The 144179-nt window shown below is 44.3% G+C and overlaps 1 long non-coding RNA gene across 1 annotated transcript; it reads left to right on the top strand.

Moving 5' to 3' along the window:
- The first annotated feature begins 2171 nt into the window (after positions 1–2171).
- LOC103652966 (uncharacterized) lies at positions 2172–2784 on the top strand. Its single transcript, XR_565167.2, has 3 exons — positions 2172–2246; positions 2335–2427; positions 2647–2784. It is a non-coding gene; the product is annotated as an uncharacterized lncRNA (long non-coding RNA).
- Positions 2785–144179: the final 141395 nt, after the last annotated feature.

Here is a 144179-nt window from a genome sequence, read left to right as displayed (position 1 = left end):
ACTAAAAATTAATTAAAACAAGTAAACATTGATCGCTAAATTGCGTGGTGAATCATGGTAACAATGATGATGAGTTTAGCGAGCATCCTACAGAAGATGATGCAATATCTGAGTTGTTGTAACACTATAAAAGTCATCAACTAAAAATAATGAATTTATTTATTACGATAAATAGGGTAATAAATTTTTATTCAAATACTTATTATTTATTTGGTAATTTTTTATGAATTTTTGAGTAATTTAAAAATGCATTTCGAAATAAATTAAAAAAAGAAAACCCTCCCTAACCCTAAGGCCCACTAAGGGCCCATCTACCTAACCCTAGCAGCCGCGCGCTCCCCTATCTTCTCTCCCAGCCGCCGCCGCCTCTATCTCTCCCTTCTGTAACACCATAAAAATCATCAAATAAAAATAATACATTTAGTTATTAATGGTAATTATGGTAATATTTTTTTAAGTGTTTGTTATTTATTTGTATTTGGAATGATTTTTGAATGCTCATGATTGATTTTGAATACTGAATATTATTTCTTCTTCAATGAAAAACTAAATAAATAATATAATAATTATTGGTCCAAAAATTAATATTTTATTTATAAATAATTTTGGTTTAATCATTATGAATTTTATGGTTATTTAAAATTATATTTTGAAATTAGAAAGGAATTAGAAAAGAAAAAGAGAAAAACCTAACTAACCTAAAGCCCACTAGGGCTCATCAGGAAGCAGCCGCCGCTCCTCCCTTTGACCTAACCGCGCCCTGCCCCTGGTCCCTAGCCGCCGCCGTCGCCCTGGTTCCCTCTCCCAAGCGGCTCTCTCTCCCCTCGCTTCTCTCACCTCTCTCCTCCTTTCCTCTCTCTTGCGCGCGCACAGGCCACATCCCAGGCGGCGGCCAGGCCACATCCCCGCGCGAGCCTGCGACGAGCCCCGAGCCCCGAGCGGTCGAGCTATGCCTGCGGCCTGCGCGGCTGCGACCGGCGACCGTCCCCAAGCTGCGACTGCGACTGCGACCGGCGACCGTCCCCAACCTGCGGCATCCCTGAGCCCTAGGCCCGACCAGCGTCCTCGAGCTGTGCCTGCGCGCCTGCGCGCCTGCGCCGTCCACCGTCACCAAGTCGCGCGAGAGCTGGACCGACCCCGAGCACGACAAGTTCCTCGAGGCACTGCAGCTGTGAGTCGACCCACTCTCTCCCTCCCTCCCTCCCCCATCTCCTCCGGCGGCGGCGGCGGCTTACCTTTGCTTTGTCTCACTGGCGCTGACATCTCCTGCTGCCTCACCTGCTCTTCCTTCCTCTCCGTTGCCAGGGGTTAGTTAATCTGCGAATTGTGCTCAAGTGTGTCTTCCTGTGCTTTAGTGGTCGGTCTTCGGTCAAATGGTAGATCTAAGGGTATGTTTGGAACTTTGGATACGACAACTAATTGCTAGCTAACGAAAAACTAGCCAAAAATTGGCTTAGGTGGGCAAGTCTTCAACTAGTTGTTAGCCAACTAGCTAGCTAACCCCGCCTAATTTGATCTGATTTTTTAGTCCAACTACTAACTAGCACTGCCTCATACAAAGAGCCCCCAAACATTGGAGGTTCCTCACTGATTGAATCCTGCAGTGTGGTTAGTAAGTGCCTGTGTTCACGTGTAGCTGCTGCTAAATCTGTATAAATATAGCCAGAATCCAAACTTATTAGAACTCAGGTCCTTACGCACCATTCCACTGTTACTGGATCTGTGTATAGGATTTGCCTAGTTCTGTACCACCTGTAGGGGTTGTTGGGGTTGATGTAGTAGTTGAGTTCCCAAGTGCCTCAAGTAAAAGATCCTGATGGCAAATCATTTCCTTTGCACGTTGTCTCACATGACAATTTTTTGGTTTTCTGTGTTCTGATTTAGTTGGCAGACGGGGAACTAATTTTTTGGTGGCCAGTTTTAAGCCTTCAGGCTGCAATGCCGCTTTCATATCCTTTTATGGCCTCAAATAGATGTCTGCCTCTAGGACCACATTTAGGTGGATATTTCTTGCTGTTTCAGTTAATCCTGACAAATTCTATATAGAAAATACTATCATGTAGTACCATAATCCTGCACGCCTCTTTTTTTTGGCCAGAGCAGAGCATTCGAGAAAATGATGCTTTGCGTTCCTTTTGTATAATTGAGTCATTTGGGGGATATTTCTGGTGTAGGACCCTGATGGAAATAAGGTTGTCAAAGAGGTGATTTTTGGCCCAGGGGACAAAAAGTATCGTTACTGCAAGGTATTATTTCAGAAACTTATTGCACAGCTTTGTGAAATGATAAGTTTTATTTATATATATGATAACCCCCTTTCTTTTCTTTGAATAGCACATCTCAAAGCAACATCTCCCAAATCTGTCAAGCGACCTCATGAAGAAGGGAAAACATTTCATATTGATACGGAACCCTCTAGATATACTGGTATCTGGCACCTTAAGCCTCTCACATGCAGTTTACCTTTTTTCCCTTCCTTTTCACAGGCTTTATCTTATGGCGCGCCACTTTTGTGCTTGCCTTTATTTTTTTCAAAAAGAAAATGCCTGTTGATTTGCAAGGTCTTTTTCTTTAGCAGATTTTGCTACTGTGGTGTACATGTTACCTAATGTGTACCACTAATAATATACAATTCCATTATCCCAGCCATCTTTTGATAAAGTCGTTCCACCATCCTTCATGGAGCTTGGCATAGGCGAACTTGTCTCAATATACAGTGAATTATGTGGACTTGGGAGCCCACCCCCTGTGATAGATGCAGATGATCTGCAACAGGATCCTGAGGTAAATCTATGGCTGGTTAATGCAGTGGTTTTATTAGGGTGACCACTGTCCATCTTATGATTCTAATCTAAAGAGTATTAGATGCCATCTTCCACGATGATATAGTAAGCTCCTTTAAAAGGCATGCCACTTTAGTCCTGAGGCATGCCACGTTGTCTCACATGAGGCGACATGGGGCGAGAGTTGCAGCCTGAAATAGATGACTTATCACCTAAACTGATGCTTTAGCAGTTTAAGGACATTTCATACTTGTAGAATGCCTCATGTCACACATCTGGAGCAGCTTTCTTACATATTATGCTATAAATCCTTCTTTCTTTTCGTGTAACAGCTTTGACCGTGACTGGAAAAAGATTGAAGCATATGTTGGCTCCAAGACAGTAATACAGGTCTAGTTAAATCTGCTCTTCGGCACTCAAATTTGTGCCGTTGTTTTCCTGTTTAGTTGGTTGCTACTTGGCTTTGTCACACAGTGTTTTAGGCTAGTTATGATGGAATAATTCTTGAGCATCTAGAGGACAGCTTGACTGTCCTCAGCTCCTCCTTCATGTATTACAGTGCAGAAAACAAAAGGATCTTTACCTTTGGATGGTGAAGTCTCATGGAGGGTCAATGGCAACCAAATTGAAACTGCTGCAAGGCCATATGCTTTTATCAAGTTTGGTATGGTTCCTGAGTTCACTTGACAACATTGCTTCGTTTATCATTTCAAATTCTTCCACTTTAAAACTTATGCCTCTTTCTGTTCTAGATACATTCATCCATAAGACTAAGAAACTATATTTGGATACAAGAACTCAGAGAAACCTCACAAAATTGAACGATGAACTCTATGAGGTGCATCAAATTATGGCTCGCAATGTTCAAGAGGTTCTTGGTGTTTAGATTTATATGAGCCATCAACTTAATGATGATTAACCTTGATTTGCAAATGTAGCAACAATATACTAATTTGGTGTACTTTTTTCTAGGGTGTTCTCGACAAAGAAAGCTTGTACCTTAAAACAGGAGGATACAAGAAGCTGGAGTGATTGTCTGAAGGCTTTTGAACTGCTTGAAGCATTAGTGTAGCTTTGGTGCTTTTGTGACTGATCAACTCTGGAGCAGCTAGAGTGATGTAGTTGTGGGCTTTTGAACAATAGCTGGAGTGATATGAAACATTAGTGATGTAGTTGTGGGCTTTTGAACTGCTTCAAGTTAGAGTGATATCAATGTGGTGCTTTTGTGATTGATCACCTCTGGAGTTTTTGTGAATGATCTAGCTAGCTATCTGTAAATGATCTAGTTGTGAATGATATTATAATTGTGGTGCTTTTGTGAATATATAATTGTGGTGCTTTTATGTTTATGTGATGGATCTATGACTGTGGTATACTGATTAACTGTGTATGTCTTTATGATTTGTGTATAAAAATATGTGATTTGTGGTGCTTAATTAAATGTATATTATTACTAATAACAACTGTAAAAAGGGCGACTTTCTGTTGGTTGCTAAATGTATAGTATGACGACTTACGGTTGGTTGCTAAATCTATAGTACAGCAACCCACAGTTGGTCGCTAAATATATAATATTAGCAACTGTCACACCCGGTTTTAGAAGGCAAACCGAATGCGAACCATGTACGTGCCAGGATCAGTTATTCACGTACACAGCAGTTACATAATATGGACATCATCACACAGTGCTCAAAATAGTATTAAAAGGGAATAATAGTCGATTACATCATACGTCTGAGACGTCCATATAGTTCTTACAGTAAATCAAAGTGCGGAAAAGAAACGTAGATAACTGCGGCCTTCACATGCAGCCGACTGGGGGTTGCCGCTAACCCACGCCTAGAACTCGTCGTAGTCTTGGAACTCCTGGAAGTCTCCTTCCACAGCTTCATCTTCGCCTGAGCAGTGGTTGCAATGCTGACAACCTGGGGATGGGGGGTTTGGTGTGTAGAGCAAGGGTGAGTACACATCAACATACTCAGCAAGTATCCCGTTTGGCTGTAGTGGACTAGCTTTATGTGGGGATAAGTCAAGCAGTTGCTTTTAGTTGGTCAGATTATTATTTACTAGTAGAAAGCCAAGTTTTAGCATTAACCCAAGTTATTAGCCCGATGTACCCTTTCCAAACGGAAAGAATACCACTTACCAGCACCATAGTCATAACCAGAACCATCGATCTCATAACCACCTGTACCAAAGTATCTCTGATCAAGTCTCACTAATCACTGGAGCTCCCTTGGCCGCTCATAACCGCGAGCACGGCTGATATATCAGTTTTCAAACACTCTGCAGAGGTTGTGCACTTTACCCACAAGCCGTGATTCCCATTCTGCCCGGAGATCATGACTCTCCATTGATCACTACCAAGGTGACCCAGCAGGGCATCACTACGTAGCCTTTACAAAGATTCCCCGGGGCTGTAGCCACCCGTTATGTTTCCTAAATGTACCACACTCCTCCCCAAGGGACAAATCAACCTTGGCAGAGCGAGCCGCATACACCGAGCCCCATTGACGGCACGACGGCTAAGTGAACTACACCCCGGATCCTCTAATTATTCAGCTAAGGGCACCCCATTCTACCCTCATGGTTGCACTGTTTTCCCGGGCGGTCATCCATAGAACAGGTCCTTACGGAGAGGCACTCGAGAAACCGCTCGAGCCCCCTTGAAGACCACAAGTACAACATCATAATAAGAGAAGGGAAAACAGCGTATCATAGATATTCTCATCATGTTCATTGATTAGAGTTGAGCAATAGCATAAAGCTAAACAGTAATAATCCAACCCAAATAAGTAAGCAAGGATAGGGATAACAAAAGCTAGTCAAACCTTAGGTATAAATATGTAAAGCGGGAGGTGAATTAAAGAATGAATAGGACAGAGATGGGTCAAAGGACACTTGCCTCCACCAACCGACTGCTGCTCAGGGGCTTCTCCTGCGAGTTCCTCGGGCTCTTCAACCAGATCGTTCTCTATGCGATTGCAAACATACATACATCCACATATTTAATTCAAAGAACAGTACACCATACAATAGAATGCAATAAGTAAACAGACGTTCTACACGGGCTCGCAGTTATAGTTAAGAGAGAAGGAGAACAAGACAGTCGAGAAACGATCACGTTACATGATTATAAATTAACCACTCGCTTAATGGAAGGAAATTTAATGTAGACACTATGTTTAGCGTAAAGTAAAGTCATGTTTCATGTCTAATTATTATAAGCAGGTGGAGATAAACAAAAAGGATGGTCACGCGGCGAGACGCGCGACAAAGCTCTCTAAAACAAATTAAGAAGTTAACGACTCGTCGCGCGACCGAGCACGCAACGAGACACTTCGCCTTAGATACGAGGAGACGTTAAACGTCGCGCGACGAAGCGCACGACGGCATACGTCGACTAAACTGAGTCCAAAGTGGAACGTCGCGTGAATACACACGCGGCGTTACACCTTAAACAACCTGAAACAAAAATGGATCGTCGCGCGACGAAGCGCACGACGCAACACAAGATAGAATCTGAATTTAGACAAACCGTCGCGCGGCGAAGCGCGCGACGCAACACGCTAATTAACGAATAATCACCGCGAGCGCGGGCGAGCGAAGATACGGTCGGGCGAGGCCGGGACGGGAACGGGCGGCCGAACGGGGGGAAGGGCGGTTGAACTGGCCCAGGGGCGGTTGAACCGGCCAGGGGCGGCCGAGCCGGGCGGGCACGGGGGCGGCCGAGCCGGGTGGCGGGATCGCCACCGCGCGCGGGGGAGGGGCGAGCGGGCGCCGCCGGGCGGGCAGGGGCGAGCAGGCGCCGCCGCGGGCCAGGGGAGGGCGAGCGCCGCCGCGGGCCAGGGGAGGGCGGGCGAGATCGCCGCCGCGGGGAGGGGCAGGGGGCGGGCGCCGCCGCGCCGAGGAGGGGGCGGGGAGCGCCGCGCGGGCGGGCAGGGGCGGGGAGCCGCCGCCGCGGCCGGGCAGGGGGCGGGGAGCGCCGCCGCGAGGCCGGGGGAGGGGCGGGCGCCGCCGCGCGGGCGAGCAGGGGCGGGGAGCGCCGCCGCGGCCGGGGGAGGAGCGGGGGGCGCCGTCGCGCGGGCTGGGGGAGGGCGGGGACGGGGTCGCGCGTGGGCAGGGGAGAGGGAGGGCGCGCGCGGGGGGAAGAAGAGGAGGGAGAGGGAGAGAGAGGAGAAGGGGAGGGGAGGGGAGGGGAGCTCACCTCGGGGTCCAAAATCCGGTGATCGCCGTCTCCAAACCCTAGGGCACCACGGGGAGAGAGAGGTGGAAGAGGGAGAGGGAAGTTGTTGCGCGGGAGATCCAAATGAGGGAGAGAGAGAGGATGGGGGCGTAGGGGGGGTTGGGCGCCAGGGGCGCGCAGGCCAGGGCGGGCCGGGCCGGCTGAGCTGGGCTGGGCTAAGCTGGGCTGGGCCGAACCACTTCGCGGATCAAAAACCCACGACGAGCGCGGACCACTAAATGGAATTAAATCGCGAACCGAAATCCGGAACGGAACGAGACGAACACTCATCATCAGACAAAGGAATGCACTTCGGCATGATGCAACACCCATGACACTTAGGTTTTGGTTTATACATGACGCGGACACCTGCCGCTATACTGATTTGAAATTGGGAAGAAGGAGCAAAAGGGGAAAGAGAAAAGAGAGTAACGCCCGAATTTGGTGAGAGAAAAGAAGAAAAAATTCTACCCCAAATTCAGGGCGTTACAAACCTATCCCCCTTAAAAGAATCTCGCCCTCGAGATTCAGGGTTGGCTAGCAAAGAGCTCAGGGTATTTAGCCAACAGATCATCTTCACGCTCCCAGGTTGCTTCTTCCTCAGAGTGATGATTCCATTTGACTTTGCACATTCTGATGGTCTTCCTTCGGGTGACTCTGTCTGCAACCTCAAGGATTTGCACTGGCTTCTCAACGTAGGTCAAGTCCTCCTGGACTTCAAGACCTTCCACTGGCAACTGCTCTTCTGGCACACGCAAACACTTCTTCAACTGAGACACATGAAAGACATTATGCACAGCAGACAAATTCTCGGGCAAACTGAGCTGATAGGCCACTTCTCCACGTCTTGCAAGAATCTGATACGGACCAATGTAGCGGGGTGCTAGCTTGCCTTTCACTCCGAATCTTCTGACTCCTCTGATTGGTGACACTTTCAGATAGACGAAGTCTCCGACTTCGAAACTCAGCTCTCTTCTTCTTGTGTCTGCATAGCTTCGCTGTCTTGATTGCGCTATCTTCAGATTCTCTCGGACCATCTTGATGTTCTCTTCGGCTTCAAGCAAAATGTCTGGCCCAAACACTTGCTTCTCTCCAGGCTGATCCCATTGCAACAGAGTTCTACAACTCCTTCCATAAAGCGCCTGAAATGGTGACATCTTCAAACTGGCCTGGTAACTGTTGTTATAGGAAAACTCTGCATAAGGCAATCGCTTGTCCCATCCGGACTGATCTTGCAACGCACAGGCTCTCAACATATCTTCAAGAATTTGATTGGTCCTTTCGGTCTGGCCATCTGTCTGCGGATGATAAGCTGAACTGAAATTCAGATGCGTGCCCAAGGCTTCATGCAACTGCTGCCAGAAGTGAGAGGTGAACTGCGTTCCTCTGTCTGACACTATCTTCTTTGGCACACCATGAAGACAAACGATCCGAGACATATACAATTCTGCCAATACTGCACTGCTATAGTTGGTCTTGACAGGTATGAAGTGGACTGACTTGGTCAAGCGGTCCACTACTACCCAAATGGAATCGTAGCCGGCTCGAGTGCGAGGCAATCCGACTATGGAATCCATACCGATTTCATCCCATTTCCACTGAGGGATCTGCAACGGTTGCAACAATCCAGCAGGTCTCTGGTGTTCTGCCTTAATTCTTCGGCAACTATCGCACATAGCCACATGCTCTGCGATTTCCCTCTTCATTCCGTACCACCAGAATTTCTTCTTCAGATCCTGATACATCTTCTCACTGCCAGGGTGAATCGAATAGGCTGTCTCATGAGCTTCTTTAAGAATCAACTCCCGAATGGACTGGACATTGGGAACACACAAGCGGTCTTTGAACCATATCACTCCTTCTGCATCTTCTCGAAAATCTTTGCATTTACCATCTAGAATCAGTCGCCGAATCTCACTGATCTTCTCATCATTCTTCTGCGCTTCTTTGATTTCGCGCTCCAAGGTAGGTTCCAACTCAACTGTGACTCCTCGCGAATTGTTCAGAAATCCGAGACTCAACCTGTCAAACTCCTTGGCCAACTCATAAGGCATCGGATGAGCGACCATCAGATTGACTTGGCTCTTTCTGCTTAACGCATCTGCCACTATGTTTGCTTTGCCTGGATGGTAATGAATCTCCAACTCATAGTCTTTGATCAACTCTAACCATCTTCGTTGCCTCATGTTCAACTCTGACTGAGTGAATATGTACTTCAGACTCTTATGATCTGTGTAAACATCACATTTCTGTCCATACAGATAGTGCCTCCATGACTTCAGTGCATGAACCACTGCTGCCAACTCTAGGTCATGGATTGGGTAATTCTTCTCATGAACCTTCAACTGTCGGGACGAGTAAGCCACAACTCTTCCCTCTTGCATCAACACACATCCCAAACCTGTGTAACAAGCATCACAATACACCGAAAAGGGCTTGTGCACATCAGGCAAGACTAGGACAGGCGCTGTAGTCAACTTATCTTTCAGCGCTTCAAAGGCCTCTTGGCATTTCTGGGTCCACTTGAACTCAACTTTGTTGCCTAGCAACGCTGTCATTGGTTTCGCAATCTTCGAAAACCCTTCAATGAATCGCCGATAATATCCGGCCATTCCAATGAAACTCTTGATTCCTCGAGCATCTGTTGGCGCTTTCCAGTTCAGAATGTCTGCCACTTTCTTCGGATCCACAGCCAATCCTTCTTTGTTGATTATGTGACCCAAGAACAGGACTTCATTGATCCAGAATTCACACTTGCTCAATTTTGCATACAACTGGTGCTCTCGCAATCTCTGCAACACCATCCTCAAATGATCTGCGTGCTCTTCTTCGCTTTGAGAATAAACCAGAATGTCATCAATGAATACCACCACAAACTTATCAAGGTAATCCATGAATACACTATTCATCAAGTTCATAAAGAACGCTGGCGCATTGGTCAAACCAAAAGACATCACTGTGAACTCATACAAACCATACTTGGAAATGAATGCCGTCTTCGGAATGTCCGAAGGTCGGATCCTGAGCTGATGATAACCTGACCTCAGATCAATCTTGGAGAACACACTGGCTCCTCTCAACTGGTCGAACAGATCTTCTATTCTGGGCAAGGGATACTTGTTCTTGATCGTGACTTCATTCAAAGCTCGGTAATCGATACACATTCTCTTGGTGCCATCTTTCTTTTCCACGAACAAGACAGGAGCGGCCCAAGGCGAGGTGCTTGGCCGAATGTAACCTTTCTCTGACAGCTCATCAATTTGCTTCTTAAGTTCATCCAACTCTGGTCCAGATATTCTGTAAGCTCTCTTGAAGATAGGGGCGGTTCCAGGAAGAAGCTCTATGGCAAACTCAACTTTCCGCTCTGGTGGCATACCCGGTAAGTCCTTTGGAAACACATCTGGGAACTCAGACACAACCTTGATACTCTCCATTGGGTCTGCTTCACTGCTATCAACAGCTATCTGGTAACAACTTCCTTTCTTTGGCTCAGGCGAGACTAACTCAGTCACCACTTCCTCTCCTAGTGGGGACACCAACTTGATTGTCCTTTTATCACAGCTGATAACTGCCTGATACTTATCTAGCCAATTCATCCCTAGGATGACATCTATTCCCTGAGTACCCATTACTATAAGGTTGGCGGGAAACACTATCCCCCTTATTTCCACACTTACATTCAAACAAATGCTATCGGCTCAAATTCTACCACCGGCTGAGTCAATTTGAATGGGGTTTGACATGGTAGTAATCGGAAGATTATGTGCTTCTACCCATGATGCAGTAATGAAAGAATGCGTTGCTCCAGTATCAAATAACACTTCTGCAATATGGGAGTCGACTGTGAACATACCTATTATCATGCCGGGGGTCTCCTGAACTGCTTCAGCCTCCAAGTGATTCAGTCTTCCATGATTATAACGCGCCTGAGGGCGATTGCCTGCTCCAGACTGAGGCACATTCTGCTTTGCTGGGGCATTGGGGCCTGACTGCTGCTGGGCTGCCTTCTTCGGACATTGCATCACCCAGTGGCCTTGCTCTCCACAGTGGAAACATGCCCTGTTTCCAACCTGAGCTGGTGTTGCCTGACTGCTCTGCTGGTTTGCTGGGGCAGGAAGACGAGGTGCCTGCTGATTCTGCTTCTGAAACTGACCTCCTGACTGATTGCTCTGACGGTTTTGGTACTGGTGCTGAGGATACTGCCTTTGGAACTGCTGATGCTGCTGAGGTGGACGCTGGTTCTGCCTGAACTGCTGAGGTTGATTGCCTGAGAAACGAGGACGGCTGCTGCTTCCAGGCTGGGGTCCACTGATCTTGCGCTTACGATCTTCCATCTCCTTGCGCTTTCTCTCCGTCATGATTGCTCTGTCAATCAGGTGCTGGAATGTTGGGAAGGTGTGATTCATCAGTTGGTACTGCAGAGGGTCAACCAAGCCTCTCAGGAAACGGTACTGCCGCTTGGCGTCGGTGTTGACATCTTCAGGAGCATAGCGAGACAACTGCAGAAATCTGTCCCGGTACTCACTGACAGACGATGACCCTTGCTTGAGAGCCAGGAACTCCTCCTTCTTCACTGTCATCAGACCTGCAGGAACATGGTACTGACGAAAGCTACCTCTGAACTCTTCCCAGGTGATGGCGTAAGGGTGGGCATGGGTGGCGAGATAAGACTCCCACCATGATTGGGCTGCTCCTCTCAACAGACGGGGACCATACAGAACTTTCTCCCTGTCATCGCACTGAGCGGTATGCAACTCCCGCTCCACAGTGCGCAGCCAATCTTCAGCATCCATGGGGTCAGAAGAATGAGCGAACGTTGGTGGATGACCTCTCATGAATTCAGCACGCTTGTCTCTGGGCATCTGAGGCATCTGAGGCTGAGGTGGGGCCTGCTGCTGTTGCTGCTGCTGCTGCTGAATGGCGGCCAAAGTCTGACCGATGGCTTGAACTGCCTGAGTCTGCATCAGAAACATCTGCTCGATGGACATCGAGGGCGGGGGCGGCAGGTGCTGCTGCTGGGGCACCTCATCCTGCGGAGCGGCTCACTCCTGTTGAGCACGCCTTCCTCCTCTGCGCCTGTTCTCTGACATCTGCAGAATGCAACCACACATCAGAACTGATCTGGCAAATCTTGCAGCATAAGGAAAGAGAATAGAATTCTTCAACAGCACTGAACAGATGAGCATCTTCACTGATCTCCAACACAGACCACCCAGCTTCTCAGATAAAGAGGAAAGTAGAATAAAGGGTTTCCCAACTATTTAACTAACTTTATTAACATAATAGGTAAACCAAAATGCAGGGGATACCCACATTCTGGTGACAGTCATTACAAAGATCCAAACCAAACAAAGTTCATCATGACAAACATAAATGCACAGGATATAGCAAACTACCCTGTCTAACTAAGACTAACTAGAACTGAGACTAACGCTAAGACTGAAGCTTCTATGTATATATATATTTCGTATTAATTACAAGATCCAACTCTAACGATCTATGGTTCTAGAGTTATCTTGGTCTTGCAGTCGGGGTTGCCATAAGACTGGTGTCCACGCTGAGGTGAGCGGTACGGGTGCTGAGTCCCGACGGGAGCGGGGGAACCACCATCCAGGTGACGACGTTCCGCGCGCTCAGCCCGCAGCAGGGCGATCTCAGCACGAGCCCTACTCAGCTCGTCTAATGCATGGTCCAGCTCCGTGTTTAGCACGGCGGCTAGGTTGACTGTGCTGCTCAACCTAGGATTGCCCTCACCGACAGGTGAGACAATCACGCCTCCTGTGCTGCCAGATGGACGGCGGGGGTAATACTTCAGGTCAAGACCATCAGCTGCCCCACCGAAAACCGAGCAGTAGTGCGAAAGCGCACGTCGTGCAGCATCTTGCATGGCTGCCTCAGCTGAGTCCCGCTCAGAGATAGAATAGTGCTCTGAGCAGACCTCAGCACCCTGGAGACTGTTCTCCGGGCAGCGCACCAAGCAAGTTGCCTCCCAGTGGTCCGGGTAGACCCCGCGACTGTGCTGGTAGACCACACAGCGATACTCGACGGACCAAGTATGTCGGTCAAATGCCCGACGTAGCAGGGTGTCGAGCGCATCGTGGAAGTGACACCCGCGAGCAGCGTCGCGAGTGATGGGTCGAGCAACCCATCCTTCCAGCTCAAGGTTAGCAGAGAAGTCGGTGTCGTGGCTTGAGCTGTCGTCGCCTCCTCCGTCATCTGGGTCTCCTCCAGCAGCTACTCCAGAAGCTGGGATGCCCAGTGGTGGTGCAGGGGGCGCCTCCAGAGGAAGCACAGGGGAGCAGCTCCTCACAGACTCTATCTCCTGGTGGAGCGAGAAAGAAGAGCCCTGCTGCTCTTGCTCCTGTCGTCGACGTTCCTGCTCCTCAAGCAGGCGGTGGTGTAGTCTCTCCAAGTGGCTAGACTGTCCGGCCACGGGACGGCGAAGCGGACGCTCAGCAAGGCGGGAGGGTAAGAAGGGGATGACTGACTTTCGTGCAGTGTGTCTAAGTCGAGCCATCTACAAAAGACATCGCAAGCAAAAGGGTAAGAACAGAATCAATATGACCAGCAAATAATGAATCATAAGTGAATGAAGGATTAGAATAAAACATGATTTTCAGCAAGGTATAATATATAGTAGAACATAGGTTTGGTCGGTATGACCAACTTTTGAAGGGATATCAAGGTCAAGGCAGAGACAGAGGTCCATAGTCCTTAGAACGACCATTCTACTCTAGGCTAGCGGTCCTACAGTCAGCACGGCTTTGATACCACTTATGTCACACCCGGTTTTAGAAGGCAAACCGAATGCGAACCATGTACGTGCCAGGATCAGTTATTCACGTACACAACAGTTACATAATATGGACATCATCACACAGTGCTCAAAATAGTATTAAAAGGGAATAATAGTCGATTACATCATACGTCTGAGACGTCCATATAGTTCTTACAGTAAATCAAAGTGCGGAAAAGAAACGTAGATAACTGCGGCCTTCACAGGCAGCCGACTGGGGGTTGCCGCTAACCCACGCCTAGAACTCGTCGTAGTCTTGGAACTCCTGGAAGTCTCCTTCCACAGCTTCATCTTCGCCTGAGCAGTGGTTGCAATGCTGACAACCTGGGGATGGGGGGGTTTGGTGTGTAGAGCAAGGGTGAGTACACATCAACATACTCAGCAAGTATCCCGTTTGGCTGTAGTGGACTAGCTTTATGTGGGGATAAGTCAAGCAGTTGCTTTTAGTTGGTCAGATTATTATTTACTAGTAGAAAGCCAAGTTTTAGCATTAACCCAAGTTATTAGCCCGATGTACCCTTTCCAAACGGAAAGAATACCACTTACCAGCACCATAGTCATAACCAGAACCATCGATCTCATAACCACCTGTACCAAAGTATCTCTGATCAAGTCTCACTAATCACTGGAGCTCCCTTGGCCGCTCATAACCGCGAGCACGGCTGATATATCAGTTTTCAAACACTCTGCAGAGGTTGTGCACTTTACCCACAAGCCGTGATTCCCATTCTGCCCGGAGATCATGACTCTCCATTGATCACTACCAAGGTGACCCAGCAGGGCATCACTACGTAGCCTTTACAAAGATTCCCCGGGGCTGTAGCCACCCGTTAGATTTCCTAAATGTACCGCACTCCTCCCCAAGGGACAAATCAACCTTGGCAGAGCGACCCGCATACACCGAGCCCCATTGACGGCACGACGGCTAAGTGAACTACACCCCGGATCCTCTAATTATTCAGCTAAGGGCACCCCATTCTACCCTCATGGTTGCACTGTTTTCCCGGGCGGTCATCCATAGAACAGGTCCTTACGGAGAGGCACTCGAGAAACCGCTCGAGCCCCCTTGAAGACCACAAGTACAACATCATAATAAGAGAAGGGAAAACAGCGTATCATAGATATTCTCATCATGTTCATTGATTAGAGTTGAGCAATAGCATAAAGCTAAACAGTAATAATCCAACCCAAATAAGTAAGCAAGGATAGGGATAACAAAAGCTAGTCAAACCTTAGGTATAAATATGTAAAGCGGGAGGTGAATTAAAGAATGAATAGGACAGAGATGGGTCAAAGGACACTTGCCTCCACCAACCGACTGCTGCTCAGGGGCTTCTCCTGCGAGTTCCTCGGGCTCTTCAACCAGATCGTTCTCTATGCGATTGCAAACATACATACATCCACATATTTAATTCAAAGAACAGTACACCATACAATAGAATGCAATAAGTAAACAGACGTTCTTCGCGGGCTCGCAGTTATAGTTAAGAGAGAAGGAGAACAAGACAGTCGAGAAACGATCACGTTACATGATTATAAATTAACCACTCGCTTAATGGAAGGAAATTTAATGTAGACACTATGTTTAGCGTAAAGTAAAGTCATGTTTCATGTCTAATTATTATAAGCAGGTGGAGATAAACAAAAAGGATGGTCACGCGGCGAGACGCGCGACAAAGCTCTCTAAAACAAATTAAGAAGTTAACGACTCGTCGCGCGACCGAGCACGCAACGAGACACTTCGCCTTAGATACGAGGAGACGTTAAACGTCGCGCGACGAAGCGCACGACGGCATACGTCGACTAAACTGAGTCCAAAGTGGAACGTCGCGTGAATACACACGCGGCGTTACACCTTAAACAACCTGAAACAAAAATGGATCGTCGCGCGACGAAGCGCACGACGCAACACAAGATAGAATCTGAATTTAGACAAACCGTCGCGCGGCGAAGCGCGCGACGCAACACGCTAATTAACGAATAATCACCGCGAGCGCGGGCGAGCGAAGATACGGTCGGGCGAGGCCAGGACGGGAACGGGCGGCCGAACGGGGGGGAGGGCGGTTGAACCGGTCCAGGGGCGGTTGAACCGGCCCAGGGGCGGTTGAACCGGCCAGGGGCGGCCGAGGCCGGGCGGCCACAGGGGCGGCCGAGCAGGGCGGGCACGGGGGCGGCCGAGCCGGGTGGCGGGATCGCCACCGCGCGCGGGGGAGGGGCGAGCGGGCGCCGCCGGGCGGGCAGGGGCGAGCTGGCGCCGCCGCGGGCCAGGGGAGGGCGAGCGCCGTCGCGGGCCAGGGGAGGGCGGGCGAGATCGCCGCCGCGGGGAGGGGCAGGGGGCGGGCGCCGCTGCGCCGGGGAGGGGGCGGGGAGCGCCGCGCGGGCGGGCAGGGGCGGGGAGCCGCCGCCGCGGCCGGGCAGGGGGCGGGGAGCCGCCGCCGCGGCCGGGCAGGGGGCGGGGAGCGCCGCCGCGAGGCCGGGGGAGGGGCGGGCGCCGCCGCGCGGGCGAGCAGGGGCGGGGAGCGCCGCCGCGGCCGGGGGAGGAGCGGGGGGGGCGCCGCCGCGCGGGCTGGGGGAGGGCGGGGACGGGGTCGCGCGTGGGCAGGGGAGAGGGAGGGCGCGAGCGGGGGGAAGAAGAGGAGGGAGAGGGAGAGAGAGGAGAAGGGGAGGGGAGGGGAGCTCACCTCGGGGTCCAAAATCCGGTGATCGCCGTCTCCAAACCCTAGGGCACCACGGGGAGAGAGAGGTGGAAGAGGGAGAGGGAAGTTGTTGCGCGGGAGATCCAAATGAGGGAGAGAGAGAGGATGGGGGCGCAGGGGGGGGGGGTTGGGCGCCAGGGGCGCGCAGGCCAGGGCGGGCCGGGCCGGCTGAGCTGGGCTGGGCTAAGCTGGGCTGGGCCGAACCACTTCGCGGATCAAAAACCCACGACGAGCGCGGACCACTAAATGGAATTAAATCGCGAACCGAAATCCGGAACGGAACGAGATGAACACTCATCATCAGACAAAGGAATGCGCTTCGGCATGATGCAACACCCATGACACTTAGGTTTTGGTTTATACATGACGCGGACACCTGCCTCTATACTGATTTGAAATTGGGAAGAAGGAGCAAAAGGGGAAAGAGAAAAGAGAGTAACGCCCGAATTTGGTGAGAGAAAAGAAGAAAAAATTCTACCCCAAATTCAGGGCGTTACAGCAACGGACGGTCGGTCGCTAAAAAGATGTCGGTCGCTAAAGCCTTTAGCGACGGCACTTACAGCGACCATCCTTATGGGTCGCTAAAAGTTTTTAGCGACCAACCGTAGGTCGCTGAAGGCCGTTTTAGCAACGAACCGTAGGTCGCTGTAAGTGAGCCGTCGTGTAGTGAAGCCACGGGAAAGCTCCATCGGGAGAGTCCGGCAACAAGAAGAGGGAGGAATCACCTCCCCGCGTCAAGTCACACCGGAGTGGCGATAAGAAGAAGAAAATGAAGAAAGTGGTCTACTACGAGACCGATTCTTCGTTGCCTTACACCTCCGGCTCCGACACGCCGTTCGTCACTTCTAAGCGCCATGAGCGCAAGAAGTTTAGTAAGATCCCCTTACGCTATCCTCGCATTTCCAAACACACTCCTTTACTTTCCGTCCCACTAGGCAAACCACCGGTTTTTAACGGTGAAGATTATTGTATGTGGAGTGATAAAATGAGGCACCATCTAACCTCACTCCACGCTAGCATTTGGGACATTGTTGAGTTTGGTGCGCAGGAACCATCCGTGGGGGATGAAGGCTATGACTCTGTTGGGGACTTGTTCTCAAATGCTATGAGTTAAGAACAAGGCAACACAGAAAATGTTAATCGGTAAAACCTTCGTCCTTCGAAGCATCATTTCCCTTAGGATATAATGATTTTCGGACGAAGGTTATGAAGGGCGTACCTTCATAAACTCAATATATAATGACGAAGAATGAATCATAAGGAACATGAAGGATAACATAGACAATTATATATTATTATCAACTTATTCTTGTATTATTATTATGAAGAAACAGAAATGACATTGAATTACAAATGTACCTTCAGCTTGGAAGGAGATAAGAGTACAAGTGTGACGCAATAACAAATGCCAAGTCAGCGTGAACAGTACAGGGATACTGTTCACCTATTTATAGGCACGGAGCCCAACCCATATAAAATTACATCCATGCCCTTTACATTTGGTAGTAGCTCTATAGTAATCCACCGAGGTTTAAATAGCCTTTTCATCTTTAAGTCGGTTTCTTTTTCTGCAGTCACGCCGAAGCTTTCCTGCTCACTCTTTCGGCGCTGTATCAACCTTCGTATTCTTTGAGCTTCTCCCCCTGTGGTACCGATTCGAGTCCGAAGATACCTGTTCACACATTATACTCCAGAAACACTGTTAAATCCTGTTTTTGAGGACCTTCGGAAGCCGAAGGCCCCCAACAGTAGCCCCTCGCAATGTTAATTTGTTAAATCAATAAATTCAGATTGCGACATGGACGAAGGCTTTAAGCCGAAGGTCCGAAAAAACACCTTCCCTTTGCTAGAATAGCAACATTCACTGACAGGCGGGGTCTTTCACTCTTTTACGCACTGGGCGTATAAATAAGAACATACCGCAAGCTCATTCGGCACGCTCTCTTGCCATCTGCTCCCGCTCACTCAATTTTTAGCTCTTGCGCACCAAGATTCGCTCAGCTTTTAAGTTTTGAAGCTTCGGCATTGAAAACAGTTTTTTAGTGTTTCCGAAGATGTCTGAAGATAAGAAGGCTGCTGTCGAGATGAAGCTGAGTCTCGATGAAGAGAAAAATCTGGGGTTTCTTATAGCAATGTCGAAGACCAATACAGAAAAAATCACCAAAGAGATTTTAGAAGGTTTGTCTGAAGATACTGATGACAGCGACAGTTATGATGTGGATAGTGGTGGTGAAGACTCCGAAGATCGCCCCTGGCGACCAAGCCATGCGGTTTTTGGCAAATCAAGTATCAAGGGAAATCATCTTGCCAACATGAGGGGAAGATACTTTCGGGATTTATTCATTGTGAGGGTCGACGAAGGAGAGAAAACTTGCCCGACCCCTGAGGAAAATGAAGTCGTAGTGTTCCGAAGCTTTTTGAAAGCTGGACTACGATTTCCCCTGAGCAGCTTTGTCGTAGAAGTGCTGAAAATATTTGAAGTCTATCTTCATCAACTTACCCCCGAAGCAATTATAAGACTGAATATCTTCGTGTGGGCCGTGAGAAGCCAAGGTCTGGAGCCTGATGCAAAAAGTTTCTGCAATATACACGAATTATCATACGAAACAAAACCTTGGGGTAAGGAACAGTATCACAATAATTTTGGCTGCTACAGTTTCGTTTCTCGATCTGGGTCAAGCTGTCCCGTGCCAACCTTTCGGAAGAGATGGCCCGGCGACTGGATGACAGAATGGTTTTATGTGAAGAATGACCTGACAGTGCGGGAAGATATCAAAGGTATAATTATGCGCCCTATTTGGCAAAGCTTCAGCCTGCGGAGGCCGAAGGTTGAAATGACTGAAGCTGCCGAAGAATGCCAGAGAGCCTTCGGTGTTATTTGTTCTTTTATTGGATCGAGAGATTTAGTCCAAGAGCATATTGCCTTCAGAGTATGGCCGCTTGCGGAGAAATGGGAAATGCCGCAAGAGACCATAAAGGAGGCTGACGAAGGTGGCCTTATCAGGCTGAAGTATACTTTCAAGTTTGGAGATAAATTCGTTGAGCCAGATGACGACTGGCTAAAAAGCATTGAAAATTTAAGTGATGAACTGCTCGGGGTTTATTCAAAGGCCGAAGATACTGCATTGTCAGCAGCCTTCGGGGGTCGGAAAAAGAAAAGACTGAATCGAGTGTTTGACGCAATTGGGTTCGTTTACCCTGACTATCGTTATCCCATTCGAGGGCAGAAAAGAAAAGGCACAACCTCTGCGAAAGAAGAAGCTGCAGCTGCTCCTAGTGAGTCAGCACCGGAAAGAAAAAGGATAAAGGTTCTCACACATCGGCCACGCTTTATTGAACTAGCTTCGGTGCCTAAGTTCACCGGAGAGACCTCTTCGGCCACCGAAGCTGAAAAGCCAACCGAGCCAACCTTGCTGCCAGAAGTCGCAGAAATGGCCGAAGCTCCAACAAGAATAGAATTGGAAGAACCAAAGGTTTTATTACCAGAAACCAAAGAGATGGCTGAAGCGCCATTGACAGAAAAAATGGAAAAAGCAAAAGGATTCACTGAGGGATCAGAAATATCAGAAGTTTTAAGTCCTTCAGCAAATGTTGAATCAATAAAAAACCAAAAGGGCCGAGCGGTGACCCCAAAAAGAAAAAGAATGGTCACTGTGCTAGATGTTCTGGAGACAATTGAGTCCTCGAACACAACTCCGAAGAAGACTGCTGAAACATCCGAAACAGAAACTAAAGTCTTCGATGCTGAAGCTCCAAGGCAACAGGCTGAGACCGAAGCTGGGCCTTCAAAGCCCACGAAAGAAGAAAAAATATCAGAGCCAATTCCTGTTGAAGAAATCAGTGCTGTTGCTCCCGAAGCATCCTCCACAGTTCCTGACTATATTGTTCGACATGCTTCGGGAAAAAAGTTGTCTGAAAAAGAAAAACAAGAGGCCCAGTTTTATGCCCAAAAACTAAAATATCCAAAGGGGGCGTTGATATTCAACGGCAGCGGAGAAGAAGACTTCTTGTACTGTCTCCCGGACAGCAAGGAGATTTCTGTCTGCCGGGAGATGAGCAAAAGCTTCGGATTCCCAACTCTAGAAGACGGACTCTCGGTGCTGTCGAAAGACGAGTTGGCCGACAGCTTGGTGTATAATAGTTTAAAGGTACAAAATTTGAGACCTTCGTATTTTTTGTTGAGATCAAAATTTTCCGTTTGCTTAAATCTATTGACGCACACACATTTTTCTCTGCAGGGCCTTATACTTAGCAATGCCCTCCGGGCCCAAAAAGATGCCGAAGATGAAGGATGCGCTATAGCCCTGAGCAACCTTCGTTCCGAAGTTATTGAACTACGGAACGAAGGTTTCGAAAAAGATAAAATATTGCATTCCTTGATAAATAAAATAAAGGAAGACGAAGCTATTTTTAGAGGTCAAGCCGAAGTCCAGAAGCGTGAAATTGAAGATCTTCGAAAACAACTAGCCAGAGCTAAAGAGGAATGCATACTTGAAGAAACGAGGCGAGAACTTAGCGATCAATGGGCAAATCATTTAGAAGAAACTGTTAAAGAGCTTCGTTCGTCCAAGAAAAAGTGCTATGACAAATCTATGGAGTGTGTTAAGAAAATAAAAGCTAGCTTCGCCAGCGTTGGCGCGTTCTCGAGCGAAGAAAACTTTAAAAGAGGCAACCCCGAAGGTCCCATCGAATGGATTAATCACGAGGCAGAGGCCTTTGAAGAAATTTTAAATAGCCGCGGAGACATCTGCGCTTTTTCAGGTGCCAGAGGGATTGCCACCATTTTGGAGGGAAAAGGCTGCGAACATGTAAAGATTTTATCGCAATCCGAAGCCACCTTGTCCGTTGAAGATGTAAAAGATCCTTCAGCCGAAGCTAGCATGGTTGGGGGAAAATTTTTCACCGATATCTGGGACAATGGTGGTAGAGAAATGGCCCGAGAAATCATCCAGAAAAGCGAAAAAGGGATCCACGAAGCTAGAAAAGTAGCAGAGGCTACTGAGAAAAGCGCAGAGCCCGAAGGGCAAATAGGTATTAACTAATGGTTTTTATTGTGTTGTAACTTTTGATTTTAAACTTCGCTCGCAATCTGTAATAGCAATGTAGTCGTATCCTGTCCTCCCTCAGATCCTACTGAAGCGTCTTCGGGCCCTCAGCCTAAAGATGACGATGAAATTAAAAAGATGGCTGAAGCCATCATGGATCAATTGTCGATCGACTCCTGAACGAAGCTGCAGAAGTAGTACTTAGGGAAGGCTAGGTGCTTATTGTAAAAATATTTGAAATGTAATATGTGTAATATCTTGTAACCCTGAATGTAATATAGTTGTTTTTATGGTTCAATTCTTTACGATGCATGAAATTTTAAACACATACCGTTTTTGAGTCTTCGACGAAAAAACACCTTCCCTTCTTTTCATGCTTCGTGAAGAAGAATTGTCATCTATCATAACAATATCCAAAGTGTTCTGATAAAAAATATCCAGGCTTCGTGAAAATATTCTCCGAAGCTATACTCTGAAGATCAATATTGTTTCTCCTTGTGACTTAGCATGATTTGCCCTTTTTCAAAGCATTTTCCCGAAGGTCGATATTATGCCCCCTTCTTGTGCCATATGCAGCATGATGTATGATGCTTATGTTATGCAAAATGATGTGATGATGTTATGCTATGTGAGATGGTATTCATTCCGAAGGTGCACGCACATCCGTGCAATAAAATACATAATCTTTTTTGAATCAGCGTTGATTTTTCGCTGTAAGCCTCCCTTAGGAGCTTCTTCGCCTTTTACTTCAGCGGAATCAGCGTTGACTTTTCGCTGTAAGCTCTGCATTCCCTTAGGAACGACTTTGGAGCTTCTTCGCCTTTTACTTTCGGCGGAATCAGCGTTGACTTTTCGCTGTAAGCTCTGCATTCCCTTTGGAACGACTTTGGAGCAGAAAACTTACAATGCGCTCCCTTTGGAACGGCTTTTTATGACTTCAGCAAACTTACTCTGCGTTCCTTAGAACGACTTTTTTGTTGCTTCGAAGAATTTTTGATAATTCGAAGGTCCTCCTTGTTATCACAAATCTTTAAGCTTCACCAACTTAAGCCTGTGGAGAAAATATATTTTCCTTGTGGCAAAGAACGAAACTATTACATGAAATTTAAAAGATGTCCTTTATTACACGGAAAATAAAACTGAATGAAAAAGACTGCTATCAAGGTAGGATATTTGTCAATAGATGTGCTTCGACTCTGGCACAGTGCTGTTGACTGTGCGAGCTTCGGACTGTTCCCTGAAGTCCCTTTGGTGTGGGCCATATTGGCTCCCTTCTGGCTGTTGGCCTTGCTGCAGCGGTGGTGGAGGCGGAGGTTGTTGCCAAGAAGCTTGAGGTTGACTCGCCGAAGCAACAGAAACTGCAGGGTGGTTGCCTACATATTCTGGGATGTAAGGCAAATGATACGAAGCAGTGTGCATGACCTGCTTCGGCTGAGATTGTTGTGCTGCAGCTTCGGCTATTTCCTTTTGCTTCTGGATGGTAACATGGCACATCCTGGTGGTATGGCCCTTGTTCTCACCACAGAATAAACAAAAAATTCTTCTTGGTTGATCTCCAAATCTTCCGCCGAAGCCCCTGGCGCCTCTGCCTCTTGGAGCTGGTGGTCGGAAGGAGCCTTGCTGTTGCCCCGAAGCCTGTGAAGAGCACTGTGGCCTTTGCTGCTGACTCCCCTTATCATCATTTTGAGTAGAGTTGTGAATTGACCTGACATGCCTCGGATAGAATCTTCCTCCGAAGCCCCTGGTCATTTCAGAAAACCTGAAAGCCTCCTCCCTTCTTTGACGAAAATCATTGTCAGCTCGAATGTATTCGTCCATCTTCTGGAGCAACTTCTCCAGCGTTTGTGGTGGCTTCCTGGCAAAATACTGCGCTGACGGCCCTGGCCGAAGCCCCTTGATCATGGCCTCAATGACTATCTCATTGGGCACTGTCGGCGCCTGTGCCCTCAGACGCAGAAACCTTCGGACATACGCCTGAAGGTACTCGTCATGGTCCTGGGTACACTGGAAAAGAGCCTGAGCAGTAACTGGCTTCGTCTGAAACCCTTGAAAGCTAGTTATCAGCATATCCTTCAATTTCTGCCAAGAAGTGATTGTCCCTGGCCGAAGAGAAGAGTACCAAGTCTGAGCAACGCTCCTGACGGCCATGACAAAAGATTTTGCCATGACAGCCATATTGCCACCGTACGAAGATATAGTTGCTTCATAGCTCATTAGGAATTGCTTAGGGTCTGAGTGACCGTCATATATGGGAAGTTGAGGTGGCTTGTAAGTCTGTGGCCAAGGTGTAGCCTGCAATTCTGTTGAGAGAGGAGAAGCATCATCAAAAGCAAAGTTTCCATGATGGAAATCTTCATACCAGTCATCCTCATTGTGGAAGCCTTCCTGATGAAGCTCTCTGCGAGGAGGCCTTCGGCTTTGATCATCTTGAACAAGATGACGAACCTCTTCAGAAGCTTCATCTATCTGTCTCTGAAGATCAGCTAGACGAGCCATCTTCTCCTTCTTGCGTTGAACCTGCTGGTGAAGGATTTCCAGGTTTTGAATTTCCTGATCTAGGTCATCCTCCGGAGGTGTTGGACTGACAACCTTCCTCTTCTGGCTTCGGGCCTCTCTAAGAGAAAGGACGTCTTGATTGGGGTCCATCGGCTGCAGGGTGCCAGCCCCTATTGCTGAAACTTTTTTCGGCGGCATGGCGAAGGTGATGCTTGCCGAAGGTGTTCAAAGCTCAAGAAATGGAAGTGAGTTCACCGGAGGTGGGCGCCAATGTTGGGGACTTGTTCTCAAATGCTATGAGTTAAGAACAAGGCAACACAGAAAATGTTAATCGGTAAAATCCTTCGTCCTTCGAAGCATCATTTCCCTTAGGATATAATGATTTTCGGACGAAGGTTATGAAGGGCGTACCTTCATAAACTCAATATATAATGACGAAGAATGAATCATAAGGAACATGAAGGATAACATAGACAATTATATATTATTATCAACTTATTCTTGTATTATTATTATGAAGAAACAGAAATGACATTGAATTACAAATGTACCTTCAGCTTGGAAGGAGATAAGAGTACAAGTGTGACGCAATAACAAATGCCAAGTCAGCGTGAACAGTACGGGGATATTGTTCACCTATTTATAGGCACGGAGCCCAACCCATATAAAATTACATCCATGCCCTTTACATTTGGTAGTAGCTCTATAGTAATCCACCGAGGTTTAAATAGCCTTTTCATCATCAAGTCGGTTTCTTTTTCTGCAGTCACGCCGAAGCTTTCCTGCTCACTCTTTCGGCGCTGTATCAACCTTCGTATTCTTTGAGCTTCTCCCCCTGTGGTACCGATTCGAGTCCGAAGATACCTGTTCACACATTATACTCCAGAAACACTGTTAAATCCTGTTTTTGAGGACCTTCGGAAGCCGAAGGCCCCCAACAGACTCGGACGAGGTAGCCCAAATCCGGCACTTCAACTCCCAAGCCACTACTATACTCCTCGCCTCTCTAAGTCGAGAGGAGTATAATAAGGTGCCAGGATTGAAGAGTGCCAAAGAGATTTGGGACATGCTCAAGACCACGCACGAAGGAGATGAGGTGACCAAGATCACCAAGTGGGAAACGATCGAGGGGGAGCTCGGTCGATTTATGCTCAACCAAGGAGAGGAGCCACAAGCCATGTACAACCGGCTCAAGACCTTGGTGAACCAAGTGCGCAACCTCGGGAGCACCAAATGGGATGACCATGAAATGGTCAAGGTTATCCTAAGATCACTCGTTTTTCTTAACCCTACTCAAGTTCAATTAATTCGTGGTGATCCTAGATATAAACTAATGTCTCCCGAGGAAGTGATAGGGAAGTTTGTGAGCTTTGAGTTGATGATCAAAGGCTCCAAACAAATCATCGAGCGTGGAGCCACCTCCACACCCGAGGTGCAACCTATCGCCTTCAAAGCGACAGAGGAGAAGAAGGAAGAGTCTACATCAAGTAGGCTCCCCATCGACGCCTCCAAGCTCGACAATGAGGAGATGGCTTTAATCATCAAAAGCTTTCATCAAATCCTCAAGCAAAGGAAGGGGAGAGACTACAAGTCCTGTTCCAAGAAAGTTTGCTACAAGTGTGGTAAGCCCGGTCACTTTATAGCAAAATGTCCTATTTCTAGTGACAGTGACAGGGGCGACGACAAGAAGGGAAGAAGGAAGGAGAAGAAGAAGTATTACAAGAAGAAGGGCAACGATGCCCATGTTTGCCGGGAGTGGGACTCCAACGAGAGCTCCACCGACTCCTCCTCCAACGAGGACGCCGCAAACATCGCTGTCAACAAGGGTCTCCTCTTCCCCAATGCCGGCCACAAGTGCCTCATGGCAAAGAACAACAAAAAGAAGGTAAAATCTAGAGCCTCCACTAAATATGCAACATCTAGTGATGAGGAGAACTCTAGTGATGATGAGGATAATTTACTTGCCATTTCTTCCAACCTAAACATGCAACAAAAGGAAAAATTAAATGAATTGATAGGTGCTATTCATGAGAAGGATGAACTCTTGGATAGCCAAGAGGACTTCTTTATTAAAGAAAATAAGAAGCATGTTAAGGTTAAAAATGCTTATGCTCAGGAAGTAGAGAAGTGTGAAAATTTGACTAGTGAGCTAAGCACTTGCCATGATATGATCTCAAACCTTAGAAATAAAAATGCCAAATTAATTGCTAAGGTTGAGAAGGTAGATGTTTGTGATGATTCAATTCTTAGTCTTAGAAATAATAATGCTAGTTTGATTACTAAGATTGACAAGTTAAATGCATCACTTTCTAGCCTTAAAATTGAGAATGAAAAATTAATTGCTAAGGCTAAAGATTTAAATGTTTGCAATATTTCTATTTCCAATCTTAAGAATGAGAATGCTATTTTACATGCTAAGATTGATGAATTAAATGTTTGTAAACCCTCTACATCTACCATTGAACATGTTACTATCTGCACTAGATGTTGAGATATTAATGTTGATGCTATTCATGATCACCTAGCTTTAGTTAAACAACAAAATGATCACATAGCTCAACTTAGTGCTAAGATTAATGAGCATGACTTAGAAAATAAAAAATTTAAATTTGCTAGAAGCATGCTCTATAGTGGGAGACGCCCAGGCATTAAGGATGGCATTGGCTTCCAACAAGGAGACAATGTCAAGCTTAATGCCCCTAAGAAATTGTCTAACTTTGTTAAGGGCAAAGCTCCCATGGTTCAGGATAACGAGGGCTATATTTTATATCCTGTTGGTTATCCCGAACACAAAATTAGGAGAATTCATTCTAGGAAGTCTCACTGTGGCTCTCATCATGCTTTTATGTATAAGAGTGAGACATCTAGTTCTAGGCATTCTACCCATGTCAAAATGCCTAAAAAGAAATCTCCTATTGCATCAAATGAACCTAATATTTCATTTAAGAATTTTGATGCTTCTTATGTGCTCACTAACAAATCAGGCAAAGTAGTTGCCAAATATGTTGGGGGCAAACACAAGGGGTCAAAGACTTGTGTTTGGGTACCCAAGGTGCTTGTTTCTAATGTCAAAGGACCCAAGACGGTTTGGGTACCTAAGAACAAGGCCTAAACTTGTTTTGTAGGTTTATGCATCCGGGGGCTCAAGTTGGATAATTGATAGCGGGTGCACAAACCACATGACTGGGGAGAAAAGGATGTTCTCCTCTTATGAAAAAAACCATGATCCCCAAAGAGCTATCACATTCGGGGATGGAAATCAAGGTTTGGTCAAAGGACTTGGTAAAATTGTATATCACCTGACCACTCTATTTCCAATGTTTTTCTTGTAGATTCTTTAGATTACAATTTGCTTTCTGTTTCTCAATTATGCAAAATGGGTTACAACTGTCTTTTTACGGATATAGGTGTTACTGTCTTTAGAAGAAGTGATGATTCAGTAGCATTTAAGGGAGTGTTAGAGGGTCAGCTATACTTAGTTGATTTTAATAGAGCTGAACTTGACACTTGCTTAATTGCTAAGACTAACATGGGTTGGCTCTAGCATCGCCGACTAGCCCACGTTGGGATGAAGAATCTTCATAAGCTTCTAAAGGGAGAGCACATTTTGGGACTAACAAATGTTCATTTTGAGAAAGACAGGGTTTGTAGCGCATGTCAAGCAGGGAAGCAAGTTGGTGTTCATCATCCACACAAGAACATCATGACGACCGACAGGCCACTTGAGCTACTCCACATGGACCTATTCGGCCCGATAGCTTTCATAAGCATCGGCGGGAGTAAGTACTGTCTAGTTATTGTGGATGATTTATCTCGCTTCACTTGGGTGTTCTTTTTGCAGGAAAAATCTCAAACCCAAGAGACCTTAAAAGGATTCTTGAGATGGGCTCAAAATGAGTTCAGCTTAAGGATCAAAAAGATTAGAAGCGACAACGGGACGGAGTTCAAGAACTCTCAAATAGAAGGCTTTCTTGAGGACAAGGGAATCAAGCATGAGTTCTCTTCTCCCTACACGCCACAACAAAATGGTGTAGTGGAGAGGAAGAATAGAACTCTACTTGACATGGCGAGGACCATGCTTGATGAGTACAAGACTTCGGACCGGTTTTGGGCGGAAGCAATCAACACCGCTTGCTACGCCATCAACCGTCTCTACCTTCACCGAATCCTCAAGAAGACATCGTATGAACTCCTAATCGGTAAAAAGCCCAATGTTTCATATTTTAGAGTCTTTGGAAGCAAATGTTTTATTCTTGTTAAAAGAGGTAGAAAATCTAAATTTGCTCCTAAGGATGTAGATGGCTTTTTACTTGGTTATGACTCAAACACAAGGGCATATAGAGTCTTTAACAAGTCCACTGGACTGGTTGAAGTTTGTTGTGACATTGTGTTTGATGAGACTAATGGCTCTCAAGTAGAGCAAGTTGATCTTGATGAGCTAGATGATGAAGAGGCCCCATGCGTCGCGCTAAGGATCATGTCCATTGGGGATGTGTGTCCTAAGGAATCCGAAGAACCTCCACAAGCACAAGATCAACCATCTTCTTCCATACAAGCATCTCCACCAACTCAAGATGAGGATCAAGCTCAAGATGATGAAAATGAAGATCAAGAAGAGCCACCTCAAGAGGAGGACAATGATCAAGGGGGAGATGCCAATGATCAAGACAAGGAAGATGATGAGGGTCAAAGACCGCCACACCCAAGAGTCCACCAAGCGATACAACGATATCATCCCGTGAACTCCATCCTCGGCGATATTCATAAGGGGGTAACCACTCGATCTCGTGTCACTCATTTTTGTGAACATTACTCCTTTGTGTCTTCTATTCAGCCATACAGGGTGGAAGACGCATTAAGGGATTCAGATTGGGTGTTGGCAATGCAAGAGGAACTCAACAACTTCACGAGGAATGAGGTATGGCATCTTGTTCCACGTCCTAACCAAAATGTTGTAGGAACCAAGTGGGTCTTCCGCAACAAACAAGATGAGCATGGTGTGGTGACAAGGAACAAAGCCCGACTTGTGGCCAAGGGATATTCACAAGTCAAAGGTTTGGATATCGGTGAAACCTATGCACTCGTAGCTAGGCTTGAGTCAATTCACATATTACTTACCTGTGCTACTTACCATGGCTTTAAGCTCTATCAAATGGACGTGAAAAGTGCCTTCCTTAATGGACCAATCAAGGAGGAGGTCTATGTTGAGCAACCTCCCGGCTTTGAAGATAGTGAGTACCCTAACCATGTGTATAAACTCTCTAAGGCGCTTTATGGGCTCAAGCAAGACCCAAGAGCATGGTATGAATGCCTAAGAGATTTCCTTATCGCTAATGGCTTCAAATTCGGAAAAGTCGATCCTACTCTCTTTACTAAAACTATTGCAAATGATTTGTTTGTATGCCAAATTTATGTTGATGATATCATATTTGGGTCTACTAACAAATCTACTTGTGAACAGTTTAGTAGGATAATGGTTCAAAAATTCGAGATGTCTATGATGGGGGAGTTGAAGTATTTTCTAGGATTTCAAGTGAAGCAACTTCAAGAGGGCACCTTCATTAGCCAAACTAAGTACATTCAAGACATACTCACCAAGTTTGGAATGAAGGATGCCAAGCCCATCAAGACACCCCATGGGAACTAATGGGCATCTCGACCTCGACACGGGAGGTAAATCTGTAGATCAAAAGGTATATCGGTCGATGATTGGATCTTTACTCTATTTATGTGCATCTCGACCAGATATTATGCTTTCCGTATGCATGTGTGCAAGATTCCAAGCCGATCCTAAGGAAGTTCACCTTAGGGCCGTAAAACGAATCTTGAGATATTTAGTTTATACTCCTAAGTTTGGTCTTTGGTACCCCAAGGGATCCACTTTTGATTTGGTAGGATATTCAGATGCTGATTGGGCAGGGTGTAAGATTGATAGAAAGAGCATATCAGGGACTTGTCAGTTCTTGGGAAGATCCCTGGTGTCTTGGGCTTCAAAGAAACAAAACTTAGTAGCCCTTTCTACCGCCGAAGCCGAGTACATTGCCGCAGGTCATTGTTGCTCACAATTGCTTTGGATGAGGCAAACTCTTAGGGACTATGGTTACAAATTAACCAAAGTTCCTCTCCTATGTGATAATGAGAGTGCAATCCGCATGACGGATAATCCTGTTGAGCACAGCCGCACTAAGCACATAGCCATTCGGTATCACTTTTTAAGGGATCACCAACAAAGGGGGGATATCGAGATTGCTTATGTTAGCTCCAAAGAACAATTAGCTGATATCTTTACCAAGCCACTAGATGAGAAAACTTTTACCAAACTTAGGCATGAGCTAAACATTCTTGATTATAGTAATTTTGATTGATACCTTGCATACATAGCTCATTTACATACCTTTGATCATATCTCTTTCATTTGCTATGACTAATGTGTTTTCATGTATATTCCATGCTAAGTCATAGATTGAAAGGGAAATGGAGTTCTTCAGCGAAGACAAGGCTTCCACTCCACTCCATCGTATTATTTATCCTTCGCCGTCACTCCGCATCGCTCTTATCTTTGGTATAATCCTTCACTCATATATTATTTGCCAAAGGGGGAGAGAATTTAAAAAGGGCTTATATTTCACTCACAAGTATCCATTTTTGGCGATTCGTGCCAAAGTGGGAGAAAGTATTAGCCCAAAGCAAAAGGACTGCACCACCACCAATTTAAAAAATGTAGTCTTTCAATTTGTATTAAAGAAGTTTTTTCAATTGGTATCTTATTTTTGATATAATTTCAAATTGGTATGACCTCTTTCAAAATTAATATCTAAAACCCTCTTGAACACTAAGAGGAGAATTTCATTAAGGAGGAGTTTTGTTTAGTCAAAGGAAAAGTATTTGAAACAGGGGGAGAAAATTTCAAATCTTGAAAATGCTTCTCGAAATCTTATTTATTTACCTTTGACTATTTGCAAAAAAACTTTGAAAAGAATTTCCAAAAATATTTGCAAAAACAAAACAAGTGGTGCAAGCGTGGTCCAAAATGTTAAAATAGAAGAAAGCATCCATGCATATCTTATGAAATGTAAAATTGGTTTAATTCCAAGTAACCTTTGCACTTACCTTTTGCAAACTAGTTCAATTACTGCACTTATATATTTGCTTTGGTTTGTGTTGGCATCAATCACCAAAAAGGGGGAGATTGAAAGGGAAATAGGGTCAAACCTTTTTCTAAATGATTTTTGTGGTTGAATTGCCCAACACAAATAAATGGACTAACTAGTTTGCTCTAGATTATATGTTCTACAGGTGCCAAAGGTTCATCTACAACTATTCTAAGTCGACTATCCGGAATACCGTAGATTATTCCGGACAGGAGAAACTTTTTGGAAAACAGACTAAGCGCGGACCGTCCGGGCCCTTGCGGCGGACTGCCCGCGACACCAGGATGACCCTCGGACAGAACCAATGCAAAACCCCAAGTCTACACTATGGACCGTCCAGAGGGAAAGCAAGCACCGTCCGAGACCACGCGCGGACCGTCCGGCCTCAGGTACGGATCGTCCGATAGGTGAGGAACCGAAAAACCCAAAGGTGACGGGTTCGGTAAAATGAATTATAGCGTCCTCGCGAACCGTCCCGGGTGCACGACCAGACCGTCCGCGACTGCCTTTATCTAACATCTGACGACACATGTAATGCATCATAGCAGTTGATATAGCCGTTACTGCTGACCGCTGCGATTTCAGCCGTTGATGTACAGGGGCGGACCGTCCGGACCAGGGGCGCGGACCGTCCGTGGTCGGCAGAATTGGAGCAATGGCTAGGAAGTGGTTGGTGGCTATAAATACAACCCCAACCACCTCCATTCACTTCAACCAAGCATTCCAACCTTCAACATTCAATACAAGAGCTAGCAATCCATTCCAAGACACAATCAAAGTCTCCAAACTCTCCAAGTTCCACAATTGAGACAAGTGATCATTAGTGATTAGTGACTTGAGAGAGAGAGAGAGTGATCCGTGTGTTATTTGTCGCTCTTGTCGCTTGGCTTTTGCAATCGTGCTTTCTTCTTCCCCATTCTTATTCTCAAGACACTTGTAATCAAAGCAAGAGACACTAAGTTTGTAGTGGTCCTTGTGGGGTCTAAGTGACCCGTTTGATTAAGGAGAAAGCTCACTCGGTCTAAGTGACCGTTTGAGAGAGGGAAAGGGTTGAAAGAGACCCGGTCTTTGTGACCACCTCAACGGGGAGTAGGTTTGTAAGAACCGAACCTCGGTAAAACAAATCACCGTGTCATCCACTTTTATTTGCTTGTGATTTGTTTTCACCCTCTCTTTCGGACTCGATTATATTTCTAACGCTAACCCCGGCTTGTAGTTGTGCTTAAACTTTATAAATTTCAGATTTGCCTATTCACCCCCTCTAGGCGACTTTCAGAAACTAGCAATAGGATATCTGTGTATAATACATCGGTAACAAATGGGGATTCACGGCCCAACCATTGTATGGTATGACGATGAATTCATATCCAGGGCAAATTCCACCATCACCGTCCCTGCTTGACAGATCGATGAATCAGGCTATGACCGAACCATCCGCATCTAACTGTAGACCGTTCAGCTCTAACGCAGACAGTCCGACTCTCTCTGTCGGACAGTTCGGACCCACGCCACGGCCGTCATGTGGCCCCTAGTGGTGCCAAACACGACCGGATAGTATGGATATATCCTTGCACCGTCTATCAGTGTGTCGAGCCGTCCGGTAACCTTGACCGGACCATCTGGATACGCGTATGTTGAACCGTTGCGGTGCAAAACACACCAAATTATATACCGCAACAACAATTTGTTCCTCACCATACATATTAGAGCCATGGCGCGCCATGCGATCATAGGCCGAGCGTCGTTCTCGATCGACCATGGCAGGAAGGCCGGCATAACAATGCCCGACCAAATGAGCCCTACCTCCCAAGGACCGGTAACTTGCCACCAGGCTCTATGGAAAAAAATTAGAGAACAAATGGTTGAACTATTCCGAGAAAGGCTCGGCGTAAATGTAGCCATATCGGGACAGTCGTATCAGAAACCTTATAATTACCGATTCAACACCGTGCCATATCCGCAAGGGACATGGATACCAGATTTCTCTAAATTTTCTGGTGAAAGTGGGAAAAGCACGCATGAGCACGTAAGCCAGTTCTTAGCACACCTAGAAGAATTGGCTGATAGGGATGCCTACCATGTCTGTTTATTCTCGTTGTCTCTTACTGGTATCACATTCACATGGTACGCAGCTTTGTCGCCTAACTCTATCAACTCATGGGAAGAATTAGAGCAAAAATTCCATGAATACTTTTTCTCAGGAGAGCATGAGTTAGAACTAGTCGATCAGGCTTCAGTCAGATAGGGGAACGGGGAATCGGTTAATGACTATATTTGTAGGTTCCGGTTAGGGATGACAATGGGTACAGATATGGATAAATAACCGCGGTTATTTACCCGTTGGGTATGGATATGGTGGAGTTTCATATCCGCGGGTATGGGTATGGATACTATACGATATCCACGGGTAATAATTTCGCGGGTATGGATATCTGCTATCCATATCCGTTACCTGATGGACATATGACATGTAGACCCAAACATCAGACGCAATCCAGGTCCCAGCGATCAGCCTCCTTGGGGCTTGTGCAAATGTTCACTGCTTCACGGACAGAGTCTGGCTGTTTGGGCCAGCGCCTCAGCAGCAAGGCCGCAAGGCCAGCAGTCCAAGCGGTCTTGTCCAAGCGAACTGCAAACAGCCTCTGCCCTCAGCCTATCGCCGCAAGGCCAGTAGTCCAAGCGGCCAGGACCCAGGTCCAATCGGTCAAGCAAAAATGATGTTGTAACTTGTAAGCCTAGAATGTTATCTATTTATGTTGTTGGAAATTGGAATGTTGAAATTATTGTTTGGAACGTTAAAATTATTGTTTGGTGCTAAAAATATTATTTGATGTTGTTGGAATGTTAATTTGTGATAAATTTCTATTATGATGCTGTAATTTTAGTGGGCGGGCGGGTAACGGATATCCGTTAGATAACGGATATCCGGCGGGTACGGGTACGGATATAGATCCGTACCCACGAGCGTAAATGGGTATGGGTATGGATTGGATTTTATCTCGCGGGTATGGATACACGAAACATATATCCGTGTTCTACCCGTCCGATTGCCATCCCTAGTTCCGGTACACTGGAAAATGATGCTTCGAAATCCATGTCACGAACAAACAGCTAGCAGGGCTGACTTTTAATGGGTTGCTATCCTACTTAAAAGACAAATTGGATGGCATTTAGTTCTTTTCAATAGCTCAGCTACATCAGCAGGCTTTGGTCTGTGAAAGCCGATGTAGAGAAACATCAAAATCGGCCAGCCGTACTATACATCTAGTGGAGCGCAATAATCGGATGACGAGTCCACATATATATGCACCGCTGAACTTGTTTGGCAAACAAAGAGCCAAACCTTCACCTTTTTATTCTTTACAACCGGTTCAAAAGAATCACACAATAAGTTAAATTTATTTTTAATGTTGTCAAATGTGATAAAATATTTGACGAACTATTGAAAATGACAACATTAAAATAACTCATACTCTTCCTCCTCTAGATGAGTTAAAGAGATGTGCTTACTGCAAGTGGCATAATTCTTTTTCCCATGCCACCAATGATTATAACGTTTTTCGTCAACAGATGCAATCAGCCATAAATGAGGGTCGATTGATTTATTTTTCAGGAGATGCAAGTGGACACGCAAAAAAGTATTGGTTCAGTCGGAAGTGGACGATAAAGGCAAAGACAAAAACATCGTCATTGGTGATCCTCGCACGTTGAGTATATCACAAGGAGGGATTGCTCGGAAAGCTCTAGATAGGAAGACTAACAAGTTCGGAGGCACTAGGGGCAGGCTCAGTCGAGCAGCGGAGCAAAGCTCCCTAACTCGGGCGTCGTGGACGGTCCGACACCTACACGCGGACGGTCTGGTGCTCAAACAGATGGTCCGGCTGACTCAGCTGGACAGTTCGCCCATACTCTGGGGCCCCAGCCTTCACACAAAGAAAAAGGGGACATAGGGGCAAAGCAAACATAATGTACATGGTCGGCTAGTCAAAGTCGGCCCTACTTTTGATCAATTGCTTTACAAATATGCTAGCGGGGACGTCATTCTACATGATTGGCCAACAAAGAAACCCCCATCACCCGCCAAAACAAAACAGCCCAAAAGGCGACCAACAAACATCGCCTATTCATCATGTGATGCCAGGATACTTTCCATCCGCATACTCATCGTCGATATATTGTCCTATTCGAATATGGAATGGTACAACGATGAACCCATGGTACATGCATAGCCCCTTTATCTATTCAGGCTAGGGGCACCTCCATTCTATACCTTTTGATCTGTTGAGCAGATGGTCATGGCCAAGAAAGATGCAATCCAAAATGGAATTTATGCATTAGAGCTCTATTGAATGATCACCCTATTGGTTTGAAAAGCTGGTGACTTGTATCAGGCTTAGTTCTTACTTCGGGAACAAAATGACTTGTGAGATCTATTATTTCCTGAAGGGTGCTGGCAGTGCATATGCTTTTGGTTCATCAACGTCCACCAAAAGGTAGGGACATATGTTGAGCACCAAAGATGTCCTAGCGGACGGTCCGGCCCTGAGGCCAAACGGTCCGCAGTCCAGACTGTCCGCCGTAGTGGTGTGGACCATCAGCGCTTGCGCATAATCAGTTAGGGTTCCAGATTTCTTGTAGGATTTGTTAGCTAAACATGCGGGATTAACTCAAGAACCCACTTATAACGAGTCCAGACCTCCTCCTTTATATAGATGAAGGGATATGACCGATTGAACCCCACACAATCAATCCAATCAACTCTACTTATCGTTTTTACCTTATGCATTAGGAGTAGCCCTAGTTTAGCCTTCCTCCACCTTGAATGTTCACCTCTCTTTGGCTCTACGTTGACTAGAGGCGTCTTTGATGGCCTATCGACGCTAAGACACACCCTAGGATCTCTTCTCCTCGACGGGGTCCCTCCTAGGAAGCGAGATCTAGGTCTGCTGCGAAGAGACGTCACTCTGCACCATCGCAGACCGTCCGAGCCCTAGGCGCAGACTGTCTGGACGTACGCAGAGAAGGAGTCTAGCCTGCGCCCGTGCCACGGACCGTCCAGCCATGTGCCATGGACCATCCTTGCATCCGCAGAGAGCACCGTAGGTGGTTCATTCTAGCGTTTGGCGTTAAACATCTTTCATAGTCCATATACAACACCATAAATTTGAACACCTCGAGATACAAGGAAGCAAAGAGAGAGCAAGATGGAATTGGGAAATCCAACAAATAGAAGGCTAGCACATCATCACCGAGATCTTGATTCGCCTCCTAATCCACACCACATACATTTGATTATGCAAAGTTGTATGATTCGTTCACCAAATTGATGGATCAGAACGCCGACAACATGAATGATGACATGAGAAGGCTACACATGTTGGGCGTTAAACGGTTGGCTAAACAATTAAAAATAGATGGCCAAGGAAATGAGGAAGAAGCCGAGGTGGAGGAGGACGAGGAGCGCAAAGATTAGTTTTTATAAACTGTGTACTTTTATTGGTTTATAAATTTGTCGCATTTAAGATCTTTGTTTAATTTATGAGCTATGTGTTTTTAATGTTTTTTGCATTTTTCATACTTTATTTGGATTAAAAATCGTATTTCGTTGGCAATGAGTCTGTTGGATTAATGGGGGCTTGGCCCAAATTAATATTCAATAATAGTCAGTGCTAATCTCCCACTTTAATGCTATGGTGTGCTAATAATTTAGTACCATATTGGAAGTTCAAGGGACAAATCAATCAACTTAAATAAGTGGACCATTGGTGCATCGATTAAGAAGTTGAGAATAGGATGAAGGACTGCCACACGGACGCACGCGCCATCGGCCGGCTGGGCCGGGCCATGGCCGTGGCCGTGGCTGTGGTTTGTGCTTCGTGGTAGATCGAACCTTGGTCCAAATATTCCTTCCTAACAGTTGTGCATTTTTCCTAGAGTGATGATCGTCTGTTTCTTGTCTTATGACTAGTAACGGACGTCTCTAAAGGCAGGCTGTTAGTTTCTAGCTCTAATGACACAACTGTTACTGTCCGCTCTCCTCCCTCTATAGGTGTATAAATACGGAAGAGGTGAATGCTCTTCTGGTTACGCGAATAGTAACTCAGACGCGTTGCACTCACCCTATTCTTGTCCCATCTTCTGCGAGCACAGAGAGAGTGGAAGAGCAGGCCTTTGAAATCGCCGTCCGCAGAGGTACACTTGCACAGGTGTGCAGGCGATCAGGTTTTTGGGGAGAGTACTCACGACTACTCGCTTCGTCCACTCGACTAGCGTTGATCCTGTTCTTCGTCGTCGGTGTCGTTCGAGGGACTGCACTATGTATACCTGCCTGCATCGACTTTGTATGACTACATCAAACATACACACGAGATGTCTCATGTGAATGGAGTCACTGATGCTTTGAGCATCGGTCCCTCCGCAGGGTACATTCTATTCTTCGTATTTGTGCATGTTTTACTGTTGTTTACTGCTTATGCGAGTAGTGATACACACATGTCATCACATACATCACATTAGTTTTCTGGATTAAATTAAAATTGATAATGCCTAATTTTCTAACAATCCAAAACATGATATTAGGCATTTTTTCTGTTAGTGGTTTTGCTGCTACGTTAAAACCAAGTGAACCTTTTGATGGGACGTTTTACAAGAGATGGCATAGTAAGATGATACTGTTGTTGGCTGCAATGAACTGCTATCACACCGCATAGGGGAAACCCGAACAGTTCACTCCTGAAGAGGAGAGAATGTTCGACGTTGTCGATAACCTGTTTTGAGGCGCTGTGATTGGCGCTCTTGTCAACAAGTATGTTGATTCTTTTCTAACATGCACATCTGCAAAAGAGCTATGGGATGCGTTAGATGAGAAGTTCGGTGTTTCTGATGCCAGTAGCGAGTTGTATATCATGGAGCAGCTGTTTGACTATAAGATGGTGGAAATCGTCTTGTTGTTGAATAGGCTCATGAAATACAGGCACTGGCTAAGGAACTCAAACAATTCTCATGTGTCTTGCCTGACAAGTTTGTGGCTAACGGTATTATCGCTAAATTGCCACCTTCTTGGATGGACTTTGCTACCACTCTAAAATATAAGAGACAAGAGTTTAGCGTGGCTGAGCTTATTGGTTCTCTTGATGTTGAGGAGAGGGCGATAGCAAAAGACACTCGTGGAAAAGGATTTGAGACTTCTAGTGCCAATGTGGTACAAAAGAAGAACACCAATGCGTCACATAATAATAAAAAGAAGAACAAGCAACAGAATGCCACAAAGCCCGTCTAGGCTGCCTCGTTCAAAAAGAAGAACAGAGAAGTTGGTTGCTTTGTTTACGGGAGTACTGATCATTGGACAAGCGCTTGTCCAGATCGCAAATTTAAGCAAGAGAAAAAACCAGCTCAAGAGAAGAAAATCATAAACATGGTTGTTAGCGAGACTACAGAAGGAACATAGGGGTATGGTAATCTTTTACCTACTGTTCTTTTAGTGTGTCAATCCCCTGTGTGGTGGGCTGATATTGGTGCTAATATTCATGTGTGTGCTGATATTTCTTTGTTTTCTTTTTATCAGTGCAAAGGGACTGGATGCTTGCTGATGGGGAACAGATCCCATGCGTGTCTTGATGTTGGTACAATCATTCTGAAATTTACGTCGGGAAAGACGGTGCTATTAAAGAACGTGCAGCATGTCCCCTCCATTAAAAAGATTCTTGTTAGTGGCTCACTTTTATGTCGAGATGGCTATAAACTTGAGTTCGAGTCTAATAAATGTATACTGTCAAAGTATGGGACATTTGTTGGAAAATGTTATGACAGTGGAGGCTTGTTCCGCTTTTCTGTGCGTGATGGGTGTAAAAAGTCTGTGAATAATGTTGTTTTGAATGAGTCGTATATTTGGCATTCACGACTTTGTCATTTCAATTTTGGTTATGTCTCACGGTTAGCAAATTTAAATTTAGTCAAAGGTTCTAAGTGTCAGGTGTGTGTGCAATTTAAGCAACTTCGCAAGCCTCACAAGGCCGCGGAGGCGAGAAATTTGGCACCACTAGACTTAATACATTCTGATTTATGTGAGATGAACGGAATATTGACTAAAGGAGGCAAACAATATTTTATTACTTTTATCGATGATTCTACTAGATTTTGGTATGTGTATCTCTTAAAATCAAAAGATGAAGCTTTGCATTATTTTAAGACCCACAAAGCTGAAGTTGAAAATCAACTCGAGAGGAAAATTAAATAGTTAAGGTCTGACCGTGGTGGAGAATATTTTTCTGGTGATTTTTCTGATTTTTGTGTGGAACATGGTATTATTCGTGAGAGGACACCGCCATACTCACCACAATCTAATGGGGTTGCAAAAAGAAAGAATCGTACTCTAACTGATTTGGTTAACGCCATGTTAGAGACTTTGAGGCTATCTAAGGAATGGTGGGTGAGGCGATCTTGACGGCAAGTCATGTCCCGAATAAAGTTCCCACAAAGAACAAAGAAATCCCACCATTCGAGGAATGGGAAAAGTAGAAATTAAATATCTTCTATTTGCACACCTGGGGTTGTTTAGCTAAAGTGAATGTGCCAATTAACAAGAAGCGCAAATTAGGATCGAAAATTGTTGATTGTGTTTTTCTTGAGTATGCTTTCCACAGCATTGGATTTAGGTTTTTAATTATAAACTCTGGAGTATCGAACATGTTGGTTGGTACTATTATGGAGTCTAGAGATGCTACGCTTTTTGAGGACGAATTTCCTTTGAAAGCTACACATGATACGTCTAATGATGAACCAACGATACCCCATGAGCATTTTTTCCGATAGAACACACTAAGGAATCTCATATACATAATCCTGCGGAAGATGACAATGTAACAACTCGAAAAGGTAAGATACCAAGGATTGCAAAATCCTTTGGTGATGATTACATTGTATATATTGTGGATGACACACCAAGTACCATTGAAGAGGCATATTCCTCTCCTGATGCTGACTTTTGGAAGGAAGCAATAAGGAGTGAGATGGATTCTACTATGTCTAATGCAACTTGGGAGGTCGTTGAGCGTCCTTATGGGTGTAAGCCCATTGGGAGTAAATGGGTGTTCAAGAAAAAGCTTAGGCCTGATGATACTATTGAAAGGTACAAGGCGAGGCTTGTAATTAAAGGCTATTCACAGAAGGAAGGTGAAGATTTATTTGATACTTATTCACCTGTGGCTCGATTGACCATAATTTGTGTGCTACTTTCTCTAGCTGTCTCTCATGGTCTTCTTGTCCATCAAATGGATGTTAAGACAACATTCCTAAATGGAGAGCTAGATGAGGAAATCTACATGGAACAGCCAGCTGGGTTTGTAGCAAACAGTCAAGAAGGCATGGTGTGTAAATTATTGAAATCTTTATGTGGCCTAAAAATAGCACCTAAGCAATGGCATGAAAAGTTCGATAGAACTTTGACATCTATCGGCTTTGCTGTGAACGAAGCAGACAAATGTATATATTATCGATATGGTGGGGGCGAGGGAGTAATTTCATGCCTGTATGTTGATGACATTCTAATCTTGAGGACGTGTCTTGATGTGATTAAAGAGACAAAACAATTTCTGTCTAATAATTTTGAAATGAAAGATTTGGGAGAAGCTGATGTTATTCTTAACATTAAGCTAATGAGAGAAGGCAATGGTGGAATCACACTTGTGCAATCCCATTATGTGGAAAAGGTTTTGAGTCGCTTTGGTTATAGCGAATGTGAACATGCTATTGAAGAAAAATCGAAGGGTATCTAGGGATCAATTGAAATATTCCCAAATAATTGGTTCACTCATGTACTTAGCTAGCACTACGAGGCCTGACATCTTGTTTGCTGTGAGAGAACTTAGCCGATTTGTTTTAAATTTGGGAGATGATCACTGGCAGGCTCTTGAGAGAGTTCTGCGCTATCTAAAAGTTACTGTGAGTTTAGTCATCCATTATACCGGGTACCCAACAGTACTAGAGGGTTATTGTGATGCAAATTGGATATCTGATGCTGATGAGATATATGACACAAGTGGATATGTGTTTTCACTTGGAGGTGGCGTTGTTTCATGGAAGTCTTGCAAGTAGAGCATCTTAACGAGGTCGAATATGGAAACAGAACTCACAACATTAGATACAGCTTTAGTTGAGGCTGAGTGGCTTCATGAACTCCTTATGGATTTACCAGTGGTTGAAAAACCTGTGCCAGCTATTTCCATGAACTGTGATAATCAGTCTGTGATTATTAAGATAAACAGTTCTAAGGATAATATGAAGTTTACAAGGCACATAAAGAGGCGTTTGAAATCTGTCAGGAAATTGAGAAACTCCAGAGCAATAGCGTTGGATTATGTCCATACATCTAAAAATCTGGCAGATCAATTTACTAAGGGGCTATCACGTAGAGTGATAGATAGTGCATCAAGTGATATGGGCCTGTGACCCACCTAAAGTTTATCATAGTGGTAACATGTTCTATGTGATCGGAGATCTCGTGAATTAGAATGGTGAAACAAGCTAGTGGTAGACTAAGAAGAAAGACCCTTAATAAGGTTCATTTCAGATGCATATCTTTCCTTACTTTAAGGTAGGTTGGTGTTTACACCTTAATATGTTCAAGCGGCTTTGTGAAACAAAGATATTGTCCTACAGAACATCTTTAGAGGAATATACCTATATGGGTTAACTGCTAGTCACAGTTTATGAGATTTGGGTGGTCTCTAGGTACCTATGAAAGACTATGAAGTTTGACTTATATGCTCCAACCAAAGGGGATGCATTCGACAATCTAGTACTGGTAAAGAGTTTAGATGAAACTTATTACATGCAAAACTGCCAATTCAAGACCTAGTCCATTGTGCAGTTATGGTTAAGTGTAGTCTAGGTTCTATGTGGATGTTCAACTTAATAGTCTCCATCTAAACACCAGTATATCAAACATTTGAGATGATGAGAGCATTTTAGTGTGACTTAGTATTTGGTGGGTATTGTTGAATTAATGTGGGCTTGGCCCAAATTAATATTCAATAATAGTAAATGCTAATGGCCCACTTTAATGCTATGGTGTACAAATAATTTAGTACCATATTGGAAATTCAAGGGACAAATCAATCAACTTAAATACGTGGACCATTGGTGCATCTATTGAGAAGTTGAGAAAAGAATGAAGGACTGCCACACTCGCGTCAGCCGCCGACCGGCCGGGTCGGGCCGTGGCCGAGGCCGTGGACGTGGCCGTGGCCGTGGTTCCTGGTTCGTGGTAGATCGAACCTTGGTCCAAATATTCCTTCCTAACGGTTGCACATTTTGCCTGTAGTGATGACAGTTCGTTTCTTGTCTTATGGTTAGTAATGGACGTCTCTAATGGCAGGCTATCAGTTTCTGGCTCTAATGGCATGACCGTTGAAAGGGAAATAGTCTCAATATTTCCTATAATTGATTTTGGTGTTTGACGACCATCACAAACCTTGTGGACTAACCAATTTGCCCAGTTGATCATTTCACAGGTGCATAAGTTTATCTACAACTATTCTAAATCGACTATCCGGAATACCGTAGATTATTCCTGACAGGAGAAGCTTTTTGGAAAAACACCTATGTGCAGACCATCCGGGCCCTTGCGGCGGACCGTCCGCGACACCAAAGTGAGCCTTAGACAGGAACACTGCATAAACGCAAGTCAACACTACGGACTGTCCAATGAAGAAGCGAGCACCGTCCGAGACCAAACGTGGACCGTCCGGCCTCAGGCACCGGTCGGTGAAAACCAGAAAAACCTGAAGGTGACGGGTTCGGTAAAATGTATTTTTATCATCCTCGCGGACCGTTCAGGGTGCACGACCGGACCGTCCGCGACTGCTTTATCTGACATCTGACGACGCATTTAATGCATAGTAGCCGTTGATATAGCCGTTACTCCTGACTGTTGCGATTTTAGTCGTTGATGTGCAGGGGCGGACCGTCCGGACCAGGGGAGCGGACCATCCGCGATCGGCAGAAAGGGAGCAACGGCTAGGAAGTGGTTGGGGGCTATAAATATAACCCCAACCACCTCCATTCACTACACCCAGGCACTCCAATCCTTCACATTCAATACAAGAGCTTGCAATCCATTCAAAGACACAATCAAAGCTTCCAATCTCTCCAAGTTCCACAACTGAGACAAGTGATCATTAGTGATTAGTGATTTGAGAGAGAGTGTGTGTTCTGTGTGTTATTTGTCGCTCTTGTCGCTTGGCTTTTGCAATTGTGATTTCTTCTTTTTCCCATTATTATTCTCAAGTAACGTGTAATCAAAGCAAGAGACACCAAGTGTGTGGTGGTCCTTGCGGGGTCTAAGTGACCCGTTTGATTAAGGAGAAAGCTCACTCGGTCTAAGTGACCGTTTGAGAGAGGGAAAGGGTTGAAAGAGACCCGGTCTTTGTGACCACCTCAACGGGGACTAGGTTCTTTGGAACCGAACCTCGGTAAAACAAATCACCGTGTTCATCCTCTTTATTTCTTGGTTGATTTGTTTTCCCTCTCTCTCGGACTCGGATTTTATTCTAACGCTAACCTCGGCTTGTAGTGTGTTTAAAGTTGTAAATTTTATTTTCCGCCTATCCACCCCCCCTCTAGGCGACTTTCAATAGGTATCAGAACCCGGTACTTCATTAGAGTTTAACCACTCGAAGTGATGTCGGGAGATCACGCCAAGAGGGAGATCATGACCGGCGGCGACAAGTCCGCAAGCTCGGGAAGAACCCATTCGAGGGAGTCCGGCCACAAGCATAAGGAGGAATCCACTTCCTCCATCCATTCACAACGGAGAGGTGACTAAAAGAAAAAGATATAGAAAGTGGTCTACTACGAGACCGACTCTTCATCACCCTCCACCTCCGACTCCGAATCGACATCCATCACTTCTAAGCGCCATGAGCGCAAGAAGTATAGTAAGATGCCCCTCCGCTATCCTCGCATTTCTAAACACACTCCATTACTTTCCGTTCCCCTAGGCAAACCACCATTTTTTGATGTTGAAGATTATTGTATGTGGAGTGATAAAATGAGGCATCATCTAACCTCACTCCACAAAAGCATATGGGATATTGTTGAGTATGGAGCGCAGGTACCGAAGGTAGGGGACAAGGACTACGATTCGGACGAGGCCGACCAAATTCGGCACTTTAACTCCCAAGCCACAACTATACTCCTCACCTCCTTGTGTCGAGAGGAGTATAATAAGGTGCAAGGGTTAAATACGGCCAAAGAAATTTGGGACGTCCTCAAGACGGCGCACAAAGGGGACGAGGTGACCAAGATCACCAAACGGGAGACGATCGAGGGGGAGCTCGGTCGATTCGTCCTCAACCAAGGAGAGGAGCCACAAGCCATGTACAACCGGCTCAAGGCCTTGGTGAATCAAGTGTGCAACCTCGGGAGCACCAAGTGGGATGACCATGAGATGGTCAAGGTTATTCTAAGATCCCTCGTATTTCGTAATCCTACTCAAGTTCAATTAATACGTGGTGATCCTAGATATAAGCTAATGTCTCCCGAGGAAGTGCTAGGAAAGTTTGTGAGCTTTGAGTTGATGATCAAAGGCTCCAAACAAATCGTTGAGCAAGGCGGCACCTCCACACCCGAGGTGCAACCCGTCGCATTCAAAGCGACGGAGGAAAAGAAAGAAGAGTCTACATCAAGTAGGCTCCCCATCGATGCCTCCAAGCTCGACAACGAGGAAATGACGCTCATCATCAAGAGCTTTCGCCAAATCCTCAAGCAAAGGAGGGGGAAGGACTACAAACCCCACTCCAAAAGGGTGTGCTACAAGTGTGGTAAGCCCGATCATTTTATCGCTAAATGCCCTATGTCTAGTGATAGTGACAGGGACAACGACAAGAAGGGAAAGAGGAAGGAGAAGAAGAAGTACTACAAGAAGAAGGGCGGCGATGCCCACGTGTGTCGGGAATGGGACTCCGACGAGAGCTCCACCGACTCCTCCTCGGACGAGGATGCCGCAAACATCACCGTCAACAAAGGACTTCTCTTCCCCAACGTTGGCCACAAATACTTCATGGCAAAGAACGGCAAGAAAAAGAAGGTACAAGCTAGAACCACCCCCAAGTATACTACATCTAGTGATGTGGGTAGTTCTAATGATGATGAAGATAACTTGCTTAGTCTTTTTGCCAACCTTAACATGCAACAAAAAGAAAAATTAAATGAATTAATAGGTGCTATTCATGAGAAGGATGAACTCTTGGGTAGCCAAGAGGAATTCCTTATTAAGGAAAACAAAAAGCATGTTAAGGTAAAGAATGCTTATGCTCAGGAAATAGAAAAATGTGAAAACTTGACTAAAGAGCTTAGCATTTGCCATGACACTATATCCAACCTTAGAACTGAGAATGTTAGTTTAACTGCTATGGTTGAAAAATCAAATGTTTGTCATGATTCAATTGTCAATCTTAAAAATGAAAATGCTAGTTTGATTGCTAAGATTGATAAATTGAATGAATCAATTTCTAGCCTTAGAGATGAAAATGCTAGATTAATTTCTAAGGCTAAAAATTTAGATGTTTGCAATGATGTTGTTTCCAATCTTAGAAATGAGAATGCTATTTTATATACTAAGATTGAAGAATTAAATGCTTGCAAACCATCTACATCTACTGTTGATCATGTCTCTATTTGTACTAGATGTAGAGATGTAAATGTTGATGATATCCATGATCACCTTGCTTTAATTAAACAACAAAATAATCACATAGCTCAACTTACTGCTAAAATTAATGAGCATGAGATAGAAAATGAAAAATTTAAATTTGCTAGAAGCATGCTCTATAATGGGAGACGCCCTGGCATTAAGGATGGCATTGGTTTCCAACAGGGAAACAATGTCAAACTTAATGCCCCCAAAAGATTGTCTAATTTTGTTAAGGGCAAGGCTCACATGGCTCAGGATAACGAGGGTTACATTTTATATCCTACTGGTTATCCTGAGCACAAGATTAGGAGAATTCATGCTAGGAAGTCTCATTCTGTTTCTCATCATGCTTTTATGTACAAGAATGAGGTATCTAGCTCTAGGCAATCAACCCATGTTAAATTGCCTAAAAAGAAAACTTCTACTGCATCAAATGAACCTAATGTTTCATTTAAAACTTTTGATGCATCTTATGTTTTAACTAACAAATCAGGCAAAGTAGTTGCCAAATACGTTAGGGGCAAACACAAGGGCTCCAAGACTTGTGTTTGGGTACCCAAGGTGCTTGTTTCTAATGTGAAAGGACCCAAGACCGTTTGGGTACCTAAGAACAAGGCCTAAATTGTTTTTTAAGGTTTATGCATCCGGGGGCTCAAGTTGGATTATTAGTAGCGGATGCACAAACCACATGACTGGGGAGAAAAGGATGTTCTCCTCCTACGAGAAAAACGAAGATCCCCAAAGAGCTATCACATTCGGGGATGGAAATCAAGGTTTGGTCAAAGGACTTGGTAAAATTGCTATACCACCTGACCGTTCCATTTCCAATGTTTTTCTTGTAGATTCTTTAGATTACAATTTGCTTTCTGTATTTCAATTATGCAAAATGGGCTACAACTGTCTTTTTACAGATATAGGTGTTACTGTCTTTAGAAGAAGTGATGATCCAGTAGCATTTAAGGGAGTATTAGAGGGTCAGCTATACTTAGTTGATTTTAATAGAGCTGAACTCGATACTTGCTTAATTGCTAAGACTAATATGGGTTGGCTCTAGCATCGCCAACTAGCCCATGTTGGGATGAAGAATCTTCACAAGCTTCTAAAGGGAGAACACATTTTGGGACTAACAAATGTTTATTTTGAGAAATACAGGGTTTGTAGTGCATGTCAAGCAGGAAAGCAAGTTGGTGTTCATCATCCACACAAAAACATCATGACAACAGACAGGCCACTGGAGTTACTCCACATGGATTTATTCGGCCCGATAGCTTACATAAGCATCGGCAGGAGTAAGTACTGTCTTGTAATTGTGGATGATTATTCTCGCTTCACTTGGGTATTCTTTTTGCAGGAAAAATCACAAACCCAAGAGACCTTAAAAGGATTCTTGAGATGGGCCCAAAATGAGTTCGAATTGAGAATCAAGAAGATAAGAAGCGACAATGGGACGGAGTTCAAGAACTCACAAATCGAAGGCTTCCTTGAGGATGAGGGGATCAAGCATGAGTTCTCTTCTCCCTACACACCTCAACAAAATGGTGTAGTGGAGAGGAAGAATAGAACTCTATTGGACATGGCAAGGACCATGCTTGATGAGTACAAGACTCTGGACCGGTTTTGGGCTGAGGCGGTTAACACCGCCTGCTACTCCATCAACCGGCTCTACCTCCAACGAATCCTCAAGAAGACATCATACGAACTCCTTACCGGTAAAAAGCCCAATGTTTTATATTTTAGAGTCTTTGGTAGCAAATGTTTTATTCTAGTTAAAAGAGGTAGAGAATCTAAATTTGCTCCTAAGGCTGTAGAAGGCTTTTTACTTGGTTATGACTCAAACACAAGGGCATATACAGTCTTCAACAAATCCACTAGATTAGTTGAGGTTTCTTGTGACATTGTGTTTGATGAGACTAATGGCTCCCAAGTGGAGCAAGTTGATCTTGATGAGCTAGATGATGAAGAGGCTCCGTGCGCCGCGCTAAGGAACATGTCCATTGGGGATGTGTGTCCTAAGGAATCCGAAGAGCCCACACAAGCTCAAGATCAACCATCATCTTCCATGCAAAGATCTCCACCAAGTCAAGATGAGGATCAGGCTCAAGACAATGAAGATGAAGATCAAGAGGATGAGCCACCTCAAGAGGAGGACAAGGATCAAGGGGGAGATAAAGTTGATCAAGACAAGGTAGATGATCAGGGTCAAAGACCACCACACCCAAGAGTCCACCAAGCGACTCAAAGAGATCACCCCATGAACTCAATTCTCGGTGACATTCATAAGGGGGTAACTACTCGATCTCGAGTCGCTCATTTTTGTGAACATTACTCTTTTGTGTCCTCTATTGAGCCATACAGGGTGGAGGATGCATTAAGAGATTCAGATTGGGTGTTGGCAATGCAAGAGGAGCTCAACAACTTCACGAGGAATGAGGTATGGCATTTTGAAAGGGAATTAGGCTTACACCTATTTCCTAAATGATTTTGGTGGTTGAATCGCCCAACATTAATAATTGGACTAACTAGTTTGCTCTAGTGTATAAGTTATACAGGTGCCAAAGGTTCACACTTAGCCAATAAAAAGTTCAACAAAGAGAGCAAGGGATAACCGAACTGTCCAGTGTGCCACCGGACAGTGTCCGGTGCACCAGGGGACTTCAAGACAAACTTCGCACCTTCGGGAATTCTCAGAGGCGCTTCACTATAATTCACCGAACTGTCCGGTGCACCACCGGACAGTGTCCGGTGCTCCAGAGGAGAGCGACTCTGAACTCGCCAGCTTCGGATTTCTGCTCCGCTATAATTCACCGGACATGTCCGGTGCACACCGGACTGTCCGGTGAGCCAGCGGAGCAACGGCTACTTCGCACCAATGGTCGACTGCAACGCATTAAATGCGCGCGCAGAGGAGCAGAGCACGCGCGGGTGGCACACCAGACAGTCTACAGGACTTGTCCGGTGCACCACCGGACAGCCAGACGGGCCCACACGTCAGAGCTCCAACGGTCGGAACCCAACGACCTGGTGACGTGGCTGGCGCACCAGACAGTGTCTGGTGGTGCACCGGACTGTCCGGTGCGCCATGCGACAACAGCCTCCACCAAACGGCTAGTTTGGTGGTTGGGGTTATAAATACCCCCAACCACCCCACATTCAAGTCATCCAAGTTTTCCACCTTCCAACTACTTACAAGAGCTAGGCATTCAATACAAGACACACCCAAGTGATCAAATCCTCTCCCAATTCCACAAAAGCTTTAGTGTTAAGTGAGAGTGATTTGTTGTGTTCTTTTGAGCTCTTGCGCTTGGATTGCTTTCTTTCTCATTCTTTCTCGAGATCAAACTCACTTGTAATTGAGGCAAGACACACCAATTGTGTGGTGATCCTTGTGGGAACTTTGTGTTCCAAGTGATTGAGAAGAAAAACTCACTCGATCCGAGGGACCGTTTGAGAGAGGGAAAGGGTTGAAAGAGACCCGGTCTTTGTGACCACCTCAACGGGGAGTAGGTTTGCGAGAACCGGACCTCGGTAAAACAAATCCGTGTGTCACACTCTTTATTTGCTTGCGATTTGTTTTGCACCCTCTCTCGCGGACTCGATTATATTTCTAACGCTAACCCGACTTGTAGTTGTGATTTAGTTTGTAAATTTCAGATTCGCCCTATTCACCCCCCTCTAGGCAACTTTCAATTGGTATCAGAGCCAGGTGCTTCATTAGAGCCTAACCGCTCGAAGTGATGTCGGGAGATCACGCCAAGAAGGAGATGGAGACCGGCGACAAGCCCACTACAAGCCACGGGAAGGCTTCATCGGAAGAGTCTCGCAAAAAGGGGAAGGGGAAGGAGAAGAAAGCCTCTTCCCACAAGTCGCATCGGAGTGGCGACAAGAAAAAGAAGATGAGGAAGGTGGTCTACTACGAGACCGATACTTCATCACCTTCCACCTCCGGCTCCGACGCGCCCTCCGTAACTTCTAAGCGCCATGAGCGCAAGAAGTTTAGTAAGATCCCCCTACGCTACCCTCGCATTCCTAAACATACGCCTTTACTTTCCGTCCCATTAGGCAAACCACCAACCTTTGATGGTGAAGATTATGCTAGGTGGAGTGATTTAATGCGGTTTCACCTAACCTCACTCCACAAAAGTATATGGGATGTTGTTGAGTTTGGTGTACCGGTACCATCCGTAGGGGATGAGGATTACGATGAGGACGAGGTGGCACAAATCGAGCACTTCAACTCCCAAGCCACAACTATACTCCTCGCCTCTCTAAGTCGAGAGGAGTATAACAAGGTGCAAGGATTAAAGAGCGCCAAGGAAGTTTGGGACGTGCTAAAGACCGCGCACGAGGGAGATGAGCTAACCAAGATCACCAAGCGGGAGACGATCGAGGGGGAGCTCGGTCGCTTCCGGCTTCGCAAAGGGGAAGAGCCACAAGACATGTACAACCGGCTCAAAACCTTGGTGAACCAAGTGCGCAACCTCGGGAGCAAAAAGTGGGATGACCACGAGATGGTTAAGGTTATTCTTAGATCACTTATTTTTCTTAACCCTACTCAAGTTCAATTAATTCGTGGTAATCCTAGATATACACTAATGACTCCCGAGGAAGTAATCGGGAATTTTGTGAGCTTTGAGTACATGATCAAGGGCTCAAAGAAAATCAATGAGCTAGATGATCCCTCCACATCCGAAGCACAACCGGTCGCATTTAAGGCGACGGAGGAGAAGAAGGAGGAGTCTACACCAGGTAGACAACCAATCGACGCCTCAAAGCTCGACAACGAGGAAATGGCGCTCGTCATCAAGAGCTTCCGCCAAATCCTCAAGCAAAGGAGGGGGAAAGATTACAAGCCCCGCTCCAAGAAGGTGTGCTACAAGTGTGGTAAGCCCGGTCACTTTATAGCAAAATGTCCTATTTCTAGTGACAGTGACAGGGGTGACGACAAGAAGGGGAGAAGAAAGGAGAAGAAGAAATACTACAAGAAGAAGGGTGGCGACGCCCATGTATGCCGCGAGTGGGACTCGGACGAGAGCTCCTCCGACGAGGACGCCGCCAACATCGCCATCAACAAAGGCCTTCTCTTCCTCAACGTCGGCCACAAGTGCCTCATCGCAAAGGACGGCAAAAAGAAGAAGGTTAAATCTATATCCTACACTAAATATGAGTCCTCTAGTGATGATAATGTTAGTGATGAGGAAGATAATTTACGTACTCTTTTTGCCAACTTAAACATGCAACAAAAAGAAAAATTAAATGAATTGATTAGTGCTATCCACGAGAAGGATGATCTCTTGGACTCCCAAGAGGACTTCCTTATTAAAGAAAACAAGAAGCATGTTAAAGTTAAAAATGCTTACGCTCTAGAAGTAGAAAAATGTGAAAAACTATCTAGTGAGCTAAGCACTTGCCATGAGACTATTGACAACCTTAGAAATGACAATACTAAACTTATTGCTAAGGTTGATTCAAATGCTTGTAATGTTTCAATTCCCAATGATAATGTAGATTTGCTTGCTAAAATTGAAGAATTGAACATTTCTCTTACTAGCCTTAGAGATGAAAATGAAAAATTGCTTGCTAAGGCTAAAGATTTTGATGTTTGCAATGCTACCATTTCCGATCTTAGAGACAAAAATGATATATTACGTGCTAAGATTGTTGAACTTAATTCTTGCAAACCCTCTACATCTACCATTGAATATACTTCTATTTGCACTAGATGTAGAGATGTTGATATTGATGCTATTCATGATCATATGGTATTAATTAAGCAACAAAATGATCATATAGCAAAATTAGATGCTAAAATTGCCGAGCATGAACTTGAAAATGAAAAATTTAAATTTGCTCGTAGTATGCTTTATAATGGGAGACGCCCTGGCATCAAGGATGACATTGGCTTCCAAAAGGGGGACAATGTCAAACTTAATGCCCCTCCTAAGAAATTGTCCAACTTTGTTAAGGGCAAGGCTCCCATGCCTCAGGATAACGAGGGTTACATTTTGTACCCTGCCGGCTATCCTGAGAGCAAAATTAGGAGAATTCATTCTAGGAAGTCTCACTCTGGCCCTAACCATGCATTTATGTATAAGGGTGAGACATCTAGTTCTAGGCAACCAACCCGTGCTAAGTTGCCTAAGAAGAAAACTCCTAGTGCATCAAATGATCATGACATTTCATTTAAAACTTTTGATGCATCCTATGTTTTAACTAACAAATCCGGCAAGGTAGTTGCCAAGTATGTCGGGGGCAAGCACAAGGGGTCAAAGACTTGTGTTTGGGTACCCAAAGTTCTTGTGTCTAATGCCAAAGGACCCAAAACCATTTGGGTACCTAAAGTCAAGAACTAAACTTGTTTTGTAGGATTATGCATCTGGGGGCTCAAGTTGGATTATCGACAGCGGGTGCACAAACCACATGACAGGGGAGAAGAAAATGTTCTCCTCCTACGAGAAAAACCAAGATCCCCAACAAGCTATCACATTCGGGGATGGAAATCAAGGGTTGGTCAAAGGATTGGGTAAAATTGCTATATCTCCTGACCATTCTATTTCCAATGTTTTTCTTGTAGATTTTCTTTAGATTACAATTTGCTTTCCGTTTCGTAACTATGTCAAATGGGCTACAACTGTCTATTCACTGATGTAGGTGTCACTGTCTTTAGAAGAAGTTATGATTCAATAGCATTTAAGGGAGTGTTAGAGGGTCAGCTATACTTAGTAGATTTTGATAGAGCTGAACTCGACACTTGCTTAATTGCTAAGACTAACATGGGTTGGCTCTGGCACCGCCGACTAGCCCATGTTGGGATGAAGAATCTTCATAAGCTTCTAAAGGGAGAGCACATTTTAGGATTAACAAATGTTCATTTTGAGAAAGACGGAATTTGTAGCGCATGCCAAGCAGGGAAGAAGTTGGTGCCCATCATCCACATAAGAACATCATGACGACTGACAGGCCACTGGAGCTCCTACACATGGACCTATTCGGCCCGATAGCTTACATAAGCATCGGCGGGAGTAAGTACTGTCTAGTCATTGTGGATGATTATTCTCGCTTCACTTGGGTATTCTTTTTGCAGGAAAAATCTCATACCCAAGAGACATTAAAGGGATTCTTGAGACGGGCTCAAAATGAGTTTGGCTTAAGGATCAAAAAGATTAGAAGCGACAACAGGACGGAGTTCAAGAACTCTCAAATTGAAGGCTTCCTTGAGGAGGAGGGCGTCAAGCATGAGTTCTCTTCTCCCTACACGCCACAACAAAATGGTGTAGTGGAGAGGAAGAATAGAACTCTATTGGATATGGCAAGAACCATGCTTGATGAATACAAGACTTCGGATCGGTTTTGGGGCGAGGCGGTCAACACCGCTTGCTACGCCATCAACCGGTTGTATCTACACCAAATCCTCAAGAAGACATCTTACGAACTCCTAACCGGTAAAAAGCCCAATATTTCATATTTTAGAGTCTTCGGTAGCAAATGCTTTATTCTTGTTAAAAGAGGTAGAAAATCTAAATTTGCTCCTAAGACTGTAGAAGGCTTTTTACTAGGATATGATTCAAACACAAGGGCATATAGAGTCTTTAACAAGTCCTCTGGACAAGTTGAAGTTTCTTGTGATGTTGTGTTTGATGAGATTAACGGCTCTCAAGTAGAGCAAGTTGATCTTGATGAGATAAGTGATGAAGAGGCTCCATGCATCGCGTTAAGGAACATGTCCATTGGGGATGTGTGTCCTAAGGAATCTAAAGAGCCTCCAAATGCACAAGATCAACCATCCTCCTTCACGCAAGCATCTCCATCAACTCAAAATGAGGATGAGGCTCAAGTTGATGAAGGAGAAGATCAAGCAAATGAGCCACCTCAAGATAACGGCAATGATCAAGGTGGAGATGCAAATGATCAAGACAAGGAGGATGAAGAACCAAGGCCGCCACACCCAAGAGTCCACCAAGCAATCCAACGAGATCACCCCGTCGACACCATCCTCGGCGACATTCATAAGGGGGTAACCACTAGATCTCGTGTTGCACATTTTTGTGAGCATTACTCTTTTGTTTCCTCTATTGAGCCACATAGGGTAGAGGAAGCACTTCAAGATTCAGATTGGGTGGTGGCGATGCAAGAGGAGCTCAACAACTTCACTAGGAACGAGGTATGGCATTTGGTTCCACGTCCTAATCAAAATGTTGTAGGAACCAAATGGGTTTTCCGCAACAAGCAAGACGAGCATGGTGTGGTGACAAGGAACAAAGCCCGACTTGTGGCCAAAGGATATTCACAAGTCGAAGGTTTGGATTTCGGTGAAACCTATGCACCCGTAGCTAGGCTTGAGTCAATTCGTATATTATTAGCCTATGCTACTTACCATGGCTTCAAGCTTTATCAAATGGACGTGAAGAGCGCCTTCCTCAATGGACCAATCAAGGAAGAGGTCTATGTTGAGCAACCTCCCGGCTTTGAAGATAGTGAGTACCCTAACCATGTGTATAAACTCTCTAAGGCGCTTTATGGGCTCAAGCAAGCCCCAAGAGCATGGTATGAATGCCTTAGAGATTTCCTTATCACTAATGGATTCAAAGTCGAAAAGGCCGATCCCACTTTATTCACTAAAACACTTGAAAATGATTTGTTTGTATGCCAAATATATGTTGATGATATTATATTTGGGTCTACTAACGAATCTACATGTGAAGAGTTTAGTAGGATCATGACACAAAAATTCGAGATGTCTATGATGGGGGAGTTGAAGTACTTCTTGGGATTTCAAGTGAAGCAACTCCAAGAGGGCACCTTCCTAAGCCAAACGAAGTATACTCAAGATATTCTAAGCAAGTTTGGGATGAAGGATGCCAAACCCATCAAGACACCCATGGGAACCAATGGGCATCTCGACCTCGACACGGAAGGTAAATCCGTCGATCAAAAGGTATACCAGTCGATGATAGGTTCCTTACTCTATTTATGTGCATCTCGACCGGATATTATGCTTTCTGTATGCATGTGTGCAAGATTCCAAGCCGACCCTAAGGAAGCTCACCTTACGGCCGTAAACCGGATCTTGAGATATTTAGTTCATACTCCTAAGTTTGGGCTTTGGTATCCTAGGGGATCCACATTTGATTTAATTGGTTATTCTGATGCCGATTGGGCGGGGTGTAAAATTAATAGGAAGAGCACATCGGGGACTTGCTAGTTCTTGGGAAGATCCTTGGTGTCTTGGGCTTCAAAGAAGCAAAATTCCGTAGCTCTTTCTACCGCCGAAGCCGAGTATATTGCCGCAATTCCTTGTTGCACGCAATTGCTTTGGATGAGGCAAACCCTTAGGGACTACGGTTACAAATTAACCAAAGTTCCTCTTCTATGTGATAATGAGAGTGCAATTCGCATGGTGGATAATCCCGTCGAACATAGCCGCACTAAACACATAGCCATTCGGTATCATTTCTTAAGGGATCACCAACAAAAGGGAGATATCGAGATTGCATATATTAACACTAAAGATCAATTAGCTGATATCTTTACCAAACCACTTGATGAACAAACTTTTAACAAACTTAGGCATGAGCTAAATATTCTTGATTCTAGGAACTTCTTTTGTTGATTTGCACACATAGCTCATTCATATACCTTTGATCATGTCTCTTTTATATATGCTATGACTAATGTGTTTTCAAGTCTATTTCAAACCAAGTCATAAGTATATTGAAAGGGAATTAGAGTCTTCGGCGAAGACAAAGGCTTCCACTACGTAACTCATCCTTCGCCGTCGCTTCGAGCACCTCTCCGGCTTTGGTATAATCTTCACTCATATGTTTTATTTGCCAAAGGGGAGAGAGTAGTTATAAAAGGGCTCTAATGATTCCGTTTTTGGCGATTTATGCCAAAGGGGGAGAGAGCATGAGCCCAAAGCAAAAGGACCGCACCACCACACCTAATTTTTAAAACTAAGGATTTTCAATTGGTAAATTTCAAATTGATATCTTATTTTATTCAAAAGGGGAGAAAGTAGTATTTTCAAAATTGATATCTTAAAACCCTCTTCAACACTAAGAGGAGGATTTCATCTAGGGGGAGTTTTGTTTAAGTCAAAGGAAAAGCATTTGAAACAGGGGAGAAAATTTCAAATCTTGAAAATGCTTCGCAAAATCTTATTCATTTACCTTTGACTATTTGCAAAAGGACTTTGAAAATAATTTACAAAAGAATTTGCAAAAACAAAACAAGTGGTGTAAGCGTGGTCCAAAATGTCAAAAATAAAAGAAACAATCCATGCATATCTTATAAGTACTTATATTGGCTCAATTCCGAGTAACCTTTGCACTTATATTATGCAAACTAGTTCAATTATGCACATCTATATTTGCTTTGGTTTATGTTGGCATCAATCACCAAAAAGGGGGAGATTGAAAGAGAATTAGGCTTACACCTATTTCCTAAATGATTTTGGTGGTTGAATCGCCCAACATTAATAATTGGACTAACTAGTTTGCTCTAGTGTATAAGTTATACAGGTGCCAAAGGTTCACACTTAGCCAATAAAAGGTTCAACAAAGAGAGCAAGGGATAACCGAAGGCTGCCCTGGTCTGGCGCACCGGACTGTCCGGTGTGCCACCGGACAGTGTCCGGTGCACCAGGGGACTTCAAGCCAAACTTCGCACCTTCGGGAATGCTCAGAGGCGCTTCGCTATAATTCACCGGACTGTCCAGTGCACCACCGGACAGTGTCTGGTGCTCCAGAGGAGAGCGACTCTGAACTCGCCAGCTTCGGATTTCTGCTCCGCTATAATTCACCGGACATGTCCGGTGCACACCGGACTGTCCGGTGAGCCAGCGGAGCAACGGCTACTTCGCGCCAACGGTCGACTGTAACACATTAAATGCGCGCCAGTGCGTGCAGAGGAGCAGAGCACGCGCGGGTGGCACACCGGACAGTCTACAGGACTTGTCCGGTGCACCACCGGACAGCCAGGCGGGCCCACACGTCAGAGCTCCAACGGTCGGAAAACCCAACGGCTTGGTGACGTGGCTGGCGCACCGGACAGTGTCCGGTGGCGCACCGGACTGTCCGGTGCGCCATGCGACAGCAGCCTCCACCAAACGACTAGTTTGGTGGTTGGGGTTATAAATACCCCCAACCACCTCACATTCAAGTCATCCAAGTTTTCCACCTTCCAACTACTTACAAGAGCTAGGCATTCAATACAAGACACACCCAAGTGATCAAATCCTCTCCCAATTCCACAAAAGCTTTAGTATTAAGTGAGAGTGATTTGTTGTGTTCTTTTGAGCTCTTGCGCTTGGATTGCTTTCTTTCTCATTCTTTCTTGAGATCAAACTCACTTGTAATTGAGGCAAGAGACACCAATCGTGTGATGATCCTTGTGGGAACTTTGTGTTCCAAGTGATTGAGAAGAAAAACTCACTTGGTCCGAGGGACCGTTTGAGAGAGGGAAAGGGTTGAAAGAGACCCGGTCTTTGTGACCACCTCAACGGGGAGTAGGTTTGCGAGAACCGAACCTCGGTAAAACAAATCCGCGTGTCACACTCTTTATTTGCTTGTGATTTGTTTTGCACCCTCTCTCGCGGACTCGATTATATTTCTAACGCTAACCCGGCTTGTAGTTGTGATTTAGTTTGTAAATTTCAGATTCGCCCTATTCACCCCCCCTCTAGGCGACTTTCACATTTAGTTCCACGTCCTAACCAAAATGTTGTAGGTACCAAGTGGGTATTTCGCAACAAACAAGATGAGCATGGTGTGGTGACAAGGAACAAAGCCCGACTTATAGCCAAGGGTTATTCACAAGTCGAAGGTTTGGATTTTGGTGAAACCTATGCACCCGTAGCTAGGCTTGAGTCAATTCGCATATTACTTGCCTATGCTACTTACCATGGCTTTAAGCTTTACCAAATGGACGTGAAGAGTGCCTTCCTCAATGGACCTATCAAAGAAGAGGTCTATGTTGAGCAACCTCCCGGCTTTGAAGATAGTGAGTACCCTAATCATGTGTATAAACTCTCAAAGGCGATTTATGGGCTCAAGCAAGCCCCAAGAGCATGGTATGAATGCCTGCAAGATTTTCTTATCACTAATGGCTTCAAAGTCGGTAAAGCTGATCCTACACTCTTTACTAAAACTATTGCAAAAGATTTGTTTGTATGCCAAATTTATGTTGATGATATCATATTTGGGTCTACTAACAAATCTACTTGTGAAGAGTTTAGTAGGATCATGATTCAAAAATTCGAGATGTCTATGATGGGGGAGTTGAAGTATTTCCTAGGATTTCAAGTCAAGCAACTCCAAGAGGGCACCTTCATCAGCCAAATGAAGTACATTCAAGACATACTCCACAAGTTTGGAATGAAGGATGCCAAGCCCATCAAGACATCCATGGGAACAAATGAGCATCTCGACATCGACACGGGAGGTAAATCCGTAGATCAAAAGGTATATCGGTCGATGATAGGATCTTTACTCTATTTATGTGCATCTCGACCACATATTATGCTTTCTGTATGCATGTGTGCAAGGTTCCAAGCCGATCCTAAGGAAGTTCACCTTAGGGCCATGAAAAGAATCATGAGATATTTAGTTTATACACCTAAGTTTGGACTTTGGTACCCCAAGGGATCCACCTTTGATTTAATAGGATATTCAAATGCTGATTGGGCAGGATGTAAAATTGATAGGAAGAGCACAACAGGGACTTGTCAGTTTCTGTGAAGATCCCTGGTGTCTTGGGCTTCAAAGAAACAAAACTCAGTGGCTCTTTCCACCGCCGAAGCCGAGTATATTGCCGCAGGCCATTGTTGTGCGCAATTACTTTGGATGAGGCAAACCCTCAGGGACTATGGCTACAAATTGAGCAAAGTCCCTCTCCTATGTGACAATGAGAGTGCAATCCGCATGGTGGATAATCCTGTTGAACACAGCCGCACTAAGCACATAGACATTCGGTATCACTTTTTGAGAGATCACCAACACAAGGGGGATATCGAGATAGCTTATATTAGCACCAAAGAACAATTAGCCGATATCTTTACCAAACCATTAGATGAGAAAACCTTTAGCAAACTTAGGAATGAGCTAAATATACTTGATTCTCGGAATTTTGATTGAAACATTGCACACATAGCTCATTTATATACCTTTGATCACATCTCTTTCATGACTACGACTAATGTGTTTTCAAGTGTATTTCTATGCTAAGTTGTAGAGTGAAAGGGAAATGGAGTCTTCGGCGAAGACAAGGCTTCCACTCCGCTCTACCGGTATCTTTTACCCTTCGCCGTCACTCTACATCACTCTCACATTGGTATAATCTTCACTCATATTTCATTTACCAATGAGGGAGAAAGTAATAAGGGCTCTCAAACGTCTCTGTTTTTGGTGATTAATGCCAAAGGGGGAGAAATATTAAGCCCAAAGCAAAAGGACCGCACCACCAACTTAAAAAACTTTCAAAATAAAGATTAATATTTGTCTTTTCAATTGGTATCTTATGATAGAAATTTCTTCAATTGATATGATATTTTCAACTGGTATATTTAAAGATGCAATTTCAAAACTAGTATCTAAGTATAAGTTCCAATTGGTATCTATTAAAACCCTCTTGAAGACTAAGATGAGAATTTTATTTAGTGGGAGTTTTGTTTAGTCAAAGGAAAAGCATTTGAAACAGGGGGAGAAATTTTAAAACTTGAAAATGCTTCTTGCAATCTTATTCATGTACCTTTGACTATTTGCAAAAGTCTTTAAAAAAATCCAAAAAGAATTTGCAAAAACAAAATAAGTTGTGCAAATGTGGTCCAAAATGTTAAATATATCAAATCAAACTTATATGCTTAGAAATGCGTCCATTTCAAAATAACTTAAGCACATCTATCAAAAAGCAAACTAGTTACATTTCTACACTTTGTATTTACTTTGGTTTGTGTTGGCATCAATCACCAAAAAGGGAGAGATTGAAAGGGAAATAGTCTCAATATTTCCTATAATCGATTTATGTGTTTGACGACCATCATAAACCCTGTGGACTAACCAGTGTGCCCAGTTGATCATTTCATAGGTGCATAAGTTTATCTACAACTATTCTAAATCGACTGTCCGGACGGTTCGGACCAGGGGCGCAGACCGTCCGGACAGGAGAAGCTTTTTGGAAAAACACCTATGTGCGGACCGTCCGGGCCCTTGCGGCGGACCGTCCGCGACACCAAAGTGAGCCTCAGACAGGAACACTGCATAAATGCAAGATAACACTACGGACTGTCCGATGGAGAAGCGAGCACCGTCAAAGACCAAGCGCGGACCATCCGGCCTCAGGTGCGGACCGTCCGGTCGGTGAAAACCAGAAAAACCCAAAAGTGACGGGTTCGGTAAAATGTATTTTTAGCGTCCTCGCGGACCGTCCGGGGTGCACGACCGAACCGTCCGCGACTGGTTTATCTGACATCTGACGACGCATTTAATGCATAGTAGCCGTTGATATAGCCGTTACTGCTGACTGTTGCGATTTCAGCCGTTGATGTGCAGGGGCGGACCGTTCGGACCAGGGGCGCGGACCGTCTGCGGTCGGCAGAAAGGGAGCAACGACTAGGAAGTGGTTGGGGCTATAAATACAACCTAAACACCTCCATTCACTACACCCAAGCACTCCAATCCTTCACATTCAATACAAGAGCTTGCATTCCATTCAAAGACACAATCAAAGCTTCCAATCTCTCCAAGTTCCACAATTGAGACAAGTGATCATTAGTGATTAGTGACTTGAGAGAGAGAGAGTGATCTGTGTGTTATTTGTCGCTCTTATCGCTTGGCTTTTGCAATCGTGCTTTCTTCTTTTTCCCATTCTTATTCTCAAGTAACGTGTAATCAAAGCAAGAGACCCCAAGTGTGTGGTGGTCCTTGCGGGGTCTAAGTGACCCGTTTGATTAAGGAGAAAGCTCACTCGGTCTAAGTGACCGTTTGAGAGAGGGAAAGGGTTGAAAGAGACCCGGTCTTTGTGACCACCTCAACGGGGACTAGGTTCTTTGGAACCGAACCTCGGTAAAACAAATCACCATGTTCATCCGCTTTATTTCTTGGTTGATTTGTTTTCCCTCTCTGTCGGACTCGGATTTTAGTCTAACGCTAACCCCGGCTTGTAGTGTGTTTAAAGTTGTAAATTTCAGTTTTCGCCTATCCACCCCACTTTAGGCGACTTTCAACAGTTACTGTCCGCTCCCCTCCCTCTGCGCGTGTATAAATACGGAGGAGGTGGACGCTCTTCCGTTTACGCGAACAGTCACTCAGACGCATTGCAATTAGCCCATTCCTATCCCACCTTCTGCAAGCACAGAGAGAGTGGAAAAGCAGGCCAACAAAATCGCTGTCTGCAGAGGTACACTTGCACCATGTGCGTGCAATCAGGTTTTTGGGGAGCGTACTCGCGACTGCTCGCTTCGTCCGCTCGACTAGCGCTGATCATGTTCTTTGTCGTCGATGTCGTTCGAGAGACTGCACTGCATACACATGCCTGCATCGACTTTGTACGACTACATCGAACATACACACGAGATGTATCGTGTGATAGAGCCACTGATGCTTTGAGCATCGGTCTCTCCGCAGAGTACATTCTATTCTTTATATTTGTGCATGGTTTACTGTTGTTTACTGCTTATGCGAGTAGTGATACACACATGCACACACATGTCATCACATACATCACATTGGTTTTCTGGATTAAATTAAAACTGATAATGCCTAATTTTCTAACAGAGTCTATAAAAGAAAAGGTAATGTGATTGACTGATTGTAGACTAACGATAAAGGTTGTGCACTGAAAATTTATGGTAGATAAAGACCTGATACTCACATAGGTCATATTTCAAATATCTAAAACTAATAGTTATGAGCTAAAATTAGTTGAGAGGTTTAAGACAAGTTAGCTAATGATCTAACCAATTGTTAGATATATCCCCTAAATAGCCATTAGTTATCGCCTTGTCGGTTGCTCCAATCCAGTTAAACTAATAATAGATGGTAGATGACCAAATTATCTCTCGCTCTTTCTACCTGTCCTATCGATTTTTCCGCCTGTACGAAGAAGTCAAAATTTCTATGTTTTTTATTATATTGAAGAAAACAAAATTTCTATGTTTTTTATAATATTAAGTACTTGTGAGCAATATAACTAAAAAAGACAGGAGTAGTAAGAATATTTAGCCTGTTAAAACAATATATTAGCTTTACATTTAGAACACCCTAGCTTAGCATCTTTAATAGACTCTTCATTTTTTGCTCTCACTTCAACATACTATCTATCTAGTTTAGCTAGTCAGGTGGCTAGTTAAATTTGGATAGTGTGAAAGCCAATTTAGAGAGTTAGATAGCTTATCGAGTAAAATAGCCAGTCAATTGAAGAGTTATTTTACTATTGAGTAACCAAAATTTGGCTTGACAAGTTATTTAGCTAGTCTCTTAGAGATGCTCAATAGTTAGCTAGCTAATTATTTTTTTAACTAGCTAAAATGCCTCCAAAGGTTTGAAACAGTAATATAGGTGACATTTGTTTCACATATTGGTAACGTAATTTTACTAATAACGTTAAATCATGTTTGTTTAAGTTCAATCGTAATTGATACCATATTACAAATAGATATCGCTTTATTTAAATTTGTTATCATCGGTATTTGAGTATGAATCGTTATCATTATCATTTACGTTACATTTTGCGAATCTAACGGCACCGTAGATCGATAGTGAAGTGACGATAAAAATAAAGGAGTACTAGGATGTGGCGCCACATCAATGCTCATGCACTACGTGTCAATGCGCGCGTTGAGACGTTTCACTTCAGCCCCCACAAGAGAAATGAAAATGCACAGAAGTCTTATACCTAAATATATGACATCGTTTACTTTTCTAAAAAAACTTTGATCACTCATATTATTAAAAAAATAAGTTATAATTTTTTATTTGTTTTATCATTTAAGGTAATTAATGTTTAGCTTAAAATTTTATATTTTTAAATAAATATTTTGAATAAAACGAGTGCTTAAAAGTTTTAAAAAAGAAAATGGTATTGTACATTTGTGAACATAGATAGTATATGTTTATGGAAGGAAGGGCTGCAAAGCTAAAAAATTCGGCTTCCTGCTGCAAGGTAGAAGACGCCAAGACCAGCAATCGAAACCTGCAACTGGTCTCAGAATTGCATTGGAGCTGCACATTATTTCTTGCAGCCTGCAAGAAATAACTTGGATGTTTCATGGCATCGTATTCACAGAGGCAGTCACCTACAGAAAGGCCAAGCCAACAATAAGAAAGAACAAAGCTACTGTACGACGGCAAGAATCCCCACCCCCCAGCCGTTTCCACTCTTTGTACTTTATTCCTCGATGGCGCCGAGCTCGATCTTGTTGCCATCCGCCTCGGGGATGGCCACCAGCACCGGCCGCCAGCTCCGTCGCATCAGCAGGCTCCGCAGCCCGCCGGAGCTGAACCTCCGGCCCCCTAGCCACGCGCCGCCGCCGCCGCCGCCGCCGGGATCCGCACCGGCACCGCCGACCCTTCCGCCGTCGTCATCCTCGTCGTCGCCGCAGTCGCAGCTGCACCCGCCGCGGCGGCGCCCGGCCTCCGGGGACGCGACGAACAGATCCCGCAGCGTGCGGCCGCCGCCCGGTCGGCCGCCGAAGAGCGGCTTCCTGTCGTCCTCCTGCCGCGCGGCCGCTAGCGCCTCTGCCCCGGCCGCGGCACCGCCGCCGCGGCGGCTCAAGAAGCGGCGCAGGCGGCCGCGGCGCCTGGCGGTGGCGGTGGTGGTCCCAGCGCCCCGGACCCGGCGGCGCAGGCGGTACCCGGGGCTGGCGGCTCCCGCGTAGGCCGGCGCGGGGCTGCGTGACGGGCTCGGCGCCCCCGCCGCGCACCGCGTCGCCAGCAGCTTGAACCGCTGCGGCAGCGTCGCCATTGCGGTTACGGCCGCCTCCCTCTCACTCTTTCCTGTGCGTGGTGCGCCTGAGTGATCAGGACGGGACTTGGTTGGAGTCTGTGCGAGCGTTTTTGTCCTCGCGAGGGCCTGGTGATCCGGCGACGAGGGAGTGAACGGACGGCCGAGATGGGGCTTGATGCTATTGGGTGTGGTGTCTCATCTGTGCCTGCGCCTTTGATGGGAGGGTGAGGCAGGAATGATGGCTCAACCGTGAAGGACCAAAGGTGTGGTCTACAAAGGGTGGCATATGATTCTCACTCTCCCCAATAGCTTAATGATTGGATAGTGAGTTTTGGGAGCGATGCTATTCTATTCCACTGTCCTTTTTTTGTTTCAGTGGTTACACGCTTTTATTACAGTGTCGCAAAAACGTTGGGCATAGTTTCCTAGGAGATGCTACGATTTTCCTTTTTTCTTGTTTTATCTTTATTTTCAAAATCTGGCCATGGGTTTCTTTATTTTTCCTTTAATTTTTTAGGAGTAAACCTGACCGTCGACCACGGACCAATCGAGTTGTCGGGTCATGTTGTACCTCACGCAAAGTACTCACCCAAAGTATTTGAGTCCGCTTTTACGTCTACTACTTACATGACCGTGTATTGCTATGGGTTTTATATATATGATATAGTATGAATTTTGTTTTAATAAATCATAAAATATATTTTTTATTGATTAGCTGGATATGAATTTGTGCTAACAACCAAGGTTGAAACACTCATTTATTATAGTAGTAGAGAAGAGATTGTAGAAGTGTGGGTTGATTCTAAGAAATATAGGGGTTTATTTGAAAAAAAATTGTGCTTTAATATAGTAAAGACTTTCTTGTGTCTGTATTTAGATCCCTCCTCGTCATATTGACCCACCTCATTTTAAATGATCTCTCATTCGTGTCTAACCCTTTGTAGCACTATAGGCTAGAAATAAACTCTTCTCTAGATAGAATTTGTTGTGTGCATAGTAATTCTTGAACTTCTTTATTATTTTTTTCATTATGCTTAAGTATAGAGTATAGAACATAAACATTATGTTCCGTTGGTTAGGTTGTTGTGAATGTGGGTTTAAAGCCAACAAACATGGTTCAAATTCTCGTTTGTGCATAATTTTAACCTTTTTACCATTTAAATATGGGGAAGCCCGACGACAGTGCAAACCGTGGAGTAGAGATAGAAACCTTAGAGATAAACATGGTACAATGATTGTAACCAACATACACTTACGACGATTCCTCTAATATAAATAGAAGTCACAACCTTCTGATCAAGGTTACAAGCTAACATATTTTTTACGGTAATAAATGTTGTCTCTTTTAAACGCATCTAGCTCTCAGAAAATATATACATGTCAATAAGTTTGTCATCTTCACATGCAATCATGCTGGTGCATAGTCCGACAGTACCAAAGAAGCTCATGAGGGATACCTTTCTATTATGGAAAACCCTATTACTCACTAGTACACAGAAGCTCTGTAGTGGCGGTTGAAAACGTATTTATACTGGCGTTTCTCAGTTCCGCCAGTGCTAGGGGCCAGTGGAAATCAGCATTTCCACTGGCGGTTATTTTGGAACCGCCAGTGAAAAGGGCATTTTCACTGGCGGTTTTCTTAAGGAACCGCCAGTGAAAAGTGCATTTTCACTGGCGGTTTTCTTAAGGAACCGCCAGTGAAAAGTGCATTTTCACTGGCGGATTTCTTAAGGAACCGCCAGTGAAAATGTTTTCCCGCCTTTTTTCAAAATTTCAAACAATACTAAATTATAGATATATTTATTTACACACACACAAACATATATATATATATATATATCTATATTGATATTGAAAGCAACATGGAATTAAATTCTATCATACATTTATATACATCAAAGTATTCTGTTTACAACCATATATGCTTCATGCATTCTATACATCAAAAGTTTTCACCTAAGTTCTAATAACTATCTCGGCTAAGAGATAATCTACTAATTTCTGTTAGTATTCTGAACTCTGGCAAAGCTAATGTCCCGGAAGCATCGTGATATTTTCCTTCTGCGGGAATGACCTCTTTCAATATGAATGTGCAGAGGTCCTCGACTATGCCATACAATGCAGCTTCGGTCAAGTTCTCCGGGTTTCCTCGTTGAAATTGCTGTAAAGGAATTTTATAAACATCATCTATTTATACTCAATAATAACACATTTGCATCTTTAATGACATAAATACATACTTGACTATTACTAATAATACCTTGTCAGGGTTCGTGATGTATCGTCCGTTCACTCTCATGAACTCGCACGCATAGAATCCACATAGGACCGATCCTTGTGGTTGCTTGTGGCACTACATAACGGGAGATTGGTTATTTAGTTTCAACATTGTGTATGATATGTATTCATAAAATCACATACTTACCGGCCAGTGATGATGGATGTCTAGTGGCACGCCTTTTTTCGACAGGTCGTACTTTCCACCTCTCATCTTATAGAATCTATAAGCCCTGTGATCTCAAATAGAATCACCATGTTATTCTCAAATTTTAATCGATAAAAGTATGCATGCATAGAAAAGGCTTACAGCTCTAAGGTGCTGAGGAATTCTGCATATGTCGAAGGGTCGAAGTTCAAGGAGTCGAGCACCAGCACCTTTCCAACCTTAGGATAAATGAGGAAGCATATCCAGTGGTCCCTGTACGAATCAAATTTGTGATGCATGTGTATTGAAATTATTTATTTTATTTATGCAAAATCACACTTACTTAAAGTTGTACGGGGCCATTATGGCTTCCCTGTCTTGAAATTGAAGCATTGCATGTCCTATGTAGGTGGCGTATCGAGCTTCAAAATCCTTCTTCATATCCTTTATACGCTTCTCAACTTCTTCGTCCGTCTTTCCCCGTAATTCATCGTTGTCTTTCCCTATTCTAAAAGTGTGGCTTTCCTCGGATATAAGTATTGGGTTGAGATACCCAACCCTTTTACTGGCACTAGCATTGGGCTTGGTACCGTAAAGGATCTCCTGTTGATCATGTTGCATTCTGCAAGTCACACGTGCATGTCAGATATTGAAATTTTATACAGCTCACTAATAATAACACACATATGTGGAAGTATGAGCGACACTTACAATGCAAACATCGTTACAAGTTGCACGTCGAGTCTCTGAAGGTTCATCATTAACCACATGTCCTCGAATGTAACAACGGCCTTTTGGTCCGAACCAATAAAAGCATGGTCTGGTATATGCAGACTAATGGTGTCGATGCCAACCGATGATGCCCGCATGTACCAGTCATGCAACCTTTTAACACCAGCCGGGACCTTTCTTAGTTTCTCAAGAGGTAGCAGAGGTCTGCCCGACACATATTTTTTAGGCACGTTTTTGTAATCTGCCTTAGTTGGCTTCTTTATCTTTGCGGCCAATGCCTCAGCCTTTTTTGCAGACTCCTCGTGCTCGGCCAAATCAACAGTTTGTGACGTGAGGCTCCGTCCAATCCCTTTCAAAAACCGAACTGTGCCAGCAGTAGTAGCTTTACTCTTCTTTTTCTGATACGGGGACACCAATTTTGATATAGGAAGTTTAGATTTCTTTGATGGCGTAGACAGTGGGTCACCAAGAGGATGGGGAGGAGAAGGTGGTGGAGCCCTGAATGGTGATGCTTGTGGCGGAGACGGTGGGTCAGAAAAAGGATGAGGAGCAGCATGTGAAGTTTGAGGAGGTGAAGGATGTACAATAGGAACAGCAATTTGAGAAGGAGGAGACGGTTGGGTCTGCGACGAATTCGACCAATCAATCAATTCGACATCCCTTCGAGGCCAAAGGATAAAATTCTTGATAGCTTGTCCAAGTTTCTCGATACCTTCAGGCCCAGGGATGTTTAATATGTCGTCCTCGGATCCTTGGGCAACCGTCGTCACTTCTACTTTGCAATAATCCTCTGGAATATCGTTTCCATGGAACTTGCGTCCTGGGATCGCAAGGCCTGTGGCTACTTTCTTTGTACGTTTATTGTTAATACCATATCTTATAACCAGTGTGCACGCCGCAGGCCTTGTGATGTCATCAACTGGATAACGGACCTTATTTCCCGTTGAAGCAACAGAGCTTGGTAATGTCGTACAATCGGTGGAAGCCGGCGGTTGAGCTGCTGGAATTGTTTGTATCTGTGGAGTGGTCATCTGTTGAACAGACATCGCACTCGCCAACTGTTGCATCAATTCTGGAGGAGGATTCGATAGCATTTCAGACATCATGGCTTTGAACTCTTTCTTGGCCTCCTGCTTAAAATAATCCGCCATCTCTTCCTTGTATCGATCACGTTTCTTGTACAGACCTTCCCACTGTGGTCCGAATCCTTCCTTCCATCCTTCCTTAGACGAGATTCCTCGTACACGACCAGGATGCTCAGGGTTACCGAGACCAGCCGTTAGGATGTCTCTTTCCCTTTGTGGCTTAAAAGTTCCTTCCCTCTGCTTAGCTGCCATTGTATATATGTTTTTTGCCGCTTCTTCGACAATGGGATCATCAAAAGATACACCGGTCTCGGTTTCCCTTGGTTTTCTAGCACGGAGCCAATTTGCCGCCCTTTCACCTAGTTGCTCGGACAGCGTCGGCAACCCTGCGGCCTTCTTCTCGGCGTCTTCTTGTGTCCATTTAGGAACCTGACGCTTGTAACCACCTGTGCCTAGGTGGTGGCGGTACTTGTTCTTCTTTGATAGTTCCGAATTTGCCTCACTTAGAGATATGAAATCAGGGCTGCTCCTCTGCTCTAGAAATACTGCCCACTGACCTGCTGAGATTTTATATTTTTTGGTCGGGTCCAGACCTTTCTTTGCAAACTTTGTGTTCATTTCAGACCTCCAGTTCCGGAAATTGATTGCAAGCTGCTTCATCGTGTATTCCTTCACGAGTTCTTCTGAACCGCGAGGCAGAACGAACCTCATTAATAGCTTATTCCATATTTGATTCTTGACATCATCTGACACATCTCTCCATTGTCGTATTGTTATGTCAAGGTTATCTCTAACTAAAAACCCAAGTGCATTCCGGAACTTAGGTAATGCCTCTTCTGGAGCTAGGGGCTGACCTTTCGGGCTCACGTCTGAGATTTTGTATGTTTTGTCGGGAAACTTGTTCAGCCCCCTGTCACCTCTTTTTCGATCGCTCTGCTTCCTTTTCCTTGACGTCTCGGTTGTTGTCTTGGTCTGTTCCGGTGCGTCTTGGGTCGCCTCCGGTACGTCTTCGTGTCGTGCCACGGCTTCTTCGAGTATCGCACGAAATTCAGAAAGGACCTCCTATTCATGTAATAAAATGCACAAGAGATCATGCATGTGAAATCAGTAGGGTACACATACGAAGCTAAAGATGCGTACTTTTACCTCAGCTTCTCGTGGATCATAAGTAGGGTCACGTTCCAACTCACGGAGAGCGGCCCTATCTATGCTAATGGTAGGAAAAGGGTCGCTAGGCGTTTCATATCCTTCACTGCTGGATTGTTCTTGAGCAACACTCTTGTCCATGTGGTCGGGCACTAATCCTTGGTCCTTGATCGGAGAACTCATTGAGCTATATATATACAAATACATAAGCAATAATTAAATACATATTAACACATATTAACGTAAGCAATAATTAAATTCATATTAACAAATACCCTAACCCTAAACCCTAACCCTAACCCTAACTATAACCCTTAACCCTAACCCTAACCCTTAACCATAACCCTAACCCTAACCCTAAACCCTAACCCTAACCCTAACTATAACCCTTAACCCTAACCCTAACCCTTAACCATAACCCTTAACCCTAACGGATATTATCGAGTTACGTATATTATCGAGTTACGTATAGAGAGGGAGAGAGGGAGAGTCGTATAGGACGGAGAGAGAGGGAGAGAGGGAGAGTCGCATAGGACGTATAGAGAGGGAGAGGGGGAGAATCGTATGGATATTATCGAGTTACGTATAGAGAGGGAGAGAGGGAGAGTCGTATAGGACGAGGAGAGGGAGAGAGGGAGAGTCACATAGGACGTATAGAGAGGGAGAGAGGGAGAGTCGTACGGAAATTATCGAGTTCAGATCGAATTCGGATCGGATCGGATACGTTTGAACACATATGAACACACATATATTAAACACATACATTTGAACACATATGAACAACCATAGCTCATAACCATAGTTCATCACCATCGATGTTCAAGTACACAAGCAAAATCACAACGCATAACCGTAGTTCATCAAACAACTATGATACATGAGTTCATATCACCATGACATATCAAGTTCAATTCATCAGACACCATGACACTAATCATGACCCACAATCTAAAAATTCTCACTAACGAAACTCGAAAACCATGATAGCTTCCAATCTCCCTCTCCCTCTCCTTCCTCTCTCTTCCCTCTCCCTCTCCCTCCTCTCTCTTCCCTCTCCCTCTCCCTCTCCCTCCTCTCTCTTCCCTCTCCCTCTTCCTCTCTCTTCCTCCCTCTCGGCGGCGGCGGCGCGTGCCCTCTGGCCTCTCTCTTCCCTCTCCCTCTCCCTCCTCTCTCTTCCCTCTCCCTCTCCTTCCTCTCTCTTCCTCCCTCTCGACGGCGGCGCGTGCCCTAGGGTTTACTAAACGCGGCGGCGGGGCTGCCGGCGCGGTACGTAGACGGCGGTATACGACAGAGGAGAAATAGAGAGAGAAAGAAAATACCTGACGGCGGTGCGGGGGCGCGGGGCGGGGATGGCGGCGTGGGGACGGGCGCGGGGACGACGATCGCCGGCGAAACCCTCGGGGTCGAAATCCAGCAGCCTGACGGCGTCTTTGAAGTGAACTGGCGCCAGGGGACTTGTAAATTTTTCGGCTCCCGCGCGCCACCTTTTATATAGGCGCCATTTCTACTGGCGGTTGACAACGAGGACCGCCAGTAGAAATTATTTCTACTGGCGGTTGTCATAGAGAACCGCCAGTAGAAATGGCTTCTACAGACTGTAGAAGCCATTTCTACTGGCGGTTCTCTATGACAACCGCCAGTAGAAATGGCTTCCACAGACTGTAGAAGCCATTTCTACTGGCGGTTCTCTATGACAACCGCCAGTAGAAATTGTTTTTTATTATTATTTAACATAGTTTTTTTATATATTGTTTAGTATACTTTTTATATATTTAATTAGTATAGCTTTTATATATTAAGTATACTCTCTCCTCTCTCTCCTCTCTCTCCTCTATCTCTCTCTCTCTCCTCTATCTCAGTGAGAGCATTCAATTGCATTCAATTGCATTCAATTGCATTCAGTGAGAGCATTCAATTGCAGTGTTTAAATCCTATGTAGTCGGAAACGGCTGACGGGCAGGCCTGCGCGGCCTCCTCGGCTCCTCCACTCAGTGAGAGCATTCAATTGCAGTGTTTAAATCCTATGTAGTCTCCTTGCTTCGCGTATCTTCGTCTTCACTCCCACTGTATAAATTAAATCCTATGTTGTCTCTTGGCTTTGCGTATCTCGTCACCGTTGGAGATGGTTGTTTCTTACTGCCTGATATATATTAGTCGAATAATCTTCTCTGCTTTTATTTACCTTTCTAGGTGATAAACCATGACTGGGAAAAAGACCACGGCTTCCTCTGCTGGCCGCACTCTAAAGAAGGCCAAGGTAGTGTTCTGCCTGATATATATTGATCGGTAGGCTCCAGCATGATGTTCTGCTCTGTGTAAAATCAGTGCAAGAACGAGCATTCTGGATGTGCAAAGTCCTAACAATAATCAATTACATGACAAGTCCTAACAATAATCAATTACATGACAAGTATATAATCTAGGAAGCTATTGTTCTGCCTTGTCCATCGTGGCGTACCCAGGGCAACGAATTGCGTGGGATGCTTCGCTCAACGTTCCTTATCTTGGTTGGATGGTCTATGAAAAGAGACATGTCGTTGAACTGGTTAAAATCCTCTAAATCAGATACACCATCAACTCCTATAGCTTGTTGTTTTCCAGGAAAAACTACATGCTTCGGTTTGTCGGTGCTTTTCTTCTCATTGTTAGAAATGATCTGTTCAGCATAGAAGACCTGTGCAGCACGATTAGCAAGGATCCATGGGTCATCTTTGTAACCTACCTTACTTAGATCAAGAACTCTGACCCCATAGTTGTCTACCGTGACATGTTTGTCTTCAACCATTGACATCGGAAAACCGAGATCTGAAATGTACCATAGTCTAGTTCCCATATGTCCTCAATAAAGCCAAAATATGTAATAATCTCACCAGTTTCATCATCTATGGCCTCGCATCGAACACCACTGTTTTGTGACTGAGAGCACCTAGAGGGGGGTGAATAGGTGATCCTGTGAAACTTGAAAACTTAAGCCACAAAACTTGGTTAATCGTTAGCACAATAGTTGCCAAGTGGCTAGAGAGGAGTCTCGACAAAACACAATACCACAAGAGATCAAACACAGAGATGACACAGTGGTTTATCCCGTGGTTCGGCCAAGACCAACGCTTGCCTACTCCACGTTGTGGCGTCCCAATGGACGAGGGTTGCAATCAACCCCTCTCAAGTGGTCCAAAGACCAGCTTGAATACCACGGTGTTTTGCTTTGCCTTTCAATATCCCGTTTGCGAGGAATCTCCACAACTTGGAGTCTCTCGCCCTTACACTTGAGATTCACAAAGAAATACGGAGTAAGGAAGGGAAGCAACACACACAAATCCACAGCAAAATGCGCAAACACACGGCCAAGAATCGAGCTCAAAAGACTATCTCAAAGTTCTCACTAGAACGGAGCTCGAATCACTGGGAATGACAAACGGATGCGCAAAGACTGAGTGTGGATGATCAAGAATGCTCTAAGGTTGCTTGGTGTTCTCCTCCATGCGCCTAGGGGTCCCTTTTATAGCCCCAAGGCAGCTAGGAGCCGTTGAGAGCAATTCTGGAAGGCTGATCTTGCCTTCTGTCTTCGGGCGCACCGGACAGTCCGGTGCACACCGGACACTGTCCGGTGCCCGATTTCTTTCCTTAAACGGCGCAGCCGACCGTTGCAGATCTGGGAGCCGTTGGCGCACCGGACAGTCCGGTGCACACCGGACAGTCCGGTGCCCCCTTCCGACCGTTGGCCCGGCCACGTGTCGCGCGCAGATTCCGCGGCCGACCGTTGGCCCGGCCGACCGTTGGCTCACCGGACAGTCCGGTGCACACCGGACAGTCCGGTGAATTTTAGCCGTACGCCGTCGGCGAATTCCCGAGAGCGGCCACTTCGCTCGAGGCAGCCTGGCGCACCGGACACTGTCCGGTGTACCACCGAACAGTCCGGTGCTCCAGACCGAACAGCCTTTTGGCTGTACATAGCCAACTTTTCTCTGACTCGATTTCTCCTGTTTCAAGCACTTAGACACAATACATTAGTCTTCAAAACAATGTACTAAGGCTTAGAAACATACCTTTACTCTTGATTTGCACTATGTCCATCCATGGGTATAGATTCACATTTAAGCACTTGTGTTGGCACTCAATCACCAAAATACTTAGAAATGGCCCAAGGGCACATTTCCCTTTCAATCTCCCCCTTTTTGGTGATTTATGCCAACACAACACAAAGCAACTAGAACAAGTGCAATTCACTTCAAATAAAACTCAAATTTATTTTGATTCAATTTTGGCATATATGGATCATCCCTTGCCACCACTTGGTTTGTTTTAGCAAATCAAACTCAAATCTCTATCTCTAAGTCAAACACACATGTTGAAGCATAAAGAGAGTCATTCCAAAAGAAAGATTTCAAAAAAAAACTCCCCCCTTTTCCCATAATCAACACTTCTCCCCACAAGAGGCCAACTTTTGACAAAAGAGACAACAAAAGAGATTTGACAAACCAAAAGCTCTATTCTACTGTTTTCAAAATCTCTCAAGTGGTAGCTGATCCATTTATCACTTTGGCCTTTATTTTCTCCCCCTTTGGCATCAAGCACCAAAACGGGATCAATCTTGGCCCTTTAACCCCATTGCCTCACCAAAATCTTCAACTAAGAGCAAATAGGCAATAAGAGTATAAAGATGAACTTGGAAGAGTTACTCTTTTCATCGGAGTGTAGTGGAAGTCTTGCATGGTCCAAGTCCACCTTTTCCCTTTCAATTCTTCTTTAAGACTAAAGCATCAAACTCAAGCACAGGGTTAGTCTCAAAGAGTCAAGTTGTAACACATCTCCCCCTAAACATGTGCATCACTTTGCAACGGACTTGTGAGGTCCAGGGAGTGTTTGTACAACTTGAGCACCATTATTAAGCAACAAAATGCATAAGGAATATGATCAAAGGCATAAACACATGTATGCTACAAATCAATCCAAGTTCCGCGAATCTAAGACATTTAGCTCACTACGCAACCTGCAAAAGGTCTTCTCATCTAGAGGCTTGGTAAAGATATCGGCTAGCTGGTTCTCGGTGCTAACATGAAACACTTCGATATCTCCCTTTTGCTGGTGGTCTCTCAAAAAGTGATGCCGGATGTCTATGTGCTTTGTGCGGCTGTGTTCAACAGGATTTTCCGCCATGCGGATAGCACTCTCATTGTCACATAGGAGTGGGACTTTGCTCAGATTGTAGCCAAAGTCCCGGAGGGTTTGCCTCATCCAAAGTAGTTGCGCGCAACACTGTCCTGCGGCAACATACTCGGCCTCAGCGGTGGATAGGGCAACGGAGGTTTGTTTCTTAGAGTTCCACGACACCAGGGACCTTCCTAAGAATTGGCACGTCCCCGATGTACTCTTCCTATCGACCTTACATCCAGCATAGTCGGAATCTGAGTATCCAACCAGGTCAAAGGTAGACCCCTTTGGATACCAGAGCCCGAAGCAAGGCGTAGCAACCAAATATCTAAGAATTCGCTTCACCGCCACTAAGTGACACTCCTTAGGATCGGATTGAAATCTAGCACACATGCATACGCTAAGCATAATATCCGGTCTACTAGCACATAAATAAAGTAAAGACCCTATCATTGACCGGTATGCTTTTTGATCAACGGACTTACCTCCTTTGTTGAGGTCGGTGTGTCCGTCGGTCCCCATCGGAGTCTTTGCAGGCTTGGCGTCCTTCATCCCAAACCGCTTCAGCAAGTCTTGCGTGTACTTTGTTTGGGAGATGAAGGTGCCGTCCTTGAGTTGCTTCACTTGGAACCCAAGGAAGTAGTTCAACTCGCCCATCATCGACATCTCGAATTTCTGCGTCATCACCCTGCTAAACTCTTCACAAGACTTTTGGTTAGTAGAACCAAATATTATGTCATCGACATAAATTTGGCACACAAACAAATCACCATCACATGTCTTAGTAAAAAGAGATGGATCGGCTTTCCCAACCTTGAAAGCATTAACAATTAGAAAGTCTCTAAGGCATTCATACCATGCTCTTGGGGCTTGCTTAAGTCCATAGAGCGCCTTAGAGAGCTTACACACGTGGTCGGGGTACCGTTCATCCTCGAAGCCAGGGGGTTGCTCTACGTACACCTCCTCCTTGATCGGCCCGTTGAGGAACGCGCTCTTCACATCCATTTGGTACAACCTGAAAGAATGGTGAGCGGCATATGCTAGCAAGATACGAATTGATTCTAGCCTAGCCACAGGAGCAAAAGTCTCCTCAAAGTCCAAACCTGCGACTTGGGCATAACCTTTTGCCACAAGTCGAGCCTTGTTCCTCGTCACCACCCCGTGCTCGTCCTGTTTGTTGCGGAACACCCACTTGGTTCCCACAACATTTTGCTTAGGACGAGGCACCAATGTCCAAACTTCATTGCGCTTGAAATTGTTGAGCTCCTCCTGCATGGCCACCACCCAGTCCGGATCTAGCAAGGCCTCCTCTACCCTGAAAGGCTCAATAGAAGAGACAAAGGAGTAATGCTCACAAAAATTAACTAATCGAGATCGAGTTGTTACTCCCTTGCTAATATCACCCAGAATTTGATCGACGGGATGATTCCTTTGAATCATCGCTCGAACTTGGGTTGGAGGTGCCGGTTGCGCTTCTTCCTCCATCACATGATCATCTTGTGCTCCCCCTTGATCACACGCCTCCTGTTGATGAACCTGTTCATTGTCTTGAGTTGGAGGATGCACGGTTGTTGAGGAAGAAGGTTGATCTCGTTCATCTTGTTCCTGTGGCCGCACTTCTCCAATCGCCATGGTTCGTATAGCGGCCGTCGGAACATCTTCTTCATCTACATCATCACAATCAACAACTTGCTCTCTTGGAGAGCCATTAGTCTCATCAAATACAACGTCGCTAGAGACTTCAACCAAACCCGATGATTTGTTGAAGACTCTATACGCCTTTGTATTTGAGTCATAACCTAACAAGAACCCTTCTACAGCTTTGGGAGCAAACTTAGAATTTCTACCCTTCTTCACTAGAATGTAGCATTTGCTCCCAAATACACGAAAGTAAGATACATTGGGTTTGTTACCGGTTAGAAGCTCATACGAAGTCTTCTTGAGGAGGCGATGAAGGTAGACCCTGTTGATGGTGTGGCAGGCCGTGTTTACGGCTTCCGACCAGAAACACTCGGAGGTCTTGAATTCTCCAAGCATCGTCCTTGCCATATCGATTAGCGTCCTGTTCTTCCTCTCTACCACACCATTTTGCTGTGGTGTGTAGGGAGCGGAGAACTCGTGCTTGATCCCTTCCTCCTCAAGGAACTCCTCCACTTGAAGGTTCTTGAACTCGGACCCGTTGTCGCTCCTTATCTTCTTCACCTTGAGCTCAAACTCATTTTGAGCTCTCCTGAGGAAGCGCTTGAGGGTCCCTTGGGTTTCAGACTTATCCTGCAAAAAGAACACCCAAGTGAAGCGGGAAAAATCATCAACAATAACTAAACCATACTTACTTCCTCCTATGCTCAGATAGGCGACGGGTCCGAAGAGGTCCATATGTAGTAACTCCAGGGGTCTTGAAGTGGTCATCACATTCTTGCTGTGATGTGCTCCTCCCACCTGTTTACCTGCTTGACATGCTACACAAGGTCTATCTTTTTCGAATTGCACGTTAGTCAAACCTATCACGTGTTCTCCCTTTAGAAGCTTGTGAAGGTTCTTCATCCCCACATGTGCTAAGCGGCGATGCCACAGCCAGCCCATGCAAGTCTTAGCCATTAAGCATGCATCTAGACCGGCCTCTTCTTTTGCAAAATCAACTAAATAAAGTTTGCCGTCTAATACACCCTTAAATGCTAGTGAACCATCACTTCTTCTAAAGACAGACACATCTACATTTGTAAAAAGACAGTTATATCCCATACTGCATAATTGACTAACCGTTAGCAAATTATATCCAAGAGACTCTACTAAAAACACATTCGAGATAGAGTGCTCATTTGAAATTGCAATTTTACCTAATCCTTTTACCTTGCCTTGATTCCCATCACCGAATATAATTGAATCTTGGGAATCCTTATTCTTGACGTAGGAGGTGAACATCTTCTTCTCCCCCGTCATATGGTTTGTGCATCCGCTATAAATAATCCAGCTTGAACCCCCGGATGCATAAACCTGCAAGGCAAATTTAGGCTTGGGACTTAGGTACCCAACTGTCACACCCGGTTTTGGAAGGCAAACCGAATGCGAACTATGTACGTGCCAGGATCAGAACTCACGTACACAGCGATTACATAAATGAATATCATCACACAATGCTCGAATAATAACATAAAGGAGTACTTATTACATCATAGAGTCATAGACATCCACATAGACATTGTCTTAACAAGTAAATCAAAGTACTAGCGAAACGCAGTAAAGATAAGGCCTTCACAGGCAGCTGACTGGGGGTTGCCGCCAACCCACTCCTAGAATTCATCGTAATCTTGGAACTCCTGGAAGTCTCCTTCCACGGCTTCACCTTCTCCTGAGCAGTGGTTACAATGCGGACAACCTGGTGTTTGGTGGTAAAGCAAGGATGAGTACACATCAACGTACTCAGCAAATGCCCCGTTTGGCTGAAGTGGACTAGCTTTATGTGGGGTTAGGCTCAAGCAGTTGCTTTTAGTTGGTCAGGTATTTATTATTCGTGAAGCCAGGTTTTAGCAATAACCAACCCCTGAACCATTTCCTCGTCGAGGAACACCATCATCATAGTCGAACCAAACCCATAAACATAATCATTGTATCTTGAACCATCTGTATCTCTAATCAAAGAGGATCCCAAGGCTGCTCTTAACCGTGAGCACGGCTGATATATCAGTTTCACTACCCTCTGCAGAGGTTGCACACTTTACCCATGAGTCATGATTCCCTTTCTACCCGGGGAGAGCTAATCCCCATTGACCACTACCTAGGTGGTCCGGCAGGGCATCACTACGTAGCTTTTACAAAGATTCCCTAGAGATCATAGCTGCCCGTTAGGTTTCTCCAGTTTGATAAACACAGTACCCCTCCCCGCAGGAGAGTGACTAACAAAGAGCAAAACGAAAGAACCTCGGCACTCAGCCTCGGCAGAGCAAGCACTGTGCCTGGACCCCATTGACGGCACGACGGCTAAGCAACTACACCTCTAGTTCATCTAATTAATCAGCTAAGGGCACCCCATTTCACCCTCATGGTTGCACTGTTATCCCGGGTGGTCTCTCAATGAACCAGTCCTTACGGAGAGGTACTCAGGAAACAGCCTGAGCCCCCTAGAGTATCACAAGATCATCAACATCATCAGGATAACAGTATCACAAATAGTCACATCATGTTCATTGATTAAGTTAAGGCAATAGCAGAGTGCTAACCATAACAGCCCATAGGGTCATCAAGGATAAAGTAAAGTGTAAAGCTAGTCAATCCTTAGGTTTCAAGTAAGTAATGCGGGATAGTAAGTTATAAATGAATAGGACATAGTGGGACAGAGGACACTTGCCTTCACCAAACTGCTGATCAGGGACTTCCTCTGCAACCTCCTCGGGAAACACAGACTGCTCGTTGTCTACGTAAAGTAATCATTCACACTATGCACTTGGGAAGATAACAAACAAAAAGCAACATACCAAACATATGCAGCAGAGAGATCACAAGTTCATAGTTGGAAAGGGATAGGCACTCTGGTGTTCCCTAGGTCTGGGGTAGAGGACTATACAAGGTGATTCACTATCCACTAATCAGGTTTAAGTCAGTGGTGGGATTAAATTATTACATGGTTTTAAGTTACTAAACTTAAGTGTTTAAGTCCATAAACTTAAGTAATCCCACTCTTATTAAAGTCTACCAATTTCTAATTATCTCAATTAGGGTTCCAATAGCCTTAATCCTATCCTGGTGATTAACTATTAATTGGTACATGGAAACAGCAGAGAAACATTGTTTAAATGGATAGACAAAAACATCATGAGCATTTTGCAATTTGAAGCACCTAATTTGGAGTTCATATGACAAAGTTATGAATTTTACAAGTTTGGGGATTAAAAATATACCCTAAATACCTATTTTGAATTAAATAAAAGGTCCAGGGACTTATCTGCGAGAAACCAGGGACGGCGGGTTCAAATTCCAGAAAACCGGGGGTCTCTTTAAGAAAACGCGCGGGCGAAGGGGTATCGGGCTACTACGGCCGTCAGATCTAAAACGAACGGCCAGGATTAGATCCTGCGGGCGGGCGCGCGGCGGCCTGGGCGACTGACAGGCGGGACCGGGCGGGCAGCGCGGGGCGCGGGCAGGCTGACAGGCGGGGCCGGCGGGCAGAGCGCGCGCGCGGGCGGGCTGACAGGCGGGGCCGGCGGGCAGAGCGCGCGCGCGCGGGCGGGCTGACAGGCGGGGCCCTACTGGCAGGGAGGCAGGGGGTGGGGGAAGCGGGCCTCGGCCGCTGGATCTCGGGCGGACGGCCAGGATTGGGCTTGGCCTAATCAAAACGAGGCCGCCCGATCTGGGACAGACGGTGGGGATCGGGTGGCCGGCCTGGGCTTATCCTACGGCTAGCTGGGGCGGCGTCGCTCGTCCCCGCGGCGGAGGACTCGCCGGAGACGAGGGGCGCGGGCGTTTGGCGGGGCTCCGAGGCGACCTGAGCGGCCGGGAAGGTTGGGGAGGGCACAGAGAGTCCTCTGGTGGGGTCTGGGTCGGGGCAGGGGCACCGGAGGGGGGCGGTTCACGGCGGAGCGGCTCGGCGGCGGGATTACTCTACTCCGGCGAGGAATTATACGCAGCAGAGAGCAAAGCAAAGGTCGATAGGGGCGGGAGAGGTCCCTTACCTCAAGGCGGGCTCCGGGGACTCCTCGGCGGCGGGAATGGCGCGACGGTGGCCCGGGGCGACGGTGGCGGACCTCCGCGGCTGCACGGGGAACGACGGGTGAGCGCGGGCAGAGAGAAATAGGGAGGGGGAGAGGGAATTGGGGCGCGTCCCGGGTTGCGGACGCCAGGGCGAAGCTCACCGTGGCAACGGACACGGCGGAGCTCCAACGGCGGCCGAGAAACGAGCTCGGGACGGCGGGGATTCGTGGCGGCGGCGCTCTGGCGTGCGCACAGCAAGGGAGAGGTGGAAGAGGGGTCCGCTAGAGCGCAAATGGGGGAGGGGGCGAGGGCGAGTGGGGCTCGGGGCTCAAGTGGCCAGGGGCGGGTCAGTTGCGAGCTCCACGCGCGACGTGGGCGCGGAGAAGGCGGGCGCGCGCAGCTCGGCGGCGGTTACGCGGGGACGACGGGGCTGACAGCCCGGGCCCGCGAGCAGAGAGAGAGAGAAGAGCGGAGGCGGGCGCGCGAGAAGCGGCTGCGCTGACGGGCGGGCCCGCCAGGGCAGAGAGAGCGGGGCGGAGAGCGCGCGCGCGGGATTGGGTCGGCTGGGCCGAAAGGCCGAGGGGGGCAGGGTGGCGGGCTTCTTTTCCTTTTCTTTTTATTCTGGAATTGTTTTCTCTTTTCTTTTTATTTTCTCCAATTGATTCAAATCCAAATGAGCCACAAATTCAAATCAAACTTTCCAAGAATTATGCACCAAGCAAAAGTGAAATCTAGGGTTCATCATGATGCAACAATTCATACTCCCTTAGGGTTTAACATAATAAACTATAATTACAAATAAAGTAAGCACTTTTCTCCTATAGAAATGAGAAAGAAAAGGGTGAGGAAGGATGAGAAAAGGGAAGTAACACCTGAATTTGTGAATATGAGCAAAGAAATTTTATACCCCCAAATTCAGGGTGTTACAAACCTATCCCCCTTAAAAGAATCTCGCCCCGAGATTCAAGGTTGGTCAGCAAAGAGTTCAGGGTATTTGGCCTTCAGATCATCTTCTCGTTCCCAGGTTGCTTCTTCTTCTGAGTGGTGACCCCATCTGACTTTGCACATTCTGATGGTGTTCCTCCGGGTGACTCTGTCTGCAAACTCCAGAATCTGCGTTGGCTTCTCTATGTATGTCAGATCTTCTTGGACTTCCAAACCCTCCACTGGCAACTGTTCTTCTGGTACTCACAGACACTTCTTCAATTGCGACACATGGAACACATTGTGCACTGCCGACAAACTTTCTGGTAGGTTGAGCTGGTAGGCCACTTCCCCACGCTTTGCTTGGATCTGATATGGTCCGACGTACCGGGGTGCTAACTTGCCTTTAACTCCGAACCTTCTAACTCCCCTGATAGGTGACACCTTCAGATAGACGTAGTCTCCCACTTCAAAACTCAGTTCTCTTCTCCTTCGGTCCGCATAGCTTCGCTGTCTTGACTGGGCTGTCTTCAGGTTCTCCCGAACCATTTTGATATTCTCTTCGGCTTCAAGCAAAATGTCGGGGCCAAACACCTGTCTCTCTCCAGGCTGGTCCCAATGCAGCGGAGTCCTACAACTCCGTCCATAGAGTGCCTGAAACGGCGACATCTTCAAGCTGGCCTGGTAACTATTGTTGTAGGAGAATTCTGCATAAGGTAGCCTTTTGTCCCATCCTGACTTGTCTTGCAACGCACAGGCTCTCAACATATCTTCTAGGATCTGATTAGTTCTTTCAGTCTGACCGTCTGTCTGCGGGTGATAAGCTGAGCTGAAGTTCAAATGTGTGCCCAAAGCTTCTTGTAGCTGCTGCCAAAAATGAGAGGTGAACTGCGTTCCTCGATCTGACACTATCTTCTTCGGCACACCATGAAGGCAGACTATCCGTGACATATATAACTCAGCTAGCGTTGCTCCGGTGTATGTTGTCTTCACAAGTGTGAATGATTACTTTACGTAGACAACGAGCAGTCTGTGTTTCCCGAGGAGGTTGCAGAGGAAGTCCCTGATCAGCAGTTTGGTGAAGGCAAGTGTCCTCTGTCCCACTATGTCCTATTCATTTATAACTTACTATCCCGCATTACTTACTTGAAACCTAAGGATTGACTAGCTTTACACTTTACTTTATCCTTGATGACCCTATGGGCTGTTATGGTTAGCACTCTGCTATTGCCTTAACTTAATCAATGAACATGATGTGACTATTTGTGATACTGTTATCCTGATGATGTTGATGATCTTGTGATACTCTAGGGGGCTCAGGCTGTTTCCTGAGTACCTCTCCGTAAGGACTGGTTCGTTGAGAGACCACCCGGGATAACAGTGCAACCATGAGGGTGAAATGGGGTGCCCTTAGCTGATTAATTAGATGAACTAGAGGTGTAGTTGCTTAGCCGTCGTGCCGTCAATGGGGTCCAGGCACAGTGCTTGCTCTGCCGAGGCTGAGTGCCGAGGTTCTTTCGTTTTGCTCTTTGTTAGTCACTCTCCTGCGGGGAGGGGTACTGTGTTTATCAAACTGGAGAAACCTAACGGGCAGCTATGATCTCTAGGGAATCTTTGTAAAAGCTACGTAGTGATGCCCTGCCGGACCACCTAGGTAGTGGTCAATGGGGATTAGCTCTCCCCGGGTAGAAAGGGAATCATGACTCATGGGTAAAGTGTGCAACCTCTGCAGAGGGTAGTGAAACTGATATATCAGCCGTGCTCACGGTTAAGAGCAGCCTTGGGATCCTCTTTGATTAGAGATACAGATGGTTCAAGATACAAGGATTATATTGTGGTTTTGGTTCGACTATGATGATGTTGTTCCTCGATGAGGAGATGGTTTACGGGTTGAATAATGCTAAAATCTGGCTTCTACTAATGATAAATACTTGACCAACTAAAAGCAACTGCTTGAGCCTAACCCCACATAAAGCTAGTCCACTTCAGCCAAACGGGACATTTGCTGAGTACGTTGATGTGTACTCATCCTTGCTTTACCACAAAACACCAGGTTGTCCGCATTGTAACCACTGCTCAGGAGAAGGTGAAGCCGTGGAAGGAGACTTCCAGGAGTTCCAAGATTACGATGAATTCTAGGAGTGGGTTGGCGGCAACCCCCAGTCAGCTGCCTGTGAAGGCCTTATCTTTACTGCGTTTCGCTAGTACTTTGATTTACTTGTTAAGACAATGTCTATGTGGATGTCTATGACTCTATGATGTAATAAGTTAATACTCTTTTATGTTGTTATTCGAGCATTGTGCGATGATGTTCCTTTATGTAATCGTTGTGTACGTGAGTTCTGATCCTGGCACGTACATAGTTCGCATTCGGTTTGCCTTCCAAAACCGGGTGTGACACCAACTCTTGTTGGGTCCTACAAGGTTAGTCACAATTTCCTTAGGGATCCAAATGCAAGTTTTATCACCCTTGCATTTTGCCCCTAACTTCCTAGCAATCACCTTTCTATCCTTTCTACAAATTGCAAAGGAAGCATTCAAAGCATGATATATTGTAGAAGGTTCATTGACTTTCCTAGGAACATTAACAACATCTCTCCTAGGCATATTATGAACAACATTCCTTCTACCAACATTTCTATCATGCACATATGAAGAACTATGAGCAAACATAGCATGAGAAAAATCATCGTAAGCATTATAACTCCTATAGGCATTTCTAGTTTGTCTCCTATCATGATACAAAAAGGCATGGTTCTTTTTAGCACTAGTAGCCATAGGGGCCTTCCCTTTCTCCTTAGCGGGAATGGGAGCCTTATGGCTTGTTAAGTTCTTGGCTTCCCTCTTGAAGCCAAGTCCATCCTTAATTGAGGGGTGTCTGCCGATCGTGTAGGCATCCCTTGCAAATTTTAGTTTATCAAATTCATTCTTGCTAGTCTTAAGTTGGGCATTAAGACTAGCCAATTCCTCAGTTAATTTGGAAATTGAAACTAAATGATCGCTACAAGCATCAACATCGAAATCTTTACACCTAGTGCAAATCTCAACATGTTCTACACAAGAATTAGATTTACTAGCTACTTCTAGTTTAGCATTTAAGTCATTATTAACATTCTTTAAAGTAGCAATGGTTTCATGACAAGAAGATAGTTCACTAGAAAGCACTTCATTTCTTTTAACTTCTAAAGCATAAGATTTTTGTGCCTCTACAAATTTGTCATGCTCTTCATACAAAAGGTCCTCTTGTTTTTCTAAGAGTCTATCTTTTTCATTCAAGGCATCAATCAATTCATTAATTTTATCTATTTTAGTTCTATCCAATCCTTTGAACAAACTAGAGTAATCTATTTCATCATCACTAGACTCATCATCACTGGAAGAATCATAAGTGACATTTTGTTGATTACATACCTTCTTCTCCCTTGCCATAAGGCATGTGTGACGCTCGTTTGGGAAGAGGGATGACTTGTTGAAGGCGGTGGCGGCGAGTCCTTCATTGTCGGAGTCGGAAGAGGAGCAGTCCGAGTCCCACTTCTTGCCTAGATGCGCCTCGCCCTTTGCCTTCTTATAGTTCTTCTTCTTCTCCTTCTTGTTCCCTTGATCCTGATCACTATCATTGTCGGGACAGTTAGCAATAAAATGACCAAGCTTACCACATTTGAAGCATGAGCGCTTCCCCTTTGTCTTGGTCTTGCTTGGTTGCCCCTTGCGGCCTTTTAGTGCCGTCTTGAATCTCTTGATGATGAGAGCCATCTCTTCATCATTAAGTCCGGCCGCCTCAATTTGTGCCACCTTGCTAGGTAGCATTTCCTTGCTTCTTGTTGCCTTGAGAGCAAGAGGTTGAGGCTCATTGATTGGACCGTTTAGAGCGTCGTCGACGTATCTCGCTTCCTTGATCATCATCCGCCCGCTTACGAATTTTCCGAGTACCTCCTCGGGCGTCATCATCGTGTACCTGGGATTCTCACGAATATTGTTTACGAGATGAGGATCAAGAACGGTAAAGGACCTTAGCATTAGGCGGACGACGTCGTGGTCCGTCCATCGCGTGCTTCCGTAGCTCCTTATTTTGTTGATAAGGGTCTTGAGCCGGTTGTAAGTTTGGGTTGGCTCCTCTCCCCTTATCATTGCAAATCGTCCAAGCTCGCCCTCCACCAACTCTATTTTAGTGAGCATGGTGATGTCGTTCCCCTCGTGAGAGATCTTGAGGGTGTCCCATATCTGCTTGGCGTTGTCCAAGCCGCTCACCTTATTGTACTCTTCCCTGCACAAGGATGCTAATAGAACAGTAGTAGCTTGTGCATTTCTATGGATTTGTTCATTTATAAGCATAGGGCTATCCGAGCTATCAAATTTCATTCCATTCTCTACAATCTCCCATATGCTTGGATGGAGAGAGAATAAGTGACTACGCATTTTGTGACTCCAAAATCCGTAGTCTTCCCCATCGAAGTGTGGAGGTTTGCCAAGAGGAATGGAAAGCAAATGCGAATTCGAGCTATGTGGAATACGAGAATAATCAAATGAAAAGTTCGAATTGACCGTCTTCCTGTAGTCGTTGTCGTCGTCCTTTTGGGAAGAAGTAGACTCATCGCTATCGTCATAGTAGACGATCTCCTTGATGCGCCTTGTCTTCTTCTTCTTCCCATCTTTACGCTTGTGGCCCGAGCCCGAGTCAGTAGGCTTGTCATCCTTCGGCTCGTTGACGAAGGACTCCTTCTCCTTGTCGTTGATCACCATCCCCTTGCCTTTAGGATCCATCTCTTCGGGCGATTAGTCCCTTTCTTGAAGAGAACGGCTCCGATACCAATTGAGAGCACCTAGAGGGGGGGGGTGAATAGGTGATCCTGTGAAACTAGAAAACTTAAGCCACAAAACTTGGTTAATCGTTAGCACAATAGTTGCCAAGTGGCTAGAGAGGAGTCTCGACAAAACACAATACCACAAGAGATCAAACACAGAGATGACACAGTGGTTTATCCAATGGTTCGGCCAAGACCAACGCTTGCCTACTCCACGTTGTGGCGTCCCAACGGACGAGGGTTGCAATCAACCCCTCTCAAGTGGTCCAAAGACCAGCTTGAATACCACGGTGTTTTGCTTTGCCTTTCAATATCCCGTTTGCGAGGAATCTCCACAACTTGGAGTCTCTCGCCCTTACACTTGAGATTCACAAAGAAATACGGAGTAAGGGAGGGAAGCAACACACACAAATCCACAGCAAAATGCGCACACACACGGCCAAGAATCGAGCTCAAAAGACTATCTCAAAGTTCTCACTAGAACGGAGCTCGAATCACTGGGAATGACAAACGGATGCGCAAAGACTGAGTGTGGATGATCAAGAATGCTCTAAGGTTGCTTGGTGTTCTCCTCCATGCGCCTAGGGGTCCCTTTTATAGCCCCAAGGCAGCTAGGAGCCGTTGAGAGCAATTCTGGAAGGCTGATCTTGCCTTCTGTCTTCGGGCGCACCGGACAGTCCGGTGCACACCGGACACTGTCCGGTGCCCGATTTCTTTCCTTAAACGGCGCAGCCGACCGTTGCAGATCTGGGAGCCGTTGGCGCACCGGACAGTCCGGTGCACACCGGACAGTCTGGTGCCCCCTTCCGACCGTTGGCCCGGCCACGTGTCGCGCGCAGATTCCGCGGCCGACCGTTGGCCCGGCCGACCGTTGGCTCACCGGACAGTCCGGTGCACACCGGACAGTCCGGTGAATTTTAGCCGTACGCCGTCGGCGAATTCCCGAGAGCGGCCACTTCGCTCGAGGCAGCCTGGCGCACCGGACACTGTCCGGTGCACCACCGGACAGTCCGGTGCTCCAGACCGAACAGCCTTTTGGCTGTACATAGCCAACTTTTCTCTGACTCGATTTCTCCTGTTTCAAGCACTTAGACACAATACATTAGTCTTCAAAACAATGTACTAAGGCTTAGAAACATACCTTTACTCTTGATTTGCACTATGTCCATCCATGGGTATAGATTCACATTTAAGCACTTGTGTTGGCACTCAATCACCAAAATACTTAGAAATGGCCCAAGGGCACATTTCCCTTTCAGTGACATGCTCTTTTTGTCCTTGGACTTGGTACAAAATGTGAATCCACTAATGTCATAGGTTTGCCATGTTGTGACCTGGCGTGATGGTCCAGATGCCAAGCCCTTGATGGTTTGTTCTTCTATTGTTTCTCCACGTGGAATGTCCTTCACCATTAGCCATGTGTTGAACCGCTGCTTATGTTGCTTCATTACCCAATCATCCGTATGCCCAGGATTTTGCTCGCGAAGCTCATTGATGTGTTGTTGGATAAATGGCTCCATTATCGTTAGCTGTTGTAGGATGCTCTGATGTGCCTCAAGTACTATATCGTAATCCGGTGGGATGAAAGATTTCCGTCCCATCCTCCCGCTTCCATACAGTCTACCCTCGTGTCGTGACGGAGGCAGACCTATTGCAACCTGGTCTTTTAGGACACTATTGCAGAATGGACCTCCGGACTCAATGGCCTCTTCGGTATAGTACCCCTCTATCATGGATGCCTCGGGACGAGCACGGGTTGATACATAGCCATTTAGTATTGACATGAAACGCTCATACGTCCACATTTCATGCAAGTACATAGGACCCAATGCCTCTATTTGTGGCACCAAGTGCACCACAAGGTGCACCATAATATCAAAGAACGATGGAGGGAAACACATCTCAAACTGTGATATTGTCTCCACTGCGAATTCCTGAAGAGATGCCAACTCATCACGGCCAATTACCTTTTGTGAAATCCTGTTGAAAAAGTAGCACAACCGTGTGATTGCCATCTTTAAAAACAAAGGATTTATAGCCCTGATGGCAATAGGTAGGAATGTAGTCAGCATGACATGGCAATCATGTGAGTTGTAGTTGGTGATTGTCAGGTCTTTCATTGACACAATACTCCGTATGCTAGAGCAGAATCCGGATGGGACTTTCAAATTCTTGAGCCAAACACACATCGCATGTTTCTCATCTACATTGAGATTGTAGCTTGCTGCTGGGAGATGGTACTTCCCATTTTCTTGAAGAACGGGATGTAGTTCCTTTTTTATGCCTAAATCTACCAAGTCCATGCGTGAATTGAGCCCTTCTTTTGTTTTGCCCTTTATGTCTAGCAAGGTGCCCATTATGCTTTCAAACACGTTCTTCTGAACGTGCATACCATCGATCGCATGCCGCACATCTAACTCTTTCCAGTAAGGCAAGTACTCGAAGAAAATAGACTTCTTCTTGAATATAGCCCCCGGAGCTGGTTTGGCATCCTTCCTTGTTTTTCCGTCTTTTGTCTTCTTCCCGAAAACAAACTTGATATTCCTGACTATTTCAAAAACTCTATGACCTCTATTGTTACCCGATGGAGCAGTAGAATGTAGTTCACCATAATTGTCGAAGTACTTATCCATCTTTCGCATGCGGTACCTGTGTCCTTCCAATAAAAAGCGTCTGTGCCTCATGTAAACTATCTTCTTAGATGCAGCAAGGGATACGTAAGCAGTTCCATCAATGCATACTGTGCAACCAACCTTTCCCTTAAACTGGCCTGATAATGTGAAGAGAGCAGGGTAATCGTTGATCGTAACAAAAAGAATTGCTCTCAGCGTGAATGAACCTTTACGATACTCATCCAACATTTGAACACCCGTTTCCCACAATATTTTCATATCCTTCATTAAGGGCTCCAAAAATACATCCATGTCAACTCCAGGTTGTGTAGGTCCAGAAATAAGGATGGTTAGCAAAATGTACTTCCGTTTCTGCATCAACCATGGAGGAAGGTTGTATATGGTGAGGATCACCGGCCATGTGCTATGCTTGCTGCTCCTCTTAGAAAATGGGTTCATTCCATCAGTACTAAGTGCGAACCTAACATTTCTTGGTTCATCGGCAAAGTCTCGGTGGTTGTCATTGAAATCTTGCCACTGCTTCCTATCGGCTGGATGTCGAAGCTTCCCATCGTTTTTGTGCTCATCAGAAGCATGCCAGCTCATAAGTCTGGCATCCTTAGGATTAGCGAACAAACACCTCAATCGATCGACGACGGGGAGGTACCACATCACCAAAGCAGGAATCTTTTTGAGCGCATAATAGTCTACTTCTTTTTCTTTGCTCGTGGATTCTGAAGTCTTTTTTTGGGCTTTCTTTCGCTTCTTCCCTTTAGACACGGATGCAACACACTCTTCCTCTTGATAGTCTTTATTCGTCTTGTACCTACTTGCACCGCACTTTGGGCAGCTCTCCAAGTCTTTATAATCATCACCTCGATAAAGGATACAGTGATTTCTACACGCGTGGATCTTCTCCACACCCATAGTGAGCGGACTGATTAGTTTCTTTGCATAGTACGTGTTAGCAGGCACTTTGTTCTCCTTTGGAAGCATGTCTGCAATAATACTCAAGAACGCATCGAAGCCAGCATCAGACACACCATATCTAGCTTTTAACATCAACAGCTTTAGCACAGACCGGAGCGTCGTGAACTCTTTGGTACAGCCCTTAGACTCGTCGTACAAAGGCTCTTCTGCTGCCTTCTTCAGGGACTCCATACCTTTCATTAAGAACATCGATTGATCTGTATGACGACGCAACATTGCCTCTAGCAACTCTGCATCTTCCTCATCCGTAACACTTGGCAGAACATGAGGTCTATCATGTTCATTTCCTCCAGCGTAACCATGATCAGTAACATTTTGCACTACATGTTCGCTCTGTGGAAGAGGTTGGTGTGTCTCGTGAACGAACTGAAATCTGTCGTCGATGTTCTCAGGGTTTCCAGTCGTATAAGGCGAAGAGCTACCCTCTCCATGCTTTGTCCAAATTGTGTAATCCTTCATAAATCCTCGGCATACCAGATGAGATATGATTTGTTCTGTGTCATTAAATACAGCAGCATTTTTGCAGTCCATGCATGGACAATATATGTGTTTTGTCTTTGTTCTCCAAGCATGGTTTGTAGCGACATCAATAAACCTATGGACCTCGGATATGTATGATGGATCTAGCCTTGATAAGTTATACATCCAGGATGTCCTCTCCATCACCACCTGTAAAAAAGTAACATAAACACACAAGAACCAAATAGAGAAAATAACCTAACTATACACTTTCTCTCAAATGGTGAAACCCTAGATCCAAAATGTACTAATTTGAGGGAATAGAGAAAATAACCTAGCTATAGTACTAATTTCACTGGCGGGTTGCTTAAGAAACAGCCAGTGGAAACCTTTTTTCACTGGCGGTTATCCTAACACAACTGGAAGTTGGGCTGCGAGCTATAGTTCTTGTCGGGAAGGATGAAGGGGTGAAACCCTATATCCAAAATGTGGCTAAATTTGAGGAAAATGAACAAAAATTGGCAAGAGGAACATAAAACCAAACTTTCCTAGCCATACTCTTCTCTCTAACACATGGTGAAGGCCTAGTTCCAAAATTGAGCAAAGATGAACAATAATTGGCAATTAAAACATAATTAAACCAACCTTTCATAGCAACTAATAAAAACAATCTTAATTACCAAACCTATCTTCTTCTCTCTCCACACAACACATGAACCATTCATTAAACAACTTAATATGTCATGGATAAACTGGATTTGAGAACTAACCATGAAAAAGGAGAGAGGATAGACAAAATCTAACCATATTAAACAACTTTATTTAAGGGAATAGAGAAAATAACCTAGCTATACACTTTCTCTCTCAAATGGTGAAACCCTAGATCCAAAATGTGGCTAAAATTGAGCAAAAATGAATAAAAATTGACATTAGCAACATAAACCAACCTTTCTTAGCAATCTTCTTCCAAAAAATGAAGATCAAAACCTCTCCCCATGTATTCTGTGAAATTTGGACCTCCAAAATCGCCTCAATGGAAGTTGGCTGCGAGCATACAGTTCACTGTCGGGGGAAGAAGAGGGGTATTTATAACAGACAGTTCAATGGCGGTTGGCTTAAGAAACCGCCAGTGAAAATTGATTTCCACTGGCGGTTGTCTTAACGCAACCGCCAGTGGAAATAGGATGTTTCCACTGGCGGTTAAGTTAAGATAACCGCCAGTGAAAATCAATTTTCACTGGCGGTTGGTGTTACACAACCGCCAGTGGAAACATCCTATTTCCACTGGCGGTTGCGTTAAGACAACCGCCAGTGGAAATTGGTTTCCACTGGCGGTTTTTAAAACCGGGCCCACCTGTTTCTTTCACTGACGTTTGATAACGGAAACCGCCAGTGAAAAGTTGAACGTGCCGCAGGCTTTGAGCTCTTTTCTACTAGTGACTCTCGGTGCTACGAGACACGTGACTATTGTGTTTACCTTAATGACAAGATCAAGCCACCACCAAACATGATCATCGTTGCCAAAGAATCATCACCAAAGAAGACACGAAGGCAAAAGTCATGCCAATTTCACAAAATCTGACATGGGTCACCCAAGGCCAGTAAGTGTTGGCTTATCTTCTGAAATTCTTATCAAAGTAAGTCTTGTCGCATGTTCCTACCAAAGAAACATCTGCCGAAGCTTGAAAAGAGATCCAAGAATCTTTTGCCTCGCAAATTCGAGCCAAGGTAGCAAAACTAAGATTTGCGCTAACAAATACATATACGTGAACTATGACAATGGCACATTATTTCAACAAGATGAAGCAGCCTTAATAGGTAAGGTACTTGATTATGTTCTTAATAGCCTTGACGTTGACTAAACCCTACTAGTACCTTCTATAAACGCAAGAGTAGAGCCAATTTTAGTTAATGATTTGTATGGCCAAGCTCTCGGCTATAAGAGCCATTAAGATATGTTGCTCGGTGAAGAACAATAATTATTGTATGGCCAAGCTCTCGGCTATAAGAGTCATTAAGATATGTTGCTCGGTGAGGAACAATAATTCCCTCCATATACAAACTCGGTCATGCATAAACATGACCATGATATATCATATGGCAATAGAGGAAGAAGCACCATTGGTCAAAGACAGAACCAACACAGCAAGAAACTAACAAAAGTCCGACAGCTAGATTATCTTCGACGGCATGTCCTGGCAGCCGTTGGACATAAACTTATTTCCTAGGGTCTTCAGCGGCCGTCGGACATAAGCTTATGTACAATGACCTGCTCTGACAGCCGTCGGACATAAGCTTATGTCCGACGGCTCATCCCTGACAGCCATCGGAAGTGACTTGATATATGGAACGACATGCACATGCCGTTTCATTTGCTCGCCCACACTCACGCCCCTGAGACACATATGCTCATGCTTCCTCTGCCGATCTTGACTCGCCCGTCGCCTCGACGTCGACTACCCTGGTCGACTGCCTCAGCATCGCCCGACGCTGGCCGCCCTATCCCTGCACGTGGCCCCACTCGACACCGGACGCTCTCGACCCCGCACGCCAATGGTCATCTCGACGCCAGCTGCCCCGCCCACGGTCGGCTGCTCCCACACCACCTAACGATGGCTGCCCTATCCTCGCCCGTGGCCTTGCTCGACATCGACCGTCCCAGCCCCACCCGACGTCGGCCGCCTCGTCCTCGCGCACAACCTCGTCTGCTCATCTTCCTGTGAGTTCCTGTGAGCTAGCTTAAGGATAAAAATTCTGTTTTTATATTGTTATTGTCTCTAGACTTGATTGTGCAAAATGATTGAGAATTCGATGTTACAATAAATCAATACTATAAGGGAAAATTGTAATACTTACATCGTTTATGACGTGTTACTTCAAATCCTCTAAAGCTCTAGTTCGACTTTAGTTAGGGGAAATGGTATGCTATTATATTGTTTATTGTTATTTTGGATTTTAATGATGTTTATTATGTAGCTACTCTTTCTTTCTGTTTTTGTTTACTGTAATATATTTTTTTATTTTTAGCTTGTAGGGTTCATCTCTAGTTAATGCTAGTCAGGGTTTTAGGTTTTGTGTTTAAAGTACTTGGAGTATAAACATTAACTTTTCTTCTACACTTTCGTTTCCTTTTAAATCACATAATCACATATAGCATTTATTGAAAGCCACATTTACTCCATGTTTTATTAATAGTTTGACTATGGCATTATCTATTATTGACATATCATATCTAATTGAAAATCATTTCTTATGCTCATGCTCACCGTCTATGTTTTGCGTTGTAGTTATTTTTGTCTAGTGCAACAATTGATGAACTATGAATTGATGTTACCTAACTAACTGAGACCATTTCCTTGTTTGAAGGCCTGACCACAACCTTCAAGATATCCGAAAAGAGAACCAAAGCTAAAAGAAAGATATTAGCTTCTGGTGCAACTTCTATTGCAATTTGGAACCTCAGTAGTTGGATGTCGACATTTTATTTATTTGGAACTATGTGAATGTGGATCGACGTCGTTCGATGTGTATATGTGTGGAACTATGGGATATATGAATAAGATATGTAATATATGGAACTATATGAATGGATTTCGGTTTGTGGTTATGAATGTCGCTTTGTTGATTCAAATGTGAATTGATTTGTTTGTTGATGTGGAACTATTATGATGTTTATAAATTGTGATATGTTTTGGGTTGTGGGAATAAACAAAAAACAGGAAAGAATTTGGCATCCCTGCTATTATTTATTTCTGACCGCTAGCTTATTTCCGACGGCCTCCTTAGTAGCCCTCGGAATTAACTGTGTTGTTTCCGACGGCCTCCTTAGTAGCCCTCGAAAATAAGTTTGTGGGGTCCATTGCACGCTGTCAGGACCATTAACCAGTTTTAACGCTGACGGTCACTAATGACCGTTGGACGTTAGTTATTTCCGACGGTGACCGTCGGAAATAAGCTTATTTCCGACCGTTTACAACCAATGGACTCATGCCGTCGGAAATAAAGCCTAAGCCATCGGAAATAACCTATGTTCGACGGTATAAGTCTTATTTCCGATGGCATAAGTTGTCGGAAATTTCTCTTTTTAGGTGGTCATGGGGGAGGCTACACTAGATCAGATCAAGGATTTTTTTAATTCAAGGCTACAGGCTACGGTGTCCAATAAGTGGCAAGCCAAATCATTGAGCCAGTGATTGTTGGCATCGGTATGATTAAGATTTTCATAAAGAAGATAAATTGCATGTGAAGTAATTGAGAGCACCTAGAGGGGTGAATAGGTGATCCTACAAATTTTACTCAAAACAACACAAAAGTGGTCTATAATATAGGTTAGTATAAATAAAACCAAGTTTGAGAGTAGAGAGAAGGGAGATGAGAACTCTTCACTTGATTGCTCTCTTGGGATGAGTATTAAACTAGGAGAAATATTCCAAGTGACTGTGAGTACTCAAGAAGATAATAATCACAATAAAGAAAAGGGACACGAGACACAATGATTTTTACCGTGGTTTGGCCAATGCCTACTCCATGTTGTGGTGACCTCCTTTGGTCGAGGGTTGCACTCAACCCCTCTCAAGTGAACGAGAGATCAAACTTGAGTGCCACGTATGTCTTCCTTATGATTCAATCTCGTTTATGAGGAATCTCTACAGGTTGGACGCATTACACAAGTGATCTCAATCAAAACAGAGTAAGGGAGGGAGTAGAGTACAAATGCAAGAGCACAATTACAGCAACAAAATGTACACAAGCCAAAGAGATAGCGCAAAAACAAAAACGATAGAGTTGCAGCTCAGAAACGCGCTCAAATCTCTCGAAAACTTCAAACAGTGTGCTTGTGGAGTCTCGGAGTTGTAGTGTGCCCCAGGAATGCTTGGTGTTCTGATAGAGGCGCCCAAGGGCCCCTTTTATAGCCTCAAGGGCCAAGGGAGTCATTGCCTTCTCCACAAGGAAGCTGAAAAACTTCCCTATCTGTGAGCTCACCGGACAGTCTGGTGTGCCACTAAAATCCCGGTTGCCAACGGTCTCCCAACGATCTGATTGGGTGGTTTCTTTTTCCGACATGGCACCAGACAGTCCGGTGTGCCACCGGACAGCTACCACGTTAGCTAGTTGTTGGCAGCTGGCGCCCGTCAAGGGAGAGACATTGGAGTACATGTCTGTTGCACTAGACAGTGCACTGTTTACTGTCCGCTGAATTTTATAATTAAAATTCCTGAGTACAACGTCTTTGGTCGTACGCCTCATCGGACAGTCTGGTGGGTCCCAGACTGGCTTAAGTTTGGTTCTTTTGAGCCAAACTTCTCCAACTTCTTTTAACTTTTCTTGAGAAGTTCCCTGTCACTTAGACAAACATAGTTAGCAACTAAAACAATTAACTAAGTGTAGGAACCATACCTTTTTAATTCCTTTTCATAAGGATTTGTAATATGCCTAAACTCAAGCCCAAAAAGTGCTTTTCTTATTTTCCACAAAGTTGCATATTTTTGGTCCATGTTTGTGCTCTTTTGGACTTGATTGCTTCAATTTTCTTTCTAAACACTTGTGCTCATGCTCATATGAAGAGTGTTAGATCAAAGTGGTGTGTTGGGCAGTTAATCACCAAAACACTTAGAAATGGCCCAAGGGCACATTTCCCTTTCAATCTCCCCTTTTTGGTGATTTATGTCAACACACTTAAAGCAACTCAAAATTACTAACTTAACCAAATATAAGCCAACTTTTGCAAATTGAAGTCAAATCAAACACCGATAGAATGGGATTTGGCATATTTGGATCATTTTGTCACCGCTCGTTTTGAATTTTGCAACCAAATTCATTTTTCTCACTTCTAAGACAAAATTCTTTGGTTTTGCAACTAAAACTGTTTTTAGAGATTAGTTTTGATCAAATACCAAAATACTCCCCATTTCCCATAAGAAAGGTTTAGTTTTACAATAGGAGGACTACTCTCTGCAATCAAGAGGGTTTTGATTAAAAAGATAACTTTAGAACACAAAAAACTTTTAACACTCTAAGAGCTAGTTTGGGAGCAACAAAACTGGAGGGGCTAGAATCCCCTTCTTATTCAATTTTAAATAAGAAGGGGATTCTAGTCCCTCTAATCCCCTCCGGTTTTCTGGCTCCCAAACAAGCCCTAAGTGGAGGTTGATCCAGTTGCTTTGGCCTTAATTTCTCCCCCTTTGGCATTAAACACAAAAATGGAGACACTAGTGGACTCAAACCTCATTGCCTTACCAAACATAGCAAATTAAGAGCAAAAGGGCAATGAAAACCAAGGGAATTTGGGACAAAGTACATTGATACTGTTATGCAATGGAAGCCTTTTCCTTTATCCAACTCCACAATTCCCCTTTCAATTCACCTTTGAGACTACATCAACACAACTCAGGCAAACACATTAGTCACAAAGGGTCAAGCTATAGCATATCCTCCCCCCCTAAAGATATGCATTAGTGCATAAGGACTTGTGAGGTCTAGGGATGACATTCTATAACTTGAGCACCAAAATAAGCAATAAAACACAATTAAGCTTAAGAGAACATGATCAAAGACGTAAAGACACATTTATGCTATAGATCAATACAAGTTTCACGAATCTAAGACATTAATAGCGTGTTCTAGTTTCTCATAAAAGTTTTGCACCCCAGGTTCCAACCATATTCTAGCACGACAATTCTAGTAAAGTAAATACAAGAATTTAAGTGTTCCACTGTAAATTCTCAAAGTAAAAAAATGGTTAGGAACACAATGTTGTTTTGTTGAGGTTTAGGAGAGTCGGCATCCTCCACTTGTCCTTGTCGGAGCATCCGCGCAAAGGTATCGCTACCTCTTGATTCATGCAAGGATCAAGTGCTCTCTATCGGTTGATTATTTGCAACTCTACCATAGTGAATTATTTACAATGATTTATGCCTTGAGTTGGGCCACCCACAAACTACACCAAGTGATCATTAAACTCTCGATCGCCTTAAAACCATCTTGGTGATGCAAATTACCAAGAGTATCAAGCAAAAACTCTCACTTGACCTAACTTAATGTGGCCACAAATCTTGTGATTATCGAATCTCAATCACCTCACTATGCAAAGGTTGTCCCATTCACTTTATTGGTGTTTTAGCTGAATAAATGAACAAGGGACCTCAAATGGATGAGATGGAGGGGTATATATAGCCCCAAGGCAAGGAACTAGCTATTGCCCCTTAACTTAGCTTTCAAATGTGCACTCGACATGTCTAGTGCACACCTACCTCCTGCACTAGAGGTGTTGATGGGGTGTTGCGGGCCATACAAGTCACCACCCTACCGACACCATCTATCACTATCACGATCTCCATTGCACCGCCTACACCAATAGTGTCTATCAGCCAAGTCATCGAAGCTCCTAGGGCCATAACTAAGGGGGCGAGCTGGGTGGCCGCTCTGGGCCCCCAAAATGTTGGGGGCCCCACTCAAGCATATACTTAAGTACAATACTTTTTGTTTAATCATCTCAACTAGTGTTGTTTGGTTGGCCCAATGCTATGGACTATGGTAACCTAGCCTTGCTATCTTGCGTAGTACACGGTTGCTGGCCTGCTGCAATTGTGTACGCCATTATCATACCTGGTCAAACCGATCCCAATTTCCAAATTAAAATAGAATACATCAAGAAAACCAATTCTCGTCGCCACCATGTCGTCAAAGGACTGGACTGTAGACGTGTCATCGATGATCAAACTTCACACGTACGCGTACATGTATACAACAACTAGGCAAGGCAGGAGCTAGCTAAGTTGTGTTTGGTCTATCGTTTGCTTCTGCTTGCTAGGTTCTACACATTCAAGTTTGTAAATTCTAATTAAGTAATCTTTCTTACTCCTCACTAATGTAGTAATTATTTATAATACATTTTAAAATGTTTGTATGTAACTTAATATATATTTATTATATATATACATGGGTCAAAAGGGCCTCCATATAAGGTCTCGCATAGGGCCACTGAAATCTCAGGTACCGCCCTAGAAGGTCCTCCTCAGTTGGTTGCTCTACCTACAACACCAGTGTTGTCTGTTTCCATAGTTCCTTTTATTGACACTACTGAGACACTTCACTCATCAGTGGCATCGTTCAAGCGCTCGCAACCTATTACAACTCCTCCAGTTAGTCAGCCAAAGATAGAGATAAAGTTTGACAAAGCACCTACTAGGCAGACAATATCTTCTTCTGACTCCCATAAGGACACTTCTCATGCAGTTTGAGTTGCCACCTCAACCTTTAGCACACTGCTACCCCTTAAGATCTTTAGGTTTGGTAGATTTTGTTGTTTGATGCCAAGGGGGAGAGGGGAGTATGTGAGATAGAGGGTGATAGTAATAGTGGAGTTTCAGATACATTGATGATATTCGCCATATTTTCTATGTGTGGTACTTTCATTTGCACTTTCATGTGCCTCATGCATTGTACTATACACCATATGTTTACATTTGTATGATATGTGTGTGATATGTTGTGACATGTGATATCTTTACTTTATATATTATATCCACTGTTAGGCGTCGCCTAGGCGTCTAGGCGGAGGTCCAACGCCTAGGCGCCATGCCTGCCTAGGCATCCAGGCGGTGGTCCAATGCCTTGTCTCGGCTTACCGCTTTAAAACCCATGATTATATCATGTCACAATTGTTCATTTATAATCCATCATTTCATGTCTCATGCAAACAAGCTTACTTAATCATGTACTTGGTTTAACCTTACTCTCCTATGGTACATGACTGAATTTTGGTTATATGAACTTACATTAACACTTCACGTTTCATTTCCAAAAGTTCATATAAACAAACCTTAAATTTTTTTCCCACATACTCAAGGATAGGTTGTTATCAATCACAAAAATAGGAAGATTGAAATCAATTAGGACCCTAGTTGAGTTTTGTTGATTAATGATAACATAAGATTATTATGACTAACATGTGTTTTGTAGAACACATGAGAATTAGGTCATGATGATAGAGAATGATTGGTCTTATGTGGTATTCGTGCCCCTGTTGATGGAAATCAATTATTGGTTTCCAACGAATGAGTGAGAAGGTTAAAGATCAGCTAGTTCTAAGTCTCAATGGAGTCGTTGGACACTTAGAGTAGTGATATGACCTTTTTTTCTTCGGTCATACTATAAAGTGGTGCATGAAATGGGTAGCTTGACCGAGGTAAGTCTAGTTATGAGTGGCGATGCATATTTGTGAAAACTAGTGCTAGGCAAACCCATGAGAAGTTTGAAACAAACCCTAACTCAAAAAGTAATCAAAACTTGAGTTGTTGGTGTTGTAGTAGCACTAGATGTGTCTGGTGGCTACCCAATATAGGCCACTTGACATGAGTGTGCCCTATTGCAAATGAGCATAGCACTGACGTTTCCGATGTGCACTGGATACGATGCATCAAATAGGACACTCAAAAAGCTTGTAGAATTAGTCTCAAACACAGTGTACTCATCAGCATGTTTGGTGTACCACTAGACAGGATACTGATAGAGGTTGAAAACTATGTTTGAAAGGTTGAGTACTCATGAGGCGTGTTTGGTGTGCCACCAAGCATGGCATATGATAGAAGACTCATAGAGGTTTTCTAATATACATTCGAGCATTGTACTTATTAGATGTGTCTGGTGTGTGTAAGGAAAATGGACCCCGGGCCATTTGGCTAAGTGATTTTGGTGTTTGATGATCAACATAACTTGTGGACTAATGTATTTGCTAGTGTTTGTGTTTATAGTTCACAGGATGCTAAGAGGATTGGACTGAGGCACTGAGCATGTAACACATCAAAAGAATACCTAAAAGATACGTAGAAGTCCAAGACTCAAGAACAAAAGAAGCCCAAAAGAAACAGTGAAGAAATCCATGAAGTGTGCAGTCGGCCAGCGCTCTGGTGACGCATAGGACAGTGAACAGTACATGTTCGATGTGCACCAGACTGTCCGGTGAGGCACCGAGCAGTCTGCTCAGAGAGCCCACAACCAGGGGCTCTCGGGGCTGTAGCACCGGACTGTCTGGTGTGCACCAGACATTCTGGGCAACGGTCGGATCCAACGGTCGATAGCTATAGACCCCCAATGGTCGGCTGACGTGGCTAGGGCACCGGACATGTCCGGTGCGCCCGACGACAGAGCAGTCAGCTTTCTGTCCAACGGCTAGAATTGTGGGGGAGGTTATAAGTACCCCACAAACCGCCCATTTGAAGGTGTGGGACCTCAAGCAACATACCAAGACATATTGTAGACATTTTCAAGTGCTCATACACCCAAGTGCTTAATAGAATCACTCGGTGATTAGTGTAGGTGCTTTGCGAAGTGCTTAGGTTAGTTAGACCGCTTATGCGCTTGCTCTAGGTGAATCCTAGTTAGTTGAGTGAGTTTATAAAAAACACACAACCCTTCGGCACTTGCACGAGTCGTTGTAATTGTAACGAGTGGGGCAAGAGTATTGCGAGACCATGACAACCGAGTTTGTGTCACGACTGCCACCGTGTATCGGAGGGGACGAGGCCCACAACGTTTTAGTCGGAAGCTCGATAGTGGAGACGGCAGGGAGCATCTGAGAGGAGCCATAAGCAGAGCACCACTTGCGCGTGGAGAAGGCCCACGACTCTCTACGGAGTTACTCGACCGAGGTGCTTGGCCCTCACGTGGGCTACCCTTTGCGTAGGGACACCAACGAGGATTAGTCGGAACCTTGTGTGGTTCCGGATACCTCAGTAAAAATATCGACATCATCCACGAGAGTTTGCATCTCTACCTTGCTCTTTACCTTCCGCATTTATATTAAGTATTTAAGTTTCAATCTCGCCTTTCTAGTTAGATTATTTAGGATTGAAACTTAGGCTTCGCGGTGGAGATAGCAATACTTAGACAAAACCTAGTTTGCACATTCTAGATTGTTTATTTGCATAGGTTTTGCTCTAGGGATTTAATTGTGGCCTAGTTTAGAGATATTTTTTAGAAGTCCTAATTCACCCCCTCTTAGGCGTCACTATTTCCTACAATCTAGATCCGATGTCAGTATCGAATACTAGAACAATGGTGACTAGTTTCTAAAACTAGTCGTTGGGAAAGCACTGAATGTGTTTGGTGTAGAGAGTTGGTGAGCATTGGATATATTTAGTTCTCTCGATTGAGATGAGTAGAGGTATAATGGTTAGTTCATTTTCTTGGGACTATTTATACCCCTTAATTAAATTGGCCATATGAGATCTCTTTCCCATTTCAACTTGTAACACCCTAAATCTCATTTTGAGAATATAGTAAAAAATTTCAAATATCTTGAATTAGAATATTTTTTTTCTTTAGAATTCCCATAACATTTGAGGTCACATCTCCTTAAATAAAAGTTTTATAACTAAAATTCAATAAAAAGATTCTTTTATAAATTAGCATTTATTGAAGTTTATAAGTATTAAGATGTGAACTATTCTCTATTTCATGATTGGAATCATGAATAAATGAACTAAAATAAAACAAATATATATAGTTTTGCATTCATGTTGGTGTTTTATTTATGCATCTCAAAGTAAAAGTTTAGGATTCAAACTTGTGTTGATTTGAAATTCAAATAGAAATAAAATGAAATAAAAAGGGAAAAGGAAAAGCAAACCTGCGCCAGATCTTCTTCCACTCGGCCCAGCTCGCCCTCAAAACCCTGTGGCCCGCACGGCCCACTACTTGACGGGCGCAGCCCAACCCACACAGACGCATGCGCCTGGTCATGTGCCAATACCGACGGCCTGGCCCCACCTGGCAGCCTCCCTGTCCGTTCTCCCTGTTGCGCGATTGCATGCTAGCCACAGCCGTGTGGGCCCTACATGCCAGTCTGTCACGTGCACGCCTAGAAATCCTTGTGCCACTGATGGGTGGACCCGTGGCGATAGCTTCCCCTTCCATCTCGGCCGCAGGCTCGGAACAGAAGCGCGCGACTTCCGGACGGATCCTCCCCTATCCATCCGATGAGCTCGTGCCCAGCCTTCTTCCTCCCGGCATATAAAACCGGGTCCTCCTCTGGACCAACCACCCCATGGGCGCCATTACCTCCGATGGAATCACCAATAGGAGCTATGGGGCAGGGAGATCCACCGCCACCGTGGCACCATGGTAGTCGCGATTCGCTAGCGTCTGATTGCGGGTCGTGGCCTGGTGATCTTCGCAAAGGCACGCAGATGGTTATCATGCCCTCACCATGCGGTTCTGGGGCCGGGGCGGCGAGGAATTGTCAAGACGCACCCTCCATGGTCGAAGGTCGCTTCGGCAGGAACTTCGGTGAGCTTCTTGACCCTTTGGTTCACTTGCTGGTCCGCTTTGCATAGCACAAACCGTAGGGGGGAAAGTGGAGCTCTGGTGCTCGATTTGACGGGGCACCACCTCGCGGCTTCGGTCGTGGCTCTGGTCCACACCTCGCCGGGATCTAGCCCAAGCTGCCAGCGGCCTCTCGCGTTGTTCGTTGCTCCCAGCACGCTGCCTCGCGCCCTCGCCGCAACTCTCTCCTACTCCATTGAAGCTCGAGCGTTGTCGCCATGGGGCTTGGGTAAGTGCCGCCGCAGTCATGCTCCAGGCTGCGGTATGGATCGCCGCCCCACTCGCCGGTGAGCTCGCCGCCATGAAAATTGAGATGGATCGCCATCGCGGTTCTGCCTCACGCCGTGGGCGGGGCCCGTGTGGCAACACTGTGTTCCGTGTGACCTGGCTCGGCGCGGCGCAGTTGTGCTCCGGCCATGTCCCGACGGCACCTGAACCGCGCCATGAACCTGCACAAGGTTGCCGCGGAGTCCCTGGTGGTCGACTAGGTGTGGTCGGTCTCCTCCTACGAACTCATGCGCCGGGCGCGATCACTCGTTCAGCCATGGGTTCTGGCGCCGCCGTAGGTTCGCACCGCGCCTTGGCCGAGGGCCACCCCAGCTTCACCCACTGGTAAGCCACCCTGATCCTTTGGGTTCCTGACTTGCGTTGCACCGACCTCGGTGTGAATAGGGTAGTCGAGCGCGGTGGCGGGATCAAGCCGTCGTGTCCGCCGCGGTGGAGCTACGGGAGCCGCCCGGAGTCGTCCTGGAAGAAAGAAAATGCTCTGGGACCGTTGATGCAACCATCTATGGTCGGGATATGTCCAGAAAAGGGTAAACATCGAACCGTTGGATCGATTGCGGAGGGCACAGATTAGATCTAGGCGTATAACCCTTCGGGCCGTCGATCGTTGATTCGATGGCTGCGATCGCATTCTGGTTCGGTGGTAAGAAAATTTAATCGTGGCCCTTGATGCAGGATCCAACGGCCAGAATTAACCGATACCCTTTCGACCTGCGCGTTTTGCAAAAGAGACCTCTTATTTAACTATAAACAACCCGCAGTCCACACTGTGGGAGTTCTGTGTCTTTGTGTCTTTTGCGCAGAACCCCCTAGATTTCTTTTAAATAGTTGCCGCAGTCCAAATAACTCAAAAATCTATTAAATTAAATACAGAAATTCTTTTAATGCAAAATAATGTCCCAAACTTCGGAAATTCATAACTTGATGAATTTTGCTCCAAATTGATTCATTCCAGTGGCATTAATTTTGTTTAAGTATTGTTTATTACCTAGTACCTTTGTCTAACCATGAAACTTGATTTAAAATTATTCACAACAATAACTCTATTCTAGGTATTAAATAACTTCAGAAATTCCTAACTTAATAATCGTAGCTCCGAATTTAGTGGTTCTTGTTTATACGATCTCGTAGCAGCGCGTAGAATATTATTATGCAGTTGTTCTTATGTTTGATGTAATGTTGATTTTGCCTATACCATGTTTGTTGTATTGCTACGACTAGCGTGAGGTTACGAGTCACCTGAAGATCATCCTGGTACCTGGAATCTCAAGTCCCAGGCAAGTTGTGCCCTTGATCACTTCTTTTTACCCACTCATGTTCTAATTAATCATAATGATCTACATAGGTTAATTTTGATGGGACCTAATAGGTTACCCTAGTTTGATTATCTTTATAACTTGTTTACCACTGAACTTTTTGGGTAGTACTTGCTAGTGCTTTATGTGGTTTTGGGTATGAAGATACATTATTCATGATCACACTTTTATTATCTATTTATTATTACTGTTCATGATAAGATCATTATGTTAATTGGAACATGGAGCAACCACCCGGGAAAACAGTGCCACCATAAGGGTTTAATGGGACGCCCTTGGCTGATTAATTAGGAAAGCTAGCGGAAGACTACCTTACCCGAAAGGGGCAAGGGCAGTAGGGGAGTGGTCAGTGTAGGGAGGTCCTTGGGATGATTTTGCTGCGATGGCGATCATGCGAGGGATCCCTGCATTGGAGCTTCCTATAAACTGTAGCGGGTTTTCTGAAGCTAGTGGAACTTTGTAAAGGCCTCGTAGTGTTACCCTGCCTCGCCTCCTCGGTAGAGGTGTATGGGAAGTCGCGATCCCTTGGCAGATTGGTAACATGACTTGTGGGTAAAGATGCGCAACTTCTGCAGAGTGTAAAACTGGTATACTAGCCGTGCTCACGGTCATGAGCAGCTCGAACCCTCACATGATTAATTTATGGAACTAAATTCAATTTGTCATATGCATTGCATCGCAGGTGATGTTATTACTTTTCTTAATTGGGTTGGTATTTACTTATACTTAGTAACTGCTAATAAAATTTTGACCAACTTTAAAAGCAATGCTCAGCTCTAACCATCCTCTTTGGTAAGCCTTACTCTTCACGTGAGCTCCCACCTTTGGCGAGTTCATGCACATTATTCCCCACAACTTGTTGAGCGATGAACGTATGTGAGCTCACTCTTGCTGTCTCACACCCCCCCCCCCCCCACAGGTCAAGAGCAGGTACCACAGGATGAGGCGCTTGGAGGATGTTGTGATGTGTTCGTGAGAGGTCTAGGCCGTCGTCTCCCAGTCAACTTTGGGTTGCTGGACCGTTGTCTCTTATAATATAATTATTTATTTATTTTGTACAGAACTCCTATTATTTAGTAAATATGTGACATTCAATCTTGTGCCATGATTCATCATATGTGTGAGACTTGGTCCCAGCACACCTGGTGATTATGTTCGCGCCCGGGTCTTAGTGCCCCTGACACCCGGGTGTGACAGAAGTGGTATCAGAGGAATGTTGACTGTAGGACGAAACCTAGATAGAACTGGACAACCATTGTCTACTTACCTTTGCTACTCTGATTCTTATCTAAACTTTTCTTAATCTTTTCTCATCTATTTCCGCTTTACTCTGATTATTCTTACCTTTTCTTTCTAAAGACAAATGTGGATTTCACACTTTGAAATCCTACACCTAGAGTGACTTTAGAAATAGGAGACCTACTCTTAGGAACAAAAACAAAACTATTTTTATATAAATATCTATGAACTTGAATGCTTGTTCTTATGATATTTGTCTGATTTGGATCTTTGATTGAGTGTGATGAGTTGTGGAGTAAGGTCCACAATTACATCTGCATAAACATAATGCTTATAAAACTAACTAGACAAACTAGATTATCCCTCAATAAAGTATCTAGCCTAACAATATCCATCTCATCTTAAAAAGATCTATCATATTTTAATAGATCCATCTTATCTTAAAAGATTCTCTCTTATCTTAATGAATTCATCTCATCATGAAAGATTCGTTTTATCCTAACCACTATATTTATCTGATCCTAAAGTAACCACCAGGACCTAATCCAAAATAATGAGATCATAACTAGTTTAATCTAGTCGTACCAACCTAATCTGGATTCTATCTAATCTATTATGATCTAATCTAGAGTAAGTTATCTAATGCTAGTACAAAGGATAAGGCCATACTCCTAACTCACTTAAGCCTAAATTGGTGACTTAGATCAACTCGGTCATGCAAAACTACTTAACCTACCTGATAAGTTACCTAAATGCATCTACCCCAAAAGCAAAGTAAATCATGTTGGGCCTTTCCATCACAAGCACCGACAACTATCTTAACCATAATACCTTAGCAGAGATGGCAACTCTAAAGATGAGGGCCAAAGAAGACCAACCCCGTCAAGGAAGGAGAAGCACCGACTCAAGTCTTCAAAGAGCAGGAGCTGGATCACCAAATGAGTCAAGATCCACCATCGATAATGGAATCTTCTTTACCATAATCCTTATTACCGCAACCTTCTCTACTTCTGCCTAATAGCTAAACATAGTATACCCACGTGTTCCTAACCATTTCCTTATTTAATGACTTAAAAAGTATATAGAAAACATTTGTGCTTAAAACCACTTGAAAAAAACTTGAAGCTAAACTGCAACCAAACATTTGGCTTTCTATATCTCTTTTCTTACAAATCTCGAGGACGAGATTTTTGTTAAGGGGGGTAAGATTTGTAACACCCTAAATCTCATTTTGAGAATATAGTAAAAATTTTCAAAGATCTTGAATTAGAATATTTTTTCTTTAGAATTCCCATAACATTTGAGGTCACATCTCCTTAAATAAAAGTTTTATAACTAAAATTCAATAAAAAGATTCTTTTATAAATTAGCATTTATTGAAGTTTATAAGTATTAAGATGTGAACTATTCTCTGTTTCATGATTGGAATCATGAATAAATGAACTAAAATAAAACAAATATATATATAGTTTTGCATTCATGTTGGTGTTTTATTTATGCATCTCAAAGTAAAAGTTTAGGATTCAAACTTGTGTTGATTTGAAATTCAAATAGAAATAAAATGAAATAAAAAGGGAAAAGGAAAAGCAAACCTACGCCAGATCTTCTTCCACTCGGCCCAGCTCGCCCTCAAAACCCTGTGGCCCGCACGACCCACTACTTGACGCGCGCAGCCCAACCCACACAGACGCACGCACCTGGTCATGTGCCAATACTGACGGCCTGGCCCCACCTAGCAGCCTCCCTGTCCGTTCTCCCTGTTCCGCGATTGCATGCTGGCCATAGCCGTGTGGGCCCTACATGCCAGTCTGTCACGTGCACGCCTAGAAATCCTTGTGCCACTGATGGGTGGACCCGTGGCGACAACTTCCCCTTCCATCTCGGTCGCAGGCTCGGAACAGAAGCGCGCGACTTCCGGACGGATCCTGCCCTATCCATCCGATGAGCTCGTGCCCAGCCTTCTTCCTCCCGGCATATAAAACCGGGTCCTCCTCTGGACCAACCACCCCATGGGCGCCATTGCCTCCGATGGAATCGCCAGCAGGAGCTATGGGGCAGGGACATCCGCCGCCGCCGTGGCACCATGGTCATTGCGATTCGCTAGCGTCTGATTGAGGGTCGTGGCCTAGTGATCTTCGCAAAGGCACGCGGATGGTTATCATGCCCTCACCATGCGGTTCTGGGGCCGAAGCGGTGAGGAATTGTCAAGACGCACCCCTCCATGGTCGAAGGTCGCTTCGGCAGGAACTTTGGTGAGCTTCTTGACCCTTTGGTTCACTTGCTGGTCCGCTCTGCATAGCACAAACCGTAGGGGGAAAGTGGAGCTCTGGTGCTCGATTTGAGGGGGCACCGCCTCGCGGCTTCGGTCGTGGCTCTGGTCCGCACCTCGCCGGGATCTAGCCCAAGCTGCCAGCGGCCTCTCGCGTTGTTCGTTGCTCCCAGCACGCTGCCTCGCGCCCTCGCCGCAACTATCTCCTACTCCATTGAAGCTTGAGCGTTGTCGCCGTGGGGCTTGGGTAAGTGTCGCCGCAGTCGTGCTCCAGGCTGGGGTATGGATCGCCGCCCCACTCGCCGGTGAGCTCGTCGCCATGAAAACTGAGATGGATCGCCATCGCGGTTCTGCCTCACGCCGTGGGCGGGGCCCGTGCGGCAACACTGTGTTCCGTGTGATCTGGCTCGGCGCAGCGCAGTTGTGCTCCGGCCATGTCCCGACGGCACCTGAATCGTGCCATGAAGCTGCACAAGGTTGTCGCGGAGTCCCTGGTGGTCGGCTAGGTGTGGCTGGTCTCCTCCTACGAACTCACGCGCCGGGCGCGATCACTCGTCCATCCATGGGCTCTGGCGCCGCCGTAGGTTCGCACCGCACCTTGGCCGAGGGCCACCCCAGCTTCACCCACTGGTAAGCCACATCGACCCTGATCCTTTGGGTTCCTGCCTTGCGTTGCACCGACCTCGGGTGTGAATAGGGTAGTCGAGCGCGGTGGCGGGATCAAGCCGTCGTGTTCGCCGCGGCGGAGCTACGGGAGCCGCCCGGAGTCGTCCTGGAAGAAAGAAAATGCTCTGGGACCGTTGCTGCAACCATCTGTGGCCGGGATATGTCCAGAAAAGGGTAAACATCGAACCGTTGGATCGATTGCGGAGGGCACAGATTAGATCTAGGCATATAACCCTTCGGGCCGTCGATCGTTGATTCGATGGCTGCGATCGCATTCTGGTTCGGTGGTAAGAAAATTTAATCGTGGCCCTTGATGCAGGATCCAACGGCCAGACTTAACCGATACCCTTTCGACCTGCGCGTTTTGCAAAAGAGACCTCTTATTTAACTATAAACAACCCGTAGTCCACACTGTTGGAGTTCTGTGTCTTTGTGTCTTTTGCGCAGAACCCCCTAGGTTTCTTTTAAATAGTTGCCGCAGTCCAAATAACTCAAAATTCTATTAAATTAAATACAGAACTTCTTTTAATGCAAAATAATGTCCCAAACTTCGGAAATTCATAACTTGATGAATTTTGCTCCAAAATGATTCATTCCAGTGGCATTAATTTTGTTTAAGTATTGTTTATTACTTAGTACCTTTGTCTAACCATGAAACTTGATTTAAAATTATTCACATGAATAACTCTATTCTAGGTATTAAATAACTTCAGAAATTCCTAACTTAATAACCGTAGCTCCGAATTTAGTGGTTCTTGTTTATACGATCTCGTAGCAGCGCGTAGAATATTATTATGCAGTTGTTCTTATGTTTGATGTAATGTTGATTTTGCCTATACCATGTTTGTTGTATTGCTACGACTAGCGTGAGGTTACGAGTCACCTGAAGATCATCCTGGTACCTGGAATCTCAAGTCCTAGGCAAGTTGTGCCCTTGATCACTTCTTTTTACCCACTCATGTTCTAATTAATCATAATGATCTGCATAGGTTAATTTTGATGGGACCCAATAGGTTACCCTAGTTTGATTATCTTTATACCTTGTTTACCACTGAACTTTTTGGGTAGTACTTGCTAGTGCTTTATGTGGTTTTGGGTATGAAGATACATTATTCATGATCACACTTTTATTATCTATTTATTATTACTGTTCATGATAAGATCATTATGTTAATTGGAACATGGAGCGACCACCCGGGAAAACAGTGCTACCACAAGGGTTTAATGGGACGCCCTTGGCTGATTAATTAGGAAAGCTAGCGGAAGACTACCTTACCCGAAAGGGGCAAGGGCAGTAGGGGAGTGGTTAGTGTAGGGAGGTCCTTGGGATGATTTTGCTGCGATGGCGATCATGCGAGGGATCCCTGCATTGGAGCTTCCTATAAACTATAGCGGGTTTTCTGAAGCTAGTGGAACTTTGTAAAGGCCTCGTAGTGTTACCCTGCCTCGCCTCCTCGGTAGACGTGTATGGGAAGTCGCGATCCCTTGGCAGATGGGTAACATGACTTGTGGGTAAAGATGCGCAACCTCTGTAGAGCGTAAAACTGGTATACTAGCCGTGCTCACGGTCATGAGCAGCTCGGACTCTCACATGATTAATTTATGGAACTAAATTCAATTTGTCATATGCATTGCATCGTAGGTGATGTTATTACTTTTTTTAATTGGGTTGGTATTTACTTATACTTAGTAACTGCTAATAAAATTTTGACCAACTTTAAAAGCAATGCTCAGCTCTAACCATCCTCTTTGGTAAGCCTTACACTTCACGTGAGCTCCCACCTTTGGCGAGTTCATGCACATTATTCCCCACAACTTGTTGAGCGATGAACGTATGTGAGCTCACTCTTGCTGTCTCACACCCCCCCACAGGTCAAGAGCAGGTACCACAGGATGAGGCGCTTTGAGGATGCTATGATGTGTTCGTGAGAGGTCTAGGCCGTCGTCTCCCAGTCAACTTTGGGTTGTTGGACCGTTGTCTCTTATAATGTAATTATTTATTTATTTTGTACAGAACTCCTATTATTTAGTAAATATGTGACATTCGATCCTATGCCATGATTCATCATATGTGTGAGACTTGGTCCCAGCACACCTGGTGATTATGTTCGCGCCCGGGTCTTAGTGCCCCTGACACCCGGGTGTGACACAACTCTTGTTGAAGGAACCCATTTAAGAGTGAGGAAGAGCCTTTGCCTAGTGAGGGACTTGAGAATTGATAGGCACTTGACTAGCAGCCTCATAGCACATTAAGAGTAGCTTGTGGGCATTCACCACCCTTATTAGACTTGGTAAAGTCAAGTGAGAATTAGTGCTTATCACTCTTGGTGGTCGAGATCACCTATACAACTTAGTGGCTATCGGGAGTTCAGTGATCACTCGAAGAGCTTATGGGTGATGAAACTCAAGGGTACATGGTTGTGAGTAGTTAATCATGCTAGAGAGGCAAAAGGTAGCTTATAGAGATCACTTGTCCTCGCACGGATCAAGCGGGAGTAGCACCCTTGCAAGGGTACTTAAATGAAAACTGCTGGGAAATGTCAACCCTTTGATACTTCAATAAAATAATAAGGCATATATAATCATTTCTTTAATTTGAGTAATTACATAAAGTATTTATTTTACTAGAATTGCTATGCTAGTATATATAATTGGAACTTAGGGTGCAAACCTTTTGATCGATAGATAGAAACACTTCTAGGCACAAGGGGTCAAGTCGGGCTTGTTAATAGCTTTTAATTTGTGTAAGAAAATTTAGATAAGCCTAATTCACACACCCTCTCTTTGGCATCTTGATGCTTTGAAACTCAATTGACACTTAGAACTAGCCAATTCTTGATCTTCTCGCTCATGCCCTTTGAAAACGGATAATTGAATAGCATCAATAGGGGCACGAAAACCATATACACCCAATAAATCACCATTATTCTTATCTAACTTTACTTGCCTCTATAAAATATATGTTAGTCATAATAATCTAGTGTTGTAATTATCACCAAAACCCAATTAGGGGCCTAGATATTTTAAATTGTACTTGCTCAAAAATAAATCGGACTTGTTCCAAGTCTTCCACAACTTCCATAATCTTGTCAAAAATAATTTGATCACAAACTAATTACCATGCAAATAGCTTGGGGTTGGTGAGTATGAGAGGTTTAATTCCTTCTTCCAAAAAAAAGAATTGCTCATCATGTTCATGTACTCATGCTCATCAACAAAATGGGGCTGCAGAAAGAAAACATCATCATATTTTAGAAGTAGGCCTTGCTTTATTAGACAGTGCATCCATGCCTTTGAAATTTTGGAATGACGCCTTCCAAACTATTGTGCATCTAATCAACATTCTACCATCTCGAGTAATCTAAATGAATAACCCCATAGAAATTCTTCTTGGACATAAACATACCTACTCCAATCTTAGATTTTTGGATGTGCCTACTCGATGAACCTAAGAACCTACAACAATTACAAGTTTGTCTTTTAATCGACACAGTGTGTGTTCTTGTGTTATAGTTCAACATACAAGAGTTTTAAGTTCCTTGAGACCAAAATAGATCAAGTCTATATATCTTGAGATGTTGTTTGATAAACAAGTGTTTCCCTTCTCCCAACTCCATAAAAAAGTTGCTGCCACGCTCAGAGAATAAATTCTCCTAGCACAAAATCTTTAACCTATTTTACCTTGTCTAAAGAATAAAGCCAGTAATGCTAGTTTTACTAATGCTACTAATAATGTTGAAAGTCTTGTTGATCAGCAGAAAATAGGAGAAGCAAGAGAACGAGAATCGTTGGTGCAAATACTTGTTGCTTTTGGTGGGCTAAGACAGTGCACCTAACAATTCAAAGGCGATCCACCTCAAGGGCAACAGTCTCACTATGACATGATCTTTAAGGATAATCACGACGTGCCTTCGATGGTGGATCCTATACTAACTAGGACCATATATATGATATAGATCACCGTGTTATGTTTTCATGTGCGCTCGCTCGACAATGTAGTTGCCAATGAAGGGACAGTCAAACACATGCATGCCATTGAGATGGCTTCTTAGGTAGGATCTTTTGTGCATGATATGCAACAAGATCAACCTCCAATACAGTGAGTCAAGACTAGAGTACAATCTGGTATTTCCAAACCTAACGCTTGTACTAATGGAACCATCAAATATTATTTGTTCTTAGCTACCATAGAACGTCAACATATGTAGGAAACACCTGGAGATGAACATGAACTACATACTATGAATGTTTAATTTAGAGCATTGAAAGATAACAAGACCTAATATCTAGTACCTCTAAACAAAGGTGGACATATAATTGTCTACAAATGGGTTTATAAAGTTAAAAGGAAAGTAGATGGGTCCATTGGTCAATATAAATCTTGATTAGTGGCAAGAGGGTTTAAGTATGGGAAATATTACAAGGGTACTTCTAGGCTTATTGTGAAAGTTGTTAGTATTCAACTTGTGCTATCAGTTGTTGTCTCAAAATGTTGGTACTTATGACAACTAAATGTGTAGAATGTGTTTCTTCATGGTGTTATACAATAGGAAGGTTATATGAAACAATCACTTGGATTTGTAAACAAACAACTGCCTAATCATGTACGGAAATTTCATATGACCATCTATGATTGAAAATAGGTGCCTAGAGCATGGTATTCAAGGTTAAGTCAAAGATTACAACAACTAGGCTTTACTCCATTAAAGGCAGATACATCATTGTTCATTTATTAGAATTATGTTATCACAATTAATGTGATAATATATGTTAATGGCATCATAGCTATGAGCTCATCTAGTGAAGCAATTAACACATTGCGTAAATATTTAAGAGATAGTTTTGCATCAAAATATCTTAGAGATCTATATTATTGAAATTGAAGTTAGAAATGTTTATGGTGGTTCAATTTTGTCACAAGAGAAGTATGCTCGTGATATCCTAGAATGTATGAACATGAATAACAGCAAGCCAGTTTCTACTCTCACCTAGTCAAACAAATTATCTTCGCATAATGATGATCCTCTTTGTCCTAAAGATAATATAAATTTTAGAAGCATTATTGGCGCTCTTCAGAACTTGATAATCACTAGGCCCGATATAGCTTATGCAAGTAATAAAGTGTTAGAATAACTTCATGCGCCAACTATAGTTTATTGGACGGATTAAGAGAATTCTTATATTTATTCAAAAATGATTGAACTTAGTTTATTGTTTAAGAAGTCAAGCTCAACCATGTTGTGTCTTCACAGGTGTAGATTGAGTATGTTAACGGATGATTGAAAACTAGCATGAGGTTTTAAAATCTTCTTTATATCAAATTTGATTTCATGGAGTACTAAAGCAAACAACAATGGTAAGATTCTAAACAAAAGCCGAGCATAAATCAATAGCCGCCATAACTGGTAAAGTAATCCAGCTATAATCAATTCTTAAGGAGTTTAGAGTAAAATAAGATAGCACGCCATGTTTGTGGTGTGATAGTTTACGCGTAACATACCTCTCATCAAATTCAATCTTTTATGGAACATGACCTTATCATGAACTATCGGGTGGTCACTCCATGTTCCAATTAACACAATAATCTTATCATGAACAATAATTAAACCAACAATTATAATGGAATATGATCATAATTCAGATGGAATATTAATCTCAAAACCAGGTAGAGCAATAGCAAGCCTACCCAATAGTTCATTTGTTTGCAAGGTGTAGGGTGAACAAAACTAGGGTAACCTATTAGGTCCCATCAAGTTAACCGGAGCATGTCACAGTGATTATCGAGATCATTATTAGGTAAATAAAAGTGATCAAGGGCACAACTTGCCTTTTACTTGCGATTCCAGGTACTTCTCCAATTTGGTCTTTAGGTTCCTCGTGACCTCGCCTCTAATCGTAGTAAGACATATAGATAGACAAAGAGTAGGTAAAAATAACATTACACCAAAGATGAAAACAAACCACACAATCATATTCTACACGTCGCTACAAAACTGTAGGTTTGAGAACCACTAAAATCAGAGTTAAAAAGGAAAAGTTATAAATTTTCAAAGATTCTAGAATTATTTTTATACTAGAAATCATTTTATATATTTGTTTTATTAATTTCCCGACTTGTATGGACAAGGGTACAAATACTGGGAAGGTAAGGGTGTGCTACATAAATTTTAGGACCTATTAGCAATTACTTTTCAACACGTAGGGATGGCGGGTTGATTCACTGGTTTCCGGGGGGTTTTAACAATTTTATCGCGGCTGTATTACACGTGAAGTCCTCCTGGCCGATTAATCGTAGATGAATGGCCCAAATTGAATAACCAAACCGGTACGCACTCATTTAATCTCGACCGCCCACTCAACGATCGACGGCCCTGCTTCGCCTAGACGAAGTGGTACCTTGGTTATGATCTCGACCATTGGTTACTAGATCTACGACACAGGATTGCCCATCGAAGGGGATATCCAGCTTTTAATTGCAGTCGCTCATCACGAAGCCAGTGGCTCCTAGCTTCTCCACTCGACCTCCCCTCCAGCCGACGACTACCACGGTGGTGATATCCAGCCCACGGCAGAAGGCTCCGCCGAACCCACCGGACAGGCGTCCCATGCTTCAACTCTCATATGGCTTGGTCCTAAATGTCGCATGTAGTATAGCGATTCATTGAGGATGAACTTACCCGCAGTGAAGCCGGAGGTAAAGGCCGACCACGGCGCAAGGCGGTCTGACGATAGAGTCTCGTTCTCTGGCGAGCAATCGTTGTTGCCCTAAACGATCTCTGCCTCTCTGGGCTTACCAACACCTCCCCCAAGTTCTGCTTCCCCAAGTGAATCCCCAAGGCTAGTTACTGAGAACAGGACGATGACCTAGGCGAGTCTTTGGTGTGGTGGCATCCGGTTTTCTCTCTTCCCTATTTTCTCTCTACATCGATGGTGATGCATGGAGGCGATGGTGGCCAGATACTTAATAGGCATGGGGCTGGCTCGATTCGAGTGGGGAAAGCAATGCCCGAGAGGAAAATCTGGGTCAGTGAACGAAACACGGGCCTGAGTTCGTTACAAGGATAAGAGAAGAACCTGACAAAATGATCCCACCTGCAGTGGCTCAAGGCGAGAGTAGGTGGGATGGATCGAGAATCGACATGTGGGCCCCACTAAATAGCGGCTCACACGAGCGTGTTGTGCGCGGCGTGGTGTTAAGGTGAAGTGGGGCCACGTGGTCGTTCCTGACATGGGCCAGAGGAGAGATTTCGACCTAGAGTAGGCGTTCTCCCTTTTCTTTTATCTTTTCTATTTTTTCCTTGTCTATTTCAATTTATTCATTCAAATTTGAATTTGAATCTATGTTTAAATTCAAACATACTGCAGCATTACAAAAGATCTAGCATGTATGCACTTAGTTACTTTAATTACTTTATGGGTGTATTTAGGTAAATGCTTCAAATACGAAATACCCACATTGTTTTCTCTAGGAACAATATTATTTTTGAATACAAAGACAAATTAAAAGCTAACACAAAAATTAATATTCATCAGTCACATATTTTAGGAGAAAGTAATATACAATCTTTACCATGAGTTATTCAAATATTTTTAAAGAGTGATTTATAGTTTAGAAAGGAAATAATAAATGGATTGAAAGACTTTCTTTTATTATTTGTCCCAACCTTTAGTTTGAAGATTTGGATTTAAGTTTTGAATATCAAACTCTGACCATTATTATTTGTTTACTTTTAAAGAGATATACTTCATAACGAAAAGGAATCTATTGAAATACATTTTAACTCAAACTTTTTGGCGAAAAACTCTTATAAATCCTAAAATAGGAATTATATACAATCTTTTAATCCATGTTGTGTGAATCAAGAATATTTAGTTTATTCAAGAGCTCACAAAATCATTTCTCATCTAAGGGCTTTGTGAAGATACCGACTGTTGGGAACTTGTTCTCAAATACTATGAATTAAGAACAAGGCAACATAAGATGTTAAATGTTAATGCCCTTCGTCTTTCGAAGCATTATTCCCCTTAGGATATAATGATCTTCAAACGAAGGTCATGAAGGACATACCTTCATCATCGCAATATATGTTAAATAAAAGAAGAAGCATATGGCATATAGGAAACAACATAAACAATTATATAACATTATTAATTCATTCTAATTTTATAATCATGGAAAGGCAGGAACAATATTGAATTACAAAGGTACCTTCGGCTTGATGGAAGGCAAGAAAGTACAAGCGTGACTTAAAAGCAAGAACAAGTCAGCATGAACAGTACGGGGGTACTGTTCATCTATTTATAGGCACAAGACACAGCCTGTGAGAAATTACATTCATGCCCTTTACATTTATTATTGACTTATATACAAATCTATGAGGACTAAATAGCCTTTTCTCCTTTAAGTCGGTTCCTTTTCCCGCGGATAAGCCGAAGCTCCCTTGCGCGTAGCTTCAGAGCAACGGCAATCTTTGTCACGATCATGCTCTTCTCATCGTGTACGCTTTTATCATGAATCCAAAGGTACCTGTCCATAAACCATACTTGGAAGACATTGTTAAATTACGTTTTTTAGGACTTTCGGAGGACGAAGGCCCCCAACACCGACTAATTGTTTGTGGGTGCTCACATGGTCTATAACGATATCTTCCTTTTTGTGAGTGAACTCTCAGAAAGTGGTACTAGATGTCTATGTGTTTAATGCGACCATGATCATAGGTTTATCGGCCATTCGGATAGCACTTTCATTATCACATAGGAGGGGGACTTTGCTTAGATTGTAGCCAAACTCCATTAAGGTTTGCCTCACCCGAAATAATTTTGCATAATAATGTCCTGCACTAGTATACTCAGCCTCGATGGTGGATAGAGCAACAGAGTTTTATTTCTTCGATGCCCATGAAACTAAGGATCTTCCCAAAAATTGACAAGTCCTGGAAGTGCTCTTCCTTTCTACCTTACATCGGACATATTCAGTATCAGGATCACCAATGAGATTAAACTTGGAACCTTTTGGATACCAAAGCCCAAAGTTATGTGCACGAACTAAATATCTCAAGATCCTCTTAACGGTCCTAAAGTGGCATTCCTTAGAATCGGCTTGAAATCTAGCACACATGCATACAAAAAGCATTATATCCAGTCCATATTGTAACACCCTGAATTTGGGGGTATAAAATTTCTTTCTAAATATCTACCAAATTCAGGTGTTACTCTTGTCTCTCTAGTCTCTCTCTCTTTTTCTTTTAATTAGAATTAAGTTAATTAGGAGATGGATAAATTATTTATTTTGTCAAAACAATGAGTCATGAAATGTTGCATCATGTTGAGCTTAAAATATTCTTTGAATTGTTGCACATGTTTGAATTAGTTTGAATTTGAAATTTGGTTTGAATTTGAATTGAAAACCCTATAGAAAATAAAAAAGAAAAGTAATTGGAAAATCCCTAGAAAAAGGAAAAGCCATTCAGCCTGAGCAGCCCAACTCGACCCACTTAAGCCCCCTGCGCGCGCCCGCCTCCCTCTAAAAGGTGGTCCCCACCTGTCGGTGCCAGCCCGCACCCGCACGCTCTCCTCTCTCTCTCGCCCGCTGCCCAGTGGGGCCGACCTGTCAGCGCCGACTTCATCTGCGCACGCGCAACTTCTCTCGCTGTCCCGCGGGTCCCGCTTGCCAGCCCGGCCGCCCATTCACTCGTCCGCCCTCGCTGACTAGTGAGTCTCGTCTGTCGGACCCTTCCCCTCTGAACCGTCCGCGCACAACCCGCGCGTCGCCATGGACTCCGCGCCCGTCCCCACCCTAGCCTTTTTATAGCTGCCCAGCACTCGCTCGCCCTCCTCTTCCCTCACTTGCGCACTCGTAGCCCTCAGCACTCGTCCGCACCGTGCGCAAGCCCAAAGAGTTTCGTCGCCACACGTCGTGTTCTCACGCCCGTTCTACAGTCGTTGTCGAGCCCTCGCCGCGCCCGTTGCCTCGTTAAGCTTCGCCTTGTCACCCGCAACTCGGGACACCCCTTGGTTCATCCTTCCCCTCTAGTTCGCCTGGTCCACGCTCACCGGTTCACTACCGCAGCTCCACCGTCGTCGACCCGTGTCCTCACCGAGCCACGGATGTCGTTCGTGTGTTCCTGAGTCTTACCTCGATGTAACCATCATAACCCTGCCTCTATTTTTCCATGTCTTCTGCGTAGCCACTCAATTGCTTGCCGGAGTGTTCCCCGGTCCGCCGAGGACTCCCCTCCGCTGTCCGGTCACCTCAATCCCATTCACACAAACCCGACCCCGCCATAGTGCTCGCCAAGTCCTCCCCAACATCTCCAGCTATCCAGACCGACCTCTTGTGCCCTAGGAGCCCCGGTCTGCCTCACCTCCGGCGACGGCGCCGCCGTGTCTGCGGGGAGCGCCGCCCCTGGCTAACCGACAAAGTTGAAGTCCCTAGTGCTCATCCTATTCGCCCAACTCTAATGAGACGGCCCGAATTCAATTAAGCCTGACCTAATTCCAACCGCCCGATTCGGGTCTGACCGCTCGGACCCGCTCCCTCCTCTGCGCCCAGCAGCTGGGCCCGGCCGGTCAGGCCGCCTCACCCTAGGCCGCTGACATCCCTGGCCCGCTAGTCAGCCCGTGCTCGCGCGCACGTCTGCTCGACCAGATCTGATCTTGGCCGTCGATCTGCGATCTGAAGGTTGAGATGGACCCGTACCCATTCGCGTGGTAAAATTGCTAAAGAAACCCTCGGTTTTCCGAGAATCAACCCGTCGTCCTTAGGTTTTACGCGCAGGCCCCTGAACTCTTATAAACGGACCCTTGGCCTTTTAAATAATCACATATTTGGACCTAATTTTGTAATTCAAACTTCAAAACTTGTTTATTTCATATCTTCTTCATATGAACTCCAAATTTAGTGATTCAAATTGCAAAATGTTCATAGGAATATTCTCTATTCAAATAAATTATGTTCATGCACAGTCTGTGCACTCTAATTTTATGCTTAAGATATAGACTATTGTATGTAATGATTAGTTGATGAAATAAAATAAATATAAACGAAACCATAATGATGCTTAGATGTTTAATTTTGTGAGATTAATAATATAACATGTATGAATTGATCCCTGGTATAATTTTGTGTCTCACTAAAATTAGTAGAACTAAGCTATGTAATCCATAATGTCCAGAGAATCATTAATCTCTAAATGTACTGATCCCTAGCACTTAGGTTTATCTCTTGAGCTTATAATGTCCTATCAAACTTGTGTTCACTCGGTTGCATATGTTTGGTGTATTGTTCATTTGCTGTTATCCAAATGTATTGAATGTATGATCGCTTTATTTAGACAATGAGCAACCCGTGGTTCCTGAGTGTGTTGCCAAAGATCTTCCTGAGCAACAACCATGTGAAGGCAAGTGTCCTCTGACCTATTATGTCCTACATACTTTATAATTCACTATCCCGCATTACATTATTGAAACCTAAGGATTGACTAGTCTGTATTTACCTCATCCTTGTTTACCTTTTTGGGTTATCATGGTTAGTTCATGCTATTGCTTTACTTTAATCAATGAACATGATGTGAATACTTATGATACGACAACGTTATCCCGATGATGATCTTGTGATAATTTAGGGGACTCAGGCCATTTTCCTAAGTACCTCTCCGTGAGGACCTGTTCGTGGAGTGACCACCTGGGATAACAGTGCAACCATGAGGGTGCAATGGGACGCCCTTAGCTAAATAATTAAATGAACCTCGAGGTGTAGTTGGCTTTGCCAGAGGGTCGTCAATGGGGGCTAGGGCGTATTGCTCGCTCTGCCAAGGGGGATGCAGAGTTCATTCGATTTGGTTTTGTTAGTCACTCACCTTGGGGAGGTGTACTGCATTTGTACGACTAGCGAAACCTAATGAGCAGCTATGCACCAGGGGAGTCTTTGTAAAGGCTACATAGTGTATCGCTGGCCATTCACCTCGGTAGTGAAGATCGGGTCTGTACAACCTAGGCTGGAAAGGGATCACGACTCGTGGGTAAAGTGTGCAACCTCTGCAGAGTGTTAGAAACTGGTATATCAGGTGAGCTCATGGTTAAGAGCGGCCTTGGGATACTTATAAGATGATGATTAATAATGATGGTATAATTATGATCTCTGGTATTTCCTCTTGGAGGGAGTACATTTGGGTAATAACTGGGTTTATTACTAAAACTTGGCTTTACTAATAGTAATAAATACTTGACCAACTAAAAGCAACTGCTTAACCTTAACTCCACATACAGCTAGTCCACTTTATCCAAACGGGACATTTGCTGAGTACGTTGATGTGCACTCACCCTTGCTTTACAAACCACCCCACCCCAGGTTGTTCCCACTGTACTCAGTGCTCAGGAGGAGATGCTAGCAACATGGAGGACTTTGAGGAGTTTCAGCACTACAACGAGTTCTAGTTATCTTAGTGGCAATCTCGCAGTCAGCTGGCTGTGAAGCGCCATCGACAGAAAAAATGGAAGAAGTAAAAGGACCAGTTGAGGGATCAAAAACATCAGAAGTTTTAAGTCCTTCAGCAAATGTTGAGACAATAAAAAATCAAAAGGTGCCTGCGGTGACTCCGAAAAGAAAGAGAATGGTCAATGTGCTAGATGTTCTGGAAACAATTAAATCCTCAAGCACACCTCCAAAGAAGACTGTTGAAACATCCGAAGCAGAAACTGGAGTCTTCGATGCTGAAGCTCCAAAGCAACAGGCTGAGACTGAAGCTGGGCCTTCAAAGCCCATGAAGGAAGAAAAAATATCAGAGCCAATTCCTATTGAAGAAATCAGTGCTGTTGCCCCCGAAGCATCCCCCACAGTCCCTGACTATATTCTTCGACATGCTTCGGGGAAAAAACTGTCTGAAAAGGAAAAACAATAGGCCCAGTTTTACGCCCAAAAACTGAAATATCCTAAGGGGGCGTTGATATTCAACGGCAGTGGAGAAGAAGACTTCTTGTATTGTCTCCCTGACAGCAAGGAGATTTCTGTCTGTCGGGAGATTAGCAAGAGCTTCGGATTCCCAACACTAGAAGACGGGCTCTCAGTGCTATCGAAAAACGAGCTGGCCGACAGCTTGGCGTATAATAGCTTAAAGGTACAAAAAATGAGGCCTTTGTGTTTTTTCTTGAAACCAAAATCTTTCATTTGCTCAAACTTATTGACACACATTCATTTTTGTTTGCAGGGCCTTATACTTAGCAATGCCCTCAGGGCCCAAAAAGATGCCGAAGATGAAGGGTGTGTTATGGCCCTGAGCAACCTTCGTTCCGAAGTTATTGAACTACGGAACGAAGGTCTCAAAAAAGATAAGATAGTGTATTCCTTGATAAATAAAATAAAAGAAGACGAAGCTACTTTTAGAGGTCAAGCCGAGGCTCAGAAGCATGAAATTGAAGATCTTCGAAAACAACTAGCCAGAGCTAAAGAGGAATGCATACTTGAAGAAACGAGGCGAGAACTTAGCGACCAATGGGCTAATCATTTAGAAGAAACTGTTAAAGAGCTTCGTTCGTCCAAGAAAAAATGCTATGACAAATCTATGGAGTGTGTTAAGAAAATAAAAGCTAGCTTCGCCAGCGTTGGCGCATTCTCGAGCGAAGAAAATTTTAAAAGAGGCAACCCCGAAGATCCCATCGAATGGATTAATCACGAGGCAGAGGCCTTTGAAGAAATTTTAAATAGCCGCGGAGACATCTGCGCTTTCTCAGGTGCCAGAGGGATTGCCACCATTTTGGAGGGAAAAGGCTGCGAACATGTAAAGATTTTATCGCAATCCGAAGCCACCTTGTCCGTTGAAGATGTAAAAGATCCTTCAGCCGAAGCTAGCATGTTTGGGGGAAAATTTTTCACCGATATCTGGGACAATGGTGGTAGAGAAATGGCCCGAGAAATCATCCAGAAAAGCGAAAAAGGGATCCACGAAGCTAGAAAAGTAGCCGAGGCTGCTGAGAAAAACATAGAGCCCGAAGGGCAAATAGGTATTAACTAATGGTTTTTATTGTGTTGTAACTTTTGATTATAAACTTCGCTCGCAAGCTGTAATAGTAATGTAGTCGTATCCTATCCTCCCTCAGATCCTACTGAAGCGTCTCCGAGCCCTCAGCCTAAAGATGACGATGAAATTAAAATGATGGCTGAAGCTATCATGGATCAAGTTGTCGATCGACTCCTGAACGAAGCTGCAGAAGTAGTACTTAGGGAAGACTAGGTGCTATTGTAAAAACATTTGAAATGTGATATGTGTAATATCTTGTAACCCTGAATGTAACATACTTGTTTTTTATGGTTTAATTCTTTACGATGCATGAAATTTTAAACACATACCGTTTTTGAGTCTTCGACGAAAAAACACCTTCCCTTCTTTTCATGCTTCGTGAAGAAGGAATTGTCATTTATCATAACAATATCCAAAGTGTTCTGATGAAAAATATCCAAGCTTCGTGAAAATATCTTCCGAAGCTATACTCTGAAGATCAATATTGTTTCTCCTTGTGACTTAGCATGATTTGCCCTTTTTCAAAGCATTTTCCCGAAGATTGATATTAGGCCCCCTTCTTGTGCCATATGCAGCATGATGTATGATGCTTATGTTATGCAAAATGATGTGATGATGTTATGCTATGTGAGATGATATTCATTCCGAAGGTACACGCACATCCGTGCGATAAAATACATAATCCTTTTTGAATCAGCGTTGATTTTTCGCTGTAAGCCTCCCTTAGGAGCTTCTTCGCCTTTTACTTCAGCGGAATCAGCGTTGACTTTTCGCTGTAAGCTCTGCATTCCCTTAGGAACATCTTTGGAGCTTCTTCACCTTTTACTTTCGGCGGAATCAGCGTTGACTTTTCGCTGTAAGCTCTGCATTCCCTTAGGAACGTCTTTGGAGCTTCTTCGCCTTTTACTTTCGGCGGAATCAGCGTTGACTTCTCGCTGTAAGCTCTGCATTCCCTTAGGAACGTCTTTGAAGCAAAAAACTTACACTGCGCTCCTTTTGGAACGACTTTTTGTTGTTTCGAAGAATTCATATCGTACTATTTCTTTTTTTTAAATAAATTTGATAATCCGAAGGTCCTCCTTGCTATTGCAAATTCTCAAGCTCCAGCAACTTAAGCCTGTGTAGAAGATATGTGTACCTTGCGACAAACAACAAAACTATTACTTGAAATTTAAAAGGTGTCCTTTATTACATAGAAAATAAAACTGAATCGAAAAGACTGCTGTCAGGGTAGGATATTTGTTAATAGATGTGCTTCGACTCTGGCACAGTGCTGTTGACTGTACGAGCTTCGGATTGTTCTCTGAAGTCCCTTTGACGTTGCTCATATTGGCCCCCTTCTGGCTGCTGGCCTTGTTGCAGTGGTGGTGGTGGGGGCGGGGGCTGTTGCCAGGAAGCTTGAGGTTGGCTCGCCGAAGCAACAGAAACTGCAGGGTGATTACCTACATATTCTGGGATGTAAGGCGAATGATACGAAGCAGTGTGCATGACCTGCTTCGACTGACCCTGTTGTGTTGCAGCTTCGGCTATCTCCTTTTGCTTTTGGATGGTAACATGACACATCCTAGTTGTATGGCCCTTGTTTTCTCCACAAAACAAACAAAATATTCTCCTGGGTTGATCCCCAAATCTTCCGTCGAAGCCCCTGGCGCCTCTGCCTCTTGGAGCTGGCGGTCGGAAGGAGCTTTGCTGTTGCCCCGAAGCCTGTGAGGAGTACTGTGGCCTTTGCTGCTGACTCCCCTTATCATCATTTTGAGTATAGTTGTGAATTGACCTGACATGCCTTGGATAGAATCTTCCTCCGAAGCCCCTGGTCATTTCAGAAAACATAAAAGCCTCCTCCCTTCTTTGACGAAAATCATTTTCAGCTCGAATGTATTCGTCCATCTTCTGGAGCAGCTTCTCCAGCGTTTGTGGTGGCTTCCTGGCAAAATACTGCGCTGATGGCCCCAGCCGAAGCCCCTTGATCATGGCCTCAATGACAATCTCATTGGGCACTGTCGGCGCCTGTGCCCTCAGACGCAGAAACCTTCGGACATACGCCTGAAGGTACTCTTCATGGTCTTGGGTACACTGGAAGAGAGCCTGAGCGGTGACCGGCTTCGTCTGAAACCCTTGAAAGCTAGTTATCAGCATATCCTTCAATTTCTGCCAAGAAGTGATTGTCCCTGGCCGAAGAGAAGAGTACCAAGTCTGAGCAACACTCCTGACGGCCATGACAAAGGATTTTGCCATGACTGCCGTATTGCCACCGTACGAAGATATAGTTGCTTCATAGCTCATTAGGAATTGCTTAGGGTCTGAGTGACCGTCATATATGGGAAGCTGAGGTGGCTTGTAAGTCTGTGGCCAAGGTGTAGCCTGCAATTCTGTTGAGAGAGGAGAAGCATCATCAAAAGCAAAGTTTCCATGATGGAAATCTTCATACCAGTCATCCTCATTGTGGAAGCCTTCCTGATGAAGCTCTCTGCGTGGGGGCCTTCGGCTTTGATCATCTTGAACAAGATGACGAACCTCTTCAGAAGCTTCATCTATCTGTCTCTGAAGATCAGCTAGACGAGCCATCTTCTCCTTCTTGCGTTGGACCTGCTGCTGAAGGGTCTCCAGATTTTGAATTTCCTGATCTAGATCATCCTCCGGAGGTGTTGGACTGACAGCCTTCCTCTTCTGGCTTCGAGCCTCTCTAAGAGAAAGGACGTCTTGATTGGGGTCCAGCGGCTGCAGCGTGCCAGCCCCTGTTGCTGAAGCTTTTTTCGGCGGCATGACGAAAGTGATGCTTGCCGAAGGTTTTCAAAGCTCAAGAAATGGAAGTGAGTTCACCGGAGGTGGGCGCCAATGTTGGGGACTTGTTCTCAAATACTATGAATTAAGAACAAGGCAACACAAGATGTTAAATGTCAATACCCTTCGTCCTTCGAAGCATTATTTCCCTTAGGACATAATGATCTTCAGACGAAGGTCATGAAAGACATACCTTCATCATCGTAGTATATGTTAAATAAAAGAAGAAGCATATAAAATATGGAATATGAAGTAAAATGTAGACAATTATATGTTGTTATCAATTCATTTCTGTATTATTATTATTGAAGAATAAAAACGACATCAAGTTACAGATGTACCTTCAGTTTGGAAGGAAGTAAAAGTACAAGCGTGACGCAAAAAGCAAATGCCAAGTCAGCGTGAACAGTACGGGGGTACTGTTCACCTATTTATAGGCACGGAACACAACCCACATAAAATTACATCCATGCCCTTTACATTTGGTAGTAGTTCTATAGTAATCCACCGAGGTTTAAATAGCCTTTTCATCTTTAAGTCGGTTTCCTTTTCTGCAGTCACGCCGAAGCTTTCCTGCTCACTTCTTCGGCGCTGTATCAACCTTCGTATTCTTTGAGCTTCTCCTACTGTGGTACCGATTCGGGTCCAAAGATACCTGTTCACACATTATACTCCAGAAACACTGTTAAATCCTGTTTTTGAGGACCTTCAGAGCCGAAGGCCCCCAACAGTAGCCCCTCGCAATGTTAATTTGTTAAATCGACAAATTCAGATTGCGACATGGACGAAGGCTTTAAGTCGAAGGTCCGAAAAAACACCTTCCCTTTGCTAGAATAGCAACATTCACTGACAGGCGGGGTCTTTCAATCTTTCACGCACTGGGCGTATAAATAAGAGCATACCGCGAGCTCATTTTGCATGCTCCCTCGCCAGCTGTTCTCGCTCACTCAATTTTTAGCTCTTGCGTACCAAGATTTGCTTAGCTTTTTAAGTTTTTAAGCTTCGGAGCTGAAAACAGTTTTTTAGTGTCTCCGAAGATGTCTGAAGATAAGAAGGCTGCTGCTGAGATGAAGCTGAGTCTCCATGAAGAGAAGAATCTGGGGTTTCTTATAGCAATGTCGAAGACCAATACAGAAAAAATCACCAAAGAAATTTTAGAAGGTTTGTCTGAAGATACTGATGACAGCGACAGTTATGATGTGGATAGTGGTGGTGAAGACTCCGAAGATCGCCCCTGGCGACCAAGCCATTCAGTTTTTGGCAAGTCAGGTATCAAAGAAAATCATCTTGTCAACATGAGGGGAAGGTACTTCCGGGATTTATCCATTGTGAGGGCTGACGAAGGAGAAAAAACTTGTCCGACCCCTGAGGAAAATGAAGTCGTAGTGTTCTGAAGCTTTTTGAAAGCTGGACTACGATTTCCCCTGAGCAACTTTGTCGTAGAAGTGCTGAAAATATTTGAAGTCTATCTTCATCAACTTACCCCCGAAGCAATTATAAGGCTAAATATCTTCGTGTGGGCCGTGAGAAGCCAAGGTCTGGAACCTGATGCGAAAAGTTTCTACAACACACACGAATTATCATACGAGACAAAACCCTGGGGTAAGGAACAGTATCACAATAATTTTGGCTGCTACAGTTTCGTTTCTCGGTCTGGGTCAAGCTGCCCCGTGCCAACGTTTCGGAAGAGATGGCCCGGCGACTGGACGGCAGAATGGTTTTATGTGAAGAATGACCTGAAAGCATGGGAAGACATTAAAGGTATAATTATGCGCCCTATTTGGCAAAGTTTCGGCCTGCGAAGGCCGAAGGTTGAGATGAATGAAGCCGCCGAAGAATGCCAGAGAGCCTTCGGAGTTATTTGTTCTTTTATTGGAACAAGAGATTTGGTCCAAGAGCATATTGCCTTCAGAGTATGGCCGCTCGCGGAAAAATGGGAAATGCCACAAGAGACCATAAAAGAGGCTGACGAAGGTGGACTTATCAGGCTGAAGTATACTTTCAAGTTCGGAGATAAATTCATTGAGCCAGATGATGACTGGCTAAAAAGCATTGAAAATTTAAGTGATGAACTATTTGGGGCTTACTCGAAGGCCGAAGATACTGCACTGTCAGCGGCCTTCGGAGGCCGAAAAAAGAAAAGACTGAACCGAGTGTTTGACGCAATCGGGTTCGTCTACCCTGACTATCGATATCCCATCCGAGGGCAAAAAAGAAAAAGCACAACCTCTGCAAAAGAAGAAGCTGCAGCTGCTCCTAGTGAACCAGCACCGGAAAGAAAAAAGATAAAGATCCTCACACATCGGCCACGCTATATTGAACCAGCTTCGGTGCCTGAGTTCACCGGAGAGACCTCTTCAGCCACCGAAGCTGCAAAGCCAACCAAGCCAACCTTGCTGCCAGAAGTCGCAGATATGGCCGAAGCGCCAACAAGAATAGAATTGGAAGAACCAAAGATTTTGTTACCAGAAACCAAAAAGATGGCCGAAGCGCCATCGACAGAAAAAATGGAAGAAGTAAAAGGACCAGTTGAGGGATCAAAAACATCAGAAGTTTTAAGTCCTTCAGCAAATGTTGAGACAATAAAAAATCAAAAGGTGCCTGCGGTGACTCCGAAAAGAAAGAGAATGGTCAATGTGTTAGATGTTCTGGAAACAATTAAATCCTCAAGCACACCTCCAAAGAAGACTGTTGAAACATCCGAAGCAGAAACTGGAGTCTTCAATGCTGAAGCTCCAAAGCAACAGGCTGAGACTGAAGCTGGGCCTTCAGAGCCCATGAAGGAAGAAAAAATATCAGAGCCAATTCCTATTGAAGAAATCAGTGCTGTTGCCCCCGAAGCATCCCCCACAGTCCCTGACTATATTCTTCGACATGCTTCGGGGAAAAAACTGTCTGAAAAGGAAAAACAAGAGGCCCAGTTTTACGCCCAAAAACTGAAATATCCTAAGGGGGCGTTGATATTCAACGGCAGTGGAGAAGAAGACTTCTTGTATTGTCTCCCTGACAGCAAGGAGATTTCTGTCTGTCGGGAGATTAGCAAGAGCTTCAGATTCCCAACACTAGAAGACAGGCTCTCAATGCTATCGAAAAACGAGCTGGCCGACAGCTTGGCGTATAATAGCTTAAAGGTACAAAAAATGAGGCCTTTGTGTTTTTTCTTGAAACCAAAATCTTTCATTTGCTCAAACTTATTGACACACATTCATTTTTGTTTGCAGGGCCTTATACTTAGCAATGCCCTCAGGGCCCAAAAAGATGCCGAAGATGAAGGGTGTGTTATGGCCCTGAGCAACCTTCGTTCCGAAGTTATTGAACTACGGAACGAAGGTCTCAAAAAAGATAAGATATTGTATTCCTTGATAAATAAAATAAAAGAAGACGAAGCTACTTTTAGAGGTCAAGCCGAGGCTCAGAAGCATGAAATTGAAGATCTTCGAAAACAACTAGCCAGAGCTAAAGAGGAATGCATACTTGAAGAAACGAGGCGAGAACTTAGCGACCAATGGGCTAATCATTGAGAAGAAACTGTTAAAGAGCTTCGTTCGTCCAAGAAAAAATGCTATGACAAATCTATGGAGTGTGTTAAGAAAATAAAAGCTAGCTTCGCCAGCGTTGGCGCATTCTCGAGCGAAGAAAATTTTAAAAGAGGCAACCCCGAAGATCCCATCGAATGGATTAATCACGAGGCAGAGGCCTTTGAAGAAATTTTAAATAGCCGCGGAGACATCTGCGCTTTCTCAGGTGCCAGAGGGATTGCCACCATTTTGGAGGGAAAAGGCTGCGAACATGTAAAGATTTTATCGCAATCCGAAGCCACCTTGTCCGTTGAAGATGTAAAAGATCCTTCAGCCGAAGCTAGCATGGTTGGGGGAAAATTTTTCACCGATATCTGGGACAATGGTGGTAGAGAAATGGCCCGAGAAATCATCCAGAAAAGCGAAAAAGGGATCCACGAAGCTAGAAAAGTAGCCGAGGCTGCTGAGAAAAACATAGAGCCCGAAGGGCAAATAGGTATTAACTAATGGTTTTTATTGTGTTGTAACTTTTGATTATAAACTTCGCTCGCAAGCTGTAATAGTAATGTAGTCGTATCCTGTCCTCCCTCAGATCCTACTGAAGCGTCTCCGGGCCCTCAGCCTAAAGATGATGATGAAATTAAAAAGATGGCTGAAGCTATCATGGATCAAGTTGTCGATCGACTCCTGAACGAAGCTGCAGAAGTAGTACTTAGGGAAGACTAGGTGCTATTGTAAAACATTTGAAATGTGATATGTGTAATATCTTGTAACCCTGAATGTAACATACTTGTTTTTTTATGGTTTAATTCTTTACGATGCATGAAATTTTAAACACATACCGTTTTTGAGTCTTCGACGAAAAAACACCTTCCCTTCTTTTCATGCTTCGTGAAGAAGGAATTGTCATTTATCATAACAATATCCAAAGTGTTCTGATGAAAAATATCCAAGCTTCGTGAAAATATCTTCCGAAGCTATACTCTGAAGATCAATATTGTTTCTCCTTGTGACTTAGCATGATTTGCCCTTTTTCAAAGCATTTTCCCGAAGATCGATATTAGGCCCCCTTCTTGTGCCATATGCAGCATGATGTATGATGCTTATGTTATGCAAAATGATGTGATGATGTTATGCTATGTGAGATGATATTCATTCCGAAGGTACACGCACATCCGTGCGATAAAATACATAATCCTTTTTTGAATCAGCGTTGATTTTTCGCTGTAAGCCTCCCTTAGGAGCTTCTTCGCCTTTTACTTCAGCGGAATCAGCGTTGACTTTTCGCTGTAAGCTCTGCATTCCCTTAGGAACGTCTTTGGAGCTTCTTCGCCTTTTACTTTCGGCGGAATCAGCGTTGACTTTTCGCTGTAAGCTCTGCATTCCCTTAGGAACGTCTTTGGAGCTTCTTCGCCTTTTACTTTCGGCGGAATCAGCGTTGACTTCTCGCTGTAAGCTCTGCATTCCCTTAGGAACGTCTTTGGAGCAAAAAACTTACACTGCGCTCCTTTTGGAACGACTTTTTGTTGTTTCGAAGAATTCATATCGTACTATTTCTTTTTTTTAAAATAAATTTGATAATCCGAAGGTCCTCCTTGCTATTGCAAATTCTCAAGCTCCAGCAACTTAAGCCTGTGTAGAAGATATGTGTACCTTGCGACAAACAACAAAACTATTACTTGAAATTTAAAAGGTGTCCTTTATTACACAGAAAATAAAACTGAATGGAAAAGACTGCTGTCAGGGTAGGATATTTGTTAATAGATGTGCTTCGACTCTGGCACAGTGCTGTTGACTGTACGAGCTTCGGATTGTTCTCTGAAGTCCCTTTGACGTTGCTCATATTGGCCCCCTTCTGGCTGCTGGCCTTGTTGCAGTGGTGGTGGTGGGGGCGGGGGATGTTGCCAGGAAGCTTGAGGTTGGCTCGCCGAAGCAACAGAAACTGCAGGGTGATTACCTACATATTCTGGGATGTAAGGCGAATGATACGAAGCAGTGTGCATGACCTGCTTCGACTGACCCTGTTGTGTTGCAGCTTCGGCTATCTCCTTTTGCTTTTGGATGGTAACATGACACATCCTAGTTGTATGGCCCTTGTTTTCTCCACAAAACAAACAAAATATTCTCCTGGGTTGATCCCCAAATCTTCCGCCGAAGCCCCTGGCGCCTCTGCCTCTTGGAGCTGGCGGTCGGAAGGAGCTTTGCTGTTGCCCCGAAGCCTGTGAGGAGTACTGTGGCCTTTGCTGCTGACTCCCCTTATCATCATTTTGAGTATAGTTGTGAATTGACCTGACATGCCTTGGATAGAATCTTCCTCCGAAGCCCCTGGTCATTTCAGAAAACCTGAAAGCCTCCTCCCTTCTTTGACGAAAATCATTGTCAGCTCGAATGTATTCGTCCATCTTCTGGAGCAGCTTCTCCAGCGTTTGTGGTGGCTTCCTGGCAAAATACTGCGCTGATGGCCCCAGCCGAAGCCCCTTGATCATGGCCTCAATGACAATCTCATTGGGCACTGTCGGCGCCTGTGCCCTCAGACGCAGAAACCTTCGGACATACGCCTGAAGGTACTCTTCATGGTCTTGGGTACACTGGAAGAGAGCCTGAGCGGTGACCGGCTTCGTCTGAAACCCTTGAAAGCTAGTTATCAGCATATCCTTCAATTTCTGCCAAGAAGTGATTGTCCCTGGCCGAAGAGAAGAGTACCAAGTCTGAGCAACACTCCTGACGGCCATGACAAAGGATTTTGCCATGACTGTCGTATTGCCACCGTACGAAGATATAGTTGCTTCATAGCTAATTAGGAATTGCTTAGGGTCTGAGTGACCGTCATATATGGGAAGCTGAGGTGGCTTGTAAGTCTGTGGCCAAGGTGTAGCCTGCAATTCTGTTGAGAGAGGAGAAGCATCATCAAAAGCAAAGTTTCCATGATGGAAATCTTCATACCAGTCATCCTCATTGTGGAAGCCTTCCTGATGAAGCTCTCTGCGTGGGGGCCTTCGGCTTTGATCATCTTGAACAAGATGACGAACCTCTTCAGAAGCTTCATCTATCTGTCTCTGAAGATCAGCTAGACGAGCCATCTTCTCCTTCTTGCGTTGGACCTGCTGCTGAAGGGTCTCCAGATTTTGAATTTCCTGATCTAGATCATCCTCCGGAGGTGTTGGACTGACAGCCTTCCTCTTCTGGCTTTGAGCCTCTCTAAGAGAAAGGACGTCTTGATTGGGGTCCAGCGGCTGCAGCGTGCCAGCCCCTGTTGCTGAAGCTTTTTTCGGCGGCATGACGAAAGTGATGCTTGCCGAAGGTGTTCAAAGCTCAAGAAATGGAAGTGAGTTCACCGGAGGTGGGCGCCAATGTTGGGGACTTGTTCTCAAATACTATGAATTAAGAACAAGGCAACACAAGATGTTAAATGTCAATACCCTTCGTCCTTCGAAGCATTATTTCCCTTAGGACATAATGATCTTCAGACGAAGGTCATGAAAGACATACCTTCATCATCATAGTATATGTTAAATAAAAGAAGAAGCATATAAAATATGGAATATGAAGTAAAATGTAGACAATTATATGTTGTTATCAATTCATTTCTGTATTATTATTATTGAAGAATAAAAACGACATCAAGTTACAGATGTACCTTCAGTTTGGAAGGAAGTAAAAGTACAAGCGTGACACAAAAAGCAAATGCCAAGTCAGCGTGAACAGTACGGGGGTACTGTTCACCTATTTATAGGCACGGAACACAACCCACATAAAATTACATCCATGCCCTTTACATTTGGTAGTAGTTCTATAGTAATCCACCGAGGTTTAAAAAGCCTTTTCATCTTTAAGTCGGTTTCCTTTTCTGCAGTCACGCAGAAGCTTTCCTGCTCACTTCTTCGGCGCTGTATCAACCTTCGTATTCTTTGAGCTTCTCCTACTGTGGTACCGATTCGGGTCCAAAGATACCTGTTCACACATTATACTCCAGAAACACTGTTAAATCCTGTTTTTGAGGACCTTCGGAGCCGAAGGCCCCCAACAGATTCTGTTAATGACTATGTATTAGACTCTGTGGATGTCTTGGACATCTTGATGTAATAAAAGTACCTTTTTGCTATTTACTTTGAGCAATGTGTGATGATGTCCAATTATGTAATCACTATGTACGTGAGTTTCTGATCCTGGCACGTACATGGTTCGCATTCGGTTTGCCTTCTAAAACCGGGTGTGACATATATGCACATAAATAGAGTAGTGAGCCAATCATAGACAAGTTTACCTTTTGATCAACTGAATTACCATCCATGTCAAGATAGATATGCCCATACTCTAGGTGCTTGCTTAAGTTCGTAGAGTGTCTTATTGAGCTTATAGTCATAGTTAGGATACTTATCGTATTCAAATCTAGGAGATTGCTAAACATAGACCTCTTCCGTGATTGGTCTATTGAGGAATGCACTCTTGACGCCCCTTTGATACAACTTGAAATCATGGTAAGTAGCATATGCTAATAATATTCGAATTGACTCAAGCCTAGATATGGGTGCAAAGGTTTCATCAAAATCCAAACCATCGACTTGTGAATAACCTTGGCCACAAGTCATGCATTGTTCCTTGTCACCACACCATGTTCATCTTATTTGTTGTGGCATACCCACTTGGTTCCTAAAACATTTTTGTTAGGACATGGTACTAAGTTCCAAACCTCATTCCTCTTAAAATTATTGATCTTTTATTGCATAGACACCATTCAATGCAGATCTTTAAGTGTGTCAGTAGTTTTCACAAAAAATTGCTATCCTAGATCAAGTAGTTACTCCCTTATGAATACCTCCAAGGATCATGTCCACTAAATGATCTCTTTGAATAGTTTGGTGGACTCTTAGGTGAGGTGTTGGGGGCCTTCGGCTTCCGAAGGTCCTCAAAAACATGATTTAACAATGTCTCTGGAGTATAATGTGTAAACAGGTACCTTTGGACTTAGATCAAAACCACAGCGTGAAGATGCACAAAGAATATGAAGGATGGTGCAGAGCCGAAGCTATGCGCAGGGGAGCTTCGGTGTGATAGCAGAAAAAGAAACCGACTTAAAAGGTAAAAGGCTATTTAGACCCCGATGGATTACTATAGAGTTATTAGCAAATGTAAAGGGCATGGGTGTAATTTTACATGGGCTACGTCCCGTACCTATAAATAGATGAACAGTGCTCCCATACTGTTCACGCTGACTTGGCATTTGCTTTCGCGTCACGCTTGTACCCCTGCTTTCCTTCGAGCCGAAGGTACATTTATAATTTGTTATTGTTGATATAGTAAGGCAAATAAAAATAAGTTGATAATAATGTTTAAAGTGTTTATGTTATTTTCCATATTTTGTATATGAACCCTTCTTTACCATTTATTGTACTTATAAAGGTCTGTCCTTTATAACCTTCGTCCGGAATTCATTATATCCGAAGGGAGATAATGCTTCAAAGGACGAAGGACTTTAACATTTAACACTTTCTATGTTGCCTTGTTCTTAACTCGAAGCATTTGAGAACAAGTCCCCAACATTGGCGCCCACCTCCGGTGAACTCACTTCCACTTTTTGAGTTTCGAACACCTTCGGCAAGCATAGACCTTCGTCATGCCGCCAAAGAAAGCTTCAGCAACAGGGGCTGCCGCTCTGCAGTCGCTGGACCCCAACCAGGAGACCCTCTCTCTTCGGGAGGCCCGAAGCCAGAAGAGGAAGGCCACCAGTCCAACGCCTCAGGAGGATGACTTGGATCAAGAGATCAGAAATATGGAGATGCTCCATCAGCAGGTGCAAAGGAAGAAGGAAAAGATGGCTAGGCTAGCTGACCTGCAAAGGCAGATAGACGAAGCCTCTGAAGAAGTTCGCCATCTTACTCAAGATGAGCAGAACCGAAGGCCTTAGCGCAGAGAGCTTCATCAAGAGGGCTTCTTCAACGAGGATGACTGGTATGAGAATTTCCATCATGGAAATTTTGCTTTTGATGATGCTTCTCCTCTGTCAGCAGAACTGCAGGCTACACCTTGGCCTCCGTCTTACAAGCCACCTCAACTCCCCATGTACGACGGACACTCAGATCCGAACAGTTTCTGATGAGCTACGAAACAACAATATCTTCCTATAGGGGCAATACTGCAGTCATGGCGAAGTCTTTCGTCATGGCTGTCAAGAATGTTGCACAAACCTGGTACTCCTCTCTTTGGCCAGGAACAATCACATCATGGCAAAAGCTGAAGGATATGCTGATCACCAGTTTCCAAGGGTTTCAAACGAAGCCGGTTACCGCTCAAGCTTTATTCCAGTGCACCCAAGATCACGAAGAATATCTTCAAGCGTATGTCCGAAGGTTCTTACGCCTGAGGGCACAAGCGCCAAAAGTGCCCAATGAAATTGTCATTGAGGCCATGATTAAGGGGCTTCGGCCAGGACCTTCAGCCCAATACTTTGCCAGGAAACCCCCTCAGACTCTGGAGAAACTGCTTCATAAGATGGATGAATACATCCTCACTGACAATGACTTTCGACAGAGAAGGGAGGAAGCTTACAGGTTCTCCTAAATAGCCAGGGGCTTCGGAGGGAGAATTCATCCTAGACATGTCAGATCGATTCATTCCACTCAGAATGATGACAGGGGAAGCCAGCAGCAGAGGCCGCAATATTCCTCCCAGGCTTCGGGGCAGCAGCAGAGCTATCCTCGGCCCCCAGCTCCAAGGGGCAGAGGTGCCAGGGGCTTTGGAGGAAGGTTTGGGGATCAGCCCAGGAAAATTTATTGCCTATTCTATGGTGAGGACAAGGGCCACACCACCAGGATGTGCCATGTCACCATCCAGAAACAAAAGGAGATAGCAGAAGCTGCAGCCCAACAGAGCCAGCCGAAGCAAGTTATGCATACTGCTTCGTACCACTCGCCTTACATTCCAGAGTATGTAGGCAACCACCCTGCAGCTTATGTTGCTTCGGCAAGCCAACCTCAGGCATCTTGGCAACAACCTCCACATCCACCACCAATGCAACGAGGCCAGCAGCCAGAAGGGAGTCAGCATACTCACCTCCAACGAGACTTCAGAGAAGAGTCCGAAGCTCGCACAGTCAATAGTACTGTGCCAGAATCGAAGCATATTTACTAATAAATATCCTACCTCGGCAGCAGTTTTTGCATTCAGTATCATTTTCTTTTTAAGGAACAATTATTGAAAGCCTAAGTGCTTTTTGTCGTTTTCAATTTCTTGTAATAGCTTCGCTTTCGCCACAGTAAAAATATACCTTCTCCACAGAATAACGGAGTCCAAAAAAAAGTTGCCGAATCATAAGAATTTATGGTTACAAGGAGAATCTCCGAAATAACAAAAAGTTGTTCTAAGGAATGCAGTGTAAGTTTCCCGAAGCAACAAAAAGTCGTTCCTAAGGGAGCGCAGCGTAAGTTTTCTGCTCAAAAGTCGTTCCAAAGGGAATGCAGAGCTTACAGCAAAAAATAAACGCTGATTCCGCTGAAGTAAAAGGCGAAGAAGCTCCTAAGGGAGGCTTACAGCGAAAAATAAACGCTGATTCCGCTGAAGTAAAAGGCGAAGAAGCTCCTAAGGGAGGCTTACAGCGAAAAATAAACGCTGATCCCGCTGAAGTAAAAGGCAAAGAAGCTCCTAAGGGAGGCTTGCAGTGAAAAATAAACGTCGATCTTTGGCAAATATCATTTTGCATAACATCACATCATCACATCATTTGCATAGCACAACATCATACATCATATTGCATCAATGACGCAAGAAGGGGGTTCAATGTTGATATTCGGAGATTGTTGCGAAGAAATAGTGCCAAGGCACAAAAATAATTATTGAAGAAGCATACCCTCGTCAAACTCTGAAATGAAAAGATCTATTGGTTACTGATTTTACGAAGATTGGATGTTTTTATGAAATATGGATATTATTTACGAAGCATGAAAAGAAGGGAAGGTGTTTTTTTGCCGAAGGCTCAAAAACAGTATGTACGTAAAGTTTCATGCATCGTAAAGAATTGAATCATAAATAGCTTATATATTACATTCAAAGTTACAAAATATTACACATATTCTCCAACAAATATTACATTCCAAATGTTTTTACAATAACATCTAATCTTCCCTTAGAACTACTTCTGCAGCTTCGTTGAGTAGTTGATCAACAACTTTGTCCATGATAGCTTCGGCCATTTTTCTAATTTCGTCATCCCCCTTTACGTTGAGGTCCGCTAATGGCTCGGCGGGCTCTGAGGGAGGAGAAAGTGTGGCTGTGTTACAAAGTGTAAACAAGTTCGAAATCAAAAAGTTACAACAACAAGCCAAAAACTAGTAGTCAATACCTATTCGCCCTTCGAGATCCGCACTTTTCTCAGCGGCCTCTGCTACTTTTCTAGCGTCATGAATACCTTTTTTGCTTTTCCGTATAATTTCTTGAGCCATCTCCCGGCCACCATTTTCCCAGATGTCAGTGAAAAATTTTCCACCAACCAAACTTGCTTCGGCCTAAGGGTCTTTTATGTCTTCAGAAGATAAGTCGGCTTCGGTTTGTGCCAATGATTTCACATGATCGCAGCCTTTTCTCTCCAAAACAGTGGCAATACCCCTAGCACCCGAGAAGGCACATATGTCTCCGCGGCCGTTCAAAACTTCTTCAAAGGCTTCAGCTTCGTGGTTGATCCATTCAATTGGGCCCTCGGGTTCGCCCCTTATGAAATTTTCTTCACTTGAGAACGCGCCAACGCTGGCGAAGCTGGTTTTTATTTTCTTAACACATTCTATAGACTTTTCATAACATCTTTTCTTGGATGCACGAAGCTCTTCAGTGTTTTTCTCTAAATGATTTGCCCATTGTTCACTAATTTCTCGCTTAGCTTCTTCAACTGTGCATTTTGCCTTAGCTTCGGCTAGCTGTTTCCGAAGATCCTCAATTTCGCGCTTCTGGGCCTCAGCTTGAGCTTTGAAAGCAGCTTCGTCTTCTTTTATTTTATCCATCAACGAATGTAATATTTTATCTTTTTCGAGACCTTCGTTCCTTAGTTCAATTACTTCGGAATGAAGGTTGCTCAAGGCTATGGTACACCCTTCATCTTCGGCATCTTTTTGTGCCCTAAGGGCATTGCTAAGTATAAGGCCCTGAAAAAAATGTGCTAATAAGTTTAAGCAAATGAAAAATTTTGGCTTCAAAAAATAATACAAAGATCTCATTCTTTTTCACCTTTAAACTATTGTATGCTAAGCTGTCGGCCAGCTCATCTTTTGACAACACCGAAAGCCCGTCTTCTAATGTCGGGAATCCAAAGCTCTTGCTCATCTCTCGACAGACAGAAATCTCCTTGCTGTCAGGGAGACAATACAAGAAGTCTTCTTCTCCGCTGCCGTTGAATATCAGCGCCCCTTTTGGATATTTCAATTTTTGCGCATAGAACTGAGCTTCTCTTTTTCTTTTTCGGTCAGATTTTTACCCAAGCATGACGTAAGACATAGTCAGAAGCTTTAGAAGATGCTTCGGGAATAGGTGTGGAGATTTTCTCAGATAAAATTTCTTCTATAGATTCTTTTTCCGTTTCTTTTTCAATTTCCAAGAATTCCCTCTTGGTAGACTCTGAAAGCCCAGTTTCAGTTTCCGCTTGACCTTTGGCAGCTTCGGCCTCAGTTTGCGTCTGTGGAATTTCGGCAGCTATCTTCGAAGTAGAGCTTGAAGATTTTATCGTTTCCAGCACATCTAGCACGTTAACCATTCTTTTCCTCTTGGGGGTTGTTATAAGGTCTTTTTGTGCCCTCGGCATTGGCACCTCAACTTTTGCTAAAGGACTTAAAGTTTCCGATGTCTTTGTCTCTTCAGCCCTCGGTTCTTCTATTTTTTCCATCTCCGGCATTATGGCCGGCTCTTCAATATTCGGCAGGGGAGTCGGCTCCTTGGCTTCGGTGGCCGAAGAGGTCTCACCGACAAACTTAGACACTGTGGCCGGTTCAATATAGCGTGGCCGGTGCGTAAGAACCTTCATCTTTTTCCTCTTCGGCGCTGGCTCACTTGGAGCGCCTGAAGCAGCTTCCTTCACAAAAGCCGTATCTTTCCTTTTTTGACCCCGTGTTGGGTAACGGTAGTCAGGATAGACGAACCCAATGACATCAAATACTCGGTTGAGTCTTTTCTTCTTCCGGCCTCCGAAGGCCGCAGATAGTGCAGTATCTTCTACCTTCGAGTATGGTCCAAGCAGTTCATCGCTTGTGGCCTCAATACATTTCAGCCAGTCATCATCTGACTCGACAAACTTATCTCCATATCTGAAGGTGTATTTTAACCTAACTAGTCCACCTTCGTCAGGTTTGCTGATGGTTTCCTTTGGCATTTCCCACTTTTCTACAAGTGGCCATACTCTGAAGGCAATGTGTTCCTGGATCAAATCCCTCGTCCCGATGAAAGAGCAAACTACATCGAAGGCTCTTTGGCATTCTTCGGCTGCTTCGTCAATATCCACCTTCGGTTTCTGAAGGCCAAAACGCTGCCAGATGGGGCGCATGATGATATCTTTAATATCTTCTCGTGCCTTCAAGTCGTTTTTCACATAGAACCATTCCTTCATCCAGTCCCCGGGCCATCTCTTCCGAAAAGTTGGCACGGGACAGCTTGACCCAGAGCGGGCACCGAAGCTATAACAGCCAAAATTGTTATGGTATTGCTCTTTACCCCAGGGTTTCGTCTCATATAATAACTCATGCATACTACAGAAAATTTTTGCATTTGGCTCCAAACCTTGGCTCTTCACGGCCCATACGAAGATTCCCATCCTTATGATTGCTTCGGGAGTAATTTGATGGAGGCAGATTTCAAATATCTTCAAAACTTCAACCACGAAACTTCTTAAAGGAAACCGAAGCCCAGCCTTGAAGAAACTTCGAAATATCACGCCTTCATTTTCCTCGGGAGTAGGACAAGTTTTTTCTCCTTCGTCAGCCCTCATAATAGATAAATCCCGAAAATATCTACCCCTCATATTGACAAGATGGCTTTGTTTAATGCTTGATTTTCCAAAAACTGCATGGCTTGGTCGCTAGGGTCGATCTTCGGAATCTTCACCGCCACTTTCCACATCATAGCTGTCACTATCACCAGTGTCTTCAGATAAACCCTCTAAAATCTCCCTAGTAATCTTCTCTGTATTTGTCTTTGCTATTGATTCAAGAAAGCTGAGATTCATCTCCTCAGAAAGGCTCAGCTTTGATTCAGCGACAACTTTCTTATCTTCAGACATCTTCGAAAATGCTGAGAAAGTACTCTCGAAACCGAAGCTTAAAAATTTAAAAAGCCAAGCAAGTGTTGGTGCGCAAGGGCTAAAAATTGGGTGAGCAAGAGCAGATGGCAAGAAAGTGTGCCAAATGAACTCGTGGTGAGCTCTTATTTATACGCCTAGTGCGTTGAAAACTGGAGGGTCCCGCTTGTCAATGACTATTGCTATCCTAGCAAAGGAAAGTTGTTTTTTCGGACCTTCGGCTTAAGGCCTTCGTCCATGTCGCAATCTGAATTTATCACTCTAACAAATTAATATTGCGAGGGGCTACTGTTGGGGGCCTTCGGCTTCCGAAGGTCCTCAAAAACATGACTTAACAATGTCTCTGGAGTATAATGTGTAAACAGGTACCTACGGATTTAGATCAAAACCACAGCGTGCAGATGCGCAAAGAATATGAAGGATGGCGCAGAGCCGAAGCTATGCGCAGGGGAGCTTCGGCGTGATAGCAGAAAAAGAAACCGACTTAAAAGGGAAAAGGCTATTTAGACCCCGATGGATTACTATAGAGTTATTAGCAAATGTAAAGAGCATGGGTGTAATTTTACATGGGCTGTCTCTCGTACCTATAAATAGATGAACAGTGCTCCCGTACTGTTCACGCTGACTTGGCATTTGCTTTCGCGTCACGCTTGTACCCCTGCTTTCCTTCGAGCCGAAGGTACATTTATAATTTGTTATTGTTGATATAGTAAGGCAAATAAAAATAAGTTGATAATAATGTTTAAAGTGTTTATGTTATTTTCCATATTTTGTATATGAACCCTTCTTTACCATTTATTGTACTTATAAAGGTCTGTCCTTTATAACCTTCGTCCGGAATTCATTATATCCGAAGGGAGATAATGCTTCAAAGGACGAAGGACTTTAACATTTAACACTTTCTATGTTGCCTTGTTCTTAACTCGAAGCATTTGAGAACAAGTCCCCAACATGAGGCACTTGAGGTCTTGATGGTTGAATAGATTCTTCATCCTCATCTTGATTTTCTTCATCTCCCCCTTGATGTGTGACATCATCTTGATTGTCTTGAACCTCATTTTGAGTTGTAGGAGATGCTTTAGTAGAGTATGGTTGGTCTTGTTCTTGATTTGGCTCTTATGGACACACATTTCCAATGGACATGTTCTTCAATGTGGTGCATGGAGCCTCCTCCTCATCTAGTTCATCAAGATCAACTTTCTCTTCTTAAGAGTCGTTGGTGTCATCAAGCACAACATCAAAAGAAAGTTCAACACACCCAGTTGATTTGTTGAAGACTATATATGCTCTTATGTTTGAGTCATAACCAAGTAAAAACCCTTCTATGACTTTAGGAGCAAATTTGGAATTTCTACCTCTTTTCACCAAAATATATCATTTGCTCCTAAAGACTCTAAAGTATGAAACATTGGGTGTGTGACCTAGTTAGGTGTTCATAGGATGTCTTCTTGAGAAGTCAGTGAAGATACAACCAGTTGATGGTGTGGCATGTTGTGTTGACCGCTTTCACCCAAAACTAATGCAAAGTCTTGTACTCTTCAAGCATGGTTCTTGACATATCCATCAAAGTCCGATTCTTGATTTCCACCACTCCATTTCGTTATGGTGAATAGAGGGAATAGAACTCATGTTTGATGCCCTCCTCCTCAAGGAATTCTTCAAATTGAGTATTATTGAACTATGTTCCTTATCGCTTCTAATCTTTTGATTCTCAAGTTAAACTCATTTTTATCTCTTCTCAAGAGTTTCTTCAAGGTTGCTTGGGTTTCATTTTTATCCTGTAAAAAATAATACCCAAGTAAAACATGTATAGTCATCTATAATTACAAGACCATACTTACTCTCGTTGATGCTTTTGTAAGCAATTAGACTGAATAAATCCATGTGTAGAAGCTCCAATGGTCTTGATGTTGTCATGATATTCTTGGAGGGTTGACTTGCTCCAACTTGCTTCCATGCTTGACAAGCGTCACATGGCCTATCTTTCTCAAAGCAAACATTGGTTAGTCCTAAAACATGTTCACCCTTTAGAAGTTTGTGAAGATTCGTCATTCCAACATGGGCTAGTTAGCGGCGCCATAACCATCCCATATTGGTTTTAGCTATTAAGCATGCGTTAAGTTCAACTTTATCAATTGAAAAATCTACTAGATAAAGTTTTCATTTTAACACACCCTTAAAAGCAATTGAATCATCACTTCTTCTAAAGAATTTAACTCCAACATCGGTTAATAAACAATTGTAACCAATTTGACGTAATTGAGAAACATAAATCAAGTTATAATCAAGTGAATCTACTAAGAAAACATTTGAAATGGAATGCTCGATAGTGATAGCAATTCTACCTAACCCTTTAATATTTCCTTGACTCCCATCTCGAATAGTGATTGAATCTTGGGAGTTTGTGTTCTTTTCATAGAATGAGAACATTGTCTTCTCACCTCACATGTGGTTTGTGCATCTGCTATTAATTACCCAACTTGAGCCTCTAGATGCATAAACCTACAATACAAGTTTAGGCCTTGTTCTTAGGTACCCAAATTGATTTGGGTCATCTCACATTAGTAACAAGCACCTTTGGCACCCAAACACAAGACTTAGTGTTCTTATGCCAGTTCTGACATATTTTGCAACAACTTTACCATTATTGCGTGAAAACACATAGCATCAAAAGTATGATATGACATAAAAGGACCATTTGATGCATTGCTTGTATTCACACGAGCAAATTTAACATTAGAAACATTATGCCTAGCATGTGAGACATGTGAAGCTATAATATGTGAAGTATGAGCATGTGAGGTATGAGCATAAGAAATAAGAACATTAGCATTAATAATATGAACATTAAAACAATATTTGCCTTGCTCTTTTACTTCACAAATTTGGGAAATCATGCCCATTAATTTTCACTTTTGGTGTTTTCTTTGCTTCCCATTTAGAAGCCAACACCATCCTTAGTTCTGGGCGTCTCCCATTCCAAATATGCACCTCTTGCATATTTGATCTTCTCATCGTCAAGCTCTTTCTTACCATTTAAAGCTTCTTCCTTCAATTTTGTGACTTGAGCATTTGTGTTCCCAATCAAAGTCACATTAACATTCAAAGAATCAATATCAATATCTCTACATCTAGTGCATATGGAAAATATGATCAATGGTAGATGTAGAAACATGAGAAATACTCAAATCTTAATCGCATCCTTTAAATCAACATTTTGAGATTCAAGACTAGAGATTATTTCACGACATTCCTTAATCTCTTTGGTCAAAATTTCAAGTTCTTCTTTCTTAAAATCTAAGGGTTTCTCAAGTTTGACATTCTTTTATTTTTCATTAGTAGATCCTTCTGCTTCTCTAGAAGTTCATCCTTCTCATTAATGTCTTTGGTCAATTCATTACATTTAGTGATTTGTTTTCTATCTAGTCCCTTAAAATGATGGTTGCTTCCTCATCATCACTAGATTCATCATCATAATCATCACTAGAGTAAGTATACTTCGGAGGGAATTTTGGACATACCTTCTTTTTACTCTCCTTAGCCATGAGGCATGTGTGGTTAACCTTTGTGAAGAGAGATGTCTTGTTGAAGGTGAAAGTGGAGATTCCTTCAATTTCAAAGGAGCTTTCTTCATCTGAATTCCACTACTTCCTGATGTGCGGTTCACTGCCTCTCTTCTTGTTGAAGAACTTCTTGTTCCTCTCATGTTTCCTTTGCTTATCATCTCTCTTTTTTCTTCTATATCATGACAATTAGCAATAAAACGACCAGTCTTACCATAATTGTAGCAATTCTTCTCTGCCTATGACTTGTAGTATTTTCTCTTATCCTTTAGACCCCTCCTAATTTGCTTCAAGCTTTTGACGAAGAGTGCCATCTCTTCCTCATCAAGTCACGAACCTTCGCATGATTGCTTCTTACTTGGGGCCTCTTCCTTCCTCTCACTTGTTTCCTTTAAGGCAATTTCTTGAGGCTCGGTGCAGGTTGCACCTTGAGCGATGTTGTCGATATACTTGAGTCCTTTTCTATCAGCTCATGGCTTAGGTATTTGCCAAGCACATCCTCTAGTGTTATCTTCTTATACCTAGGGTTTTCACGAATTAGTGTAACTAAAGTAGAATTTCTCATCATGAAAGTCCATAGCATCAATGACCACTTCATGGTTGGTCCACTTGCTTCTATAGTTGAAGATCTTGTTAATCATTATCTTGAGCCGATTGGACATTTCTTGGGGGCTCTCTCCCTTGATCATGGCAAACCTCCCTAGCTCCCATTCAAGGAGCTCCACCTTGGCTATCTTAGTGATATTGTCACCTTCATGCACGATCTTGAGGGTGTCCCAAATTTCCTTCACGCTCTCCAATCGGTTCACCTTGTTGTACTCCTCCCTACACAAAGAGTATAGTAGTACCATGGTGGCTTGAGTGTTGTGGTGGATTATTTGCTCCTCTTCCATCAAATTGTAGTCCTACTTCAACAACATGCCAAATGCTTGATGGAGTGAGCATAAATTCCCTCTCATGCTATGACTCCACCAAGAATAATATTCATCATAAAAATGTGGTGGTTTCCTAATGAAACCGATAAGATAGGGGGTGGTATTGGGAGGAATGCGAGAATAATTGAAAGACATGCGAGAGTAATTTGTTATACTATCTTTCGTTTGTG

Source organism: Zea mays, chromosome 4, assembly GCF_902167145.1.
Source record: "Zea mays cultivar B73 chromosome 4, Zm-B73-REFERENCE-NAM-5.0, whole genome shotgun sequence".
Lineage (NCBI taxonomy): Eukaryota > Viridiplantae > Streptophyta > Magnoliopsida > Poales > Poaceae > Zea > Zea mays.
This window is presented reverse-complemented; position numbering and strand designations above follow the sequence as displayed.